Genomic DNA, 114,701 nt, shown 5'->3' on the forward strand with positions numbered 1-114,701 from the left:
ACACACGTGTGGTGGAACGACGCTTGGCTCCAGCCAGGTCTCCCTCATGCATGAGTAACCAGAGAACTTTGGTGCCTTGAGTCTTGTTTTTTGCTGTGTAGCAGATTGTCCTTAACGTTCCAGCGAATAGGTTTATGCTACAAACCTATCAACTGAACTTATGTGTCTTGAGTTTCAGTATGTTTCCATTATTTGCCTGTAAAATGAATGTGTGACAGTCACAGTAATGAGTGCTTCTATTTTTGTAGGACACAGAGACGACCACCTGGTGGAGGCAGGTTAAGGCTTTTGTCGGAGGAGCAAGAGAGGGAACTTGTAAACATGGTAATTGCAAATAATGTAATCCGCCTGCAAGAGATTCAAAGGAGAGTGATTGAGGATGATCATCTTTTTCGAGGCATAAATGCCATCAGCCTCTCCACAATTGACCGCATCCTCCGAAAGAATCAATTCCGGATGAAACAGGCATACCGAGTCCCTTTCGAACGAAACTCTGACAGAGTGAAAAACCAACGTGTGGAATATGTTCAGGTATGAGTTTTGATACTGTATAAAGTATTGTGTACCATCACAGCATGGCAGTTTATGCTGCCATTTCAGCACTCTTGAACTGTGGTTCAGGGTACCGATTGACTCTACTGTGTTATGTGTTTTGCAGAGAATCTTTGAGATTGAAGGACGGCCTGTTCCCCATGAAATAATCTTTGTGGATGAGGCAGGTTTTAACCTGACCAAAAGAAGGAAAAGGGGGAGGAACATAATTGGCCATCGGGCTATTGTAAATGTCCCTGGTCAGCGTGGGGGGAATGTCACTATGTGCGCAGCCATCAGCCAACGAGGGGTACTCCACCGCCATGTCGTACTAGGACCCTATAACACTATGCTTCTCCTTGCTTTTCTTGATGGTTTAAGACAACATATGTTCCAGCTGGACTACAGGGAACCAGCACAGCCAGAGCAGCCTCACTACGTTGTTGTGTGGGATAACGTCAGCTTCCATCGCGCTGCTCTGGTTCGTGACTGGTTTACCAAAAACCCAAGGTTTTCTAATATCTTTCTGCCTGCATACTCTCCCTTTCTAAACCCGATAGAGGAGTTATTTTCGGCATGGCGGTGGAAAGTGTATGACCGAGAACCTTATGTCCGTGTTCACCTCCTTCAGGCCATGGAAGAGGCCTGCCTAGACATATCAGTAGATGCATGCCAGGGGTGGATCAGGCATGCAAGAGGATTTTACCCCCGCTGCCTGGCTGGGGCCAATATAGCCTGTGATGTGGATGAGATTCTCTGGCCTGACCCAGACCACAGACAAGATGCTGAGGTGGGATAATGTTTCTGGTGTGTGTTGTACTGTATAGTACATGAATGACAATGTGCCACTGTACATACATTGGTTGCGTCTTTTGTGTTTATCATGTGACAAGGGTTTTGAAGGGGAGAACCATAAGCAACCTATTTGTTTTGGAACTATTGTTTTGAATTAATTGTACCAGTGTGTAAAACTCTGTTGTAGTGTGTGTGTTTTTGAGGGCTTGTGTTTGATGTCTGAGGGCAAAGTTTGGTTTTTCAGCAGGAGTGAATAGTTTTGGGTGTAGAGCTTCATTTTGACCTGGAAATAGGATGTCTGGGAAATTGAGTGAGATGTTATGAATTTGTGTTTACTGTTGTGAGGATAGGAGGCGTAGTTTCAAGAAATGTGCTTTAGCAATCGAGAAAAACTGTAATATGCCTCTGCATCTCTGCACTAAACTTCCTGTTTCTCAGTCTGGCTGAGCACTTGGTTTGTGGGTCAAAGCTGGCCTTCTTTTATACAGGCCTTTATTATTAAAATACATAAAACAATATAATCAGAAAATAACCACTGAGAACATATATTTATTCTTTAACAGCATTTTTGAAAACACAGCTGTTTCTATGCGTTTGGGCCTTTTGTCCACACGTAAACGGCGTTTCCAATCACCCAAAACTGAGGACGTGTGGACGAGGAATACAGAGTTCGTCAAGCAACATCACAGGTACGTGGCTTTTTTAAAGTTTTTAAGTTTTTACTGTTTGTTATTGTTTACATGAGATGAATTGCAGAATGGCAGATAGAGACAAAATACTGTTACTGTTAATCTTAATATCTTCAGTTTTTACATGCTTACATATAGACTACACATGGAGTTACTGTCCTTCCATTTTGAAAGGCAGAGGCGTCATGGTGTAATTATTTTACTTGCAGTTGTTTTCTCCTGTGTAATAATATTCAACATTGCTATCAATACCTTTTTTTTTCAAATGTGTCTGTGTGCAAAATGGGTTCAAAATCATAATATATAACTGTGGGGTCCTGTTTGTCCATAGTTTGGACCGGGGGAACAAATTGAGGCAGGATCAGCCTGATATTATCTGTATCCCACTATAACTTTACTGTATAAAGAGCTAACATCCCCAAAATATCAGGAGTAGTTAGTCATTACAAGAAGTGTTTGTGCACTAAAAATCTAGAATGTGGGATACTGTTTGTCCGTGATTTGGAGAGCCCATCGCGTGCTCCCAACAGGGAAAACTAATTCTGCAGGGAGACCTACCTTGGATCTTGTGCAGGTGAAGCCAAATGGAAGATATGCTTCACCATATTTTCTAGTCTTTGGCTTGGAAGAAAATTGGTTTGGAAACCAATGCTTCATGTACTGCTTTGCATTTGGGAGCCACGTCAAAAAAACCTGTCTATTATGCTAGCAGTGTCCAAGAGTTGTTTTTTTTACCCCCCCACCCCACACACACACACACAGGCTGACATCTGGGGCCAGAGCTAAGAGTGTTGTGGGCCAGCAGTGGACCACCTCTGGCAAACATAATCTGAGCCACCTGAGGGCCATCATTCTTTGCGGTATGTGGGCCAGATTACGTGTAGATGTGTAAGCACATTGTGTGGGCCAGATCTGGGCCATACCAGTTTTGCTATGTGGGTCAAACAGCTGGCCTTACCTTCCCAAACGGACCAAACTTCATGAGTGAAGGGACAGAGGTCTTACAAGAGTCGAAGATTCCCACTTGATCGTCGTCTGTCAACTTTGGCAAAAAATTAATGGGACTGATGTTGAAATTCGGCTCGAAGGATCAAACTGTTAGAAACATTCTCTTATAAAGTGAAACACACAGAGTAGTGAGCGCCAACACATTTATTTTACTTGCAAGGAAGCAAAAGCACACACTTTGAATGTCTATCCAATTGCTTGCCTGGGAAATCCCATGAATTTCATTTATACAGTTCTTTTAATGTTTCCCTTGGAACAGATATGCGTGTGTGACACTTTTACAGATACATGGTGTACTAGTACATGAATTGAATTGTACTGTGGATAAGAGATAGCAGAGGAGCCACAACAAGGCCTGAAAAGAGGACAGATTGAGAGAGAGATTCAACCTTTCAGCTTATCAAAAAGTGTGTCGTATAGCTTTAATAATTTTCCTATCAATGTGAAAAGGAGAAATCTGACTAAAGGCAGAAAAGTCACAGCTGAGCAGCTCCTGTCACAAAGGTGCTCACCGACCTGAGTCTCACATATGTAAAATGTTTTTTAGTGACTGCTCGGGGCTCTCCCTCCCTCACTGAGCTCCATTCCCTAATTACTATTCCAGGAACTTGCCAGCTCTGTTATATCACAAAAACACATTCACTGCTTGATTGATTGAACCATTAGACTCTGAAATGCTGAGTGTTTTTTTCATACCGTTGTAAGCTTTATTTGTGCTCTATGATTTTAAAAAAATGTATGCTAGAGGCATACATGCTAATTCTGTAAAAACGTTTTTGTGCATTAAATAAAATGGGAAGCGGAGTATCACACATCAATATTCAAGGTGCTCGTCTATCATCAGGTAGTTTTCCGTTGCTCATGCTTTGATCTAAGTACCCCTTGAATGTCGACTGTTGACGCTTTGATAAGATATAGCATGGTTCATGTGCAACTATTGAAAATAGATATGTATAATATCCAGACTATGGATAGTGGGAGAGAACTATAGTTTTCATTAATGATAAGATTCTTTATTTGCAGGCTTTTTATGAATAAGTACAGTGATCAGCTATATAAAATTTTCTACAGTTTTTGTGTGAGCGCACAAAGGTATTGTATTCCTGAGGTGTTCTAAGATGGCTTAGAACAGCGGTCCCCAACCCCCGGGCCTCGGTCCGTGAGTCGTTTGGTACCGGGCCGCGAGTGTTGAGGCTCAGGTGTGAAATGTATGGTTTGCAGGGTTTTTATCGGTTTCCAGCGTTATTTTGTTATCGTTTTTATCGTTAACTCGGTTTTCCTGAGTCTTTTCACGTGTGTTATGAATAAATCTTCTTTTTTCGGTACCGGTACTAGTTTTATTTTGTTGTATTTATCCACGACACCTTAAAGGCCGGTCCGTGAAAATATTGTCAGGCATAAACCGGTCCGTGGCACAAAAAAGGTTGGAGACCGCTGGCTTAGAATACCTCAGGACACTCCAATAAGAAATGGAGGATGTCATAAGGAAGATAGATCTCATAAGAAATGTTTTGTGCAATCACAACCCAGATCCGGAAAATAAATATATGACTATTGTTAGTCATGAGCATTTCTGCTTATCGCACACCTCTTGCCATTATCCAAACAGCTATGAATAAGTACCCAGTATTTATTTCACAATACTGCAAAACAACATCAAACACCTGAGTTTCTCAGTATCAGTTTTCTGAAGACAATTTTAGTCAAAGGCATTATTGACCACAGAAAGCAATACCATTCCTATTCTGGCAAGTAGAACTGATAACCTAAGCAAATTTAAACGTTTGAGGAAGTGAAATCAAGGAGCAACGATCTGAATGGTGTGACTGGTTAGGGCTGATGAGAAGAGAAGAAAAAAGGGGGAAAATAGAGCACAGGGAGACAATTAGTTATTATGTGGAAATTATTACTACAGATTTTTTTCCTAATCTTATATGACGAGGACATAGATTTGTGAGCTGAATGACAAATATTAAATTTAATTTTGCATTTGTGTTAATGTAATCAGCATTAACCCAACACTTCAGAGCAATCAAAGTTTGCCTTTTTATATCAAATATTATGTACTTTGTTTAACAAGTGTGACGCTTGTTGAATGAACTAACTGCATGGTCACAACATCATGGCCCTCCAGGCAGACGTATTTGCTTGCTCTGCTATCAGTTTTGATTGGCAAGCCTCAGTCCACCAGGATCAGCAACAGGACTTCAGGCAGCATTATCACAAACACTGACGTCCCACAGGGTTGTATCCTCAGCCCAATCCTTTACACCCTGTTCACCCACAACTGTGTCACCTCCAACAAAGAGAACACCATACTGAAGTTCACGGATGACACTGCAGTGATTGGTCACATCACTGGAGGGGACAAAGCGGCTTATAGGAGAGATAGCCGGTCTGGTGTCATGGCGTGAGGACAACAACCTCACCCTCAACACTGATAAGGAGATGATAGTGGACATGAGGAAGAAAAAGAGGCCTCACCAGCAGCTGTTTATCCAGGGGCTTGAAGTGGAGAGGGTGAGCAGCTTTAGGTACCTGGGCATCTACATCTCTGAGGACCTCACCTGGACACTGAACACCACACAGCTGGTCAAGAAGGCTCAGCAGCTGCTGTATTTCCTGAGGAGGCTGAGGAAATTTGGTATGTCGGCCAAGATCCTCAGCAGCTTCTACAGCTGCAATGTGGAGAGCACACTGACCAGCTGCATCACTGCATGATACAGCAGCACTACCTCTGTGGACCGCAAACGCCTGCAGAGAGTGATAACACCTGTGGAGAAGATCATCAGGACCCCGCTGCCCTCTCTGCAGAGCAGCTACCATCACAGACTCTGGAGGAGAGCTGCCTCCATCCTCAAAGACCCCACACACCCACAGCATGGACTGTTCACACTTCTGCCCTCGGGATGAAGGTTTAGAAGTGTGAAATCCAGAACATCTCGACTCAACAACTCCTTCTTCCCCACTGCTGTCAGACTCCTAAACAGCTGTCCTATTCTAACAGTGATAATTTTTAACAGTAATAATTTTTGCATATCGCATCATCTTACATATTAAGCTCATAGCTCTTTTGCATACTGTGGAGTATACCAGGCCCAAGCACACACACACGCAGATCCGTATTGCCAAGGACCACATTTATTGATGTTTACACAGCAGACAATATGACGCACAGACTGACAGCTCTCGATCCCAGCTGATGTGTGTCTCTTTTCCCTTAGCGCTCTTCCACTCCTCTCCGCCTCACTATATAAAGGGAAGGAAAACCACCATCAGTCCAAAATCGCCTCCTCCCCTGCAGCCGCGCCCCGGACCACACCTCCGCCACACACCCCCACCGCCCGACTGAGGCCGGGAAGCCCACCGGCCGAACCTACCCCCCCCGCGAGCGAGAGAGGAAATCGGCCACTGCCATCTGCGCCCCCGGCCTATGGACCACCTTGAACTTAAAAGGCTGCAAAGCCGGGCGTTGGCATCCTTCATGCGGTGGAGCCACTGTAGCGGGGCGTGGTCCGAGCAGAGGGTGAATGAGCGCCCCAGGAGGTAATAGCGAAGGGAGTCGACCGCCCACCGGATAGCCAAGCACTCCTTCTCCACGGTGCTGTACCGTCTCTCGCGTTCCGCCAGCTTCCGGCTGATGTGAAGAACGGGACGGTCGGCCCCCCTCACCTGCTGGGACAAAACGGCCCCCAGCCCTCTGTTCGAGGCATCAGTCTGCAGAACAAAAGGGAGGGAAAAGTCAGGAGTGTGAAGCAGCGGCTCCCCACAGAGAGCCTTTTTCACCTGCACAAACGCCGTCTGGCACGGCCCCGTCCACTGGACCAGATCTGGAGCACCCTTCCGGGTAAGATCGGTTAAGGGGCTGGTCAGCTGCGCAAACCCTGGCACGAACCGGCGATAGTAACCCGCCAGCCCCAGAAACCGTCTCACCTCCTTTTTAGTCTTGGGGCGCGGGCAGGATGCGATCGCTGCCGTCTTCTCCACCTGTGGACGCACCTGCCCGCCCCCCAAGTGGTACCCCAGATACTGCACCTCCCTCCGTCCAACCGCACACTTCTTCAGGTTGGCCGTGAGCCCCGCCTGCCTCAGGGACTCCAGGACCGCGGCCACCCGCTGCACGTGCTCCGCCCAGGTGTCGCTGTGGATGATCACGTCATCCAAGTAGGCAGCAGCATACGCAGCGTGCGGGCGCAGCACCCGGTCCATGAGGCGCTGGAAGGTGGCAGGGGCCACGAACAAGCCGAACGGAAGCGTAACGAATTGGTACAAACCGTACGGAGTGGAGAAGGCCGTTTTCTCCTTGGACTCGGCAGACAAGGGAATCTGCCAATAGCCCTTGGTTAAATCCAGGGTTGTGAAAAAACGGGCCTTGCCCAGCCGATCCAGGAGCTCGTCGACCCGGGGCATGGGATAAGCATCAAAACGTGACACTGCATTCACCCTGCGATAGTCGACACAGAACCGTATAGACCCATCCTTCTTCACCACCAGAACGATGGGGCTACACCATGCGCTGTGTGACTCTTCTATCACTCCCATCCTCAGCATATCAGCCAATTCCCTCTGCACGATTTGCTGTTTATGCTCAGGAAGCCTGTAGGGGCGTGAACGCACCGTCACGCCAGGCTGCGTTACAAAATGATGCTCAATGAGAGACGTCCGGCCGGGCAGGGGGGAGAACACGTCAGCAAAACGCTGTTGTAACACGACAACGTCCGCTCTCTGGGCCTGTGTGAGATGGTCATCACAAGGGAGGGAGGCGGGGATGATGGAATTTGGCACCTCCGGCCCCAACTCATCTCCCTCCTTAACCAGGCTTACCAGAGAAGCGGTTTCAACCTCTCTCCACGCTTTAAGGAGATTGAGGTGATAAATCTGCGTGGCCCCTCCCCTGTCCGACCGAGCGACCTCATAGTCAACGTCCCCGACTCGCCGTGTGACCACAAAGGGTCCTTGCCACTTGGCGAGCAATTTCGAGCTGGAAGAAGGGAGTAATACAAGCACTTTGTCTCCCGGTGAAAATTGCCCGAGTCTAGCCCCTCTGTCATACAGGCGTTGCTGACGCTGCTGAGCCTGGAGCAAATTCTCCCGTGACAACCTCCCCAAAGTGTGGAGTTTAGCTCTCGGGTCCAACACGTACTGAATCTCATTCTTTTTTTCTTTTTTTTTTTTTCTTTTTTTTTTTCTTTTTCTAAATGACATCAGAAACAGCAGTATGCGACATTACGTGATGGCAGAGCTTCAGTTCATCCTTTGTCTTTTTTTTTTTTTTTTTTTTTTTTTTAATAAATAGGACAGGGGGAATGAATGAGAGAAAGAGGGGGAGAGAAAGAAAGAAAACCAAAGGGGAGAAGAGACGGTGAGAAGGGGGGGGAGGAGAGAGAAAAAAAAAAAAAAGAACTCCTGGGTCACCTGTATGGAGAAAAAAAACAAAAACAAACAAAAAAAACAAACAGAGGAGACAGCAAACAACAAAGAGCAACATAATAATAGAGAAAACAAAGCACCATCACAATAAACTAGCTAGTCATAGATATCAATATTTACTAAATAATAAACGATATTGTGCAGCACGCAAGATAGACAGCGCACAGTGTGCTTTGAGGCAGCAGCCAAGAAAGCTTTAGTCCGCGTCTGTGAATACCCATGTGTGCATACCTGTGTGGATCAGCATGCTTGCATTCCAAAGGTTTCTCCATGTAATGATCTGCTAGGGAGTGTGGGGGGGCCACAGCCCCGTCCTCCAGGGTGTGAAGCAGGTATGGAGGAGATCAAAACTCCAGACATCCAGAGGCCCCCAGAACACAAGAGACCATGGAAGACCCATGTCTAGTCAACGTCCCCGACTCGCCGTGTGACCACAAAGGGTCCTTGCCACTTGGCGAGCAATTTCGAGCTGGAAGAAGGGAGTAATACAAGCACTTTGTCTCCCGGTGAAAATTGCCCGAGTCTAGCCCCTCTGTCATACAGGCGTTGCTGACGCTGCTGAGCCTGGAGCAAATTCTCCCGTGACAACCTCCCCAAAGTGTGGAGTTTAGCTCTCAGGTCCAACACGTACTGAATCTCATTCTTGGCGGGGCTCGGACCGTCCTCCCAGCTTTCTTTAATCAGGTCGAGCACCCCGCGTGGCCTCCTGCCGAACAGCAGTTCAAAGGGAGAAAATCCCGTGGAGGCCTGGGGCACCTCCCGCACTGCGAATAACAGAGGGTCTAGCCAGTGATCCCAATTGCGTTCATCCTCGTTAATGAACTTACGAATCATGGACTTTAAGGTCTTATTCAGCCGCTCCACCAACCCGTCCGTCTGAGGGTGGTAGACGTTGGTCCGAATAGATTTAATGCCCAGTAATTCATACAGTTCCCGCAGTGTACGAGACATAAACGACGTGCCCTGGTCAGTCAGTATCTCTTTCGGGATTCCGACTCGGGAGATGACCTGAAACAGTGCCTGCGCCACACTCTTTGCAGAGATGGTGCGCAGCGGGACTGCTTCCGGGTACCGCGTTGCATAATCCACCAGGACTAACACAAAGCGGTAGCCGCGTGCACTCCGGTGAAACGGCCCGATGAGGTCCATGCCAATGCGTTCGAACGGGACCTCTATGAGTGGAAGCGGACGCAAAGGCGCTTTTGGTATGGCCGGCAGATTAACAAGTTGGCAGTCCGGGCAGGACGCGCACCAGCGGCGCACATCCGCTCGGATGCCCGGCCAATAAAATCGGGCCGTTATTCGCTCCAGAGTTTTTTCGTATCCCATATGCCCTGCCATAGGGTTATAATGAGCCGCCTGGAAAATTGTTTCCCGGCGGCCCTGCGGCACCAACAGCTGGGTGTGCATCACCTCCGTGCGAGCGTCACGACTCACACGGTATAACCTATCTTTCGACAAAATGAAGCGTGGGTAGGTCCGCACGGCTTCAGGGCGCACCACGTGACCATCAATCTCAATCACTTGGTCAAAGGCTGAGCGTAGGGTATCGTCACGAGACTGCTCCAGTGGGAAATCACCCGTGGGGGGAACTTCTGGAGCCGGCGGGACTACCTGTGAAGGACCCGCCGTCTCCCCCTCCCCAGAGTCAGTGTCGGACGACCCCGCGTCACCACTGAGCGCCGCGCAGACACTACATGCTACTAGCGGTCGTGACCGCACCCCCGCGTACTGTCCCAACAGATGACAAAACCCCGGCCAATTCGTGCCCAGAATTAGGGGATGCGACAGGCGCGGGCTAACCGCAGCCGTTATTCTATGCGTTTTACCCTTATACTTCAATAACAGCGGCACTATGGGATACCTGTGAACATCACCATGCACACACCTCACCTCCACCCATTCTGCCTCCAGCAATGCCCCGGGGCGAACCAAACTTTGGTGCACGAGGGTCTGCATGCAGCCCGTGTCCACCAAAGCATGGCGTATACCCCCTCGAGTCCTTACCGGAATGCTGTATGTCCCTCCCGGACCGGGAGAGGGCGCTGGGGCACTGGCAACGCGGAACACCTGCCCCACCTTCATCAGAGGACAGTCTCTCCTCAGGTGTCCCGGCTGTCCGCACTTCCAGCACTCCTGCCCCGGTGTCTGTGCTGCTCTCCGTGGCTCAGGGGCAGCGCTGCTTAGGTCCGGTCCCTGGGAAGGCACAAACGCAGCAAAAGGATTAGTGGGGCTCAACGCCAGCGTCCGCTCTGCCTGCCCTGGCACAGGCATCCAGCGCCTCGGTGCCGGCACCAGGGCTTGTCTGTTCGGCCTCCGGCCGCTGTCCCCGGGCTCCCCCGCTCTAGCGGCAAGGTGGTCCTCCGCCAACGTCACCGCCACCTCCAGACTCGCGGGACGGTGGCACCTGACCCATCTCGCCGTCTCTGCAGGCAGCCCCTCCACGAACTGCTCCAGCACCACTTTGCCCACCAGCAGCGTCTCGCCTTCTGACGATCCCGGCTGCAGCCAGCGTACGGCCGCGTCATGCAGCTTCCGGGCCCAAGCAAACGGCCGATCCGCCACGGCCAGCCGACAGGCCCGGAATCGCCGGCGATGATCTTCAGCGGTGAGCCCCAACCTGTCCACCACCGCCCGGCTCATGTCCTGGAAGCTGCCCCTCGAAGCCGGCGGCAGACCCAGGGCCGCCGTCCGAGCCTCCCCTGACAACAGAGGAAGCAAACGCGGAGCCCACTCCGCCTGCGGCCACTGGCAGGCCTCCGCCGTGGCACGAAAAGTCTCCAGAAAAACCTGGGGGTCGTCCCCGTCCCCCATCCGGGGCACCGCCACCGACAGTGGTGGGGGCTTCGGCGGGGCAGCGGCGGCAACCAGTCGCTCCAGAACCAGAGTCTGCCGGTCCGTCTGCTCCTGCAGCGCAGCCAGGTGGGCCCGCTGGGCCGCTGCCTGGTCGTGGCTCATCTTTGCCATCTCCGCCAGCATCTGCGCCAAATACTGCAAAGGCTGGGCGGGCGGCGCAGCCTGCGGGTCGGACATCCCCACACCGGCAGGCTCCTGGGTTTCGGCACCACTTGTGGAGTATACCAGGCCCAAGCACACACACACGCAGATCCGTATTGCCAAGGACCACATTTATTGATGTTTACACAGCAGACAATATGACGCACAGACTGACAGCTCTCGATCCCAGCTGATGTGTGTCTCTTTTCCCTTAGCGCTCTTCCACTCCTCTCCGCCTCACTATATAAAAGGAAGGAAAACCACCATCAGTCCAAAATCGCCATCAGCTGTTCTTACCAGCACCGCCCCGTCGAGCTCACTGCACCACTCCTCCCCTGCAGCCACGCCCCGGACCACACCTCCGCCACACATACATACATCTACCTCACTCTGAAATTTTGCCTTCATTTATTTATACTATTTGTATTTTATCTGTTCTATTTGTACATATTAGCCGGGCTCTTGTTGTCTATTTTAGTGTGTGCATGTGTTTTTTTTCTTTTTTTACTTTGTAGTAGAGATGGCACGATACAACTTTTTTATGTCCGATACCGATATCATAAATTTGGATATCGGCCGATACCGATATGAATCCGATATAGTGTGGTTTTTAATCAATAAAACTGTTTTTATAATATCTTGCTACATTTTGTATAAGTTTAAAAAAAAAAACACTAAAGCTATTCTGTTATACCTGTATGCAAAAAATACACTGCACCCAAAATATTTCATAGTTCAGCAAAACTGATCAATCTAATAAATTTAAACCTGCTCCATCCTCCCTATTCTCGTATTTTAAAGAGTACGCGACCTAACTAATAAACTCCCAGCAAAAAAAAAAATAGGGAACCACCCCCCACCTCATGATGCTTAATCTATGTAATCAACTTTAATTTGATACAGTGTGAAAAAAATGCACAGAGATCATTTATTTATTTTTCAAGAATAATTAAATAGATTCAACATCTTTCTTCAACAGAACTGCACAGATGGTACCTTCCCAAAGGAAAAAGTACTATAGCTGGTATATTAGACTTAACAGTTACTATATATAGTAATGGACTTCTATACTTTTTACATCAGATTAAAACTTTGGGTGCAAGATTCAGATAATTATTTAATAACAGCCAGACATTTTAAATGAGAATAAGAAAGAAAAGTATGTCTTTGTGCCCCCTTTTCCCTGTTCCTCCCTTCCCTGCCCTATCGACCCCCCTGGCCAAACTTTGCTAGATCCGCCCCTGCACAGTTACGTCAGCTGCGTAGAAAAAGATCCTGGTGTAGAAAGTAATATTAAATAAATTCAAGCTTAAACGTGCTGATGTTGTTCAGCCGCTGCTTTCTGGCACGAAGTGGGCCAAAAACAAACAGGAGAGACGGACAGAAAAGCCGATCAGCTGATCATTAATCAGTTTCAGGGTTGAAGTAGCAGCAGGAGAGAGAGAGAGAGAGGCAGTCGCTCCATATATCGGTTGTTAAGCTTAACGCTGGAACGCTTCACAAACATTCAGAGATGGACTTACACACTTGCTTTCTTCTCTCTGGGATCACTTCCTCGGAGATGAAATGCTGGGTTGGTAGCGAGGCTACAAATACTCAACCAGACCGCCAACAGGTCTCGCACCCCACAGCCGCTCTATCACGTGACGCATACTGCTCCGACGTGCTATGGTTATGAGCCAAGTTACGCCATGTCGCAAGTTTTGTGAGGTGCTTTTTTGATATTTAATGGATCGGATTACATTTTTTATTTCTCTCCGATTTCCGATCCAGTAATTTAGGTCAGTATCGGACTGATAGCGATAGTAATATCGGATCGGTCCATCTCTAGACACATCTGCTTACCTGTATCTTTTGCTCATTTCTCCTCCTCTTCTTTTCTCTTTTTTCTAAACTGAGCACCTGATGGCTTTGAACTTTTCTTGTCCATCTTCCATTGGTTTGAATTTTGCACTCCAGTATGAACACAAATCCCCCAATCCCCGAGAATCACCACAACATAACCTAACAGACCTACACCTTAGTTCACAGATTCGCTTTGTCTAAGGTTTATTTCTGAGATTTTGCACAACCCAGGATTCAAATCATGAACACATAATGGGCTTGGATTTACATCATTATGAATGAAATGTGCTCTATTTGGCAGCAGCCCCTCCCCCCCTTTCGACGGGTTGTGTGTGACTTTAAATCATCAAACTGTAAATTATAAATTTTAAATTGTTATTGATCCTTTACTCCTGGTCCTAAAGTGTGTATTTATTTTCTTACTCTTCTTATATTTATTGTTTGTTTACTTGCACTGCTGTAACTGGAGCCTCGTCGTCTCGTCTCTATATGCTGGACTGTCTGTAGCGGAGATGACAATAAAGTTTACTTTGACTTCAGCAGCGAGCAGGCGCACCGAGGGCTCTCGCGCTCACTTTTCGTGTAGAATTTCGAAAAAACATCGGTGCAAATTATAAGTCTGTATCATGATGTCTGGTGTTTTCGTGTTTGTTGTTTTGTTTTTATTTTGTTTTATTTTGCGAGTTGGTTATTAGATGCTGCTCCAGCCGGTCAGTGAATCCACTGCCGCCCCGCCCTCTCCTCCCTGTACCCTGTGAGTACGAGCAATTTTTAAAATTTTTTTTATTTTTTTTGCAGATGCCCGTATCGCCTGATCCCTTGGATGACGCTGATTGGCTTTGGGTAACGCTTATTAGTTGTTAAAGTTTTTTCAGAATGAGATATGTACCCCCATGTTACAAGTCCATTTCTTGTCAAAGACCATGTTCATAAATAACTGAGCATGTCTTCAATTGCAGAATGCAAACACAAATTTTAATCAAAATTTACTTATGCTAAATATTGGCTGCGCTATAACCCAAATGTGGCTGAGAATAAATGTGCAAACTGGAGCTACACTACAGGATCAGACTGTGGCTCCACAGACAATGCTTCTTTAATCAGTAAGAGTTTATTTTTTCCCCTTATATTAACAGCATGAAATAAAGAGCATATAGACATGGCTGGAACGGTTGCATAACTGGCACTGAATATCAACATATGACTCTGGGCCAGTGACCTTTATTTGCTTACCCAGTCTACAGTCTCTTCAAGGTAATTTTCAAGGTAACTTTATTTCCAGGGTCCAGGACATTTCACCAAAGTATTGCCCCCCCCCCCCCCCACACACACACACACACACACACACACAGCTGTAGTAGTCACTGCAGCCCCTTAAATATTCTAATATCTCTGCCATTACAATATACAATATAAGAAATCAAACACAAAGCTGTAGTGAACAGTACAGCAGCGAAATGTCAAAGACCCTGGTGAAGACATGAATAAACACAGGAAACTAACAATATCAAAGCTAGCTTGCCAGTTAGTTTCTCTGAAACCCAGACCATCTCCAGTGTCAAAGATCTTGTAATAATACATTTGGTGAGGAAGGGTACACATGTTATCATGTGGTTACTACAGGGAGCAGGGAATTAACCCTTTGAGTTAAAGCTGAAAGTCTGCACTTCAATCACTATTTGATTGTTTCATTTAAAATCCACAGCGGTGCTGTAATTATTAAATTTACTAAAAGAAAAAATGCTAACTTTCACAGTCTTGAGAGTGTGTGAGGGATGTTCCTTGAGAAAATGAGGTCCTCTGCCCTCTTCCTTTGTGTAGGGCTCTGGTCAAAGAATTCAAAAAGAAAACAAAAACACTTTTAAATAGTGTTTATGAAGCAGCTCCAAATTCACAGCTTTTTCCTATATAATTCCATCAATATATGATTATCATTGGAGATAACTGGGCCACTTACACCTGTCTTTCAATGTTTTAATATCTTTTCATTTGAATCTGGCTTATCAGGACATTCAAGTAGAATATGATATCCACCTACCACCAATATACACAGATTCTGTAAAAGTTAACACACTAAATGTCCAGTTGTGAAATATGATGACAGACTTTACTTATCAGCTTTCTTTCAATGAGTTCATCAGTTGAACTGGATAACCTCAAACTTAAACAAAGGAGAACATGTCGCAGTTGAAGACTTACATCATCATCGAAGATTTTATGAGCCTAGTCAGCCCTCCTATGCCACTCTTGAATTTGTACAGCTCCATGAACCTCTCCATATTGGTCAAGCACAGCAAAAAAGGAACCATTTCAGGTCAACAGATGTAACACGGGCAAATTCTGCTTCAACCTGAGCAACAGAAGAAGAGGGGTGGTGAGTATAGGCAAAATTTAAAAAAAAAAATGCTTTCAGACCCAAATTTAAGCAAACCGTCATCTGAGGACCCTTAGAGAAAACACAAACACACAAAAGTAAACAAGCAAAAAGATGCCCTTTACCTGCCGTTCAGCGAACAAGGAAGTTCAGAGAACAATAAGCTCTGTCTTGAAATCTTTTAAAGTAGAATGATTGTGAAAATGACTTATGTGATGTAAAACTTTAGTAAATCTGCGATGTAAAAGAACACTGAGTAAAAGGACAAGTAACAATTTCCTTATTCCTCAGATGTTTACCTTGATGAGCAATATACTGCTTTAGTCCAACTGCCTCATTAAAGTTACAGAACAGGCTTTTTACATTAAAGCCAGCAAGTCCATTACATACTCCTTCTATGACCCCATGATCTCATAAATTAACTTGTAAGGCTTTTTTAGATCTGAAATACTGTGCACATTCTGTGTATATGCAGGGTAGTGGACAGCAATTTACACAAACAAAGTGCAAAGTTTGCAAGTCGACCTAATTTAAATGACAAAGACAGATGTGATCATCTACAGTAGATCTGTGAAAATAAATTAATGGCAAACCTTCATTTATGGATGTTATTACAAACACAACAGCCTAAACAGTCTGCTTTTGTTAATGCTTTTGTTGGTAGCATGTCTGAATATTTAGTTTATGCCACCTGGATGTGATTATCAATAGTGCAATGTTACTTCTTAAAAAGTACCTTGACACTACACAGAAAAAAACCAAGTGTCAATTTTACACTTAGAGTTGATTTTAACTCTTCTTCAGATAACATTTGGTCCCACTCAAAATTAGAGTTAAATGGCCAGTGTTAACTTTTCAGTGTTAATTGTACTCAATTTAGTGTCAAAATTAACAACAAAACATTATTTATTTTTATATTTAACACTGAGGGTTATTCACACTGTTCAGAGTAATTACACTTTATAGAGCGATTTTTCCTCCAAATTTAGTTTAATAATAACACTGATGTGTAATAATATATCATTTTTATTTCTCTGTAGTTTTATTTTTTCATATTCATCTTATGATGCTATATTACTAAACTGTGATCTATGCTATATTATGGAAATAACAACAAACATACAGGTTAAAGTAACAGCATTTATTCTGGGGGTGGCTGTAGCTCAGGTGGCAGAGCAGGTCAGCCACTAATCAGAAGGTCGGTGGTTCGATCCCAGGCTGCCTCCTGGCTGCATGCCAAATATCCTTGGGCAAGATACTAACCCCGTGTTTGCCTACTGGTGGTGGTCAGAGGGCCCGGTGGCGCCAGTGTCCGGCAGCCTCGCCTCTGTCAGTGCGCCCCAGGGTAGCTGTGGCTACAACGTAGCTGCCATCACCAGTGTGTGGATGACTGGATGTGTAAAGCGCTTTGGGGTCCTTAGGGACTGAGAAAAGCGCAAATGCAGGCCATTTACCATTTATTACGTTTCTCATTTCAGTGTTATTTAATTACCTTAACAAACCCTTACAATTCACATTAGCATACAGTTCTATGGTGCTCACTAGAGAAAGCAATATGACGTTTCTCCAATGTCATAGTTGTTTGCAGAAAAGTGAAAAAGTTGGTCAGGGATGAACTGTATGATGTACCACAGACATGGGCCCAACAAGTTCATCAAGGGCTCCTACTGAACCTGGCACTTTACATGGAAGTGCAAGCTTGTCAATCACAAGGTGTGAATGGTGCTTCTTGTGGATCCCTGACCAAGAAGGTAGGGCTGATGATGTTGTCTAGATGCTGCTGTACACTGGTTCCAGCCTACAACAACACATTAAACAACAGTATTAAGTGACTATCCTCTGACAGTAGATTAGCTCACCTCACTGTCCATGAAAATAGAGGTGATGGAACGTATATTTTAAACAACGCACCTTTGGGAATTTGATGAGGTTATCGACAGCTTGAGATGCAGACACCTTTCCTGGTCTCTTTCGCCTTTGTGCAGATGGTGGTAGCAGATGTAGCAGCAGCAAGATAGTAGACATGTCACTGTCCCAGACTACAGACGAATAAACAAAGAATTATTCCAAAAATGCATTCAATTGACAGAATTACCTATATAACCAACAATGGCAAATAAAAACAGTCACAATCATACCATTCTCAACTTCAGTACCTGACTCAGCATTGCACATTAACTCCAAGAGCTCTGAGGTGGGAACAAGTCCATGACTTTTCTTTACAACCTTTGCTTTGAGATTGATGGGCCACCTCTCCAAGAATTTGCTGGCAGTGACCTCACAAAACAGGAGTCAGAAATCTTGTTCTATCTGTATTGCAAAAATACAGAACATAGAGAGGTGCAATGAGTGACACTGCAAGCTTCATGGAATATTTCAGTGATTCAACAAATGAAGATGTCTTACCAGTCCTGGTGTGTCCAGAAACCACATCAGGCCTATGAAGACACCTGCTGGATTCTTTTCATTGCTGACCATTAAATGAAGGTAGCTTTCTTTTCACGGATGTCTTCATCAGCAGAGTGTCTCAAAAGAGCAATAGCTGCTCTTACATCCTCATCTGATAACACTGTCTCAGTGGTGAGTGGTCTGGATCGACCATGGCCTGGCCCACCAACTTAAGAAAAAACAATTTGATTGAATCCTGCCTACAAATTACATCAGTATCATTTAAATCACGTGTCAAAGTCAAGGCCCGCGGGCCGCATCCGGCCCGGTGTACATTTATATCCTGCCTGCGAGATCATTTTATATAGATGTACTATTATTGTTATGCATGGCCCAGCGATATGAGGCGCTAATAATATACAAACTACAGATTCCATAATGCAGCGCTGTAGCCTCCTTGCTGAACGCTAGGCTACCTGGGAACATTCCCGCGTCAATCAAGTCAAACTTCTGTTATAGAGATTGACAGACCACGAGACTTTCACGCATTGCATGCCGGGAACTCGTGCCAAAACAATCCAAGTACCGGATCAAATGCAAGCAATTGCAGCACCACAAAACGTTCATTCTCCGGTTCCAATACCTTCTTGGTTTTTCTTTGCCCCCCAAAAAAGTTATGTACAAAACGAAGGAGAACTGTCACGGCTGGCGGGGTGAGCCGTGTGGTGTGGAGGAAAAGGAGGACCCAAAATGCAGCAGTGACTGATGATACGAGTGATGTTTATTTACAAAGTGGTAGTGGCAGAAACAGGCAACGAAGCATGAGAAATTACTAATGGAAACCTAAACTGGGAAACACTAAAGAGCAAACCTGAAATCATAACGGAGCAGAGAGACGTAGAGACAGGAACGGAACACCATAGAACGCAGAGATACATGGATGAATGCAGACGAGCCGACAACGAACACAGACCGACACCCACTAAATATACACACACAAGGTAATCGGGTAATCACACACAGGAGGGAAGAACAGCTGAACCTAATACACATGATGACCGGAGGAGACAAGCTGAACACCATGACAACAGACACAGACTTTCAGAACAATACAGGAAATCTAGAACCCGAACCGGACACAAGGAGGGAGGACACAGAATAACTAGAACAGAGGGACATAATCCTAAAACGCTGGGCCAACGACCCAGCACCATGACAAGAACAATGCCGGTCCGTACAAAGACAGACTTGATAAAAAGTCAAAGAAAATATACGAGGACAAAATCAAAGGAGTGAAAGGTTTAGACCCTTACGAGCACACAGAGGGACAAAATACGTCAGCGTGCTGCCCAACTTCACCACGATCAGATTTATAATTATACGGTTCTTGGAGTGAGTGCATACACTCATGAAGTTTAGTAACTTCAGGTCACTGCAACAAGCCCAGGTAGAGTTTACCGACGGATGGGTGCAGGACCTTGAAATGCACCGTGTAGAAAGTAAAGACCATCGTACGTATCATAAGTTTACCAGTCTCACAAATCGTCGTCATAAATACACATTCGTTAACCGTTTATTAATAGGACCTTTGAGCTCAACGGTAATTAATTAGTAGTAGAAATAATTTCTGGTAGCATCACAGAAATGTAGCAGTGACAATAATATTGTATGCTGTAATCGCACTGGACAATTAGTGATACAAAACAACTGTTTTATCCTGTGAATAAAAGTATATGTTTTTGTCAATGTACCATAATAACAGAAGCAAAACGCAATATTGTGTCAGGACAATTCACTGTTTATGCACAATAAACAAAGGAGCATAGCGCGACAATTTCTGTTCAGCGCCAGACTTGCACACAACCTATATCACCAATTATGTTATGAAAAATGACGTATTAACTACAACAGCAGACTGACCTTTGTGGAAATGCTTGGAGCAGACTAACCTGTGAGCTGGAGTGTTTTGGGACGTTATATTTGGTCTTTGAATGGCTGCAATCCAGTCGCCTCTTTGTTACTTCCAAAAAATATGATTGTTTGCTTGCAGGACACCAGGAGAGATGAGTCCTCCGTCACAGATGCTGCAGGTTCAAGCTCATTGCATCTCCAACCCACATCCACTGCCACTGTACTTAAGGGAAGTTAAAGACTTTCTTCTGCACTTATTTGGATCACCTCGATCCATGACAGTCATTCAGGCAGTAATGCCTGGACTGGAAACAAGCCATCCTTAAAATATTACAACATTCCAGCTCCTGTGTTGGAATGAAAAACAAATGTGTTGTTTAAATCAGAGACTGCACTTGTGACAGAACAACAAATATTTTATTTTGATTATATAAGTAATGCAAGTACAAAACAAACTTGTGGTAGGCCTAAACTTATTTTCTTAATAATTAAATCTGAGACTTTGTTTCATTGTAAGATTATAACAGTGATGGCAATCTAACTGTTTGTTGTTCAGCAGAACAGTGTCCAGTATGTTGGCTGTTATACTTTGTTGTGTTTGAAAATAAAAGTTGGGCTGATTTTAACATAATTACAAAAAGTGTTGTTAATTATATTTAATCATATTCAGGTTACCACACAGTTTTTTCATTTAGTTGAACTTGAAATGTTTGTCAGTAGGTAAACAATTAAAGTTGTACAGTCAGAAATATCAATTTATTCTTAATACTGCAGACTTGCAATGTGTAAGTTGTCCTAACAGTCATCTTAAGTAAGCTTTACTTAGTTTTTTTGAGGCAACGAGTTTCCTCAATTTTTTTGAGTTCTGGGAACTAACAAGGCTGTACAGTGTACTCAAAATGAGTAAGTTGCCCTAACTTGGTCATCTTACGTAAACTTGATCCAATTTTTTTGAGTTCTGGGAACAAATGAGCTTGTACAGAGTACTCAAAATAAATAAGTTGTCCTAATTTAGTCATTTTGGAGCAGCAGCGCCTCTTCTTTCTCAGGAGACTGAAAAGATTCGGCATGAGCCCCCGCATCCTCAGGACCTTCTATCACTGTGCCATTGAGAGCATCCTCACTGGATGCATCACCACCTGGTATGGCAACAGCACCGCCTACAACTGCAAAGCTCTCCAGCGAGTAGTGCGGTGCTCTGAACGGATAATTGGAGGTGAGCTTCCCTCCCTCCAAGACATCTACAGGAAGCGGTGCCTGAGGAAAGCGGGGAGGATCATCAAGGACTCCAGTCACCCCAGCCATAAACTGTTCAGACTGCTTCCATCAGGAAGGAGGTTCTGCAGCATCCGGTCCCGTACCAGCAGACTGAGAGACAGCTTCTTCCACCAGGCCATCAGACTGCTGAACACGTCATAGACACCTCACCTCCACTACTGGAACTTTAACATTATGCACTCCATACTGTACAGTAATGCCACTGTTTTGCACATGTCTCAACTCTGTATATTTTATTTTATTTATTTTATATATTCTATTTATTGTTTACTCTATTTAATTTGTAAAATATGTGTACACACACACACACACACACACGTAGAAAAATATTTAGTATACACATCCAGAAATGCATATACTATTATATATTGTACATATATTTATTAGTTTCAGATGTAGCCATTCTTGTATTTTGCTTGTTTACATTATTGTATTTGCACAGCTCTGTTGCTTGTGAAGCTCGCACACAAGAATTTCACTCACATGTGCTGTACCAATGTACCTGCACATGTGATGTGACAATAAAAATGATTTGATTTGATTTGATTTGATTTTTAGCTAAGCTTTACTCAATTTTTTTGAGGCAACGAGTTTCCTCAATTTTTTTCAGTTCTGGGAACTAATTAGATTTTACAGTGTAGCAGTATGTCGGTGAGTCTGGTGTAGAAAAACAGTCTTTGGTTCCGCTAACTCTACGGGTGAAACATTCATACTGGCTAACTTAGAGGAAATGCTGCGAGCGTTACAAGAATCTGATTGCTCAGGAACACAAAGATCGCTAGGTAGGACGGTCAGTGAATAACTTGGCACCGAGGTGTCACACGGAATAATGTCTTTAGAGTCCAAACACACAGTGGCGGAGTTATCCAAGTCAGGCAACACAATGGCAGGCAAAACAGAGTTATTCACAGTGATGGAACAGTCATGGGGTCCGGGATCAGAAAACTTGGGCTGGGTGTGTGACTCACAGTCACTCTCTCCCACGGGTGCAGCCAGCTCAGCTGTACTGCAGCGCTGAACTACTACAAGGGGCTTCACTGAAGTCTGCACTGGCACAGGGGGCTGCACTGATGGCTGTAGCAACGGTTGTGGTGAGAGTGGAGTAGGTGACTGCACAGGAGATTGAACTAGAGGTGACTGCACAGGAAACTGAGCTAATGGTTCTGTTGCAAACTTAGTTGCTGCTGATGGAGCAAACAGCTGTGCTACAGGGAGCTGGGACACAGGAAACTGAGCTAGTGGTGGTGAGAGTGGAGTTGGTGGTAGAGGAGGAGACTGTGCTGACCGGACGGGAGGAGACTGGGCTATGGGCGACGGAGTGGCACACTGAACTGAAGGCGACGGAGCTACAGGGGACTGGAGAACAGGAGACTGAATCACAGGGGACTGGAGGACTGGAGACTGGACTGCAAACTGAACAGCAAGCGAGTGAACTGACTGGACTAGAAGCTGAACAGTAGGAGAGTTAACTGACTGGGCTGGCAAAGCTAATGGCTGAGCTGAGGGCAGATTGTAATCCACAGAGGAAAACATGGCTTTACTCTCGATGGGTATGTTATCATGATGTCTAGGATCTGAATGTTCGAGCGGAACGAGAAAAAGACAGTGTTATGATCCAATGTTGTCAGTGTTTGTTTTATGTGTGACTCCTCCCACCAGAGGATGGATGTGGGTTTTTTCCTCTCTCTCTTAGGAGGTGGACAGACCTGGGCGTGCCTGCTGAGTAGTTGGGTGGAGTCTCTTCCTGTCCTTGGATTGGATAATTGGCTAATCACCTCCAGTACTTAACTACCGGATGACAACCACCTGGTCCCCTCTCTACTAGCCTCCACCATCCAACAAAGAGCATGTGTTTTTGAGTCGTTGCTGTGTAGGGTGTCTGTGCCCAGTGATTTGCAAGTATAACCCTGTGTGTGTGTCTGGTGTTAGTATCTTAATTTTGTAAATAGCTGTAAATAGATTTGTAAAGTAGCAATTGTGTATATTGTTCACCTTGTATATATTCTTCACTGCAGCAGCCTAGTAGGCGTGAGAAGCCATTTTTGTTGATTAAGTTTTCTCCTGTTTTTCATTTAGAAAGTTAGGTAAGTGAATTGTCTTTTGTTTGGTTTTCATTTTTGTGTAGGAAAGCGTAGGGACCATTAGGGAGTTTTGTTTGTTATTTTTGGTACTGCTCACTGCTGAAGCAAATAAATGGCTGCTTAGCACTTTAAAAGATACGACTGTTTGTGTTCTTTCCTGGGTGGTGCGCAAGTGGGGCCAGTTTCTTGTTGCGTTCAATACACGCCTAGACAAAGAACGTAACAACAGTCACTCTCACCAACGGGTGCAGTCTGCTCAGCTGTACTGGAGCGACGGCGGCGTGAACGGCGTTTTTGCCGAGAAGGGGGAGGAGATGAACCGGGCCGCGAATCCTCCAGCAGACCGGGCTGAACATCCTCCGACTCTTCATACTGGAGACGCAGCTCCGGGCGAATGCGTACGGTGGAGACGAGGAAGTCCTGGATGTGGGGGTGTAGCGCGCCGAATAGCCATGGGAGTCCGGAAACCATCCTCTGTAACCGGATGGCTACGATCTCCCGATACTCTTCCCCTGGCAGCGCTACCCACTCCTGACAGTGTAGATTAAATCCACCCGGAGCTCAGCAGAGGGACTGTGAACTGCTGGGTCCAGGTCGTGGTCACATTCTTCTGTCATGATTCGGCTGTGTGGCAGGCAGGAAGTGGACCCAAACGCAAGCTCACAGAGGCAGGAATGAACTCAAAACACAGCTTTATTGCTGGAGGGAAACGGCGAAACAAACTGATAAGAAACTACACTGGGAAGCAATACACTAGCACACAGAGGAAAATTCCCTTTTGCACAAGTATGTGGTGGTGAAAAGCATCAGAGTCTTGACAGTGTGAGATCACACTAAACAGAAAAGTGTGCAGCAAGAAAAGACAGAAAGACTTCTGTGTTGTTTGTGTCCAAAACCTTCCAAAGGTTTAACTTCTTTATCATGGCCTAAACTTTGTCTTGAACATTGAATATAGTTGCAGAAATGCCTTGCAATCCGAGATTGAGCTCATTCAGACAAGAAAATATATCACACAGATAAGCCAGGCACTTCATCATGCAAATGTTAAGACAGCTCAAAGGGATGGTCACTGAAGAAAACTTTAAGTTCATCCCTCAGCTCAAATAAACAGGTCAGCACTTTCCCTCTAGATAGCCAGCGAACCTCTGTGTGGAGTAATAATGTCTCATGCTCGCTGCCCATCTCATTGCACAACGCAGCAAATAAGTGGGAGTTCAGCAGCCTGGCTTTCACAAAGTAAACCATTTTTGGAAAGTTGGAAAGTTTACGCGCTGGTAAAACTTCAACAGAACTATCTTCATGTTGGCTTTATTAAAGTCACCAGCCACAATAAAAGCAGCCTCCGGGTGTAACGTTTCCTGCCGGTCGATAATGTCAGACAGTTCGTCCAGTGCCTGTGTGGTTTCAGCGTGGGGGGGAATGTAAACAACGGTACAGAATAGTGCTGTAAACTCCCTGGGCAGATAAAAGGTTCTGCATCTGATCATAAGGTGTCCAAGGTCAGGAGAGCACCCCGACGAAACTATCTGTACATCAGTACACCACCATTTGTTGGTCATTACGCACACACCACCTCCCCTACATTTTCCCGAGTCCCTTGTTCTGTCCGGGCGGTGAGTGGAGAGCTCCTCAAGGACAATGGCCATGTCAGGGACGGAGGGGTCTAGCCATGTTTCTTTGAAAACAAAGACGTTGCAGTTCTTAATGTCCCTTTGGAAAGTTATCCTGGCCCTTAGTTCATCCAGTTTGTTTTCCAAGGACTGGACGTTCGCTAGAAGAATGCTGGGAAGCAGGGTGTATGTTGTCTTTTCCTCAGCCTGACCAGAATCCCGGCTCTTTTTCCCCTTTTTCTCCAGCGTTACTTCTGCCCAGGTAGCCAAGGTGAGTCACCACCATTCACAAAAAAGTTGGTTTGTGAAGGTCCGGATTGTGAGTTTTGTCGAATGTCCAGGAGAGTTTGTCTTCTGTAGGTGATAAAAGCATCACAGGTTGCAAAGAAACTAAGAAATAACATAACTAACATAAGAAAAATGCAAAATGTAGGGTACGCATACGCTAGTTTGGGAACTACTGCTATAGAGATTACATATTGGTTAAACGAAACACCTGGCTGTTTCTTTTGTTGCTTTCTGTTCTGTGATGGGGTGAATTTAAGTGCCAAAAGTTGTGAATCAAAATTAAATGTGTACATTTCACAGTTTGAGCACACGAAAACTGTGGAAAAATGTTGAGTTTGACAAAGTCGAGCCGAAAGCCACCTCAGAAACTACCTTAAACCCTCAAGTCATGCAGGATTTGGCACGACTCAGAGCTGTGCAATCAAAAAGGGAATTTATTTACAACATCGCGTTAGATATACATATAAACAGTGATCAAGCGGAGCGTTGCAGGGCTGGGGGGTTACACGCACACACTCTTTGTACAGTCTGTCACACAAGCACACACAAATGTTCAGAGTTAGGCAATGTAAAGGGTAGCAGAGATGAATTTAAAGTTAAGCTGATGATGCTGAGATTTATTCACTGAAATCCACCAACTGCATGTCTAATATAAAGACAGCATAAACAGGTTACATAAAGTTTAACCTGTTTATCCTGCACTAAACTGCAGAGCTGCACAGTTACTGCCTCAGTTTGGTTTGCAGAATGTTTAACGGTATAAAAAAAACAATGTCACACATACTGAACTTAGAACTTAGTGAACTTTGCTCTCTTTCCTTTCTCTCCATGTAAAATACAGTAGCTGAACCTTTCGCTAGCAGATACACAGTGCGACAAACTCCATAGCAACAGTTTGTGTGTTTGTTGAGCTGGTAGAAATATTGCTCACAAAAAATATTGTTCACTTTATATTCACCCTTCTTCTGTAGGACTAGTGACCTCAACATCAAAAAAACACCATCCCACTGTAACCTGTGACTATGGCAAACAGTCTTGCCTCCTTTATCTCTCTTTATGTGACACCTCTTGGCGATTAATGTTCTTACAGTATTGTCTTTCATGCATTATTGTTTACATTCAAATCAGTTTGATGTTTGAATACCCAGAGTGACAAATAAGTAAGTCTCCTCAAATGCCTTTAAACCAAATGTAATGAGCCTATTTTGAAAATGTACGGAGTAGAAAGTACAGATGTCTGTTTAAAAATGTAGGTACTAAAGTAAAAAGTAAAGTACAGATATCTCAAAATTGTACTTAAGTACAGTAACAAAGTATTTGTTCTTTCTTACTTCCCACCTCTGCTAATAATAAGGAAGCAGGACTGATTTTAAAAGTATTGTCTCAGCACAGAATTACATGTCAAACCTGTATATGTGACTCACAGGTGCTTGCAGGTGGTTAGAGTCTTTCCCAGCTACCACTGGACAAGACAGAAGGTATGCTGTGGACCCCGTCTGCCACAGGACTGGACGCTGGTTTAGCTCACTGTGTTGAGCAAGCATGTGGGCGCAGCACCCCCAGGCTTGAGTTCGACCCACGGCCCTTTGCCATGTCTTCTCTTCTGTCTTCCTCTGCTTTCCTGTCAGTTCTTCACTGTCCCTATCAATAAAGTAAAAAAAAATTTCACAGGGCTGACACAGAGAGACAGAGAACCATTCACACTAACATTCATGCCTACAGGCATTTAGGCTCACCAGTCAACCTAACCCTACTAAGTTCCTGTCTTTGGATTGTGGGAGTAACCTGGAGAAAGTGGTGGGTGGCCAATGGGAGCCTCTTTACTGTGAGGCAAAGTTGTGAGGTTAGGGTTAACCATTATTCCACCGTGCTGGCCTAAACGTCAGTCCATAAATTAGAAAAATGTACTGAGTTAAACAGGCAAGCCATCAGGGCACGTCTCCTCTCCCTTATCGTAGTCCGGGTCTTCTCTCCCAGATCTCTCCATAGTTGCACTGCTTCAATCTTTGGGCTGAAGGTAAATTATGCCAGTAAAAACTGTGATTACCACCTGATCTATTTTCCTCTTTTCTGCTGTGTTATTCTCAATCATATACTCAACTTGATTATTTCCCACCATTGGCCCTTTTTACAGGCACACATCTTGCTATAGTAAATAGAAAGTAATTAGAAAGTATTTTAACTTGTATGTATATAACTTGTATTTATTTACTTGTACTTTTTCACTGATAACAACCACAGTCTAGTCTAGTGAATGTAAAATTGTGATCAACATAAAAAATGTGGAGTACTGTATTTGAGCTGCCTGAGCCAGTGATATCATTAAGTACATTATTGTTCCAATTGTAGAAAATTTGCAATGTGTTCTACAGTAGCAATAGAATAGAATAGTTGGTTATTGTCATTGTACGAAGGAATTTCAGGTGCTCCACACCAGCTGTGTGGCTATAAAATATAAATAGTAAGATAGCAGGAATAATATTAAACAGGATATATACATAAAAAATATAAACATAAGAATAGGAATATATACAAAATAAGAGAAGTATAAACAAAAGAAGACAAAGGCGCACATTAGAAGAGCAGGTTAGAAAGTCCTTGGAATAAGTGCAAAAGGACTTGGTCTGAGTGTAGAGACCGTGTGTGAGTGGCCTCAGTGATGATGGTTATATTTCTTCAGCTTGCTGTAAATTGTTGTATAGCTTTAATTTGGACCGTGATGCATAATTGTATTAATTTTTCTATCATGTCCCGAAGACACAAAGCCACTCCACCAACTGTTCCATATAAGTTTTGAGTGGGTCACTTAGCCTTGAGTGCTCAGTAAATTCATCATCAGCCACCCTTTATCTAATGCCATTCTATTCTGGTAAGTCATCTCAGAAGTTGCATGTAGTTGTTCAGAGAGCCCCTTCACTAGATCCCGAGGGTGATTCAGCAATCTCTATTGATTATAACAAAGAAAATTAATCTAATCTACAATTTTTTTCTTTTAAATTGTCAGCCACCAAAAAATGACTGACTGATGAGAAGTGGGCTACTGGAACAAGAAGGCATCAGTGGGCAAGAGACAAAAATTGGGCGCTGTTGGAGTGCGCTACACAAGTAGTAACCCCAGCAGAAGGGGTTACATGAATATGATGAGTGACCTATGGAATCTTCGATATCCAACATCCACACTGACGGCAAAACAACTAGTAGCAAAGATGAACAGGAACATGACTCAATACATAAGCGGGGCACAGAAAGGCATTGGCAAGATCACCAGAGACACAAAACACCAGCTCCTGGTAGACAAAGCAGTCCCCTGAGACTGCAAGACTAGGGTGACCAACAAGAAGGCCTGTGACTCAATGCCCCACACCGCATAGGCCTGAACCCCCTCAGTGAGATCATTGACAAGACTGGCTACAGATACTGACTACTGAATGGAGCAATTGTCAGCCACCCCCTGTACATGGATGGCATCAAGTTGTATGCCAGAAGTGAATGAGACATCGATTCACTGATCCAAAACACCAGGATATACAGCAATGACATGGAGCTATATCTATGAAGCGCCTTGAGGCGACTTTTGTTGTGATTTGGCGCTATATAAATGAAATTGAATTGAATTGAATTGAATAGAAATGTAGTCGGATAATAACAAACAGAGAGAAGGTAGTCAGAACTGAGGGGATCAAACTACCAGAAGGCAACATTGCATCCTGTGGGACTTCCAGATACAGACGGACAAAATGGTGGTGGCTAACCAACCGGACATAGTGGTGGTAGACAAACAGAAGAAGACGGCCGTAGTGATCGATGTAGCGGTTCCAAATGACAGCAACATCAGGAAGAAGGAACACGAGAAGCTGGAGAAATACCAAGGGCTCAGAGCAAAGCTCAAGAACATGTGGAGGGTGAAGTTAACAGTGGTCCCAGTGGTAATCGGAGCACTTGGTGCAGTGACACCCAAGCTGGGCGAGTGGCTCCAGCAGATCCAACATTGGAGATCTCTGTCCACAAGAGCAATCCTAGGAACAGCTAAGATACTACACAGGACTTAAGCTCCCAGGCCTCTGTTAGAGGACCTGAACTTGGAGGACAGACCGCCTGCAGGGGAGAGCAGGGAATTATATAATATACAAGCAGAGTCATTTGTGCTGGGCCCTTTAATTACTGAATGAATGTTTGATACCTGTGCTTCTATTCATTACACACATTTTAACAATAATAACTTAATCGCCATAATTCCAAGTGTAAAAAATGAATATTGTATATTATTTATGTTTTTATTTAATTATTATATAAACAATGCACAAATATCTTATTTGAATGATTGCTGTCATATAGATGAGAGAAAGTGAGGATAAAACACAGAATGAGCTCCACTGACTCATCTGAGCAGAGAGAGGCAGGCCAATACTGTGCTGTAAACTTATAGTGTAGTTTTCAGCTCTGACGCGGTCTGCTTTCTAGTTTTCTTTCCTCGTGTTCAACAGTTAAAACCGTTACATAATTCACCACCACAAAGAATATAAATTGATTTATTGTGAATAAGATGACCAAAACAGAATTAGAATTTTACACAAAAGCATTGAATGTTTACGTGTTTCACAAAGCCCTGCTTTGCCCATTACTGATAGAATAGAATAGAATAGAATAGAATAAACCTTTATTATCCCACGAATGAGAAATGTGGGTGTTACACAGCTCTTGTAGCAAGTGGAATATAAAATGTAGAAGGAAGAAACAAGGTGGTCCTATTTACATAAGCAACTGAAATTCATATATGCATATAACAATGTACAGAAATATGTATAAAAATAGTACAGAGTTGTGCACATAAGTGTGTGTGGGGGGTGGAGTGAATGATTCTGGTGAAATGTACAGTGAACAAACAAGCTGAGTGAGTGAGTGATGAGTGAGATAACCATGTGTTACAGAGTCTGACAGCTGCTGGTAAGAATGGCCTGCGGTAGCGCTCCTTCCTACACTGCCTACATGCCTAATCAGATATTTACAGAGAAATACTCGGTAATGAATCCTTCAGGACGTTGTGTGGGTCTATATACACTGTTTTTGTTGTCACGTACATTTTGCACATACAACACTTCAGATGGTCATCATCCCTCATGCCCTTTTTCCTTTCTGCGCAGTCCCCTGCCCCGTGTCCACGTCTGCCGCAGTTGTAGCAGCTTCCAGCCCTGTCCTTGGTTTGACCAGGCCTGCCTCTACGCCCGGTAGAAATGAAATAGTTGTCTTGGCAAAGTGGTCTGTATTGCGGGATGTGGGATGGTGGCTATATCGACAGCAGACAACTTACTGCTAGGAGTAGAGATTGTTGTGGAAGAAATAGATGCAATGGGGAAATAGGTGTTGTCACGGTCCTGGGTCATGTGACCCAGTGTTTTGAGTTTCCCTGTATTTAGATATTCATTGTTTATGTTTAAGTTCCTTTAGTCATCTTAAGCTCCGTTGTTCAGTTATAGTTCTTTGTTTATAAGATCCCTTTATTTCATCACCACCGTGGTTAAGTCTCCTCTAACCTGTCACGTGTCATGTCTGCGTGTCCTGTGTTGTCAAGCTCATGTCATGCCTGTATTCCATTGTTCCTATTTTACTTTGAAAGTTATGTTTCTATGTTCATCGTGCTTGGTGTTACTTTTCCCTATGGTGTCATGATGTCATTCCAGTCAGCTGGTCTCAGAGTTCTTACTAATCAGGTTCAGGTTCATGTTCATGTTCCTGTTCAGTTCCATGTCCATGTCTTTTGTTGCAGTTTTCATATTTATTTAGTAGGGGTGCAACAAAACAGATCCACTGAGCACTCAACACAGACAGCATCGTCAGAAGAAAAGTTGATAAAATAAATTTAAAAATTTTGTATTGTTCGATACATATGCGTACCGAACCGAAAGCACTGTATCAAACGGTTCAATACCGATACATGCGCTCGACTACTCCGCCTAGGCTGCACTGTCGAGTGCAGATCCACTGAGCGCAGCACAAGCTAGCAAGACAGAAGCTAAGCTCGTTGCAACATGGCAACTTTCTCAACGCTACCCCAAACTGAACCTCCCCCACCCTCATTCAGATCTGGCGTTTGGAACTATTTTGGTTTTCATGTGACGTATGACCCTGATGGTAAGCGCGTCATGAACAAAAGTAAAACAGTATGTCGGATGTGCCACGCAATGCTCAATTGGTGGGAACTACTGCGTCAGCGCAGTTAGCTTGTTAACGTGTTGACGCCGTCCAGCCTCACGCACTGGGCGATCCGCGGTAGCTCGTTAACGGAGATTTGCCGTGTTATGGCGTTAATGTCATTTTATGAGATTAGTGCTGACAGCACTAGTGGGAACACAATGAATATGACTGCACATTTACTCCGACAGCATCCTAGTGCAAAGACAAGTGGAAGCAGACAAAAACAACAAGCAGGCATGCTACAAACTTTACCCGAGTGATTTAGACAGCCGTTAGCACAGGATTCTCCTTATGGGGACCTGATATGTTTAATATGCTGCTGAGAATATAGCCCAGAAGAAGCGTATAGTAGAGCTTTTATTTTGAAAGAGCCATTTCTCTGTAATAAACTCTCTTTTCCAAAGATGAGGGATTTCTCCATCAGATAGATTTATTTTTTATGACTTTGTTGTTTCAGCAACATTAAATTTAAAAACTGTACTTTTGAGTTAACATATATATTTATAATTTTAATAAATGACAAATTAAAAAGGCATGAACATTTTTTTGTATCGAAAAAATATCAATCCAACCAACCAAAGTATCAAACTGAACCGTGAATTTTGTGTATCGTTGCACCCCTAGTATTTAGTTATCTCCCAGTTTAGGTGTCAAGTTAGGTTTTGCCCAGTTCGCTCTTGGTTTGTTTTTGTGTTCACATTTTGTCAAGCCAAATAAACGGCTCGCCTTTTGTTTAATCTTAGTTCCATCTCCTACCGTGTCTGCATTCGGATCTCAGTATTCACTTAAACGTATGCGCTGTCATGGTCGGCTCCATGACAGGTGTTTGTTCCTCTGTTTTTAAGAGGGTTGCTGATGGCGGTTCTCTGCAACAGTATGGGGCAAGATGTAGACTTAGGCCTGGGGGGGCTTGAGTAATCATCTTGCAGCCTCACATAGATTTTTCTCTCTATTTTAGCTTGCTCATGTTTTTCAGCTTTTTCTAATTACATGTGCTCATCCATATTTATCTAACTTGCTCTCACTTTTGCTGCTTTATCCTTTATTTTCCCCACTGTTTACATTTCCAATCATCTGTCTCCTCAAACCTGAACTGTGTTTGCCTTAAGGGAAGAAGCACAACTTCCCCCCATTTTTTTTGTAATTTTATTTTTGTTTTAGTTTATTTTAGTTTTATTTAATTGTCTACTTTTTGAGTCACCACACTATTTCAGCTTCTGTTTATGTATTTTATTTTATGTATTTATTTAATTTTTATTTGTTTTAGGATAGAGTTAAGAATGTCCTAAAGCCACCAAGAGAAACATGTTTTTAACCTGGTTACATTTCAACTGACTTTTTTTACTGAGTGAATGAACAAAATAATAAAAGAGGAAAAATAGAATAGAATAAAATAGAATGCCTGCTTATTGTGCGTGCTCCACACCAACTGTGCAGCTATAAAATATAAATAGTAAGATAGCAGGAATAAATATCAAACAGGAGATATATATATATAAATATAAACAAAATAGATATATACAGACAGGAGGAATATAAACAAAACAAGACAAGGGCACACATTAGAAGAACAGGTTAGAAAGTCCTTGGAAGCAGTGCAAAAGGACTTGGTCTGAGTCTGTGTGTGAGTGGCCTCAGTGATGATGGTTACTCAGACCATGGGTCAGATAGGTGAGCAAGGTGGGTGAGGGGGGTAGTATTTGTTAACAGTGTGAATGGAGCAGCAGCTGTTAGTGGGTCTGCAAGTGTGGGACCTGATTGACCTGAGGCTGATCATTTATCAGTCATTTGTTCATTATGTGCTCACAATAAAACAATCTATGTAGAGACAGTGGCACTCGAGTATAGACTATATTTGTTCTTTTTCAACTGAGCCACAGTATGTAGACTCATACCACTTCATATTCATTTTTGTGACTTTTGATTGAGAAACATTTTAAAAAACAAGCAAAAAAAAAAAACCAAACAAAAAAACATTGGTGGTAGACATCTTGTAGTTCCCCATATATTGTTCCCATTTCTTACATAAGCTAGAACAACAGAAATATTGGTTGCATAATTCTAGAAGACAAAGAAGATACGTCACGTACAACTGTAAAAGAAAAAAGTCATTAAAGAGCTCAGAAGGGTTAAATATGAAATGTTTTCATATTGTTTGACCTTGGATGAATTTGTGATTGTATGTAGAACAAAAACATTAATCTAGATATCAAAATAACATTTTTTTTAAGTGAATACAATGAAGAATTAAAGATAAATGTAAAAGAAATGTGAGTAAAAAGCCATGACAAGTAAGCCATTCATATGGCTTGCCTGACACACCCACCTGAGCTACCGAACCAAAAAGCTCCGCCTCAGTCTTTATATCTTGAGGCTAACTTCAGGCTATAAAAAGAAGGATCAAACTGTAACAAGCGCACACTCTTTAAGTTTGCTTGGTGATCTCCTTTACAAGTAAAGTTAGCTTAATGCTTTAATTATTGAGAACACAGCATTGTTTCATTCGAAAGCATTGTTGAGCTTTTCTCTAACTTGCGACCTGTAAATCTCGAGCAGAACCATGGCAGGAGACCGGTCAGATCATCGGGTGCTGCAGTATGAACAAAGTCTTGTAAGTTTTCACTTGTCACCATATGAACTTTGTGCACTTTTCCCACAGTGCATCCACTTATGAGTGAAACGTGAGTAAAGTGTGATCAAAGCTGGACTAGAGATGTAATGAGTGAATTGTGATGCGTAACTTGTGAAAAATAAGTATATGCATGTACTTTTTGTCTGTGTGATTCTGACAACTTTTCTGGGTGATTGTATGTTTGAGAAAATATAAGTTTTAAATGATGCCCCACCTCTGGCTTTCGAGTAAAACGTCTGTGGAGCCATTTTGTCCATTTTTTCAGATTAACTGGTCTTTGATTAACTAGTGAGAGTGAAATGGATCAAAGGCATAACATCCAAAATGGCACAGGAGCCAGAAGAAACAAGAGTCCTTCTACATTAGAGAGTATGCATATATCCATACCTTAAAATGGACATTAATATCTTTAGGGCTAGGTTCTATCTTCTGAACCAAAAGCCCAACTTTGTTTAAGCAGCATATATTTTTCTTATGAAATCAGTTTTAGCCCTGCAAATATTCCTTTATTCATTTTTACTTTAATAGATTATCTAAATAATTTGATTGAAATAGGTAATGTTTCTAAAAAGTTGTCTAGAACTGGGTACGCCATGGAAATACAGTACTTGCCATTCTTGCAAAATACACATGAACCTGTTGACATCAACTATGCAGCAATTTCATTTCCAGCAAGTGTCTCACAGCCTACGTTGTTGGTGCGGTGACATTAAAAATGATTTTTAGCAAACCAAAGCAAAAAAGTGGTTCTCAAAAATGTAAAGAGACAAGAGAGCAGGATGAAGATACCACCAGGTGTACGGATCTGAGCAGTGTTGCAAGGCCCAAAGTTACAAAGTTCTGATTGGCAAGCAGTAGCAAACTTTGTGTTTTTGTAAAGGACTAAAACGTTGCACCGTTCATGTTGAAAATATGCACTCGTATTTTATTACATGCATGCGATATGTCGACAAGTTGGTAAATTGGAAATGACTGTTGAATGAGGAATTCTAGAAATCAGTTTGTTAGCAAGACTCAACCTGTTTTAGGCGTGTGGTAGCCTATTTGAAGAAGACTGTGTGAGTTTAAGAGCATAAGAGTAACTAAAGGTGTCCGTTCACGCAACCTCTGACTGAGGTGCTGATAAAAAGCATGAATGATGACAACTGCTATATCTTATTTATGCTCTTACAGTGTGAATGTAAGTGAGACAGAGAATGAGAGAGAGAATGTAAGATGGTGTGATTGCTCCTGTACAATGTGGCAGAGAGGGGCCCCAAAAAATATCTGCTCGGGCCCCAGAGACAGTTATGTCACAGAGTTTTTACTGTGGACTTGCTTTTCAGGAGCTGAAAAACAGAAGAAAAAAACATTGTGAACATATTTTCTTTAAAGAAATTTCAAGTTATATAGCTGAGACTGCAGCTACAGCACCAATGCCCACTCATAATTTCACCAAAGCTAATTAAATCTTTGCAAAATGTTTTTGATGACACTAACACTGTTCACACACACTGTTATGTAATTTGAAGATTGTCATACAATTTATATTATCTGCACTCAAAGGGACTGGATGCTGGTCCATTAGTGCTGCTGTGTACTCACTGGGCACCAGTGTTGGGTAAGTTACTTTAAAGTAGTAACTTAGTTACATTACTAGTTACTTCTATCAAAAGTAACTCAGTTACTTCAAGTTACTCGTTACTTTCAGAGTAACTAGTTACTAGGGAAAGTAACTTTGGTTTTACTCAGAATTCTCTTGTTAATGTGTTGCTTCCGTAACTGGATACTAGAGCAGGGCGATATGACCAAAAATATTTATCACGATATACATTTGAAAATTTGCGATAACGATATAATTGACACTAGACAAAATACTTTACAACTCCACAACTTTATTAGTGAAAAAAACCCATCAATGTATTTTCACTTAAACAAGCAGCTGTTTTTTATGTGCATAAAAGTTATATAAAAATGTAACAGTGCTAATTCCTTGCTGACAGTTTAACCAAAAGGCATTTCAGTGGAAACTGGCCGACATATCCTCAGCATAACCATGTATAATATCCACAGAACTTAAAAAGAGGTTATACACACACAATACGGTAATATTATGTTGAAGCACAGTACGTATCACTCTGCGAGGCTCCGCCTACAATAGCCGTAATGCTCCGACAATCTATCAAGCGGTGCGGCTTCGTAGCTTAGCAAAGTCGTACTGAAACATCTGACAGATTTTCGAGCGCCGTGCACATAAAATCGTTTCGAGGTCAGTAAACACAACCAGAGTTCATACATAAGGCACACGGGATTATAAGGGGCTCTGTCGACTTTCAGAGAAATCAAAGGATTGATTTTAAGTGCCCCGTATTTTCCAAACAACACAGTAATAACGACGGCCCGCTAGCATGCGCTACCAAAAATAGTGCTTTGTTGTGTATCTGACGGACGAAAGCTAAACCAGTTCCACACCAGTGAAGTTGCAGCATTTTTACAAACCAGTTCTGGTTCATCCGTTTCATTCATCGATCCACTTTCGCTCTTCTCATTCTGCGTCGCCGCCATGTGCGTATGTAAACAAAGGCACTGCGCATGCGCATTTTACCCATATTCTATCGCGATATGTCATTTTCCTATTGTTGCCCAAAATTATACCGGTATTACCGTAAACGGTATGATATAGCCCAGCCCTACTGGATACCCAGCCAGACTGCCAGGCTTCTAGCTTGCCTACTTGCCACAAGTGCACTGTGCCACCTACCAATAGAAAGAAAAAAAATAATGTGCACACTTCCACGAGAGAAATCCCACGCCTGGACCGTCGTTGACCGCTGCCATGATTCTATCCTAGCTTTTTACATCCAACACAAAAACTGCAGTCGTGGTGCTTTCGATGGTACTCAGAACTCGGAAATTCTGCCTTCTGAATAGGAAGATGTAGGTAACACCAGACTGCAGATGAGCTGCATACAGGGCTGGACTGGGACAGAAAATCGTCCCAGGCGTTTTGACTAGAGACCGGCCCACCATTATAGGAAAAATCATAAAGCCTGTGACAGTGATGTACACTGTTCTGATGGTATATATGCATCAATCTATCAATTGTTTGTTCTAAGATTCAGATAATTATTTTTTAAAAGTGAGACATTTTAAATGAGAATAAGAAAGAAAAGTATGTCTTTGTGCCCCCCTCTCCCTGTTAATGCCCTACATGGACCCCTGGCAACACTTTGCTAGACCCGCCCCTGCACAGTTACCAGCTGTCAGCTACTTAGAAAAGGATCCTGGTGTTATTTGTCTCTCAGAAACAGTTCATAACTTCCCTTCAACTCATCCATGTCACCTAAAAGGTAAACCTGTTTCTCCATCACCTGCTCAGCTCTGATGGTTCAGTAAGGACATCTCCTGGTTTCATCTTCATGTTTCCCTCTCACCAGATAACCAAACCGACATCATGACCAGCAGCTTTACAGCTGTGGCTCCAGCCAACATCAGCTGATACTAGAAATTAATATTAAATAAATTCTAACAACAGCTGATCAAGCTTAAACGTGCTGCTGTTGTTTAGCGCGACATCCGCTGGTTTCCTCTTTCTGGAGCAAAGTGGGCGATAAACAAACAAGAGAGACGATCAGCTGATCATTGATCAGTTTCATGACTGAAGTAGAAACAGGAGAGGGAGGGAGGGGAGAGAATGAGAGGAGAAGAGGCAGCTTTGTGTCTTTTTCATTGTAGCTGAAGTCCGGGACAAAATGTTCCTTTTCACCTCAATACGAAACCCGTAATATTTTCTCTGAATACCAGACGATTCTGTTTTTTACGGGACGGTTGGCAACTCTAATAATTAACCTACGAACAAAATAAAGTTCAACATCAGTAACATAGCACCACCCAGCTGTATAGAAACTCCGTCATGCTAGCTAGCACACAGTACGAAAAAGTCAGCATAACGAAAATAAACTCGCCCTAAACTTGATTTATATGTGACTCAGATACACTGCAGGTCATAACTTCTTACCTGGAGTTCAGTTCACCTGACACTCTCGGACCAGTGGCTGCTTCGGGTCTCTCCTCTTGCCTCCCTTTTCCTTCATCCACCTGCTGGCCTCCACCACTTGCTAATGTTATTGAATCTGTGGAAGCTCCGCGATAGCCACCACACGAAGTAACGAGTAACGAGCCTATCTAAATCCCAGTAACGAGTAACGCGTTCCTGGTTTTGGCATAATAACTAGTTACCGTGCTTGTTACCACAATAATAACATAGTCACTGTAACGCGTTACTTAATAACGCGTTAGTCCCAACACTGCTGGGCACAAATCTGGACCTGTTTAGCTAATAATATGCGTTTTATGTTCAGTACATCATGTGCTCTGCTGCTCACTTATAAATAAACAAAACAGATACAATGTTAACATGAATTTATTTTCCTAGATTATTTCTTTCTTCAAAAACCACTTAGGAATCAATGTGCTACTGTTGGAGTATTTATTACTGCTGCAGTATGTTTATAGAAAAATTATAGACTTCAAATGAACAATGTAAATATGTAACCACATAATAGTAAAAAAAAGAAAAGAAAAGAAAAGACTCTTAGCTAGAAGCCAAATCCCTTTCAAATTGTGTCAACTCTGTCTTGTCTTTTAAATGTTGGCCTATTCTTCACCTCTCCTGCTCTTTTATCACTCTGTGACACACTGAAGTCCCCAAGTGCAAGTCGATATCTGTTATAAGCTTCTTCTGCAGATGGGTTTCCAATTACGCAATTCCCAGTTAGTAGTTCACCTTTTCTTTGTAATTAAAAGCACCACTTTATAATGCAGAGATCGCACTGCAGAATTAATATCAGCTCAGAACAAAATCTACAGTTCCCATCTTTCTAGCTCAGTGAATGTGACCCACAGCAAAAACTGCATCGAGCCATTGGTCTGATGCCTTACACAGACATTTCCAGGTATAAGATAGGACATTAAGAAATGGTTTATACTCTAAATCGGTCATGTCTACACAATTCCAAATCCATTGAATCAAGTTGCAATTGGCACTCATTTTTCATACATGACTGAGCCTCCTGGAATTTTACTGAACTTAGTGACAAAACCTATGTGGCAATAGCGGCTAACCTTGATATAAACAGGACTTGCACAAGACTTCTCAGCTTGTAGTGAGGAGAAAAAGCAGGAGTCAACTTTTTTCCTGACACGAATGTAACAATAGACACAATGGGACCTGAGTCAACAAACAAATGTGACTCAAAGCTTCTTTGAACTAAATGACCTGAGTGTGTTTGTGGTTAAAACACACTCATGGATGAGTGTGTGTGTGTGTGTGTACCATGTTTTTATTCCTGTGGGGACTATGTGGTTTTAGTGTCAGGGCTACAGTTAGGTTAGGGTTAGGCATTCATTGTTGATGGTTAGGGTTAAGGTAGGTGGGTAAGGAAAGCATTATGTGAATTAGATGTCCCCAACAAGATATGAAAACACAACTTTGTGTGTGTGTTATTTAACGTGCATGCTGTGTCCTGTATGTTATCAAGGGAAACCTCTCTGTGAAGGAGCAGAACCCACTTTCCAAAAATGTGTAACCTGCTTAACAGGTACAGTACTTCGTTTCTGTCCGAAGTATAGATTCTAAGTACTTTAAATCTCTGCATTCAGTTGTTGAAACAAGCCAAACTAACACACAATGCAACCATGACAGCCACAGAGTAAATGGGAAAGTTCTATATATCCTTTTGCCACACCAGCCAATACTTTGTTTCATATTCAATGTTCCCATGCACAACCACTCACAAACAGGGTTGTAGTGAGTTTTACACACTTGTGAAACTTAAATCTATTAATTTTGACTAAATTACCTGAATTGTCATTATAAATTTCAGGCAACCCTGGTTTGAGCATTATAGACAAATTTGAACATAAGTCAGATCTGTATTGTCAGGACAATGAGTGAGCTGCAATATAAAGTACTGTGCAAAGGTCATGATCGATCCTTCATGTTTTTGTTTTTCTGCTTTCTCGGAGCCAGACTGTAACGAGTTCAAGGAAAAACGTGCTCTGTAATTCAACTACCACAAAATATTTCATAGGAAAATATTTATTATGAGCCTGCTGGATGGTTATGAAATTTATGGTTCTTTGGGGTTCTTAGAGGTTGGATTATTTTTAGCAGAGAAAGCATGTGGGGGAATATTACACAAATAATGCCTGGAGCAGGCTCTGACTCAGGCCCCTAGTGAGCCTGCAGCTACTGTACCACTTTCACTATATTACATTTTCAAATAGTTACACAGTTATGGTTCTTGTTATTTAGGCTGGTGAAGTGTTACACCTTAACCACCACAATCAACTATAGCTCCATCCATGCAAGGGAGACCTCCTACCCTACGCAGGCGCGGTCCTAGCCTGTTTGGTGCCCTGGTTGAACACTCCCTCTCAAAGACTCATCTGTTTACCTGCATCTTTTGCCCGTTTCTCCTCTTCTTTTCTCTTTTTTCTAAACTGAGGACCTGATTGCTTTGACCTTTTCTTGTCCATCTTTCATCAGTGATTTTGCACTCCAGTATCAACACCCAACCCCACAACATACACTAATAGACTAATAGGCCTACACCTTGTATAGGGTTTCTTTTTTTCTGGGATTTCACACAACCCAGGAAAAATAATTGATACATAATGGGCTTGCATTTACAGCATTATGAATGAAATGTGGTCTATTTGGAAGCAGCCCGCCCCTCCCCTGTTGACAGGTTGTGTGTGAGACTTCGTGCTCACTTTTCAATTATATGTGTGTGATAGAATTTAGAAAACACATTAATGCAAATTATAAGTCTGTATCATAATGTCTTCAGTGTTTGTGTTTGTTGTAGGGCTGTCAATGTTAACACGTTAATGTGATTACAATTTTTAACGCAATCAACCTATCTGCAGCACAGAAGGGACAAACTTTGGACAAACTGCCTGAAATGCGTTGACAGAGACATTTCAGAGATTTTGAGTCATTCTGCGCTCCAAATGGTTTAATTGTGTTAAAAATTGTAATCGCGTTAATCATTCAAATTCAAATTCAAATTCAAATTTTATTTGTCACGTACACAGTCATACACAGTACGATATGTAGTGAAATGCTTGGACAACTGCTCGTGACCTAAAGAGAACAAAAAAGGAAAAGGCTATGAATAAGATAGGAAATATGAAAAATTAAAAAGGGTGAATTTAACTAGGAAGGAATAAAATATAAATTAAGGTTAAAAATGAAATAACTGTACAACACAAATTAGAATGAAGGGTAAATTTAACTGGGAAGAATAAGATAAAATATATAAATTAAAGTTGAAAATAAAATAACTGTACAACAAAATACACAATACACAATATAGAACTATATAAGAATGTATGAAGAAATCTAAATATAAATAAATATATACACAATAACAGCAGCTGTACAAGTATTAACTGGAAATGAAGAATATAGTGACCAGTGTTGTGCAAAAACAAAGTCCAGAAAGTCCAGTGTGTGTGTAAGAACCATATGTGTGGGTCAGTACTGTGTGGTGGTGTGATTGAGAGACCGTATCGCCTGCGGGAAGAAGCTCCTCCTCAGTCTCTCTGTGTTGGTCTTCAGGGAGCGGAATCGCTTTCCTGACCTCAACAGAGAGAACAGTCTGTTGTTGGGATGGCTGAGGTCCTTCACGATCTTCCTGGCCTTGGTCCAGCACCGCCTGCTGTAGATTGAGTGCAGGTCAGGGAGCTCGGAGCGGATGGTGCGCTCAGCTGACCGCACAACCCTCTGTAGAGCTCGTCTGTCCTGCATGGTGCTGTTCCCGAACCAGGTTAAGATGTTTCCCGCCAGGATGCTCTCTATGGTGCACGAGTAAAAGTTCCTGAGCACCTTGGAGGGCAGTTGGAAGTCTCTCAAGCATCTGAGGTGGTAGAGACGCTGTCGGGCCTTTTTCACCACGGTGTTGATGTGACAGGACCATGACAGGTCCTGCGTGATGTGAACTCCGAGGTATTTGAAGCTGTCCACTCTCTCCACTGGGCACTCGTTGATGACGGGGGTCTGGTAGTTCCTCTCCTGCTTAGTGCTGAAGTCCACTATCAGCTCCTTTGTCTTACTGACGTTTAGAAGGAGGTTGTTCCTTTGGCACCAGTTCTCCAGATTCCTAATCTCCTTCACGTAGGCCGTCTCGTTGTTATCAGAGATCAGGCCCACCACGACGGTGTCGTCAGCAAACTTGATGATGGTGGTGGAGCTGGTAGTGGCCACACAGTCATATGTGTACAAAGAGTACAGCAGGGGGCTCAGAACACACCCCTGGGGGGCTCCAGTGCTGAGAGTGGTGGAGGCTGAGACATGTCCGCCCATCCTTACTGCCTGTGGTCTGCCAGTTAGGAAGTTGGAGATCCACTGACACATAGATGAGCTGAGTCCCAGATGCTCCAGCTTGGTGGTGAGTGTGGAGGGAATTATGGTGTTAAATGCAGAGCTGTAGTCTATGAAGAGCATTTTAACATAATCCCCCCTTCTAGTGTCCAAGTGAGTGAGTGATGTGTGGAGGAGATGAGAGATGGCATCGTCTGTGGAACGATTTGGACGGTAAGCGAACTGTAGTGGGTCCAGTGTGTCTGGTAGTGAAGAAATGATGAAGTCTCTGACCAGGCGTTCAAAGCACTTCATCACTACTGAGGTGAGGGCTACAGGGCGATAGTCATTGAGAGAAGCAGGGTGGGGTTTCTTCGGGACAGGAACAATGATGGACTCTTTGAAGCATGTGGGGATCACCGACTGAGATAAAGAGATGTTGAATATCTCAGTGAACACAGGAGCTAGCTGGTATGCGCAGTCTCTTAGGATACGACCTGGGATGCCGTCTGGTCCTGCTGTTTTCCTGGTGTTCACTCTCTTGAAGGCTCTCCTTACTTCATGCTCGGAGATGACGAGCACGTTTCCGGTGCTGGCAGTATCTTCCTGTCTGCAGCCGTTAGCGCCGCTAACACTAGCATTGTTGGAGACCTTAGCTGCAGCCTCGAAGCGAGCATAGAAAGTGTTCAGCTCGTCTGCCAGAGTCACGGCCGCGTTCGTCATACCGGTTGTTGGTGCTTTATAGTCCGTTATTGTCCTTAGTCCCCGCCACAGGCTCCTAGAGTCACTCTGTTGGAGTTGTGACTCTAGTTTCCTCCCATAGCGCTGCTTCGCCTCTTTCACCGCCCTCCGCACGTTATATGACGCGGCTTTGTACGGGTCCATGTCCCCCGTCATGAGTCCCGTGTTGTAGGCAGCGGTGCGGGATCTCAGAGCGTTGCGGATGGTTTTATCCACCCACGGCTTCTGGTTGGGAAACGTTGTGATAGTCTTTGTCTCCACGGTATCATCCGCTAGTTTCCCGATGAATCCCACAACCGCTTCCGTAAACACGTTGACGTCATCGTCGGAGCTGTTTCTGAACATGCCCCAGTCTGCGTCATCGAGTGCGTCCTGTAACGCGGCCACCGATTGATCCGTCCAGCGCGCGACCTTCCTCTGAACCGGAACTTCCTGTTTCAGCCTTTGTTTGTATTTTGGCATGAGGAAGATGGCGGCGTGATCAGATTTGCCAAACGGGGGGCGGGATTGTGTCTTGTAGCCGTCCTTGACCGTAGTGTAGCAGTGGTCCAGTGTCCTTTCACCCCTGGTGGGGCAGGTGATGTGTTGATAAAAGTTCGGCGCTGCGCGTTTGAGGTTGGCGCTATTAAAGTCCCCCGTCACAATAAGCGCAGCGTCCCGGTGTTGTGTCTGGTGCTGTGTGAGTGCCTCATGCAGCTCGCATAAGGCGGTGACCGTGTCCGCTTGTGGTGGAATATAAACGGCACTTACAATGACCGATGTAAATTCCCGAGGTAGATAAAAAGGACGACACATGATGGACAGTAGTTCCAGATTTGGTGTGCAGGAGCGTGTGAGAGGAACAACGTTCGCACTGTTGCACCAGTTGTTGTTCACCATTAAACACACGCCGCCTCCCCTTGACTTCCCCGAGTCCCGTGTCCTGTCCATGCGGTGAACCGAGAAGAACTCGGCCGGGTGGATGGCGTGGTCCGGCACCGCTGGGTTCAGCCATGTCTCGGTGAAGCAGAGGAGATTGCAGTCCCGAATGTCTCTCTGGAACTTTATCCTGGCCCTGAGGTCGTCAAGCTTGTTCTCCAGTGACTGGACGTTGGCGAGCAGGATGCTAGGCAGAGGTGTGCGGTGTGCACGAGCTCTCAGCCTGTTCCTGACGCCGGCTCGCTTCCCTCTAGGCCGCCGCCGCTTCCCTTTGTTCTCCCTCGAGATCTCACTTTGATGATGACATGATGACAGCATTAACGTTGACAGCCCTAGTTTGTTGGTTTATTTTAGTTTAGTTTTGTGAGCTGGTTATTAGATGCCGCTCCAGCCAGAGAATGCCGCCCCGCTCTCTCCTTCCTGTGTGGCAAGCAGCAGGGGCACCTCGCAAACAGAGGGTGCCTTTACTCTCCGCAAAAGAAAACGGTTCGGTGCCTATGCAGTGCTCAAAATGCTTTGGCATGATGTCAGGGCAACATGGGTGCGAGCAACTTTTTTTTGCCGATGCCCATGATGCCGCCCCACCATGATACCGCCCCGGGCAACGGCTTATGTCGCCCATATCAAAAACCGCCACTGCCCCTATGCACGGGGGCCAAATATGGATTTTTGCAGATGGAAATGAATTCAGACAAGAAGTCAGAAGAAAGGCAAGGCAAAGACATTAGAAACAAGAACAAATAAAAAGCATGATTTAAAATTGATTAAAACAAGCAAATAAACTAACTAACTAATTAACAAACAAACAAACAAACAAACAAACAAACAAACAAAACAGTATATAAAATCAAAACAGATAAAATCAGAACAGTAGATAAAATCAGTAGTTAAATGTAAGTTTTGAAATTTAAGCTTAAAGTGTGGATTTGGTGCTTTATTCAAATGCAGCTGAGAACAGGTGAGTCTTCAACCTGGATTTAAATAAACTGAGTGTTTCAGCTGATCTGAGGCTTTCTGGGAGTTTGTTCCAGATATAAGGAGCATAAAAGCTGAATGCAGCTTCTCCGTGTCTGGTTCTGACTCTGGGAACTGATAAAAGACCGGATCCAGATGACCTGAGGGATCTGGATGGTTCATACTGGGTCAGGAGGTCATTGATGTATTTTGGTCCTAAACCATTCAGAGCTTTATAGGCCAGCATCAGAACTTTAAAGTCTATCCTCTGACAGACAGGCAGCCAGTGTAAGGACCTCAGAGCTGGACTGATGTGGTCCACTTTTTTGGTCTTAGTGAGGACTCGAGCAGCAGAGTTCTGAATGAGCTGTAGTTGTCTGACTGATTTTTTAGGTAGACCTGTAAAGATGCTGTTACAGTAATCAAGCCTACTAAAGATGAATGCATGGACTAGTTTTTCCAGGTCCTGTTGAGACATCAGATCTTTTATCCTTGATATATTCTTGAGGTGATAGTAAGCTGATTTTGTTATTGTCTTAATGTGTTTTTCTAAGTTTAGGTCTGCATCCATCACTACACCCAAATTTCTCGCCTGGTTTGTGGTTTTTAGATGTATAGATTGAAGTTCTCTGGTGACCTGTAATCGTTTTTCTTTGGCGCCAAAGACTATTACCTCAGTTTTGTTTTTGTTTAGCTGGAGAAAATTGTGGCACAACCAGTCATTGATTTCCTCAATGCATTTACCAAGAGCCTGTACAGGGCCTCGGTCTCCTGGTGACATTGTGATATATATTTGTGTGTCATCTGCATAGCTGTGATAGTTTATTTTGTTGTTGTTTATAATCTGTGCCAGTGGGAGCATGTAGATGTTAAACAGAAGGGGTCCCAAGATGGAACCTTGGGGAACTCCACATGTGATACTTGTCTGCTCAGAAAGACACAATTCTGATTTACATCACACCGCCCATTTTTGGGACATGTTTAATGTGTTTGTTTTTTGAAAGCTAAATGGATGCCGGTGTTTTTTCGCAGATGTATGGGCGCTACACCCAGGAGCTCGGGGTGTATGCCAAAGAGGAGGCTACTCGGCTGAAGGAAAGTGGGGAGAAGGTCAGTCAGCGAAGCCGGACACTGGAACACGACAATGGACGCTGTGCCAAGTGTAAGAGTCAAACCACACAGCCAGCATGGAATATGAAGGACAAGCAGCAAGTGTTATTATTCCTGTTTCTGAAATTAGTGCTCGTTTCGTTATTTTATAGAAAACCTTCTTACCATTTCTAACCATGTGATGGACAAATGCCTATTCACACCACAATGAACAAAATTAGTTTAAAGAAAAGAAGTGCCGTGATACAGATTTTCTAAACCCTATTAAAATTGGGACCTTTTCATCTTTCACAAAAGTGTTCACACAGTCTAAATTCCTGTAGCGGTAGAGAGCAGAGTCACCATAGCAATTTGTATATGGTAGAAATCCACACCGTGTATCTTGCCATTTGAATATTGGCATTACCACTGAATGAGGCTCAAGACTTAACTGTTCAGGTTTGCTTTTTGACCATTGAACTAAGCCTCCTGTAGTACTGAAAACATCATTGAACATGGTCATGTTTTACTGTAGTTTGGCCATTTGCACACTGACTGGATGGCGCTCAGACTGAACCAAAACCCCCACTGACAGCTCTAGTATGGAACAATTCCATTGTTATCAAATATGCATTACATGGTCATATGGGATTTTAAGTGGTAGAAAAACATAAAGGATTATTAACCAGTCTTTGGCGATGGCACAGCTCAGGGCAATCATTTCTTTTTGTTGTGAGTCCAGTTCAGAGAAAAAATACAAAGAGTACTCCATGAATTGCTCAGAATCCAAGCCTTGAGAGAAATTGTTTGAACATTAGCTTTCCGTTAAAAATGTAATACTACAATCACTTTGATGTCTCTAAACTAAACCCTGTGCCTTAGGTGTTGCTTGGGAAGCATTGATCCTACTGAACAGTTAGATAAAGAAGCTAAACAATATCTGCAGTGTCAGGCAATCATGGCAAAAGCATTCCTTGCAGCATTTCATACAAATGATCCACTGCCTTTCTTACCGTACTGTTGGTGTTGTCAGGTAGCTACAGTAACGAGATTATGTAGGACTAAATGGGATGCATTGAAGCATAAAACAAACACAAGTTGGAAAGTCTCTGATGTTCAAGTGGAATCTCCAAGGCACACATAGACTGTCAGTTTTAGTCTGAGAGTCGACAGCTGTGACAGTCCTAATCATGGTGAAGCTTTAGTGATACAGATGTTGTCTAAATCCAGTATGCCTGGATTGAGTTGGATTTCACGCCCAATTCATCTGAGTCACCTACAGATGAGTTTGAACTCAGGATAAATTTCTGTCAGTGATCATTTTTCCACTTGTCCATTCATCCATTCTCTTCCACTTATACTTGTGAAGGTCGCAGGGGGGCTGGAGCCTATCCCAGCTGTCATAGGACGAGAGGCAGTGTATACCCTGGACAGGCTGTACCCTGAGTCTGTCGCAGGCCAAACATAGACAGGCAGACTAACCATTCACACCTAGGGGCAATTAGGAATTAGCATTTATTACCAATTACTGTGGGAGGAAGCCGGAGTACTTGAAGGGAACCAACGCAAACACGGGGAGAACATGCAAAATCCATACGAAGAGCCCCTGACTAGGTGGCTCCAACTAAGAACCACGCCACGCCACGCCCCTATTCACACCAACCCTATCCGTGTCCTCCTTCAGAGCATCTATGAACCTCCTCTGTGATCTTGCTCCCGTCCTACTGCATGGCAACTCCATGTTTGTCCAATATTTCCTTTATCCTTCCTGTAAGCATGGCCCGACCATCTCAGCCTAGAGTCTCTAACCTTGTCTCCAAACTGCTCAACCTGAGCAGTCTCTCTGTTGTAGTTAATTCTAATTCTATCCATCCTGCTCACTCCCAAAGAGAATCTAAGCATCTTCAGCTTGGACTCCTGTCTTTTAGTTAGTGCTTCATCTTCACTCTTTCCACTTTTGTTCTCTCACTTATCGCCACCACATTGTTCATTGCTTTGGATGTTTAACCCAGGTATTCAAAGTCATCTACTTTCTCTTTTTCTAATGCTTAAAGCTTCACTATTCACTTGCACCCAACTCTCACTAGATCATAATGTTGTATACAAACATCTTAATCCACCTTCCTCCACTCCTCCACACTTATTGCAAAATTCTCCCTCCTGTATATGGCAGTGGACACCCACCCAGCACCTCCTCATCACTTGTGTTCTCTTCACTTCACTTCCATTGTCTCCATCTTTGTAGCCATGTGTCAGTCTATGAAACCAGTTGGTCTTCAATTCTCCTGTCTCTTTCTCTCACTGCTGATATCACAAACTCCCAACACTCACACAGACATTTATGCAAACTCAGAATATGCAGCTGTGCCCAAAAAGGTGACCAGAGCTACATTTCTCTGCAATTTTGAGAAGCAACATGTAACATAGTGGATAAATAATATAGAATCAGTGTGTGGGGTATGGAGCCTCGCAAGACCTCGCAAAACAAACTCGGGATCTCGCAAAAGTTTTGTGAAAACGTCGTAGCACTTTTGCAAATATATGATGTCTTGTAAACCGAGCAGATATTTGATGTTTACACAGCTACATTCACGCCTCAAAATATCTTGAAAGTTTATTTTGTGACCCAGAAAGAGTAATATTGCAACTAAGTAGCAGCCGCCATTGTGGGAATTCAACTTTTGCGAGATCTCGCAAAAGTTCATCGTAATTCTTTTCTCCCATGTCCCTTGCGGGGCTCCGTAGTGGGGAAAGGTTTCAGAGAGCACGCAGAGGCATAAACACATCAAAGTGATAACAGTGTGTGCAGTGTGGTTCACAATGACCCTTTACCTGAACATATTTAACTGCAGCTTTCCCCTCTAACGTGTCCTGCATCTTTGACATTGTCACAGTGTCCCCGTTTTAGTTATTTTAAAAGTTTCAAATATCATCAAGGCAACGTACCAGAGAGTGGGCAATTGGATTGTGATACAAGATGCCCTTTACTTCGGTGTGGACTACATTTAACAAATAAGTAACTTGTACAGTTAATGGACTGCTCTTCCATTTAAATGCACTAAGCCAGCATACACACACACATACACACATATTATTACCTTCAGTTCTTGATTTGATGAAAGAACAATATGTTTGCAGTGTTGGGAGTAGCTGTGATTCTGATTACCGGCAGCTGATGCAGGGCAGTTTTCGAAAAGCAAATGAAGGACCTAATAAGTTAGGTTTTGAAATAAATGTTTGACAGGGAATTCTTGGATATGCTTAAATGAAAAGGCTGAATGCCATAAAAGTCAGCCACAGCACAATTATTTGGCGTATTAAAACATCGGCATTTGTTCTACAAGCTCAAGTGTAAAAAGGAAGCAGGGAGATGAAAGCAAAGTAAGTGACTGCACACTAGGGATGGGTATCGCTTAGGTTTTATCTGATACCGGTGCCAAATCGGTACTTTTGAAACGGTGCCGGTGCTCAAACGGTGCTCAAACCGGTGCTTAAAGAATGGAGAACACAAACTTTGTCCTAAACCTCTCATGTTTAACTGTTTTCCACTTTTTCTTTGGTCATTTTAGCCTTTTTGGCCAGGGTGAAGGGAGTATCTGCCATCAAACAAGAAGACAGCCGCATGTAGCTATGATGATGTTTGCTAGTTCACCTTACATGCATTAATGTAATAACGTGGTTAGCCTACTCAACGTAAATTACACACGAACAACATTAAGCTACTCGCGCAGAGAAGAACGGCTGCTGCTGCATCATCATCCTCATCATTTCTGCTACACTGGCAGGGCTAGGGGCCAGGACTCTCCTCTTCGGGTTTTTGGGGGATGTTGCTCCGGGTCCGATAACAGGCAACCCACCCGCAGTAGATGTGCTCGGTGTGAGGTCTCGCAGCAAGCTATCAAATACGGTGCATTTCTGGGCTTTTAAAAAAAACGCTATGCGTCGCCAGGTGTTTCATCGGATTCGAGGTGTTACCTCCTTTGACAGTATCACAGTATCAGCTTAAAGCACTTGTTGCTGCTGAGTTTGCATCTTTTGCTGTGAAGTACAGCCAGACTTTTGACGGCTTCGCCTTGGACATTTTTAATCTGTAGCTCTGCTCTAAAAGAACGTACGTACCTAGCCCCGCCTACTATCCTCGGAAACGTAAAATTATTGGCTAGAATCTAAAGTGTATCACAGCTCAGGAAAAAAAAGCACCGAAATAAAGCACCGAAATGTGCGCTGCTTTTCAGTCTGGTTACTACCGTTTGTCAGAACCGGTACCCATCCCTACTGCACACAATCGTCTTTTTCCTGCAAGTACGATAAGGGTGGGAAGAAAGAAATAAAGAGAAATGGTTTTCACCAGGAATATAAACTTCTGAAAATGTCTTCTTTATTTTTTACAAAAAATGCCCCAAAACAAATTCATAATTACTGAATTTCCCAGAGGAACGCACCTGAGAAATTATTAAAGATTTATCTGATCTGCTTCTTTGTTATTGGGCATGGATCTGTTTATATTTGGGCCAAAGATAAGAAATGTGGGATAAATTACAAACTTTTGCATCTCTGGTTTACTAACTTGTAAAATGCTATAGAGTACAGAGCAGTGGTCTTTTGGGCTAACAACATGTTTATTGCTGTTCAATATTTCAAAAGCTATTGTGATGAAACACAGCTGTTATTGGAAAATGTAGAATAAAGTGACCCGTACTAATCTCTGGGTGCTGTAGTCCTAATGTATTATGCTGTGTTCTTGATATCCCATTAGTCGGCCCATTTCGCTGGCTGAGGTTCCTGATCTCATTGATCGGGGAGGACTGGATCTTCTTCTTCCTGTTGGGGATCCTCATGGGCCTAGCCAGCTGGGCAATGGAACTGGGCATCAACATGCTCCTAAAAGGTGACAGAGAGACTGGGTTGGTTTTGTTTGTTTGTTTTTAAAAATGCAGCATCACTACACACTAACATAATAACACATTTTGGGAAGGAAGGAGGTAAGTAATATCCAGAGATGGGCAGTAACGCGTTATTTGTAATGCGTTACTGTAATCCAATTACTTTTTTCAAGTAACGAGTAAAGTAAGGGATTACTATTGCAAAAACGGTAATTAGATTACCGTTACTTTCCCATAGGAACGCTGCGTTACTGCGTTACTGCGTTACTAAAACCGTGATTTTTTGCGAGAATGTCTCACGACAGTGACGTAAGCGAGTGTGACATTAGTGACAACAGCTGTGTGCAGATCAACAATGGATCACATATCGAGTGCAGGAGAGAGTATGAGCGTGCAGCGTTTAAAGCGTGCAAGTACTGACCTTACTTTGAGTTTGATTCCATAAAAAGTGACAAAAAAATTAGTGTCTGTTGTGCGTGGGAAGAAAACTTCTTTTTACAGCGAAAAAACCCTAAACTTCCAACAAGCACCGAGTAGCTACGACGTAATGGGAAACTCACAGAGAAACTCGCGGATTCTTCCACTGACCGCGGCACACCTGCACCAGGGTAAACCTCCGCCTGCCCCACTCCTGCTTTACAGGTGAAAATAGAGCAACAGGACCGCTGAGTCTTTGACTTTATTTATTTTCTGCTGTGTTTTACTTGCATCTATTTGAAAGACTGAGTGTAAACGCAAAATTAAAAAAAATTATGTGCTGGAATGTGCAGAAAATAGGTTTAAATGTTAAACAAATTTCTTCCAGTCAGAGAATGTTGCATATAATTAAATTTTTGCTTGATGCATAAAGTTAAAAGATTAAAACTGATAAAACAAGTTTTAAAAAGAGACTTTTCCATTTGATTACATTTTGTATGATGGATTATGTAGAAAAAGTAGAATTGGGCTGAAAGATCTATCGCTTTATCACCTCTTCAGGTTGTAAATCGTGTTTTTAAAAAGTAACTAAGTAACTAAGTAATGAATTACTTTTAAAAATAATCAGTAAAGTAATGGGATTAGTTTTGGGGGGAAGTAATCAGTAATTAGTTACTGATTACTTTTTTCAAGTAACTTGACCAACACTGGTAATATCTAACAACTACAGGAAACTGATGGTGAGAGGAAAAGATGAGTTGATAGGATGGAGGTAGTGGTGAAGGGTGAGGTCAAAGGATGGAAAAGGGCTGAATTTATTTGAAGTCTTTCACATTCTAGTTCACATCAAATAGACATGTATCACATGTATGCAAATGTATACAAATCTATTCAGAATTTTAAAATCGGACAGTGAAAACACAAAATAAATTAAGAAAAATATACAATGGAATTAGACACTGGAGCAAACCATTAGATGTGGCACATATTGGAAAGGTTTTAGATTTACTTCTTAGTGATGGAGACCAATCTTAAACCAAGTTGACATAAAAAAAAATTTGGAATTTGACAAATGCCTGGCAGGAAACTTTGTGTTCAAGTAGATGCATTGGGAAAAAAGCTCTGTGATAGGGCAAAGCCAGACTGGGTAAGCATTTGAGAGAAACTAGAAACCACAAATAAATGGTAAAAAGCTTTGTTCTTATATAGCTTTAGCACTCATAGCACCTTAAACAACATGTTTCACACACGCTTCTTTTCCTACACGTAAGTTCTTTCTATCTATGTGTAACACTCACACTCAGACAAATGCATCAAAGGAGCAATTTGGGGTTCAGTATCACATTCCTCTAGTATTACAATTCCTTACCATCCAATGCCATGGCAGAGCAGCTTGACTCCACCTCCAGTGTACCTGGCCTGGCCTTCAATCTGGTTTCCTGCACGCATAATGTAATGACCTTCGTTTTCCCCATCACTTCAGCCAAATCTCCTCTCAAGTTTTTTGACATATACACATATGGTAAGACATATGATGGTCTTACCAAAAATAAATTATTTATTCTCAATGATCCCAACTAAACCGCCACAAGATTGGTTCAGATCTCTAGATTCATGTATGTCCAAATTCCTTTGGAAAAATAAACCCCCACGTATAAGCTTAAAAACACTACAAAAGACCAAGGATAAAGGAGGACTAGAACTGCCTAACTTTCAGCACTACTTCTTAGCCAACAGGCTTCAGTTTATCTCAGGATGGCTAAAACACACCCTCTTAGATGAACCTTGGCTAGATGTAGAACAAGCACTCTGCAATAATCTAGAGATCTCAGACCTACCATTTATCAGCTCAAACATCCAACGACATGAATGCTTTAAAAGCATCAACATCAGCTCTTCTCTGACAGCATGGTGGGAGTTTCTAAAATTGACGGCGTCTTCATTAATCCCATGCAAACGTACACCTGTCTGGAACAACCCTGACATATTACAAAACAATAATATGATAAACTTTTCAGATTGGAGTGATAAAGGAATCCAATATTTAGAACATATACTAGAAGGAACAGAATTTATTTCATTTGATGGACTAGTTACACAATATGGGCTCAACAAGAAAAGATTTTTAGAATATCAACAAATTAAATCCATAGTAAAAAAGAAATTTAAACCGGGTCAAGTTGAACTACAAACACCTCCAAGTGTGGTTCAATTTCTTACTCTTAAACCCCCCAAATTACTATCCAAAATATACAGAATGCTTTCTAAAACAGATGAATCAATATCACTTCCTATTGCAAAATGGGAAGCGGATTTATCAGTTAACTTAGACCTAAACTTCTGGTCTCAGATTTGCTTAAAAACCTTTCATCTAATTAGAAATCCCAGTCTTCAATTAATTCAATACAAAATATTACATAGAGTGCACTATACAGGTCATCGGATGTTCAAGATGGGCTTTACGTCTACCAACAACTGCTCACACTGCCAAACCAATTCACCGGACAATTATATCCACGCTCTTTGGTTCTGTCCACCAGTTCAGAAGTTTTGGCGGGAGATATGTGAAGACTTATCGAAGTGTCTGAAATGTAACATTCCAACTTCCCCCTTAGTGTGTTTGTTGGGCAGCTTAGATAATGTCACTTCAGAAAAGAATATCGCCCATATGGTTTTCACTGCCCTATGCATAGCCAAGAAAACAGTCCTCATGAACTGGAAAAATAAAAATAATCTTAATTCTAACCAATATAGAAATTATCTATTAGATTACATTAGTCTTGATACAGCCTCTGCCACCACATCAGCTCAATTGCTCTGGGCTCCTTTGATTAGCTCCATCACCTAGTGGGGGGTCATAGTTTGGTCCCGCCTTCACTGTTGTGATTGTGTGGGGGTAGGGACAGGCTTAGGGCGTCGGGGGGTTCCCCGGAGGCATCTTCCTTGGGGGGCTCAACCCGGGGTAGCGGTCATGTCCGGTTAGGGGCTCTGTTGGTGACTGTTTCCTCGCGGCTGCGTGCAGCGGGGCTAGGGGAGGGTCTGTGCTGATGGACGTGGGTTACTGACCTGGTAGTCTGGCTGCCCCTGGGTGGGTCCGGGATGGGCGTGAGGTTCTGGGGGCGCTCCGTCTCTGGGCTGGGACCCGGACCGGGCCTCGGGGGCTTGGGTCCTGGTTGGTGTGTTGCCGGGGTTGTGGGCGGGTGGGCGCATGGGGGCCCAGCCCTGGAGCAGGGTGCCGCCGGTGCGTCGAGCCACCTGGGGGGCTCTTCAACTGGTGGGGGAGATTGTCACATCTTGCAGGAGCTTTCCTCTCCTCAGGAGCTGCCTCTGCAGGAGGGGGAGATACAGGAGAGGTGGAGGAAGATCTCAGCCTGGGTGTTTATTGTCTTATGTAGTCTGGAAGATGAGTGGATGGTGGGGTGGGTGCAGTTTTCTCTGTGGTGGGGTTGGGTGGACTGTCCCGGGCTCTGTGGGGCCGGGCGGCGATGCTGCACTGGGCCCGGTCTGGATGGGCCTGGGCCCCCTTTCCCTGGCGGGTCGCGGAGTATGGGGGTGCCTACTGGGGTCAGCGGGGGAGCTGGCCCCAGGGAGGGGTCACTTGCCCCTCCCTTCCTTCCCTCCCCATCTCCAGCTGCCTCCCTCTTCCCGCTCCACCACAACCACCCACACATGCAGGGCCTTGGAGTAGGGGTATGTCACCAGGGTGCAGAGGAGGCTACCCCCCCCCCCCCCTCTGTCCCCTTCTGGCTGCCTCTGCCTCAATTTTATCCCACAACTTAGACATTCACATTACTCACACTCTCATTACACATACATATAGGATCTTGGGGGTGGGCACGATACACGGAGTCCAAAGTACCATCAGGGTGTACACCCCACCCCTGGCATCGTTGCCCACCTCTCAATTTTAAATACACGTAGACATTGAGGGCTAGCAGGAGGGACCATGCGCTTACCTGCTGCTCTCTGGCAGGTAGCTCCATGCCCTCCTGGGTTTTAAATGCACCTTAGAACACACATGCATCAACATTACAATGAGCGGGTGGAGGGAGGTTCGGAGTCTTCTCTCACCCCTGTTCTCTGCGACCTGCTGGAGCAGGGGGGCTAGGACTAGGAGGAGGAGTTGGCCGTCCGACTGCGGTCTGGAGTGTGGAGCCTTCCTGCTGCTGCGGAGTCGGGGCGGTCTGCCTCCCCCCACCGCAGGGAAAAGGGAAACACCACCTGGGTCTGGGTGCAGTTCCCCCCTCCAGGGGCGGGGGCACCTAGACCCGGTTTGTAGAGTACGCTTGGGGAGTGTGATCGTGTGTACAACGTCTCTTTATGTCTGTCTCCACGTTGGTTGAGTGTGGAGTAAGTGCATATGAGAGCATGAGGGTGGGAATGGATGTTTGTGTCTGTGTGTGCCTGTATGTCTGTGTCTATATGTCAGGTTGGGTGTCAGGCGCCACCTCTCTGGGGACATCTCAGGCCCTCCAAGGTTTGGAGGCCTATCTCCCCCTACCACCACTTCCCCTGCCAGTGGCGGACCCCCTCAGACATCGGTGCGTTGGTGGTTCTTTGTGTCCGGGGATGGGCGTCCAGCGTCCTGGGGCTCGCTCGGGCCACTTCGGAGGTGGGGTGCCCCCGGCCTCTCGGCCTGGGGCTTGGTCACTCAGGCGCAGCTGGCTGCCGGCGGAGCTCACGGGCGCGTCACTGCAACTCCCCCTGGCTTCTGCTCCGCGGCTGCTGAGTGAGCCCTCATCTGGGACTCTCCTCAGCTCTTTCCGGGACAGTGGCGCAGCTGCCCCTCTGTTGGTCTTCCTTGGTCTCTTGTGTTCTGGGGGCCTCTGGATGTCTGGAGTTTTGATCTCCTCCACACCTGCTTCACGCCCTGGAGGACGGGGCTGTGGCCCCCCCACACCCTCTAGCAGATTATTACATGAAGGAACCTTTTAAAAAAAACAAAAAACAAGCGCGTCCATGCTCACAGGTGTACACACGGGTGATCACACCCACAAACTACACCCTTTTTGGCTCCTACCTCAAAGCACACTGTGTTCTGTTGATCTTATGTGCTGCACAATAATGTTTAACATTTAGTATTTACTGTCATGTTCCCATATATCATTGTGATGTTGTTTATTCTATTACTCTTGTTCTCTTCTGCTTGCTTTCTTTTTTCTTTCTCAGCAGGTGATCCAGGTGATTGATATATGCATTTTTTTTTCTCTGCCCGTTCTGTTGGTTTTTGTCTTTTGCCCTTCTCCCCCGTCCCTCTTCTCAGCTGTTTCTCTTTCCCTCTTTCTTTCTCCCCTTCTTTCCCCCAGTCAAGTCTGTCCCGTATTCAGTAAGTGAAAATAAAATAAACAATAAAAGGTGAATCAAATGGACCATTACGGCAAGGCTGGGATGGTCAGTTTGGTAAAGTAAATCCGTTGGGCATCTTTCTTTGTCTTTAGACAACAATTCTGATGGCAAAAGAGCCAAATGGGACAGGCCAAAAAAAAAAAAAAAAAAAAAAAGACATATACATTTCTGCATTTCCTTTTTTCTCTCTGTACATCAGAGCACACATTGGAGGGGCATAGTCGATCAAAATGCAGAAACTCAGCAGTCCAAAGGGGGGCTTTGTCTGAGCCCCCCAATTTTGTTGGGCAGATGTATGTTATGATACGTGGGGCGATTGTGGCTCAAGAGTTGGGTGTTCGTCTTGTAATCAGAAGGTTGCCGGTTCGGACAGTCTTGGTCGTTGTGTCCTTGGGCAAGACACTTCAGCTACCGCCTACTGGTGTTGGCCAGAGGGGCCGATGGCGCGATATGGCAGCCTCGCCTCTGTCAGTCTGCCCCAGGGCAGCTGTGGCTACAGCTGTGGCTACCAGTGTGTGAATGGGAGAGTGAATGAATAGTGGAATTGTAAAGTGCTTTGAGGTTTCTTGAAAAGTGCTACATAAATGCAATCCATTATTATTATACCTAGACTACCCAACCATACAAAATCTATGTCTGACATACATGTAGATGCAGTTCTACATAAATATGTAAACAAAGGAGGCAAAAGCGAGGCTGCAGGGCAGGCCCACTAGCACAGCTAAAGAAAAAAAACACTGTTTCCTGTCCACATTAGATTCATAGCCAACAAAATTGACTGAAATACAGACTATAGTTCGGCTGTAAAATCTAGTATGGTAATCTATATTAAGTAAACTGAACTCAATTTTTCTCACGGTGTTATTAGAACTCAGTTTAAGAAAGTTACCAGTGTGTTTTATTCAAAAAAGCAAATCAAGCTCAGTAACTCTTTGTTGTGTGTTAAAGGTTCTCCAAGGGATAAAAACTAGAAGGTACAGTAGACAGGAATGAAAGAGGTATTTAACAGTGTAAAAAGGGAAAAAAAAGTTTGGTGTAAAGAAGTAAGTAAGTAATGAGAGCAAAGGGGACCAGGGAGGAGGAAAAATAAGTAAGCAAACTGTGCAAACCAGAAAGTTGAAATTAGACACCTGAACCTTTGAAATTCATCAGAAATGTCAAATCTCACAGGTTGAGAAATTCAAACACATTTCTCCGGCTGCGTGTTTTATACTTTCAGAAAGGGAAACTAACCTCGACCTGCCAGTTCCTGTTTTGTTGTATAGGTCTGTAACTGCACTGTAAATCTGTGAGGATGGTTTTACACATTGGGCCTGGTCTGTGTGGTTTGTGTGTCCACAGGACAGAAGTGGGTATATGGCAGACTGGACAGTAATGGGTTCCTGCAGTACCTGGGCTGGGTCGGCTATTCTGTTGCTCTCATCGTGTTTTCTGCCGGCTTCACCCAGATCGTCTCCCCACAGGCTGCTGGTATGTAAACAGATGTGGCAAAAGTACACACTTTCTTTACTTATGCAGAAGCACAGACACCAAAATGTAAAAAAAAAATACTCAACTACTGAAAAAAGTTCATTTCTCAAGTAAAAGTGAAAGAGTACTTGATCTCAAATGTACTCAAAGGAAAAAAGTAAAAGTATCTCTTTGAAGGATAATTCTACTAACCATTTTTGTACAAGGTAACTGAACCTTGTGCTATATTAATATACTGATGAAACAATACTACTATATAAGAATACAAATACTATTCAAAGCTAAATTCTACTTCCATTGACTGTGGTTAGTTTGATATGTAAGAAATAAAAAAATAATTTTCAGTTGGCCACATGGTGGCGGGTAACTTTGCCTCCACACCTGCACAACAAAATAAGAAAATTCAGTGGTTAAAGTGGGATTCAACAGGTGCAGGCACACTGGGATCTATGTAGTGTCTCGGCATATGAAAAGGAATCACAATTGTCAATAATTTCTAATGTAAGCTTCAGATTGTATTAGTGTACAGCTGAACTGCTGCTTTTTGTGGATGTACACAATTGAATTCAACAGGATCTTGGCTCATGTCCTTCCCCTACACTGACACTGTACTGCTTCCACTATTTTTATACAAGACATATGGTTTGGTATAAAGTTGGATTTCAGTGACTCTAAGCATCATCACCTTAAATTCAAATTCATCTCTGCTATACTTGATGTAACCTAAATCTAGCTAAAAGACTAGCTAGCAACTCATTGTGCGACAAACTGCACACATACATTTTTTATTCAAGTAAAAATCTCATTGAGATTCATTTTCAAGAGACACCTGGCATCATGTGTGATGTCTAGTACTTTTTCCATTAAAATAACATCTATAAATCTTGTCCATTGTTGTTCATTGTAATGTAAACAATGATCTTTTGGGGTCTAACAGAAAGTTTTGACAATCAGCCAGCTGTAAGAGTCCGTTGTTGTCCCCTACAGGTTCAGGGATTTCGGAAATGAAGACCATTCTACGAGGAGTATTACTGAAAGAATATCTCACCTTCAGGACCTTCGTGGCTAAAGTCATCAGTCTCGCTTTTGCCTTGGGTAGTGGTATGCCCCTTGGCAAAGAGGTAAAATAGATGCATACACACAAATCAGCTGCACACTCTTTAAATGTCTTCATGTACTGTTGTATGTTGCTGTGGGTAGGCGTCCATTTTCTGTGTCTGTCTGCAGTCACCATCCAAACCATCAAATTGGGAATAATTACTCAGTAGTTTGAAGGATCTAACATTCTAAGAGCTACATGTCTTTATCAGTGAGTTTTTGAGGGGCAAAATCCCATTTATTTATGATTTTCAACAAAATTGAAGCTGGCCCCAGGGAGGGGTCACTTGCCCCTCCCTTCCTTCCCTCCCCATCTCCAGCTGCCTCCCTCTTCCCGCTCCACGACAATCACCCACACATGCAGGGCCTTGGAGTAAAGGTGTGTCACCACGGTGCAGGGGAGGCATCCCCCCCCCCCCCCCCCCCCCCCGTCCCCTTCTAGCTGCCTCTGCCTCAATTTTATCTCACAACTTAGACATTCACATTACTCACACTCTCATTACACATACATATAGGATCTTGGGGGTGGGCACGATACACGGAGTCCAAATTACCATCAGGGTGTACACCCCACCCCTGGCGTCGTTGCCCACCTCTCAAGGTTAAATACACGTAGACATTGAGGGCTAGCAGGAGGGACCATGCGCTTACCTGCTGCTCTCTGGCAGGTAGCTCCATGCCCTCCTGGGTTTTAAATGCACCTTAGAACACACATGCATCAACACTACAATGAGCGGGTGGAGGGAGGTTTGGAGTCTTCTCTCACCCCCATTCTCTGCGACCTGCTGGAGCGGGGGGGCTAGGAGGAGGAGTTGGCCGTCCGACTGCAGTCTGGAGTGTGGGGCCTCCCTGCTGCTGCGGAGTCAGGGCGGTCTGCCTCCCCCCACCGCAGGGAAAAGGGTAACACCACCTGGGTCTGGGTGCAGTTCCCCCCTCCAGGGGCAAGGGTACCTAGACCCGGTTCGTAGAGTACGCTTGGGGAGTGTGATCGTGTGTACAGCGTCTCTTTATGTCTGTCTCCACGTTGGTTGAGTGTGGAGTAAGTGCATATGAGAGCATGAGGGTGGGAATGGATGTTTCTCTCTGTGTGTGCCTGTATGTCTGTGTCTATATGTCAGGTTGGGTATCATACGTCACCTCTCTGGGGACATCTCAGGCCCTCCAAGGTTTGGAGGCCTATCTCCACCCACCACCACTTCCCCTGCCAGTGGCAGACGCCCTCAGACATCGGTGCGTTGGTGGTTCTTTGTGTCTGGGGGTGGGCGTCCGGGTACACACCGGCTCACTCCTTGGTGGCTGCTTATCGGGGCCTGGAGCCTGGGGCTCGCTCGGGCCACTTCGGAGGTGGGGTGCCCCCGGCCTCTCGGCCTGGGGCTCGGTCACTCAGGCACGGCTGGCTGCCGGCGGAGCTCACGGGCGTGTCACTGCAACTCCCCCTGGCTTCTGCTCCGCGGCTGCTGAGTGAGCCCTCATCTGGGACTCTCCTCAGCTCTTTCTGGGACAGTGGCGCGGCTGCCCCTCTGTTGGTCTTCCTTGGTCTCTTGTGTTCTGGGGGCCTCTGGATGTCTGGAGTTTTGATCTCCTCCATACCTGCTTCATGCCCTGGAGGACGGGGCTGTGGCCCCTCCACACCCTCTAGCAGATCATTACATGAAGGAACCTTTTAAAAACAAGTGCGTCCATGCTCACAGGTGTACACACGGGTGATCACACCCACAAACTACACCCTTTTTGGCTCCTACCTCAAAGCACACTGTGTTCTGTTGATCTTATGTGCTGCACAATAATGTTTAATATTTAGTATTTACTGTCATATTCCCATAGATCATCGTGATGTTGTTCATTGTATTGCTCTCGTTTTCTTCTGCTTGTTTTCTTTTTCTTTCTCAACAGGTGATCCAGGTGATTGATAGATGGATTTTTTTTGTCTGCTTATTTAGTTTTTGTTTTTTGCCCTTTATCCCCGTCCCTCTTCCCCGCTGTTTTTCCCCCTCTTCCTTTCTCCCTTTTCTTTTCCTCATTCAAGTCTGTCCCGTATCTAGCAAGTGAAAAAAAAAATTTATAAAATAAACCATAAAAGGTGAATCAAATGGACCATTACGGCAAGGCTGGGATGGTCAATTTGGTAAAGTAAATCCATTGGGCATCTTTCTTCGCCTTTAGACAATAATTCTGATGCAAAAGAACCAAACGGGACAGGCAAAAAGAAAAAAAAATTGACGTTTTGATCCACATTCTACTGTTGCTGACTTGCACGTTTTCAGTGAGTCACAGCATTAAGACACCACCACGAAGAGACAGCCCTTTTAATATGGAATGACAGCTTTAAGATATCCAAATAAAGAGTAAAGATCCCTCAGAAGACAGGCTTACACTCGGACCACATCTGGTCCTCAGAAACCCACACAGAGTAAATCGAAGCAAAGTGCTGGAACACCATTGTGCTTATATGAAATTTAAATTTAAATTAGATTTTCACCTGAGATCACTTCTCATATTCTGCAACTGGCATAAAAACCGCAACATGTGTATGTGTAACTGTTGACAGACCGTCAAACAGCAGCTAGAGAACCTGTTTTATGCCTTTATTTTTTCCTTCTGTCAGGCTCCCTTTGTACACATCGCCAGCTTGTGTGGCGCTCTCCTCTGCAAGTTGCCTGTGTTTCGAGGAATCTATGAGGTGAGTCTTACATCTTTTTCTTTCTCATGTTTTATTGAATTCATCCACTGTTGATTTTATTTTTTTTTAATGCTTTGCAAATGTCCTACACATATTTTTGCCTATAAAATACCAACAGTCATATTTCTATTCAGGCACTAGTGAACTGTCTCAGAGATGTACAATTATGGTTGGAGAGAAACTTATGGAGAGAAATTATTTTATTTGGGCATCCCAACCCATTTGACGGGTATGACAGTGCTTGGTGTGACTTTTGACTGTGCTTTAAAATTTAATAAACAGATCAGCTCTGTTGTTAAGACAAGTTTCTTTCAACTGAGTCTCCTCAGCAGGGTGAAGGCCTGCCTCCAACCACACGGCTTAGAGACAGTAATTCAGACTTTCATTTGCTCTCATCTCGATGATTGTAATTCTTTACATGCTGGCTCTGCTCAATCTTTACCTCATCACCTCCAAGTCGATCAAAATGCAGAAGCTCGCTTTTTCACGGGAAATAAGCAGTGTGATCATATTGCAGCTATGCTGGCCTCCGTAGACTGGCTTTAGTGACTGTTTCTATTTAAAGAATACTTTGTGTAACCTTTTGTTGTTTAAAAACATGGTATGTAAATATACTTTGACTTGACTTGATTCATCGGTCAGTGTATACAGTGGCTAAATACAAAAGCATTTCATATCTATTTCATACTGTGCGCACAATATCAAAGAATACAAGCAGAAGTGTAGCTTCCAAAGTCGTGATGAATTTCTGATGATGATTGAGGAAACATAGTCTGTGTATAAGCTGAAAACTGATTCAGAAGCAATCTATGGTTTGGTGAAGATTTTAGCTATAATTTGCATGCTCTTTGAAGAATAAATGAATCTACCAGTGTTGATCAGCTCCAATGCCTTCTCTGGAACACCACGAGATTCTGACAAATTTAGTAAAACCACAATGACAAAACTGACTAAACACAGGAGAAAACACAAACACAGACTAGACCTGAGAGAAATAGGAGGACAAGAAAAAGTTGATAACTAACAATATCAAAATGAAAACATAAACTAGGCAAAAGTATATCCAGACTAAAAACAAGAGCAATTTCAAAATAGCTGGGAGAAAAGCCAGGATCATGACAAACAGATGTGCCAAAAAAGCTTCATTGTGTGGGGGTAAGAAAGTATAACATACTATGGCTATAAACTTGTGTGCATCAGTTTCATGTTTTATACTTGGACTATGTTACACTCCATTGTCCCTTTTAAATAAAGAATTATTATTAGTATTATCATATTTTACAATTTTATTTTTCGAACCTTTTTACCTTCAAAGCGAAAGAAGATACAATTTCATACAGCAGAGAATTACCGCTATTCATAGTAAACACTTAAAATGGTCTTCCACCTTCTTACGGTTACATTGTAATTGTAGCTAATTTAATGTAGTCTAATCTATCCAATATTGCCTAAATGGTGAATAGGTTATTTATTTCTGTATTCCACATCTATTTATTCTAAAGCTGAAATGTAATCACTTCCGTGTGATTTCAGAATGAGTCCAGGTACAGAGAGATGCTAGCAGCAGCCTGTGCTGTGGGAGTAGGCTGCGTTCTTGCTGCGCCCGTAGGAGGTGAGGTTCATCAAATGTGACGTGGTAACACTCCGAAGTAAGCTAAATCTGCAAACACTGTTAAGGCTTTAAGTTGAGCAGTGTAATATATAACATGTAATATGATAAGCTTTATGTTGCTGAAATCTGTGGAGCAGTTTCAGTAATGTTTCACAAGCTATCTTGTAATTGAGGGTTTCTTTTTTCACGCCTATGTATCAGTGCCAATTTCTTCAAGTTCAAGATTTTTTTGAGCCTCTCTTGTTAAGTCATGTATATATACAGCTCGCCATGAGCAAATCTATCCAAGATGAGCTGGAAGTAAATGACACTGAGATCTGAGTGAAGATGCTGGCTAGCAAATTCAACAGACAAAAGAAAATATTGTTCTTCAGCACAAGTGCAAGACTGGTTTTTGAAAAGTCAGTGTAAGTTTCAGAATATTTTAAAAGTCAGTTCCAATGCTCATGCCTTGCGTTGTTTGTGTGTTTCAGGTGTGCTCTTCAGTATTGAAGTAACATTCACATTCTTTGCTGTGAGGAGCTATTGGAGAGGGTTTTTTTCCGTCACCATCGCTGCCTTCTTTTTCAGGGTATTGGCTGTGTGGTACAAAGACGAAGGTATGACTGTGTGGCCAGATGTTTTTACCAGGTGTTTTAAGGAATTCACAATGTCACACCTTTTAATACTAAAAACAGCATTGATCATTAAATGAAACCTTACTGCTTTCATAGATACAACAGCGCTAATTTATGTTGAATGAAATTGCAGGCTGTTTGCAGTTATGAATTCAGGAAAATGTGGACTCAAAGCTTGTTGGGACTTATGAATTCCTAATTTGACAGATGTAGTCTCTTTAAAAATGTCAATTTAAAAAGTAAATCACCAGACCCTGAACACAGAACGCATAAACAAATGAAGATGTGTCTCCACGTTACTAATACATGTAGCTGTGATTTGTATATTGATGGTATATTTAAGAGACAAGTCAAAGTAAACGCAGCAAAATGAATCACAGTGGAGCTGCAAGTTTCAGTTTCTAGTGTTCTTCCCCCATTATTTGTGTAGTATGATCAAACATGGCTAGGTTTTGAGGTTTGCTCAGTACTTTCTCAATAAACTTCAGCAGGATCATTTTTTATGCATTCACCTAACAAATGATAGATTACCTAATTTGTTTTTGGGACAAGACATACACCACATGCCTGTTGCATCAGAAAGAGCTGTTCACAATGCTCAGCCTGAAACTAGCTTTACTCTCCATTTTCCATCAGTTATTCAACATCTGTAATACCTAATGTTATTGCTAAAGTTTGGATACTTGCACCTCGAAGTTTTGATGACTATTCAGTGATACACTAGCTTGTCCTCTTGGTTTTGCTTTCTCTTGCACCAGAGACCGTCACAGCCCTTTTTAGAACCCATTTCCAGGTAGACTTTCCCTTTGACCTCAAGGAGATGCCTGCCTTCGCTTTGCTTGGGTAAGTTTCCATCTCTAAACTTGAAATGCAAAAATTTGCTTTAAAAATAGTAAAATTGAAAAATACCCACTAGTTCCAACTCATCAGCTAAGCATCAGGAAAAAGATGTGCATATGAAATACTTTTTGTTGACTGAGGTTTTTAGCAGTCATTTAAAAGCCATTTGTTCTGAAAGATATTCCAACATATTATGATTGCCGCATATATTCTGATATTATTAAGGAGCACTACTTAAGTAGGTTTGATTCAGTTTTATTTATGTATTCACAACAACAGTCACCTCAAAGTGCTTTATATTATGAGGTAGAGACCCTACATTAACAGAGAGAAAACCCCAGCAATCAGATGACCTGCTGCGAGCAAGTGCTTGGCAAGAGTGGGAAGAAAAAACGTCCTTTTAACAGGAAGAAACCTTCTGAAGAACAAGTCTCAGAGAGGGCAGCCATTTCCTGCTGACTCTTTGGGGGTGAGGGGAGAGCGTAAAGTGATGTTGAAGTGACATCTTTTATAAGTAAATTTGGACTGAAGGCTTTGTTTTGTAATGCCAGGCTTTGACCTTTTTTCATGTCTATTATACTTTATGTCACAGTTTGGCATGGCAAACCGTGGGGGGTGTGGGGAAGGAGGACCCAGGCGCGGTGCTCTATGTACAAGCAGTGCGTTTATTTACAGTGATGGAACTGATACACAACAATAACACATCCCCGTGTGCTCCCGACTTCCACTCCGTGTCTTCTCCCAGTGTTTGTGCTCATGTGTCTGCTCCCTCGTGCCAGTGCACTCTGTGACTGCTGCCCTCTCATCCAGCAATCCGTCCTGGGAAAATAGAGGCAGTAGTTAGCACCCTCAGTTCACTTGGCAAGCTCACACTCACAAACAGACCAGCTGAAGAACTGACGGGAAGTCTCACGAAATGATCCCGTGTCGGTGGGAGCTCCAAGACTCTCTTAAATAGCTCCCCCGACGAGGCCTGATCAGCAGCAGGTGTGTGGCTTCGGGTATGGCCAGTCCGCCAGCAGGGCCACACCCACCAGGCCTGAAGGCGCCCGCAGAAACACATACACACACATACAAGCAGGGATAACGAGGGACGGCAATACAAAATATATATTATAATATTAGTCCATAACTGCTCAGGGATCCTGGGTCGCTCAGACCCAGGATCCCTGACACTTTATATTTATACGTTTAGTGTGACATCAGTAAGACCTCAGTATACGGGCTATTTATAGTCCAAATGTGGTTCCTGTGGATCTTTTCAACTCAAAACTAAGACTAATTTTAGACGTTTAATATTCCTGCATGCATAGGCTCTGTAGTCACATGTTTTCAGAGGCATGTTTTCTGTAGGGAAACAGTTATGTGTTGAATGCAGAGTGATCAGCATACAGTGATACAGCATACAGGGAGGGGCTACTTGCCATGTCCAATGTCTCCACCGCAGGGAAAAGGTGTTACGGTCATTGGGGGGACTCAAACGCAGGACTACTTGCTTAAAGGAAGAACAGAGGGTTTTATTCACAAACACCAGGTGAAGTGTGTGACAGTGACTAAGTGCTATATACAAGCGTGCAGGGATTAGGGCTCCAGGGAATCCACAGTGAAAAGCAGGGGATCACTATCACTCCTCTTCAGTCTCTCTTGGCGTCTCACCAGTCATCCATTCTTCTCTCGCACCAGAAACTCTGGACTGTGACAAAAGGGTAACATCTCCTGGGTCTAGGTGTGGATTCCCCTTCTAGGGGCGAGGGTACCTTGTATAGAGGCTGTTTGTGGAGTGTGATTGTGTGACAATGTCCATTTGTCTTTACGTTGGGTGAGTGCTGAGTAATTGTATATGTGTGCATGCAAGTTTGTGTCTGTGTCTATATGTCAGGTCGGGTCTTAGACTCCGCCCCTCTGGCAACACCTCAGACTCTCCAAGGTATGGGGGCACACTCCCGGCCTGGCGCCCGTGGCTCGGTCAGGCTCCAACTGGGGGTGGGGGGCTCAGTCCACTCTGGCACAGCTGGCTGCCGGTGGATCCCGCGGGCAGGCCACTGCAACCCCCTCTGGCCTCTGCTCCGTGGCTGCTGAGTGACCCCTCGTCTGAGGCTCTCCTAAGCTCTTCCCAGGAGGCTGGCACAGATGTCCCTCCTCAGCTCCTCCTTGGGCTCCCACACTCGGGGGCCTCTGGATATCTGGGGCCTGGATCTCCTCCATGCCTGTTTCATGCCCTGGGGGATAGGGCTATGGCTCCCCACTAGCACATCGTTACATGGAGAAACTTTTTGAATACAACCGTGCTGATCCACACAGGTGTTCACAGACACAAACTACATCTTTCTTGGCTGCTACCTCACAGCACACTGTGAGCTGTCCGTCTTGACTGCTGCACAAAAAACTTTGAAAATTCAGTATTTACTGTTATTTACGCTTAGCTAGGTTAAGTGCTAAGTGGGTTGCAGTAGTGTTGTGTTTAATATGTTGCTCTCTTTTTGTTTGTTTCTCTTTTTTCATTTTTTTTCTCTCAACCGGTGATCCGGGTGATTTTTTTAAAGTGTCCTCTCTCACTGTCCCTCTTCCCCTCTGTTTTTTCCTTAGCCTCCCTCTCTTTCTCTCTCCCTGTCCTATTCCCCGGTCATGTCTGTCCCATCTGTAATAACTTAATAAAATACAATAAAATAAAATAATAATAACAAATGTTGAAATGGACCAATACAGCAAGGCTGTGATGATCCACTTGGTAAAGTAAATCCGTTTGGTATCTTTCTTGGCCTTCACACAAATATTCTGACAGCTAAAGAAACAAACAGGGCAGGAAAGAAAAAGGAAGGAAGAAAGTGTGCAGCTGCGTGGTGGATTAGGAGCAGAAACATCCCCAGCTTCTTACAGCCAGTTTACAAATGTGCACATCAACAAAGACCGTCAATCAGATAGTCAAGGTTATATATACACTTGCAAACTTCTTGTACTTTCTGTCACAACTTCTCTCAGTCCTACTTCCATCACAAACATACTCGCTTCCTATTACACAGTTCTTCACAATAAAACACGATAACAACCTTACTAAATTAAAAATGAACCACACATAAAGCAAATGCACTTTTAAATGTATTAAACACATTGTACTCCTTTGGCAATAATTACAGATTCTTTCTAAATACTTTAACCATTACTGTTTTACATTTTAACATGGATTTCAATGTGGTTAATATCTATTTATAACAGTTTTAACCGGTTACAAAAAAATCAGTTGATTCCCAAACCATAAAGTAATGCTTATCTGTGCCCAGGAAGCACTGTTGCTGTCTGAAGCTCAGTAAGGCCAAACACAGTCAAGTCAGGAACTTGTGCATAAAACGCGAAGTGTTATGCACAAAGATAAAACTTTTAGATATTTTGTTTTACATTTCAGTTCATAAGTGCACAGTCTGATTTACAGGTACAAAATATTTATGACCTGAATTTGAACCCATATGAAGAAAAAAAAAATCACACAACGTATTAGTTTTTCCAAAAATATATAAACTGAATTTTAAAAACTTACATTTTCTAATTGTGAATTGTGTATAATACACATGAAAATGAAATACAATTATTAGCAAATCTCAAATCAATATTTTATTCACAATATAACATTGAAAGTTATCAAATGTTATATGTATATATGTTAATATTTCATGAAACATGTTTCTTTTTTGGGTGGTTGGTTTTTGGGTGTCACTGTATGGGTAAACTGTTGTGAGGCATGACTCATGGGTGGGTATTACGCAGTACATGTGGGTGCACTCACCTGTTCACCTCGCCTGGTGTTTGATGAGGAAAAGGATAGGGTGAGCATGGGGTGAAACCTTCTGCTGACTGCAGTTTGATTCAGTGGGTTGATGTCGCAATTTGGTGTGATAATTGGTGCAGCATTCTGTTGGTTTGTAGTTTGGTATGTTTGTGCAGTCTGTGCATTTGTGTGTTTTGTATCCCATGTACTGATTCATGGTTTGGACAGTGTAATGGTTAAATTAATAGAACAAACTCAGAATGGCATTTGATGTGTTTATTGGTGTGTTGTTTAGCCATTGGTTATGGAGTAGCTAAGCAATAGCTTATGTTGAAGTTGATAGCAGCTATAATTCTCAATTCCCGTGGTTGGAAAAACAAGTGATTAGTTTAGATTAAGAATTAAAAGATCTCATCCAGGCAGTTTCTCTGATGTGAAGATGGGCAGAGGTTCTGCAAAACCGCAGAACAAGATTTAGTCCCTCAATATAAAAATCATATTTCTTAATGTCTTCAAGGCATTAACTTCTTTCTCTTTTTCTGCAGTATTATCAGTGGTTTTGGTGGGGCTTTGTTTGTCTACCTAAACCGACGGATTGCCCTGTTCATCAAGAAACAGAAGCTCTTCAACACATTCCTCATGAAAAAGTAAGTTGGGATTTTTTTAATATGAGGCAGTGAATGCAAAGCATTGTTGCAAATTTATGACAAGCATGTTAACTTGTCAGGAAAACTGATGCGGCCCATCTGCTTCAGTCTGCAGTCAACATGTTGTGCATTCAGACATGTTTTTCTGTAGACCTTTCTCTTTTTCATACCATTCTCTTTGAACCCCACAGATGTTTGTGTGGTTTAGTTCTATTACGTCAGCAGTTTCTGAAACACTCAGACTATTCCAGTCAAATTTTTTTAAGGAATTAAAAAATAAATAAATTCAGTATTCATTTACCGTAATTGTCGGGCTATAAGCCGCTACTTTTTGCACAAGCTTTGAACCCTGCGGCTTTTAGTCAGGTGCGGCTTTTCTATGGATTGTCTATGATTTTTGTGATATCGTAAGACGATTTGTTTTGTTTGTTCCGCTGTTGTACGGCACTACATTGCCTGGCGGAAGGATCGCGGTTCAAGAGTGGTATGTTGGTCACATGTCCGTCCGCCAGGCAACGTAGTGCCGTACGAAGTAGCGCGAAAAACAAACTTCAAAGTAGCGCTACGCGTTCAGCGGGAGGCGTGGATACTAATGTGCCACAAACAGGACTTTAATATCACCAACCATTCCCATGTTATTACGGTGTATCCATATAAATGGCCCACCCTGTACTTTTCAACTTCTTCTGTGTAAATGTCAGCTTTCAACAGTTCTGCACTTTTGTTTTCAGGTGAAAAATTCTGTATTTTCCAGCTCATTTAACATTTTTAACTTAACATTCAGCTATCAGCATCCACACTTCCATTTGATAAGAAAATGCATTTTATAGTTTCACTTGTAATTTACTCTTAATTTAACTACGTAACTCTAGAAGCCTGCACAGCACAGTCAGACATAATAAAAGGGACCCAACGTTGAAGCATAGGCTGAGACTTTAGGAAAGCATTTCCTGAAGCCTCCTAATGTTAGCCCACTTTACCCATTCCAAAACTAGTGTTGATGTGTGTTCACCGGGCTATATCCAGGTTTCATCATCATCATCATCATCATCATCGTTTATTTGTATAGCACTTTAAGAACACACCAGGCAGACCAAAGTGCTGAACAACACAGATCAAAACAACAACCAAATTAAAAATACCATAAAATCATTACATACAATAAAATAAATAAGAAGGTGTCAGTTTCCTACAGAGTTAAAAGCCAGGGAATAAAAATAGGTTTTCAATCTGGACTTAAAGACCTGGGCCCTATTTCAGGAAGCCGGTTTAGAGCAAAATCTGAGTAAGTATACCCTGAGTTAACGAAAACTCTGGGTTTTCGGTTTCACAAAGCGAGTTTAGATTAATTCTGAGCGAGTTACTATGACGACACACTCCGTGAAGCTAACCTGCCCCCTAGCAGGTTTACTTCAACTAACCCTGACCTTCTCCGCCTCTTTGTCAGAAACCTGACTGTAGGAAGTGTCAGACATGGCGTGCCCCTTCCTTGAAGAGCCAGTAGATGTTGAAGCCCAAATTCTCCGCAGAGCTCTCCGCCGGGAGAGAGTGATTAGAGCGCGTTTGGACATTTTATCATTTCCTGATGATTTCCTGTGTGAACGTTACCGTTTTTCAGCACAATCTATAATTTATTTGAATAACATCCTCAGGCCTAATATTGCTCATGTGACACATCGCGGACATTCTCTCAGTTCTGTACATATTATTTGTATCGCACTTCGGTTTTTTGCAAACGGGAGCTTTCTGTATAATATTGGTGACGCTGAGCACGTTTCCAAGGCTACCGTCTGTCGGGCAGTCAGGAATGTTACAGTTGCACTGAAACGTCTCCTGTACTCGTTTGTGGTGTTCCCCGGTCATAGACCCACAAGATTTATCAAAGAGGGATGCCACAAAATTGCAGGTAGCAGGATGAACGAAATTTAATTCATGATGTGGTGATATTTGAACTACTACTTAAATTTTACATTTATTCTCACGGTTCCCAGGCGTGATTGGCTGTATAGATGGCACTCACATTCCAATCATTGCTCCTTCAGTAAATGAAGGAGACTATGTGAACAGGAAGTCTTTCCACAGCATTAATGTGCAGGTACATAGTTCCCTGTAGCATTTCAAACTAACAAATTATTTCATTATAGTAATGGATGCTAATTTGTGTTCTCTGCACTGTGAAGATCATATGTGATGCTGCCAACATTATCACAAATGTGGAAGCCAACTGCTCAGCCTCTGTGAGTGGTGGTGGTGGACGACCTCCACCTGTTTTTCAGGCCTCCGCTTTTTTTCTGTTGGCTATAACGGGTCACATTTGAGCATACAGAGTAAGCAAATATGTACTTGTAATGTGCTCAGATAATTTCAATAAGTGCTTACAGAGGGGAAATTAATGTAGCCTCTAACTGCAATTGATTTACATCGGACAAACAGACCAAGCACTATGGCTCATAATACAATTACACCTTACCTGTTTGGACTATATTTTTATATTTCATTTTTACTTGCTGCCAGGAACGTTTGGGGCCTGTTGGGTTGCACCTGCGCTCACATCACATCACAAAATCAAATGTATGAAATAAAAAATAAAATAAAATATAATAAAATAACGTGTTAAATGGGTGGAAATCCCTAGATCAATGTTTAAATTAACACTCATGCATTGACTCTGTCGGCCATGTTTTGCCATGCATGCTCCCTTTCTTTTGCAGCTGAGGCTGTGTTACTTTTTTTCCGCAAAATTTGCATGTTATCGCCCACCCCCGTGACATCACGCTCCAAAGCCCTATACTGCCATCAGAATTTCGGCCTCAAGCGCTGTAAAATACATTGACCGCGCCTTCTTTCCCTCCGTCTCCATGGTGACTCGCTTAATCTGTACTCCACTAATCAGGGCTTTATGTATCCTCGTGCGCGCGCTTAACTTGGGGTTAAAGCAACTCCACGTTGATTGAACTAATTGTTATCAGCCTTTCTGAAACCGAATATTCCGAGTTGGACAGTTCGGGGTTACTCAACCCTGAGTATCGTTTTTCACTCTGAGTTTTCTAAACCGGCTTCCTGAAATAGGGCCCTGCACTGATGACGCTTGTCTAATTTGGAGGGGAAGGTTATTCCAGAGCATCGGAGCCGCAATTGAAAAGGCTCGGTCTCCTCTGCATTTCAGCCGCGACTTAGGGACCGACAGCAGCAGCTGCTCAGCTGAACGGAGCGAGCGGGGAGGAACATGTGGCTTCAGCAAATCAGATAAATAGACAGGAGCCAGACCATTTAAAGATTTAAAAGCCAATAAAAGGACTTTAAAACGAACCCTAAATTCAATAGGAAGCCAATGCAAGGAAGCCAGAACCGGAGTGATGTGATCGAATTTCCTACTACCGGTTAAAAATCGCGCCGCCGCATTTTGAACTAACTGCAGGCGTGACAAGGTGCCCGACCCGACCCCTATTAAAAGGGAATTACAATAGTCCAGACGTGAGGTGATAAAAGCATGAATAAGAGTTTCCAAATTGGGTTTGGAAAGGAAAGGCTTGACCTTCGACAGGCGTCTGAGGTGATAAAAAGCTGATTTCACCACCCCACTTACATGACCTTCAAAAGTAAGCGCAGAATCAAGTTTAACACCAAAATTAGTGATTGAAATTTTCAGATGAGAGGTCAAATCATCAAAATCAACATCTGGAGAATCAGTAGAACGATGCGGGCCATATAAAATTACTTCCGTTTTGCGACCATTAAAATTCAAAAAATTATTTGCCATCCATAATTTAATATCGCTAAGACAGTCAAGCAGTGATTGACATGGGGAGGTATCCAAATGACTAAAAGGTAAGTAAAGCTGACAGTCATCGGCATACAAATGAAATGACACTCCGTGTTTACGAAAAATCGCACCAAGGGGGAGTAAATACAGCGAGAAAAGTAATGGCCCAAGGATAGATCCCTGGGGCACACCCCAAAGCAGAGGGGCCACAGAGGAAGCGGCCAGCCCCAGCTTGACACAAAAACTCCTTTCGGAAAGATATGATTTTATCCATGACAATGCCAGATCACAAATTCCCACACAGTGATGTAAGCGGGAGATCAGCAGGTCGTGGTCCACTGTGTCAAATGCAGCTGTCATATCCAATAACACAAGCACAGCATATTTACCACGATCAGTAGCAACAAGAATGTCATTCATAACTTCATACATCTGGCTATTGATTTCAAGAAGTTCAAGAATATGGAGGTAGTCCTCCTCCTTCATTATTCCACTCACTTTGTATAATGTACCAGTACCACTGGCAGCAAAACTACTGTACAGAGCCCCTCTGATGACATGGTCCAAAAAATAAATATCTTGTGGCCGCAAAATACTACTTCGTGGGCACGAAATGGGTATAACATGCCCACGAAATACTTATTTGTGGCCACGAAACACGTGACTGATAACCGTGATCCTTCCCAGGCCCTTGCAGTTGGTTGACAATAAAATCTATGTAAAGCAACTGGGCCTTCAATATCCTGTTTAAATGTCTCTCCATAATAATGGTTCCTTGCATTGCCAGGCTTTTCAAAATGCATTTGTAGCTCATCCCCAGCCTAAAATAAAACTCAATCATACTGTCTCTGTCCACAGTGCATAGGTTTAGCCTACTCTTATGCTTATGTCTCTACGCAGCTGTCCAGGAATTGTATCAATATGATGTGCGCACGTTATCTATTTCGTTGCCACAAATGCGTAATTCGTTGCCACGTTATACCCAATTCATGCCCACAAATTAGCATTTCGTGCGCACGTTATGCCTATAATACTACTACTAAATACCTATAATACTACTTCGTGCCCTCGAAATAGTATTGCGTGGCCACAAATAAGTATTTCGCAGGCACGTTATACTATTTCGAGGGCATAAAGTAGTATTTTGTGGCCACAATTTATTTACTTTTTGGACCATGTCATCAGAGGGGCTCCGTACAAAACAGACCCAGGGCATGTTTGACAGTTGGTGCAGTTCACATTAACTCCTTCAAACATACCGCTCGTCATTATAGCCAGCCAGTTCGATGTTTGGTCATCAGAAATTAATACTTTTCTCCATAAGGCTTTTGGCTTGTCCATGTGGTCAAGCTATAGATTTCAGTTAAGCTACCAAGAGTCTAGTCAAAGTTCAACTGTTAAAACACATTCGACCAAATATTAATAGGGGCATATGTATATTTGTGTCTCTGCATACTTTCGATCCTATGTGTATTAGAGAAAACCCCAAACACATTCAAACCTGTGCACAAAATTCCAGTTTCTTATATTCATTTAAAAGGAATAAATGACAAATCATAGATTGACAGAATGATATGGTAAAGCTCTAAACTCCACATGCATAAATACATTGAGCTGCTGACATGTGATTGGATAATTTGAGATTTGCCTTAAAAATAATTTTCATAGGTATACCCAGCAAGGTGGCCTGTAAGTGTATTATTTTAAGTTAAACAAACTTGAGTAAATAAAGGAAAAAATGTACCTATAAAAATAAATATAATATAGTGATTGGCTTCACGTTGCTTTTTCACCCATGCGTGAATAACTATGGTTTTCTCAGTAACTGTTAGACATGCATTATTCCCTGTTTATTGTTTTATGTTATTGTTTTAAAGCATTTCATTGTTTTACCCTTGCTTACTTGTTCTTTCTGTTATATATCTATGTTCTTAGATGTCTTGTGTATCCAGTGATGGTCTCTTTCCTCATTTCGTCACTATTGTTTCCTTCTGGTTTTGGACAGTTTATGGCTGGAGAGGTAGGTTCACAAAGCCCATGAACCATATATTATTTTTATTACATATACTCATCACTCTACAGTTATTACAGTAGACATCAAAGAATTCTTTAAAAAAATATGCAGGGCTTTTTCTCTTTATTCTAATTAAGCTAATTTTGAAATGTATCTAAAGATGGTTTACATATCATACATGTTGTATGGTTTGAAAACAGTCTTTATCCATCTTAAATCATTTAATTATTGATATACCAAATTATTGATATATCAATAAGACTTAAAATTCAGCCCGTTCTTGTTAAATTGAAGTCATTCATTATATAATAAAATACATCATCAACTAACTCAAAAAAATGAAAAAATTTTCTGTGGATTACACATCATGGAAATGCTAATGTTAAATAAAAGGATAATATTGAAACCATTAGAAATTATCTTCTAGGGTTTCAAGCCAAACACTGAATTTTGAATGAAATATGTCTGTGAAGGTTCTCAGTCATCCAGGTCATCGTAGTCAAAGGAGCTTGCAAAGAAAAGCGTCTGGACTTCTTTAAGTTGCTTGAAGACGTTTCACCTCTCATCCAAGAAGCTTCTTCAGTTCTAAGGTCAAATGGTGGAGAGTCCCAGATATAAACCTAGTGGGAGTTTCCCCCCACAGAGGGACAAAAGGACCCCCTGATTATCCTCTAATCGCCTGAGCCAAGGTGTGAAACTGGGTGTGGGTCCCAATCAGCCAGAGTTTCGGGTGAGCTCATTGTGAAACCTGGCTCCACCTTATCATGTGATGTCCTGAGGTCAGATGGCCCAGGATGTGAGTGGGCGTTAAGGCGTCTGGGAAGGATCTCAAAACTGGATTATAAATGGCAGAGAGTTGGTGTCGTAAACCCCCCGCCTCTGTTCAAAGATGGTCGCTCACAGTGGACATAGATGGCTTCTTTCACTCCTCTTTCAAACCATCTGTCCTCTCTGTCCAAAATGTGAACGTTGGCATCCTCAAAGAGTGACCTTTATCCTTAAGATGCAGATGGACTGCTGAGTCTTGTCCTGTGGAGGTGGCTCTTCTGTGTTGTGCCATGCGCTTGTGAAGTGGCTGTTTGGTCTCTCCGATGTAGAGGTCTGAGCATTCCTCTACATGGACACCAACTATCTGTCATGTGTTTCTGTTTCTATTATCTGTGAAAGAGCTCCGACTCAGTCACAGTCGTAGTAATTGTATTTTTTTTATTTGTTTAATTTTCCAAATTTTCCAGCTGACACAGAACGAGGCTTTGGTCACATTACTGGACAACCGCACATGGACTAAAGACGGCATCGCTGAAGAGTTTGACTACATTGGAAACGCACGAGTCTGGATGCACCCACAAGTCACCGTCTTCGGCACACTGGCCCTTTTCACCATAATGAGAGTAAGGTGAAAATATGTGTACAAAGCTGTAAGTTTGATTTATGCTAGTAAATGTGTCTGTCTGCAAGTTTTCATAATGTATAAAATGAATTTGTCATTCTATGTAAAGTATGTTAAATTCATGCACAATTCCTGACAGGATTTATTATACATACACGGGGTGCTATCCCCCCTTTTTAATCCAGAGGTCCACATTTACTTACATGTGAATGTGTTATTAATGTCTTTTTAAAAGCTTTCCCATGTTAATTTTATTTGCTGGAAAGAAAATATGTCCCTCTGCTGGTGCTGCAGCTTACTGCGAGTGCAACTAGTGCATGCATGTCCATTTCATGCTTTGGAGAGGCAAAGTGTGAAATGGAAACAGTGGACCACTCTATGTATTACATGCTTTGCTTTGATACTAGGTTGGTCTGAAAGCTGCGTGTGCAGCACACATGCATTTAAAGAACACTGACGGTAGGACATGATTTTCTATCATGGTGTAGGAGTGTCAGGTGCACACTGATATTGGCTCTGTCACACCGATCTTGCTAGTGAGCTGATGTCAATGTTAAACGTATAAGCTGCATTCTTGTCTTTGAATAAGAAACTTTGAATGATTATTTTATGGTTAATGGTTCCAAACATCTTAACATAAGAAGATGATCCAGCTAGGCTATCATTTTGACTCTAAAGGGGTCGGCAACCCTGGGCATGCGTGCCACAGCTGGCACGCAAAGGGTTAAATGATGGCACGGCACACAGTGAATTAATCTGAGAAGGTGCATTAAAAAATAATAATCTATGGACGGGCCACTGGTGCACATCACTAATTAGCTTACATTAGTTGTGCCACTTCCACATTCCAACACTTCAAACGTTCAAGAGCTGTCTGCTCAGCGCAGCATCAGCACCACGAATTCACAATGCAGGTGTTTGGACCAATGCTTTCTTTTCTGATTAAACCAGAAAGCTTTAATGGGCAGCTGGATTTGTCTCGTGCATTTTCACCTGCTGGACATCACTACCTGACAAGTGTAACTGTCTTCAGAGCATTGCACAGGCCTTATTGACAGTGTTTGGCTCCACATATCTGTGTGAGCAGACTTTCTATCACACAAATAATGTTCTCAGCACCTCCCATAGCCGTCTGACTGCCGGACACTTGGAGACCTGTGTCTCTGAGTGGGAGACCATAGACCACAATAACATGTATTAACAAACATGCCTTAGTATTTTTCCTTATCACTTTTGTGAGTAGACCATAAATAGCATTTGTATTTTCTGTCGTACAGTTCCTTTGCTGTTATAGAGTTCTTGTTTTGGATAAAAAGTGTTTTTTTTTTATTTGCTTTTTGTTTAAAACAGCTGATCTGCACTTTGCCAACATCTGCGAACAAATATAGTTCTTTAAAATTATTCTATATAGCGTGGAACTGTTGAGCATGATTGCTAATGCAATGGTTGATATGGCACATTGACTTCTGAGGAAACGTTCTGATAATGAGTAGCATTATCAGAACGGTTGCCGACCCGTGATTTAGACCAAGGGTATTCAACTGAAATTTAAGGATGTCTGGTCAGAGAAAACTTCCTCAGTCAATTTACTATGCAAGCTACAATGCATGTGACCAATTTGTGCATCTCCTGTGTTAGGGCTGGGCGATATATCGAGTTTTTTAAAAATATCGATTTATTTTCATGCGAGATATAAGATGTGACAATATCGTTTATATCGATATAGTCTATGTTACGTTATAATTATACTTGTGGAGCCGCAGGTTTGCCTCTTTCGTCCACTTTTGTCTCTACGCTGCGTTACTCGGCCTCGCCTCTCCTTCACTAAACACAACTCCCCCTCCCCCATAGCTTCACCTGCAGGCAATGACAAGATGAAAGTGGAAAATCTCCGTTAGCGAGTTACCGCGGATCGCCCCGTGCATTGGGCTGGACGGCGTCAACGTGTTAGCGAGCTAACCGCGCTAACGAGCTAACCGCGCTAACGACATGCAGCCCACAGGGGCTGCACGGCCTAAAATCCTTTCATTTTCTCAAAAATCGACAGCGCGCCTTATGTATGAATTCTGGTTGTGCTTACTGACCGCGAACCGATTTTATGTGGAACACAGCGCTCAGCAATCTGTCAAAAAATGTTTTAATATGACTTTGCTAAGCTACGGAGCTGCACCGCTTGATGGATTGTCGGAGGATTACGGCTACCGGGGAGGAGCCTCGCGGAGTGATACGTACTGTGTGTGTATAAGGACCACAAATGGCACCTGTTCAGAGACGTGGTGCAGCTGTGAAATCTGTCTCTTTGTTATTATGCTCAGCGTCTATTAGTTTACATTTTGACTGCATAATTGTGAGCTTTTTGTTATGCACAAAAACAACATTGTTTTCTTTTATTTATGGACCATGATTATTTAATAAATACTGATAATTTATTTTTGAGTAATTTCTTCATGTACATCTACGCTGTATGTAAATAAAAGTGCCCGTGTGACAGCTGGGACACAGTGTGACTAAGAACTCTCTTTTTGTTCTTAACTTATGGCTTTAAAAAAAAATCGAGATATATATCTTATATCGCCATCCAGGTAAATAATATCGAGATATGAATTTTGGGTCATATCGCCCAGCCCTATCCTGTGTGCACACACTGGCTACAATAAGCCTATAGAAAAGAGCTGTGCAAATTAAAATAACCCTACAGTAAATCTAAAAAACTTTGAGCAGAGTAAAACAGAAATGGCGCATTGAAACCAAATAGGTCAAGGTCTGTATAAAGTAGCATCTGGGTTTAGACTGCGGTCTGCCTTGTGGTGAGCTGGAATCTAGAAACACACCAGATAATACCATGCAGCTCCTGGAATGTCACCCTATTCTTTCTGTTGATGTCTTCTTCTTCTTTTAGTTCTGGATGTGTGCCTTGGCCATCACCATGCCAGTGCCCTATGGAGCCTTCATGCCAGTACTTGTCATTGGTAAGATGTGTGTTTTTCTGTGAAGAAGAACAGATGAAACACATTTGAAGGCGTTAACACAAGGCTCAGGGGTGAACAGTCATTTGCCATGACTGTGAGGGGAGAGAAACAGGATAAAGGCACAGTTGAAGACAGCCAGAGATTAATAAATAAAAATTGTAGTTGTATATATACACATAGAATGAAAAGAAATGGGAAAAAGGAAAGACTCCCCCAGCAGGCTAGACCTAAGGCAGCATAACTAAGGAAGGATTCAGGGTCACCAGCCCTAATGATATGCTTTGGCAAAAAGGAAAGTTTGAAGCCTAATCTTGAAAGTAGAGATGACTAACTGAATGCTTATCAGGGAGTTTTTAGGACATCCAGATAATAACGACTGACAGCATTCCAGCCTAGAAGTAACACATCCATGAATTTGTTTTTCAACATCACTCAGACAAAATATTTGTGTAGCATGTTTAAAAAGTGAATAAAGGCAGACCTATATTTTGTTTAACATGTGCATTGAGTCAGATTCCTCACTGTGTTACTGGAAGTTCAAGTAATGTCATGCATGCCTAGCTGTGAGTAATCACCAGTGGACAAAAGAAGTATTCTTGAAGGGTTTAGCTAGTGGTTGTGTGAAGTTGCTTGCTTGCTGTTTTTACGCCAATACTACAGAAAACATTGTGAATGATTTGGTTACTAGCAGATTGCTGGGGTTGACAGTAGTTTGCAGTAATGATAGTCAAGAAGAAATTGACTTTCCTACAAACATTTGCCAACTACCCATCGAGGAGCACTGAAACTGTAGAGTGGTAAGAAACCTCAAAACAGAGACCTTCAATACTCCTTCAACAGGCATCTCCGACAACGTTAGAGCACTTTTGCAAATATGTGATGTCTTGATAAATCGAGCAGATATTTGAAGTTTACACAGCACCATTCTCGCATGAAAATATCTTAAAAGTTTATTTTGTGACCCAGACAGAGTAATCTTTCAAACTCTGCCACTCTGTGTTCCTCCGCCACTGCCTCGTTTGAGTTTTGGGCGAAATGGATTCTGGGATATTGCATTTCGTCATTTCAAGCTGATGGGCAAGCCATAGGCAACCGTGTCTTGGCTGGCCTCACCCTGGGGACCAGCATGGGTACTGGAGCAGACTGAATGGCAATCCCACCCGAGTAGGTGCGGGTGCAGGAGTAGGCTGGCCTCACATTGGAAGACAGGACAAGCACTGGCAACAGCTGGGCGTCAGCTGTCCCCGCCTGAATAACAGAAATGGGTGCAAAAATGTTTTTGAGCTGAGATTATTTCAATGATTTTGGTGTTTGTGAAGCTGACAGCAAAGTAAGTGAAACTAGAAAAATTTGCATTTCCTGCGAAAATGCAGTGTGGATGCTTAAAGCTGAAGCTGTATGCAAAAAGTAGCTGAAAAAGCTGAAAAGTTGCAGAAATTGTAAAAACTTTGCAGAAGCAAAAGAAGTTTGCTAAAATGGAATAACTTAGCAGAACTGCAATATCTTAGAGGAAACATAATACTTGGCAGAAATACAATAGCATAGCAGAATTTAGCAGAAATATTGTAACTTACCAGAAACATGATAACTTCTCAAACATACAAGAATTTAGGAGAAATAGTATAAGATAACAGAAAGAATATATTTAGCCAAAAATACTTAAACATTACAGAAACACTATGATTTAGAAAAATAGTACAACAGAGCAGAAATATTGTGATTTACCAGAGACACTGTGATGAACTATGAATATTGTAATTTTAAATTAAGACTATGTTTTAGCACAAATATTATAATTTGGCAAAAATACTATAATTTAGCAGAAATACTATATTAAGCACAAATCCTATAAAAAGCAGAAATGGTATGATTAAGCATAAATACTACATTTAGTAGAAATACTTTGTTTTAGCACAAATCCCATAAAAAGCAGAAATACTGTACTATGATTTAGTAGAAAGACTATAATTAATCAGAAATACTAAATTTAGCAGAAATACTATATTAAGCACAAATCCTATGAAAAGCAGAAATAGTATGATTAAGCATAAATACTACATTTAGCAGAAATACTATATTAAGCACAAATCTTATAAAAAGCAGAAATACTATATTAAGCACAAATCCTATAAAAGCAGAAATAGTATATTAAGCACAAATCTTATAAAATAGCAGAAATAGTATGATTTAGCACAATAGTAATAAGTTAAACAGAAAAATTGGAAAAGCAAAATGGACAGCTGAAAAAATGCTGAACATGCTGAGGGTCCCTCAAATATACTTGTTAAATGACAAAAATCTGCAAAAAAATTTATGACAGCCACACAATTACAAATATGTACACATGAGGAAACACACATGCAGAGAGAGAGACACACACAAGATCCAATTCAGTCAACCAGTCTAAATATATTGAATTTGAATCTTACAATGAGATCATCCCATTAAAAGGCTTTCTCTCTCTCTCTCTCTCTCTCTCTCTCTCTCTCTCTCCCTCTCTCTCTGTCACACACACACACACACACACACACACACACAAACACACAGAGGGAGAGAGCTGCTGAATTTGAATCCACCAATCAGAGTGGCTGTGTACTTTTTCCCGCCAAAACAGGTGCTTCTGTTTACACACGCAGCACAGAGAGACACAGGATTATTGCAGTCTATTTCTCATAGTGACGACTCCCCTCAAACAAATGACCATATTTCCTAACTGTAGGGGCTAGAAAGGTCATTCTTACACCGTTTTGTTCAGACGTGATTGGGGAATCTTCAAGTGTTGACAATTTATCATTAAAATATGAATTTTTAGAGATATGTGACATGGATGACTTATTGACTTAGAAGCCACACATTCCCCAATATGCAAATTTGAATGGCTGAGGCCACATATATGATTGGCTGGCTGGGAAGCCGTGCAGGCCCTGATTTGTGGATTTGATTTCCTCAGCCCTGATATGATTGGCTGGCTTAGAAGCCATGAAGGCCCCAATATGCAAATTTGAATGCCTCAGGACACATATATGATTGGCTGGGAAGCCGTGCAGGCCCAGATTTGAAAATTTGAATGTCTCAGTCCTCACAGAGGATTGGCTGCCTGGGGACCTGGCAGAAATATATAGAAATACTATGATTAAGCATAAATACTACATTTAGTAGAAATACTATGTTTTAGCACAAATCCTATAAAAAGCAGAAATACTATAATTTAGCAGAAATGCTATATTAAGCACAAATCCTATAAAAAGCAGAAATACTATATTAGGTACAAATCCTATAAAAAGCAGAAATACTATATTAGGCACAAATCTTATGAAAAGCAGAAATAGTATGATTTAGCAGAAATACTGTATTTAGCACAAGTACCGAAAAGTACCAGAAATACTATGATTTAGCAGAATAGTAATAACTTACAAAATTACAAATATGGAGGCATATTGAAACACAAATGCACAGAGGGACACACAAACACAGGCTCTAATCCAATCAACCAGTCTAACTATATTCAATTTAAATCCTACAATGACATTCTGCCAAATAAGGGCAGGGTCCTCTCTCTCCCACTAAACACACACACACACACACACACACACACACACACACACACACACACACACACAGAGGGAGAGAGCTGCCGAATTTAAATCCACCAATCAGAGTGGCTGTTTACGTTTTCCTGCCAAAACAGGTGCATCTTTTTACACACGCAGCACAGAGAGGCACAGGATTATTGCAGTCTATTTCTCATAGTGACGACTCCCCTCAAACAAATGACCATAATTTCCTAACCGTAGGGGCTAGAGCGGTCATTCTTACACCGTTTTGTTCAGAAGTGATTGGGGAATCTTCAAGTGTTGACAATTTATCATTAAAATATGAATTTTTAGAGATATATGACATGGATGACTTATTGACTTAGAAGCCACGAATTCCCCAATATGCAAATTTGAATGGCTGAGGCCACATATATGATTGGCTGGCTGGGAAGCCGTGCAGGCCCTGATTTGTGGATTTGAATTCCTCAGCCCTGATATGATTGGCTGGCTTAGAAGCCATGAAGGCCCCAATATGCAAATTTGAATGCCTCAGGACACATATATGATTGGCTGGGAAGCCGTGCAGGCCCTGATTTGAAAATTTGAATGTCTCAGTCCTCACAGAGGATTGGCTATCTGGGGACCTGGGGCCTGTTCTTCGTACGTCGCTTACTACATCCAAGATCAAATGACACATCCAAGACCAAACTATCGCGCTAACCGTGAGCTCGCTAATCCGGTTCCCCGAACACACCTGCTGTTGACGATTAGTACAGCTGGACGCAGTAATGTGACATCACTGGGTGTCGTAAAAGGGGCTACGCATCGATAGTAGAAACATTGATCGGCAACCCGCTGATTGGTCGGCGAAAATGTCGAAGGGGCGTGCACGGTATTTTCCGGCAGCAGAGCAAGAACTCTTGATTGAGGGATTTCAGGAGTTTCAGAGTTTAATTAAAACGCAAGAGAACACTGCAAAGGCTGCAAAAGCAAGGAGAGAGGGGCTGGCAGAAAGTTGCTGACAAATCAAACTCGTAGGTAATTTAATAATAATAATAATAATGGATTGGGTTTATATAGCGCTTTCCAAGGCACCCAAAGCGCTGTACGATACCACTATTCATTCACTCCCACATTCACACACTGGTGGAGGCAGCTACGGTTTTAGCCAGGCTGCCATATCGCGCCATCGGCCCCTCTGGCCAACACCAGTTGGTAGGGTAGATCTATCATATGACACTATATTGTCCAATATCATATGGCATTATATTATATTATAATATGTTATATTATATCCCCTTTCACATTAGAGCCACAACAGGACCCACAAGAACATGGGAACAAGTAAAAGTGGAATACAGGAGTATTCTACAGAATGGTAATATTTATCTCTTAGATTGCTTTTCGTCTCTTGGCAAGGTAATACTGGCCTGTAATACTCTGTTAGTTTGTTCATAACAGCAACCAAGAAAAGGGCAGAGGAAAAAAAGACAGGTGGTGGTCCTGCACCCCCTCGTCAACAAGTTGGTTAAGTAAATAATACCCTCACGGGAATATCGATATCTCTCAATGAGCACACTGTCGCGCTGAGCTAAAGGATCCTGTCTATCCCGCAATATACGCTGAATTCTGAGGACTCTCCTTATCAATCTTGCACCTTCCGCAATGGGTTGGTCGCGTATACGGACAGGACATGGCTGCGACAGGCTTCCCAAATCCACCTTCGCTTTTATAGCCGTGGTCTCCCATCTTGATTACACGAAGTAATTTACAATTACTACTCTGAAATATGAATTACATCTGTAATAATCACATACATGTAATAGTTAGTTAATAGTACATTTCCCTTTTTTAGGAAATGACCTGTATGTATCTGTGTGACATCAATAAAAGGATCAAGTGCTGCATTATCTTTAGTTACATTGATGTTATTTATTTATGGTGAAACAGTGGTGGAATATCGCTGTTGCTTTCGTATAAATGAAGCGGACATACCTGCGTGGCCGCGATCTAATCCTGTTTACATAAAGTAAACCTGCTCCTGAGCAGGTTTACGCTTACGGCTCTGTTGCTATGACAGCAAGTCCCGGATGAGCTTCGGGGAACCGAACGATCCAGGATCACGCAAAATCGTCAACAATCTAATCCAGCTAACTTACTTAGCGAGGTACGAAGAACAGGCCCCTGGCAGAAATATATAGAAATACTATGATTAAGCATAAATACTACATTTAGTAGAAATACTATGTTTTAGCACAAATCCTATAAAAAGCAGAAATACTATAATTTAGCAGAAATACTATATTAAGCACAAATCCTATAAAAAGCAGAAATACTATATTAGGTACAAATAATATAAAAAGCAGAAATACTAGTGTTAACAGTGTTAACAATTTATCATTAAAATATGAATTATTAAAGATATTTGACTTGTAATGCACCATAACTGAGTAGAGCGAAGCAAAAACTGCCTTGACTTGCCCTCAAACAACGCTTTCTAACTCTAAATCTATTTGGAGTATCGATATCATTCTTTCACCGTAAGAGACAGCAGGCTTTGGTGAACAATCATGGAAATTTTCAGGTCTCTGTGGAAATCCAACAAAAAGTTATGACAAGAGAAAAAAGTGCTTCATTTCCAGAGTTTGAAATCTGAAGAAATCTGAGCGAAGGACGAATTTCCTACCCTCAAACAAGTCCAACTCATTTCAGAACGGTAATAGGTGAGAAAGAAATTCTTGAATTGTGAGCGTCAGGAGTGTCTGAAGATATACCGGGACAAGCCTCATGTCTTAAAGTCGCTTCGTTAAGGAGATATGACGATTCGAATATGCCTCTCATTACAGAAATCCAGCGATGATTTTGAACAAGCTCTCCATTGACTTTATATGGAGAGTTTTGAGACCTTGTGTTGGTCTGAGGAGATTTGCCAAAATTCTATAAATCCCACAACAATGATAGTGACATTTTCTGAAAGCCAGCAAAAATACCTACGTTTTGATGTATAATTTGTGGAAGTTGAGTGAAAATTGAGCAAGTAGCAAGAAGTTGTTCGGACATGAAGTGAAAATTGCAAAACCTTCAGTGGCACACTGGAAGCCAAGATCATAGCAACCATAACAATGCATGTATTAAACGCATGTATTAACGCATGTATTAAATTTGCATTTAATTTGTCCCATTGAAATGAATGGAAAACTTCCAAAATTCTGCTAAATTTTGCTTGTTTTTGAAACCTAACTACTTCCTCATACTTTCACCTAGAACAACCATTCAAACTTTAAAATGTTCACAAATTATTGGGCTATTCAGGTATGATTCAGCTATTTCAAATCTTTTACCGTTTTACTTTTATGCCTCTTAAAGTTTTCAGTTGCAAAATTGTGATTTTTCACAAAATACATGCGTTCACCAAAGCCTGCTGTCTCTTACGGTGAAAGAATGATATCGATACTCCAAATAGATTTAGAGTTAGAAAGCGTTGTTTGAGGGCAAGTCAAGGCAGTTTTTGCTTCGCTCTACTCAGTTATGGTGCATTACAAGTCAAATATCTTTAATAATTCATATTTTAATGATAAATTGTCAACACTTGAAGATTCCCCAATCACGTCTGAACAAAACGGTGTAAGAATGACCGCTCTAGCCCCTATAGTTAGGAAATGATGGTCATTTGTTTGAGGGGAGTCCTCACTATGAGAAATAGACTGCAATAATCCTGTGTCTCTCTGTGCTGCGTGTGTAAACAGAAGCACCTGTTTTGGCGGGAAGACGTAAACAGCCACTCTGATTGGTGGATTTAAATTTGGCAGCTCTCTCCCTCTGTGTGTGTGTGTGTGTGTGTGTGTGTGTGTGTGTGTGTGTGTGTGTGTGTGTGTGTGTGTGTGTGTGTGTGTGTGTGTGTGTTTAGTGGGAGAGAGAGGACCCTGCCCTTATTTGGCAGCATGTCATTGTAGGATTTAAATTGAATATAGTTAGACTGGTTGACTGGATTAGAGCCTGTGTTTGTGTGTCCCTCTGTGCATTTGTGTTTCAATATGCCTCCATATTTGTAATTTTGTAAGTTATTACTATTCTGCTAAATCATACTATTTCTGCTTTTCATAGGATTTGTGCCTAATATAGTATTTCTGCTAAATATAGTATTTTTGCTTTTTATAGGATTTGTGCCTAATATAGTATTTCTGCTTTTTATAGGATTTGTGCCTAATATAGTATTTCTGCTAAATATAGTATTTCTGCTTTTTATACTATTTGTGCCTAATATAGTATTTCTGCTTTTTATAGGATTTGTGCCTAATATAGTATTTCTGCTTTTTATAGGATTTGTGCCTAATATAGTATTTCTGCTTTTTATAGGATTTGTGCCTAATATAGTATTTCTGCTAAATTATAGTATTTCTGCTTTTTATAGGATTTGTGCTAAAACATAGTATTTCTACTAAATGTAGTATTTATGCTTAATCATAGTATTTCTATATATTTCTGCCAGGTCCCCAGGCAGCCAATCCTCTGTGAGGACTGAGACATTCAAATTTTCAAATCAGGGCCTGCACGGTTTCCCAGCCAATCATATATGTGGTCTGAGGAATACAAATTTGCATATTGGGGCCTTCATGGCTTCTAAGCCAGCCAATCATATCTGAGGGCTGAGGAATTCAAATCCACAAATCAGGGCCTGCACAGCTTCCCAGCCAGCCAATCATGTATGTGGGCTCCAGGCATTCAAATTTGCATATTGGGGAATTCATGGCTTCTAAGTCAACAAGTCATCCATGTCATATATCTCTAAAAATTCATATTTTAATGATAAATTGTCAACACTTGAAGATTCCCCCATCTCTTCTGAACAAAACGGTGTAAGAATGACCCTTCTAGCCTCTACGGTTAGGAAATTATGGTCATTTGTTTGAGGGGAGTCGTCACTATGAGAAATAGACTGCAAAAATCCTGTGTGTCTCTGTGCTGCGTGTGTAAACAGAAGCACCTGTTTTGGCGGGAAAAAGTGCACAGGCTCTCTGATTGGTGGATTCAAATTCAGCAGCTCCCAGGCTGACCTAGAAACTTACTTCTCTCTCCCTGTGTGTGTGTGTGTGTGTGTGTGTGTGTTTGTGTGTGTGTGTGTGTGTGTGTGTGTGTGTGTGTGTGTGTGTGTGTGTGTGTGTGTGTGACAGAGAGAGGGAGAGAGAGAAAGCCTTTTAATGGGATGATCTCATTCTAAGCTTCAAATTCAATATATTTAGACTGGTTGACTGAATTGGATCTTGTGTGTGTGTCTCTCTGTGCATGTGTGTTTCCTTATGTGTACATATTTCTGATTGTGTGGCTGTTATATATTTTTTTTGCTGATTTTTTTCATTTAACAAGTATATTTGAGGGACCCTCAGCATGTTCAGCATTTTTTCAGCTGTCCATTTTGCTTTTCCGATTTTTCTGTTTAACTTATTACTATTGTGCTAAATCATACTATTTCTGCTTTTAATAGGATTTGTGCTTAATATACTCATTCTGCTTTTTATAGGATTTGTGCTTACTATAGTATTTCTGCTAAATGTAGTATTTATGCTTAATCATACTATTTCTATATATTTCTGCCAGGCAGCCAATCCTCTGTGAGGACTCAGACACATATCACATATCAGGGCCTGCACGGCCTCCCAGCCAGCCAATCATATCTGAGGTTTTCCGTTTCCTCTCTCGTCATATCTCAGCGACGGATGTACATAGAGCAATGAAAATCGCAGTCAAAGTACACCAAAGTCCGCTGATTCACCCAGTACAAGTATGCTTCTAGTCCACCTAGTTTTTGAGTTACACAACGTTTTGTAACTCCAAAAAACGGCGTTTTTCGCCTCTCACCGCGATCTAATTCTGACTGCTCATCACCCTGTTTTTCAAAGCGGCTGCTCTCTTTCCCAGTGGCGCAGTTGGCAATGACACGGGTCTGCAAGCCAAAGATCGTGGGTTCGATTCCACCTTGGTCAACATGTTTTTTTCCCTACAAATTAATACACTGTCACAGACCAGTAATTCATATTCATCATTTATTACAATTCTGCAAACTTTTATGATTTTACCAGCTTTTCTAATATGGACCTCACATTCTTGTTAACACTCCATGGCACAAATACTCTTCCCTTTAGGCTATTTCTCCCATTTTAAAGTATTACTCCTCCATAATTGTAATTCTGTTAAATCAAAGTACTTTTACTACATCTTAGTACTTCTGCTCAATCATAGTATTTCTGCTAAATCATACTATTTCTACTATATTATATTTTTCTTTCTAAATATAGCATTTCTGCTATATAATTATATTTCTGCTATGTTATAATATTTGTGCTAAACCAGAGTATTTGTGCGGAAACAGTATTTCTGCCAAATGATAGTATTTCTGTCAAATTATAGTATTTGTGCTAAAACATAGTATTAATTTAAAATTACAATATTCATAGTTCATCACAGTGTCTCCTGTAAATCACAGTATTTCTGCTATGTTGTATTATTTTTCTAAATCATAGTGTTTCTGTAATGTTTAAGTATTTTTGGCTAAATATATTCTTTCTGTTATCTTATACTATTTCTCCTAAATTCTTGTATTTTTGAGAAGTTATGTTTCTGGTAAGTTACAATATTTCTGCTAAGTTCTGCTATGCTATTGTATTTCTGCCAAGTATTATGTTTCCTCTAAGATATTGCAGTTCTGCTAAATTATTACATTTTAGCAATGTTCCTTTGCTTCTGCAAAGTTTTTACAATTTCTGCAACTTTTCAGCTTTTTCAGCTACTTTTTGCATACAGCTTCAGCTTTAAGCATCCACACTGCATTTTCGCAGGAAATGCAAATTTTTCTAGACTGAATGGCAATCCCACCCGAGTAGGTGCGGGTGCAGGAGTAGGCTGCCCTCACATTGGAAGACAGGACAAGCACTGGCAACAGCTGGGCGTCAGCTGTCCCCGCCTGAATAACAGAAATGGGTGCAAGAATGTTTTTGAGCTGAGATTATTTCAATGATTTTGGTGTTTGTGAAGCTGACAGCAAAGTAAGTGAAATTATTGTCTCAGAATTGGACAATGTTCAAGGTGACGTTTAGGTCTTTGAGTCAGCAGAATATATCACTGGGTTTTCTGTTCACCAGCCCGGTGACACTTAACGCACTGTTTCCAGTCCTGTAGAGACTGAGTTCTTGGTTCCCCAGTCGGCCTTTTCCAAGACTAAAATCTGTGAACTCCTTCATTTTCCAGAGTTCTCCAGTGGACCACATTGGAGTCTTTGCAAGGTTCATTTTGGCCCCTGAACCAAAGTTTGACAACCCTATTTTAGATTACTGTAGTGACTGATTCAATAATGATTTCAAAACTCAATACTTTTTTTGTTTTAGATAAGTTTTATATTTTGACTTAGCAATTTATTTTTGTCAGGCTGATGGTGCTCAAGCCACAGCGATTTCAGTTTTCTGTGCACATGTTTGAAAATTCTTGCAAGTCTAAGAACTGCTGATTTTGATAAACAGCCACATACTGATTGTGAATCTCTATCTCCTTCCACATTTCAGGGGCCGGCTTGGGGCGTCTGGTTGGAGAATGCATGGCATACTGGTTCCCGGAAGGCATTCATGCAGGTCATGCTATCTATCCCATAGTGCCAGGAGGCTACGCTGTGGTGGGTAAGTTAGCGACTCTCTCCTGACTACATTCTACTTAAAATGACAAATACTTTCTTTGGTACAAAGTAAATAAAATAACATTCTTAACATTTTGGAGACCCTTGTAGCTCACAAAGAACCCTATGCACACACCTCGGGAGTTTCGTGAATGTTTCAGCACTTTTGCTTTCCAGTGCAGACACTGTAGTGGCGCATGATCTGAACAGAGGATAAAAGAGTCGCCCAGGAGGTAGTAATGAAGAAGGTCAACCAACCACTGTATTGCCAGATACTGCTCGTCCACAGAGCTGTATCTACCTTCCCGCTCAGATAGCTTCTGGCTTATATAAATGACCAGACAGTCAAACCCCCTCACCTGCTGGGACAAAGCTGCCCCAACTTGGAAGGCCTTAAACAGGCAGGGGTCTCAAACTCAAATGAGCCGCAGGCCACTTCTGGCACCGTCATCTCATTGGAGGGCCACTTAAGTGTCCAAGTAGTACAAAAAAACAAAAACACCCACTAATATTTCCTAAAATGTAGTGTGTTGTTTGTTTTATTTAATTCCAAATATTGTGTAACAAGACAAAATTGCAAACATGAAAACAATTTTTTTCTCACTCTTAACTATCTGAATCCTTTCAGTTTCATTTGTCATATGCAAGTTAGCACAGGGTCAGCATTGCAATGAAATGTATTTGACGAGTAGAAGACAGTCACCCAGCAGTATAGCACAGTATAGTACAGTAGTTTCAAATAAACAGCTCTTTCTGGCCAGACACGTGGCAGCACTTTTGCTATTTTGTTTGTATTTAACAAAATAAAAATGCAGGCATAAGCATACACATTAGTTTTCGACTACAAGTGAAAATTTTCCTTCCAAATAAATCTCTCACTGAACTAACACAGCCCTCAACATGTTTGCACTCTCTTGTTACCTCGGCCAGGCCAGTAACTAGCTTTACTTTGCTAGCGAGAGAAAGAAGCGTTGAAAGGCTGCTCCAGCAGAACTTTATTGTTTCGGAGGAAAACACGAACACAGTGTACAGTCGAGTCTTAATAGCTTACTGGGCTCGTCAGGCACTCTTTTTGGCTGCAGTGGTTATTTTTATATTTACATGCTTCCATCTCCCAAGCACCACCTCACCTCCTCTCTGGTCGTGCAACATGGGCAAGATACGATGGCTGTCGTTTTCTCTATCTGAAGGTTGCCTGCAGATACCTCTGTCCAACTGTACACTTCTTTGGGTTGGCTAAGAGCCCCACCTGCCTCAGGCACTCCAGGACCATGGACTTCCATTGCATATGCTCCGCCGAAAACTGATCTGGTCTGTAGCTGTCCAAATGGAAATATTGGCTTCAGGCCCACTCCAACGTTCGAGCGGGGAGCTAGGGCTGGGCGATGTGACCCAAAATTCATATCTCGATATTTTTTAGCTGGATGGCGATATAAGATATATATCTCGATTTTTTTTTTTTAAGTTTTAAGTTTTAAGTTAAGAACAAAAAGAGTTCTAGTCACACTGTGTCCCAGCTGTCACACGGGCACTTTTATTTACATACAGCGTAGATGTACATGAAGAAATTACTCAAAAATAAATTATCAGCATTTATTAAATAATCATGGTCCATAAATAAAAGAAAACAATGTTGTTTTTGTGCATAACAAAAAGCTCACAATTGTGCAGTCAAAATGTAAACTGATAGACGCTGAGCATAATAACAAAGAGACAGATTTCACAGCTGCACCACGTCTCTGAACAGGTGCCATTTGTGGTCCTTATACACACACAGTACGTATCACTCCGCGAGGCTCCTCCCCGGTAGCCGTAATCCTCCGACAATCCATCAAGCGGTGCAGCTCCGTAGCTTAGCAAAGTCATATTAAAACATTTTTTGACAGATTGCTGAGCGCTGTGTTCCACATAAAATCGGTTCGTGGTCAGTAAGCACAACCAGAATTCATACATAAGGCGCGCTGATTTTCCGCTTTCATCTTGTCTTTTTTTTTTTTTTTTCTGCCTGTCCCGTTTGGCTCTTTTGCCATCAGAATTGTTGTCTAAAGGCAAAGAAAGATGCCCAACGGATTTACTTTACCAAATTGACCATCCCAGCCTTGCCGTAATGGTCCATTTGATTCACCTTTTATTGTTTATTTTATTTTCACTTGCTGAATACGGGACAGACTTGACTGGGGGAAAGAAGGGGAGAAAGAAAGAGGGAAAGAGAAACAGCTGAGAAGAGGGACGGGGGAGAAGGGCAAAAAAGAAAACCAACAGAATGAGCAGAAAAAAAAAATATATCGATCACCTGGATCACCTGTTGAGAAAGAAAAAAGAAAACAAGCAGAAGAGAACAAGAGTAATAGAATAAACAACATCACAATGATGAAGCAGGTATGGAGGAGATCAAAACTCCAGACATCCAGAGGCCCCCAGAACACAAGAGACCAAGGAAGACCAACAGAGGGGCAGCCGCGCCACTGTCCCAGTAAGAGCTGAGGAGAGTCCCAGATGAGGGCTCACTCAGCAGCCGCGGAGCAGAAGCCAGGGGGAGTTGCAGTGACGCGCCCGTGAGCTCCGCCGGCAGCCAGCTGTGCCTGAGTGACCGAGCCCCAGGCCGAGAGGCCGAGGGCACCCCACCTCCGAAGTGGCCCGAGCGAGCCCCAGGCTCCAGGCCCCGATAAGCGGCCGCCAAGGAGTGAGCCGGTGTGTACCTGGACGCCCATCCCCGGACACAAAGAACCACCAACGCACCGATGTCTGAGGGAGTCCGCCACTGGCAGGGGAAGTGGTGGTGGGTGGAGATAGGCCTCCAAACCTTGGAGGGCCTGAGATGTCCCCAGAGAGGTGGCACCTGACACCCAACCTGACATATAGACACAGACATACAGGCACACACATATACAAACATCCATTCCCACCCTCATGCTCTCATATGCACTTACTCCACACTCAACCAACGTGGAGACAGACATAAAGAGACGCTGTACACACGATCACACTCCCCAAGCGTACTCTAAGCCCCGGGTATAGGTACCCTTGCCCCTGGAGGGGGGAACTGCACCCAGACCCAGGTGGTGTTATCCTTTTCCCTGCGGTGGGGGGAGGCAGACCGCCCCGACTCCGCAGCAGCAGGGAGGCCCCACACTCCAGACCGCAGTCGGACGGCCAACTCCTCCTCCTAGCCCCCCCGCTCCAGCAGGTCGCAGAGAATGGGGGTGAGAGAAGACTCCAAACCTCCCTCCACCCGCTCATTGTAGTGTTGATGCATGTGTGTTCTAAGGTGCATTTAAAACCCAGGAGGGCATGGAGCTACCTGCCAGAGAGCAGCAGGTAAGCGCATAGCCCCTCCTGCTAGCCCTCAATGTCTACGTGTATTTAACCTTGAGAGGTGGGCAACGACGCCAGGTGGTGTACACCCTGATGGTAATTTGGACTCCGTGTATCGTGCCCACCCCCAAGATCCTATATGTATGTGTAATGAGAGTGTGAGTAATGTGAATGTCTAAGTTGTGAGATAAAATTGAGGCAGAGGCAGCCAGAAGGGGACGGGGGATGGGGGCGGGGGGGGGGGGGGGGGGGGGGGGTAGCCTCCTCTGCACCCTGGTGACATACCCCTACTCCAAGGCCCTGCATGTGTGGGTGGTTGTGGTGGAGCGGGAAGAGGGAGGCAGCTGGAGAATCTTGTCATTGCCTGCAGGTGAAGCTATGGGGGAGGGGGAGTTGTGTTCAGTGAAGGAGAGGCGAGGCCGAATAACGTTGCGTAGAGACAAAAGTGGACGAAAGACAGGCAAACCTGCAGCTCCACAAGTATAATTATAACGTAACATAGACTATATCAATATAAACGATATTGTCACATCTTATATCTCGTATGAAAATATATCGATATTTTTAAAAAAACTCGATATTTCGCCCAACCCTACGGGGAGCCCCTCCACAAAGTGTTCGAGTACCCCCGTCTCCACCAGAGCCAGGGCCGGGCCACAACTATAGGGCGGTAGTCACCTGGCAACTGCGCCAAACAAGGCGTCTGGCATAAGAGTACGGCCGGTCCTCATGCCCCGTCAAGTCTCCTGTGAATCGTTGGAGGTGGTCCTTCAGTGTGAGCTCCAGCTGGTCAACATTTTCCCATTGGCCATCTGCAAAACAACCCCTTGCCATCACAGGTGAGCTGAGAGCCGCCAGCTGAGCTTCCTCATCAGCAGAGGCAGCAGCCACAGTGTCCAATCTTCCTTAAGTGCACCCTCTCCCATGTGGTATAGAGTCACCTCCACATTGGGAGTAGTGGTGGTGCCAGCAAGGAGCCAACCCTACAGCTAGGCTCTCCACCACATCCATCTGGCACTTGGACTAGTCCTGCAGAAGGCCACGAAAGTCACGCTGTATGGTCACCATTTGAACTAGTGCCTCAACTGGCTAGGCTAGTTGTTGGTCTGCCATGCTGCAACTGGGTTTTTGGCACAACTGTAGCACACAAACATTTAAGCAGTAATTTCTCTCGCTGTTCCTCTTCCCAACAAAAGGTGCTGCAGCTTTGTCCGGAGCAGTCAGCCACTCATTTTCCACCGTGGTCATGGTGCTTGAGTTGACTGGACAGATCTCCCACCTTCTGCCGGCCCTGATAGCAGTGGTCCTGGCCAACCTTGTGGCCCAGTCCCTGCAGCCCTCCATCTATGACTCCATCATCAAGATAAAGAAGCTTCCCTATCTCCCAGAGCTGGGCTGGGGTCAGCACGAGTATGTATACACTGGAGAAACACAAGCACACAACTGTCATGATAAATAGGTTTTGGCCTTTTGAAAAACTAGAAGTGGGAAACGTCAAACAAGAATAATTTTAACTGTTTAATTATTAAAAGCTAATAATAACTGCCCCCCAAAAAAACAAACAAACAAAAAACTAACGTATTACGTAGGTAATTAAGAACATTTGGAAATGCTTGAAATCAATGTACATAAACAATACTAAGTTAATATCTGATCAGGTATTTGGTGACTGAAATGATACAAACTTCATAAAGTTGTCTTCTTCGATGTTCAAGTCGAAGCTGGTCAGTCACAGCGGTTGGCTGCTCCTCATTGGGCCCGATTCTCCTCCCATTAAAATGGAGCTGCATGGAATTAAACAAGAATCTATAAAAAAAAAATCTTCCTACAGAACTTTGTTGCTGCCATTTATTTCCCTAAAAGCATGCTCATGTTTTTCCTACTCTCGCGAGTCCTTCCTATCTACAGCAGATTAATAATCCTCTCCGTTCTCATTTCAGGGTGTATAACATTCGTGTGGAGGACATTATGGTGCGCGACGTGCAGTACATCACACTCAGCTGCAGCTACAGAGACTTGCTAAACATCCTAATGAAAAGTCGACTAAAGGCTCTACCCCTGCTCACATCAGCTGGTAAGTCACTGCTACACACTGTGATGTTCATATAATAACTCACTACCCCCATGAATAAACACATACATGAACAATAGATACGTCTGTTTTTAACATGACTTTATCTATTAGAATCGACGATGTGTTGCACTGCATGAGGCAAATGGTGGTCACACCAGATACTGACCGGTTCTGGGTCCCCAGACCCCCAATAGCGCAAAAAACTGCACATTCCAGGGTGGCCTTTTGTTGTGGGCAGTCTGAGGTACACCTGTGCACTACTCATGATGTCAGATCAGCATCCTGATGTGGCACACCTGTGAGGTGGGATGGATTATCTCAATATAGCAGATGTCCCCACTACCACACATTTGGACTGATTTGTGACCACTGTTTGGGAGGGATGGTTATATTGTGTATCTGGAATGAATTTTAGGTCTCTACGTCCATCCCATGGGGAATGGGAGCAGTAACAAAGGTGTTGCGTTTATATTTTTGTTGAGTGTAAGAGGCAACTGTACAAGTGGAGGACGAAAGAAAAAGAAGCAGGCCTAAAAAATATATATATGTGACCTTAAGAAAGAGGACATGCCTCAAGGACATGGTTGGGATCGCCACAGTTAGCTCACTCCTTATTTCTAAAACAAGTTTACACACTCTTCCCTTATCTCACATAAAAACCTGCTCCTTCGCCCCTTTTTATCCTCCTCTCCCAGAGTCAATGATCCTGTTGGGTTCCATTGAGCGTACCCAGCTCCAGTCGCTGCTCTCGCAGCAGCTCAGCTGTGCCAGACGTCTGCAGTGCATCAAAGAACGAGGCGCTGAGGCGAAGAAGCTCCTCTCCACTGAGTCGAACCCACCCAGCAATAACAACAGCAGCCTGCAGACAGGCCCGGAGGAAGGCCACATCCAGGTGAGAGGTCACAGGAGGACGCATGCTTTGTGAAAGGAGCTCTAATATGAGTGACAGATTCAACATTTTCTTTCACCTGAAACTTTAGACTTATCTGCATGTTTGTTATGTTCACCCATTCACCTGCTCATGCTTCATTGTTTTTTTCCTCAGTTCTCACTCTTCCTCTCGCTCCACACCCCGTCTGGTCCATTGCTTGCTCATAGCAATTGTTGTGTATCAAAGTGTTGAATTGAATGAATGCACGAGGTCATTTCTGTGTTTGCAGAGGAAATAAACTGAAATTGGCAGACAGGTTGCAGATAGATGTCTATAGATGAAAGATGTTTTGTTGCAGCTGCTGCACTGCATTGCTTAACATGAGTGAGTGGCTAAGCAGAACGTCCTCAGGCATGGATGTGGAAGTCGAGCAGTCTGCTGTGATACTGTCTGCTTTTGATTTGATATTGTCTGATATGTTGATAAGCATATTTTCTTGGCAAAACATGATTTTTTTTTCTGGCCTTTTCAAAAATCCTCAGTATACGTAGAGAAGATGTTGTCAGGGAAAGGAAAGTCAGCAGGGGGACTGACTGAGGTCATACATTTGAGGCCAGACTAATATGAGAATTCTTAGTGTAGCTCTGGTGCTGCAGGTTTGCTCTCTTCATTCGTGTGCTCGTGTTTCTGTTGCATCAGCCCACAGTAGTGCACGTGATTGTGATTTTGTTTAATCAGTCTGTGTGTGTGTGTGTAGGTCACTAATGAGGAGCTGAACCCGCCGCCTGTGGTGGAGCGACCCACTGAGCTTTCCAACAGTAAGAACTACACTTACCTGTGCAAATACATGCACACAGCAGAGTTTCAGAAGACCAGATTGATGTGGCTCGAAACAAAAGGAAATAGAAATTCAATAGAAGTGTGGGTTTTGCTCTCTCTGTTCCTTATGTGACGAGCAGCTCCTGAAACTGTTTGAATTAAATAGGTATAAACACACTGGTTTTTCTAGCTCACACTTTAAATGTTTGCTTTGTGGCCACTGATTAAAAATACAAGACAAACCAGCTAATTTCACTCCCTGAGCTCACTAAGCTGGACCTCCTGACTATGTTGCGGTTTGTGCGTCTGTGTCTCTGTCTCTGATGCAGGCTCACGAGATGAATCAGGAGTCACACTGAGAAGCATTTTCTGTGCTAGTTCAGATGCAGAAGAGGTAAGAGAGTGACATCCCACCCACACACCCACACTTCCACCCTGCAGAAAGGTGTCCTAACATAGCCCGTCTCACTCAGACCTCTGGAGTATTTTGGCAGATTGCTGCAAAGCACAGCGTTGGTAGTTTGACACTGGACGTCATCATCAAACAGCATCAGCTTTAAGTTGCAATGTTGATGTCCTTGTAGTCACTCATTCAGTGACTCATGTCATTTTGTCCATCTTCTGTGCACAGACATAGTGCTAAATGTTTATGGAGGTAACAACCTGCTGAGGGCTGTTGTTTGCCTTTACCTGTGTTTGTGGCATTCACACTGAGTTGTGTTATTGGGTTCAGTGTACACGCTGACTATCGTTGCTTTCTGTTGCTTCTCAGGTACAAGATGATCGAGATGTTCAAGATCCCACTAGTGAGGTAAGATGTTCAGACAATCCACACAGACAGAGCAACCAATGAGCAGATCACAAGCGGTCGCAGTAGAGTGTTCGTTGCTCTGGGACATGAGAAAATGGGGGGACTACAAAGGTTTCCACCCAGCCCCCTGTTCAGATTTAGAAATGAGGAATTCTCTTGGATAAGAGGCGAAACATCTTCAAAAACAAGAGTTTGAAAAGAAGGTGATGGAACTGTTTTCAGATTGTCTTAAATGGTAAATGGCCTGTATTTGTATAGCGCTTTTCTAGTCTCTAAGGACCCCAAAGCGCTTTACACATCCAGTCATCCACACATTCACACACTGGTGATGGCAGCTACATTGTAGCCACAGCCACCCTGGGGCGCACTGACAGAGGCGAGTCTTAGCCAGCAGTGTGACAGCAAATTGCTCTGTTGGTGTTTAAGATAAGATGAGGCCTAATTATTCAAAAAATACACTTTAGGCCAAGAATGACAGGTTGTATTACTGTAAGCGAATCATTTATTACAAACTAAAGTCATCTTAAGGGAAAATAATGTAGATCACTAACTGCTATGAAGTGATCAATCCAACACGGGATGCTGAAAAGGAGTTTCACTCTTGTTGACTTGCAGATTACAGACTGGGAGGCAAGGCAACTTGATGAGAGGGTCAACTTCAACAACTGCAAGATTAACCCTGCCCTGATCCAGCTGCTGGAGTGTACATCACTGCATAAGGTTTGAATTCTGAATACTGCGACAGTCAGTCTGTATGTGTCTGTAAATGGTAAATGGTAAATGGCCTGTATTTATATAGCGCCTTACTAGTCCCTAAGGACCCCAAAGCGCTTTACATATCCAGTCATCCACCCATTCACACACACATTCACACACTGGTGATGGCAGCTACATTGTAGCCACAGCCACCCTGGGGCGCACTGACAGAGGCGAGGCTGCCGGACACTGGCGCCACCGGGCCCTCTGACCACCACCAGTAGGCAACGGGTGAAGTGTCTTGCCCAAGGACACAACGACCGAGACTGTCCAAGCCAGGGCTCGAACCGGCAACCTTCCGATTACAAGACGAACTCCCAACTCTTGAGCCACGAACGCTGTCACAGTGACAGCAGTATTTTCCAGTGTTTTAGGGTTAGGGGACAACGGTTGACTTGTATTTGATCCTTTAAAGAACGTACGTATGATTTAAAATGATAAATTAATGCAAGGTGACCTAAAATGAAAAGATCCACAAACAGTTTGACAGAACAAAATGTATATATTACATCCTATATATAATATTATAATACATATATAATATTACATCATGTCTACATATACACACTGCAATTTCAAACTGCACCATTTCTGTTACTTTCAAAATAAGTGTATTCCATAACAAAGCAATTGTGGCAAATATTTTTTGCCGACTGGGTGATGGCTCAACGTTGTCCTAACAATGATCAATTAGAGAAAAACAAAGATTTGATGTTATAAGAGCAAAGTGAAAAAACAAAGGAAAAACAAATACATCTCAGATACAGATCAACTGCAAAGAAAAGGAAAAAGAATAACTATTGTTTTGCTGAAAAAGGAAGGTCCTTATGAAAACTACTAACTCCAAAACCAGCATGTGTCATTAACCAATATTAGTGCCTTCACAGATGTGTGCTAATGGTCCTCATCGAGCTGCCACTTTAACTGTCTGCTAACAGCCCTCGGTTATAGACAAACGTGACCACGACTGAGAAGTCAACAGATTCTGCCTTTTAAAGTTGAAAGACATCATCCAACTTTCAGCACCACTTATTTAAAGATTTAAGTCGGTGTATACTTTTGAACACGTGTGGAGAAAATCCTAAACAGATCTGAACTTGTGCACCCAGTTCCTGCTTTTTAATTAAAGACGCTGCTCAATCATTCAACAGTTCAAAGAAACCATTAAAAGCCACCATGATATTCATGCTCATGATGAGTGTTGTAAACTACTGACCACAGTTGTATGTATGCTAACCGCAGCCCATATTACTGCCTCACTAAACTTAACAAAATAGTAGCCTATATTACTTCCGTAACACACATAATACACCCAATAAAATCCTGTGTGCAGGTCACATGTGCAGATTAAACAAATGTGTTTTGATTAGCTTCAAACATTTCTTAAAGCCATCAAGTAGAGTTAATAGAGAGTCTTCTGTCCACAGGTGTACACGGCTTTGTTAAGCATGTCGGTTCCCACTCGCAAATTTCCCACAGTGGAAAAAAAAAAATCCCATTTAGCTGAAAATGTGACAGGTTGAATGACTCAAATGTGATTAGATATTGGTGAAGTTTGGATAATTAAGATCAGTGGTGCATTTTCCAAACTGGACTTTAGGTAAGAAGAAAGTTTTTACCTACAGACCTCTGCTGTTTTCCTACAGACCTACACCATCTTCTCTCTGCTGGGCCTCGACCACGCCTACGTCACCAGGATCGGACGCCTCATCGGGGTGGTTTCCATCAAAGAAGTAATAGTCTCTCTTTACAGGACTTTTGGGGTGTATGGGTTTGATCACTTAATCAGCTGCGCTCCACCAGCAGAGCTGGTAAAAGTACAGACATTCTGTACTCAAGCAGAAGTACAAATACTACTATTAAAAAATATTACTGTAAAAGTTGAAGTACAGAATCAACTTCTTTACTCCAGTAAAAGTAAAAACGTACAGGCTCTGAAAAGCTCTTTGGAGGATGTTTCTGTTTCTGTGCAAAGCTAACTGAACCTTGTGCTATATTAGCATAATATTAAAATAATATCAGTAGATTTTAATACAAACTTTATTAAACTCTAAATATTCTCATCTTGAATCAGAAGTAAATAGAAAGCAGCTCTATTTTCTTATGCCTACATTATAGTTGGGGACTGTAAACAGGGAAATGTGCACCGTCAGAGGTTAAAGTGGGGGAAACTAAACTAAACTAAACTGGTTGTAATGGTTCAGTGTGGGGAAAAGAATCAAACTCACATTCATTTCCAGTAGATTTTCTTAGTGTACAGGCTGTGATCAGCGGAGCTGCTGACACACCTGGATTCAACCAGATGTTTCCTGCACTGACTCTACACTGTTTATGCCGCCTTTACGTTAGACTGGATGAAGTTGGTGTGAAGGTGGAATTCAGTGAATGAATCTGTGCTACACTGTGAGCTAACTGTGACCACGAAACACAGCCACTGTGCAGCAGTCACTGTTCTTTACTTTAAACCAATCACAGTGCAGCAAACTAACCTGTTTATCCTGCACTGACCTGTGAGTGACAGCAGTTAGTCTGCCCGTCGTTCTCATCTTTCTCCATCTCTGAGTGAAGCTAGCGCTCTTTCTTTTCTCTCCCTGTGAAATCCAGCAGCTGCACTTTAGCTGAAACACACTGTGAGACAAACGGCACACAGTTTGTGTGTTTGCTGAGTTGAAAAGTCACAATAACTTCACAATTTAAAAAAAAAGCTTATGCTCACTCCTCTTCTGTAGGGCTAGCTAGATGCCAAAGTATCACAACCGCAAATTATGGACCTGCAGTCGTTCCGATGTTGAAAGGAAAAAACAAACCAAAAACTCACCACCGTCCCACTTTTAAGCCCTGACTTCTCTATGACATTTCCTTGTGATTAATAAACAAACAGACATCCTTTCATGTGTTTCTGTTTAGACTCACACCAGTTTGGTGTTTGGAGGCTTGCAGTGATGTGAAATAATAACTCATATCTGTTACAGCAAAAGCAATGAGCCTGTTTTGAAAATGTAAGAAGAACAGATTTGTGTTTAAATATGTAGGGAGTAAAAGTAAAAAGAAGTCAGAAAATTAAGTCCTCTGGTAAAGTACAGATACCTAAAAATTGTACTAAAGTATAGTAACAAAGTATTTGTACTTTGTTCAATTCAATTCAATTCAATTTTATTTATACAGCGCCAAATCACAACAAAAGTCACCTCAATGCGCTTTATATTGTACAGTAGATACAGAGAAAAACAATCATATGACCCCCTATGAGGAAGAACTTTGGCGACAGTGGGAAGGAAAAACGCCCTTTTAACAGGAAGAAACCTCCGGCAGAACAGGCTCAGGGAGGGGCGGGGCCATCTGCTGCGACCGGTTGGGGTGAGAGAATTATGTCCCACCTCTGTCCAACAGCAAGAAAAAACACAAACCCAGTCAGGGCAGATAAACCCATCCTCTCCCAGTCTGCCCGTCTCTCACACAGACACTGTCACATCTCTGATCGACGGACGGCTAAACTCTCAGAGCACATTGACAGGATCTGCAGCACTTTTACTCACAACAGCCAAAACATCCCATATTTAAAAGAAGCCAATTAAAGGAAAAGCTCTGAAAGACCAAAACATTGAGGTACACCCTTTTTAATAAAGAAATTATACAGCTGAAAAAAAAGCATTCTTATTATGTACTGACAGAACAACACATTACATATGTTCCTTTAATGCGGGGATAATAGATTAATATGCACATAAAATGTATACATCATTGCTTTTATTAGATATGAATTTTTATGTGCTGTACATATAAAGTCTTCAGGCATGAGAAACTCTGAGCCTTAAAAAGCAGGTCGTGCAACTGGCACTACTACTACGTTGTTTCTTTCTCTCTACTGTCACCACCTCTTTCTCCCTTTAATGCTATATGACTATGGTGGTGATCTGGCACCATATAAATTAAACTGCAATCCAAAATAATAAGATAAGATAACCTTTATTAGTCCCACACGTGGGAAATTTGTTATGAGCTTAAAGCCTTGAGTTATGTTTGTGTTTGCATGGCTCAAACAACTTTATTGGGATGTTACTCACCTGGAATTGAACAATTCCTGCCTTCTTTCTTCATCTAGCTCCGTAAAGCCATAGATGGCTCAATGACTCTGAAAGGTGTGAAGGTAGCCCCCCCTATGGCCACCTTCAGGAACAGCAGCTTGAGCAGCAGCCAGAATGAGACCACCTATCTCCAAGCTGTGAGGCCACCAGAAGAGCACGTCACCGATGCACCAAAGCACGTCTGCTGACGTGACCAACGGCAAGTCTCGGGAGGAGAAGGAGGAAATGTCAAAGTGCTCAAGTCTTTAATCTCCCAAAGCTACACGTGCAAAAATCAAATACAGACAGTGCAATGTGTATAGGTCTGTACATTAGGGGGGCAGATGCCTCAGCTTTTGTGTTTTCCTGTTTCCACTCTCATTCCTTTCTTCTTCACTGACATACCTAATAGTCAGGTGTTAATTGTCATATATTATTGGTTATGTCTTAATAGTCAGGCTGAGAGCTGAACCTGTGCAAGCAGACGTGCTCCCTGCCAGTGATGGAGGCACCTGTAGCTAATTTCATCCTGTCGCCACAGCTCTCACAGGCATAGAAACACACCTGGATTGTTGTCCAAATGCTCATTTCACAAGTGCCTCCTCTTCGTTATCACCAGGAATAAGCAGAGAGTGTGAGTGTGATAAGTGAGGTTTTCCCAAAGGAGAGCAGGGGCGCGGGGAGTCAGTTTGACCACATTCCACTCGTACTAAAACTTTAACCACATGTGAATTTTCCACGTACTATGTAGTATGTTCAGATTAAGGCTTAACTGTTACAATTTCATTAAAGATGAAGGATTTGAACTAAAAAAAATTTGATGTGATATTTTTCAGTTTCATGACTCAAAATAGTTGCTTCATATTTACTGAGGGTAAAAATTGCTTCTTTTTGTGTGGAGTTTAACCCTCACCCAACCAGACCGAGTCGAACAATATCCTGACCTATCTCACCTTTACACCAAAATCAGACATTGTGTTGTCAATCAACAGTGAATAAATGCATGACATTTTAACAAACCTCTGTTTTGTTTAAGAGTTCTTTCTGTCTCTACATTTTCATCAGGATTTCTGCAGCTGCTCGTCTTTGCCGTCTGCCCTCTTTCTACCCTGTAGTAACAGCTGGAGTGAAATTTGTCTTTCCAGATGGGTTTAAATGTGTTACGTCTAAAACATTTGCTGATACGTGTTTTCAGCAGTCATTCACACTTTTGCAAAATTTTGAAAGAAAAAAATTGTACATTAGTAAATCAAAAGTTGAAAGTAATTCAAAGCAGGACTACTTTGTCAGTAATGTCTTGTTCATTACCTTTTGCAATATTAAAGGATTATGATGGTAATAATTAACAGCTGCCTTGCTGCAGGCGGTGACTACAGAGAGTTCAGCAGGCTTGACTTGGATTTTTAGACACTACATGCTATTTCTGTCACAGTCTGTTTGGCTACACTCAAGCAGCAACCTTTCTAACTTGCTAACTGAATGCCTACACCACAACACTGTGGCGAAAACCACTTTGTATAACACTAAGCAGTCCTTAAATTGTCTCTTATGATCACAGCCATTTTTTATGAGTAAATATCACAGAAAAACCAAAAACTGCATCAGGAACTAGTTCTTACTCTGCAGCATGTGCACATCTGTGGCTGCTCCAGGTTTCCTGCAGCATTCTCTCCTTGTAAAGCAGTATTTCTAGGGGCCACTGGGAGGCAGCCTGTCATTGTCAACATGACAGCAAAAGTACTCCTCAGTTAGTGTAACTTTGACCTGTAACGCACAGGAGTAACACAACACCTGATTATAGTTGTGCCCAGACGTGCACAACTATAATCAGGCTGTCAGCTCACACTTTTTATACACCAAAGATACATCTGCAGACACTGGACTACATTCTTGCTCTTTCTGTTACGACCCGGCACAGGGGTAACAGGGACTGAACATGAAGCTGCAACTTCCCACTCCAACCACTCCTAAGAAATGCCAGCAATAAGGTAATTGAAGGAGCTAGCAGCAAATTATTTACTTCAGACGTGAGCCGTGAAAAAAAAAAAAAAAAACCCACCAACAACACAACAGACAACAAAAAGCTTCCCTATTAAAACAAAAGCAAACAAGACCATTTCTAACCTACTCTCCTATAAAAACATGGGGGAAAGGGTTCAACAAAAAAGGCCTTCTCACTCCTACTGAATCTGCTGCAGTGCTCAGTATATACAATGAAAACTAAATTACAAGCAATGGTTATACAACTATTTTCAGAAGGTGCTCTTCGCACAAGATGTTTCAGTTACTGACAGCTCACACCTTCCAAAAACACTGCAGCTCAGGTTTTCCACACAAAAGCTCAACTACAGAGAACCAACTGGCACTTTGTTGTTGGTAGCTGTCACGGTATGGCATGGCACACCGTGGAAGGAGTGGGGAAGGAAGACCCAGGCGCGGTGCTCTATGTACAAACAGTGTTTATTTACAGAGTGAAAACAACGTAACAATAAATCCCCGTGTTCTCCCAGACTCCCGTGTCGTGTCTCCCGTGAATAGTCCGTGTGCTCTCTGCTCCCGTGTCAGCACCCCCCGGTGCTCGCTGCTCTCTGTGCCTTCCACGCTCTTCCTGCGGGAAACAATAGCGCAGCTGTCAGGACACTCAGAAATGGCAGGCATACACTTTCTGACTAAACTTAGACAGGGTGACTAACATGGAGTCTCAAGCAATGATCCCGCGTCGGTGGGAGCTCCAAGACTCTCTTAAGTAGCTCCCCCGATGAGGCCTGATCAGCAGCAGGTGTGTGGCTTCGGGTGTGGCCAGTCCCCTTGCAGGACCACACCCTCCAGGCCTGACGCCGCCTATAAACAGGTGCTCAGCCACACACACACACACACATATATACACAAGCACAGAGAAGGGAAGCAAAACCAAAATGCATATAATAATACTAATAATATAATTCATAACTGCTCAGGGATCCTGGGTCGCTCAGACCCAGGACCCTGACAGTAGCGGAGTCAAGGAGAGGGGCGAGGTGGCTGTCAGCTGGAGTTTAAGGTCAAAGGTCAAGGTCAAATTTATTTATATAGCACATTTCCACACAGACGATGCTGCACAAAGTGTTTAACAATATAAAAATGCCATTAAAAGGAAAAAGTGTAGAACAATAATAACAATATGAAACAATGATAGGACAATCAAAGAATTAAAACAATAACTAAGACGATCTAATATTTAGGGGGAGACCATTCCAGAGTCTGGGACCTGCCACAGACACGGCTCTATCGCCACGAGATGTGAGACTAGTCCGTGGGATGGACAGCATTAGTTTTGAGCTACACCTCGTAGTTTTTCCTGGAGCATAAACAAAAAGGAGCCCAGACAGGTAAGAAGGGGCTCGGGCATTATGCGACTTAAAAACAGAAAGTAAAACTTTAAATTGGATCCTGTAGGAGACAGGAAGCCAGTGTAGAGAAGCTAAAACTGGGGTTATAAGCTCTCTCCGTTTGGTACCAGTTAGCAGGCGAGCAGCTGCATTTTGGACCATCTGAAGACAATGGATGAAGGCCTGGTCGAGACCAAAATACAATGAATTGCAGTAGTCCAATCTACAAGTAAGGAAAAGGTGAATGACACGTTCAAAGATGTTAGCCAGGAGGTAAGGCTTTACCTTCTTAACTGAAAGAAACAGGACTGGACTACTGCGCTCACCTGCTTATTCAATTAAGAGCCTGCTGTCCAGTAAATCATCCAACCCCAGGAGCACACACACACACACACACACACACACACACACACACACACACACACACACACACACACACACACACTAACTTGTCTTTCAGTTAACTACATCTGTGAACTGGCTAAACTCAAACACCAGCTGTACAGAAAGGTAGTGACTTTGTTGTAGACATGCTCACATTTAATCTAATATGAGGAAAGTGTTGTCAACAATAATGGAAGGCATCAGAGGGAGAGTACATGGATGTGCAAGGAAGAAGATAGGTAACGGTAGAGGGGAAGGATATGTACTAATAGGAAGGGAAATTTGTGCCTTATCAGTCTACCATGTGATAAATCTTTGGACTAACGGCAAGGTTTTCAATGATGTCCAGCAGGCCTGAGTCCTTAGAAATCACCAGCTTCAAATGAAGCCAAGGTACTGTTAGGTCCATATATATTTGGACACTGACACAAGTCGACTTTCAGCTTTTATTTGAGGGTATCCAAATTTAATTGGCTAAAGGGTTTAGGAGTTCCAGCTCCTTAACATGTGCCACTCTTTTTAAATGGACCAAAATAATAATAATAGGACAATTGACTTAAGGCCTATTTTATTAGCAGGTGCGGGCTATTCCTTGGTGGCGCATGCATGAAAAACAGTTAGCCGTGAACAGACAACATGTGGTCAAAGGGGAGAGCTGTCCCTGACAGTACTGTTAAGAATGTCCATGGATATAAAAAACCCTTTCACAACAGCCAAACATCGAGCAACACTCTGCAGGAGGTCGACGTATGAAAGTAAATACAAAGGTTTCACTGCAAGATGCAAGCCACTCATGAACCTCAAGAATGGAAAGGTTAGACTAGACTTGGAAAACATCTAAAAAGGCCAACACAGTTTTGGAAAAAAGTATGGAGAACGTGTGGAACAGCTCATGATCCAAAGCATACAACATCATCTGTAAAACACGGCAGAGGCAGAGAGATGGCTCAGGCATGCATGGCTGCCAGTGGCAATCAAGGTCTCTTTATTGATTTTTATACAATCACAACAACAAATCAAACATACAAGCAAAAGAGCATACTACATATAAACTGAAACCCCACCCTCCCATCTGCCAGATTAAAACTGAAGAAGGGGCGGGGATTTGACCAAGGCAGGTTGACAAAAAAATTGACATTTATAGACATGCACATGCAGCCAATTGTGCAGAGGCAGCTATTGTTCATCTTTCCATTTCTCAATAAATGTCAGAAATGGTGTAGAAGCCGGACGTTGGTCCTTTGAGGGAGCATCTCATCTTTTGCAGTTTAACATGCACAACTTCTGTAATCCATTATGAACATGAAGGGGCCGCCCCTCTAGAGCCTGGTTCTGCTGGAGGTTTCTTCCTGTTAAAAGAGAGTTTTAAACAAAAATGATTGTTGGGTTATTCTCTGTATGTATTACTGAAGAGTCTACCTTACGATATAAAGCAGCTTGGGACGACTATTGTTGCGACTTGTGTTACTTATTATTATGTGTAATCATTTACCATTATTCCTTACTCTGAAGCACTTTGGTGTGCCCCTTTTAAAAGTGCAGAATACCTTTTTCTTTTTTAAAAAACACACCAGAAATGAAAGCCTCCACCTGGCAAGGAGGGAGGGAACATATGGTTTCTAGTAAGTGGTGCAAAAAGAGAAAGACTATGTAGCCTTAAAGTTTTCCTAAACTGTCATTTTTGACCAGGACATGTCCTACAACGCTCATATTAAACAAATATGCTTTCTTCCATTTGTGCAACATCTCTAAAATTAGAAATATCCTGTCTCAGAGTGACGCTGAAAAACTAGTTCATGCATTTATTACTTCCAGGCTGGACGACTGTAATTCATTATTATCAGGATGTCCAAAAAACTCACTGAAAAATCTTCAGTTAATCCAAAATGCTGCAGCAAGAGTCCTGACAGGGACTAGAAAGAGAGAGCAGATTTCTCCTGTTTTGGCTTCCTGTTAAGTCCAGAATTGAATTCAAAATCCTGCTCCTCACATACAAGGTCTTAAATAATCAGGCCCCATCTTATCTTAATGACCTTGTAGTACCATATCACCCTATTAGAGCACTTCGCTCTCGCTCTGCAGGCCTACTTGTTGTTCCTAGAGTATTTAAAAGTAGAATGGGAGGGAGAGCCTTCAGTTTTCAGGCCCCTCTTCTGTGGAACCAGCTTCCAGTTTGGATTCAGGAGACAGACACTATCTCTACTTTCAAGATTAGGCTTCAAACTTTCCTTTTTGCTAAAGCATATAGTTAGGGCTGGACCAGGTGACCCTGAATCCTCCCTTAGTTATGCTGCAATAGACGTAGGCTGCCGGGGGATTCCCATGATGCATTGAGTTTTTCCTTTCCAGTCACCTTTCTCACTCACTATGTGTTAACAGACCTCTCTGCATTGAATCATATCTGTTATTAACCTCTGTCTCTCTTCCACAGCATGTCTTTATCCTGTCTTCCTTCTCTCACCCCAACCAATCACAGCAGATGGCCCCGCCCCTCCCTGAGCCTGGTTCTGCCGGAGGTTTCTTCCTGTTAAAAGGGAGTTTTTCCTTCCCACTGTTGCCAAAGTGCTTGCTCATAGGGGGTCATATGATTGTTGGGTTTTTCTCTGTATCTATGAAGCGCCTTGAGGCAACTTTTGTTGTGATCTGGCGCTATATAAATAAAATTGAATTGAAAAAAAAATGTAGACGGCCTAATGTGAAGAGGAAGATCATTCCAAAGCTTCAGAGCAACAATAAAGAAAGCTCAGTCTCCTCTAAGTTTCAGCCGTGATTTCAGAACAGCTGCTCAGCTGACCAGAGTGAACGGGGGGACATGGGGCTTCGGCAAATCGGACAAATATACAGGTGCCATTGTAAGGATTTTACAATGGATCCTATTGGAATTGGAAGCCAGTGTAGAGAGGCCAGAAATTCAGGCACAAAGCAAGCTGGCACACTTTCATCCATGGATGGCAGGCTTTTGAGTGTCCTTGCAAAGAAAGGCGGCTATATTGGTCGCTGATTTGTTTTTGTTTTGTTTTTGAATGTCAGAAATGTATATTTGTGAATGTGGAGATGTTATATTGGTTTCACTGGTAAAAATAAATAATTGAAATGGGTATATATTTGTTTTTTGTTAAGTTGCCTAATAATTATGCACAGTAATAGTCACCTGCACACACAGATATCCCCCTAAAATAGCTAAAACTAAAAACAAACTAAAAACTACTTCCAAAAACATTCAGCTTTGATATTAATGAGTTTTTTGGGTTCATTGAGAACATGGTTGTTGTTCAATAATAACATTATTCCTCAAAAATACAACTTGCCTAATAATTCTGCACTCCCTGTATGGGGGAGAGCAGAAGTGCATTGAAGTTCCACAAAGTGATGAATTAAGGACATGCATATTGTATTGAAGTGTGGCATGCAGAGGAATCTTTACAAAGAAGCTCACAGAGAGAGACTGAGCTTGTTATTCAACCCCAAGCTGGTAGGGGGAGCTCTTTATTAAAAAACTTGCTGGTGCTACAATGTGCCTCAAGGTTCAACAACAGCACAACAGAAGTCACTCATGGTACAGCACTCTCTCTACAAAACAACAACTGTCAGTGACTCACCACAGCGTAAACACAACATTCAAGATAGAACATTCAAGATAACAGTTAAAAGTAACGTAACCACAAACAATAAAACAAGTAGTAGTAGTAGTATTTATTTATTGTCATTGTCAAGAACAATGAAATTGCGTTTGGGGCTTCCATACAACCCAAAAAAAGAAGAAAATAATAAATACCCCTTAAAACCCAAGTGTACATATTTAACCCAGTGTGACTCCAATGCAATAAGACAATCCTTAGCAATAATGTTCGTAGAAATTCAGACAAAGACCTGAGAAACATGACAAAATACAACAATGCAACCCATTCAATATTATTGTACTGTGAGATATGATATCAGATATGATAGTTATCTATTTAAGAAAGAGGGGGGGGGCAGGAGGGGGAAGAGAACAAAGATATGATGCACCAATGCAGACCAGTTCATTGCTATTAAGAAGTTGGATATGGTTATTGTCCGTGAGAGGGGGGCAGAGAGTTCAGGAGCCTCACAGCCTGTGGATACAGGCTGTTGGCCAGTCTGGATGTTCTGGCCTGTATAGACCTGTACCTTCTCCCTGAGGGCAGCAGATTGAAAAGGTGGCGCGCAGGGTGATGTTGGTCCCGCAGGATACTGTGCACCCTCCTCAGACAGCGAGTGGGGAAGATATTACTGATCTCTGGCAGACTTGTTCCAATAATTCTGCCAGCTTCTTTCACCACACGCTGGAGTGCTTGCTGATCGGCCTTGGTGCAGCTGGGGAACCACACTAGAAATCCATACGTCAGAACGCTGCTGATGGCACAGTTGTAGAAGTTCAACATCAGAGATCTGGGAATGTGTGCGCTCCGCAGTCTCCTCAGGTAGTAGAGGCGCTGTTGGGCCTTCCGTGCAACTGAGGTGATATGGTTGCCCCAGGACAGGTCCTCGGTCACAGTTACCCCCAAGAATTTAAAACTGCTCACCCTCTCCACCGCCTCACTGCCAATGAAGAGAGGCAGATGGTTGTTATGACCCCTCTTCCGGAAATCTACAATGATCTCCTTGGTCTTTTTGGTGTTTAAGACCAAGTTATTGTCATGGCACCATGACTCTAATTGTTGTACCTCTGTCCTATAGTTTGTCTCATCATTGTTGGATATAAGTCCGAGCACTGTAGTGTCATCTGCAAACTTAACAATGAGATTGGACGCGCAGGAAGAACATCTAAACAGCAGCACATGTCCCAAGGCATGATGGGAGACAACTAGCTGTTCCCCCAACACGCCACACAGCCCCCACCTGAGTGGTTAGCTGTCCCCAGCAACTGGCATGTCCATAGCAAAGTCTCTGAGTTGTTGGGGAAGGCGACGGCTTCGTTGAGGGCGTTCTGTGGGTCCCCCAGCTGCCTCTGAGGCCAGGTTGGGGGCCTGCAGTTGAATCTGGGACCCTGACTCCTCCCTGGATGGACTCAAGGGCTGATAGGGTGCCAGGCGATCACGATGGAGTACGATCACCCTGCTCCGTTTGACCAGCCGCACCCTGTAGACCACGTCGGACAGCCTCTCGAGAACAGTGCAGGGTCCAACCCACTGGCTCATCAGTTTGGGAGAAAGCCCTTTCTTCCTCTCCGGGCTGTAGACCCACACATGCTGACCGAGCGAGAGTCCTTCCCCCTTGCAATTCAATTCAATTCAATTTTATTTATATAGCGCCAAATCACAACAAAAGTCGCCTCAAGGCGCTTCATAGATACAGAGAAAAACCCAACAATCATATGACCCCCTATGAGCAAGCACTTTGGCGACAGTGGGAAGGAAAAACTCCCTTTTAACAGGAAGAAACCTCCAGCAGAACCAGGCTCAGGGAGGGGCGGCCATCTGCTGTGATTGGTTGGGGTGAGAGAAGGAAGACAGGATAAAGACATGCTGTGGAAGAGAGACAGAGGTTAATAACAGATATGATTCAATGCAGAGAGGTCTGTTAACACATAGTGAGTGAGAAAGGTGACTGGAAAGGAAAAACTCAATGCATCATGGGAATCCCCCAGCAGCCTACATCTATTGCAGCATAACTAAGGGAGGATTCAGGGTCACCTGGTCCAGCCCTAACTATATGCTTTAGCAAAAAGGAAAGTTTGAAGCCTGATCTTAAAAGTAGAGATAGTGTCTGTCTCCTGAATCCAAACTGGAAGCTGGTTCCACAGAAGAGGGGCCTGAAAACTGAAGGCTCTCCCTCCCATTCTACTTTTAAATACTCTAGGAACAACAAGTAGGCCTGCAGAGCGAGAGCGAAGTGCTCTAATAGGGTGATATGGTACTACAAGGTCATTAAGATAAGATGGGGCCTGATTATTTAAGACCTTGTATGTGAGGAGCAGGATTTTGAATTCAATTCTGGACTTAACAGGAAGCCAATGAAGGGAAGCCAAAACAGGAGAAATATGCTCTCTCTTTCTAGTCCCTGTCAGGACTCTTGCTGCAGCGTTTTGGATTAGCTGAAGGCTTTTCAGCGAGTTTTTTGGACATCCTGATAATACTGAATTACAGTAGTCCAGCCTGGAAGTAATAAATGCATGAACTAGTTTTTCAGCGTCACTCTGAGACAGGATATTTCTAATTTTAGAGATGTTGCGCAAATGGAAGAACGCAGTCTTACATATTTGTTTAATATGAGCGTTGAAGGACATGTCCTGGTCAAAAACGACTCCAAGGTTCCTCACAGTGTTACTGGAGGCCAAGGTAATGCCATCCAGAATAAGAATCTGGTTAGATACCATATTTCTAAGATTTTCAGGGCCGAGTACAATAACCTCAGTTTTATCTGAATTAAGAAGCAGAAAGTTAGCGGCCATCCAGGTCTTTATGTCTTTAAGACATTCCTTGCAGCGGGTATCATAAGCTTGCTTCTGCCGGGAGCCTGCATCTCGGAGAGCCTGCCTGGTCAACTGATGCACCTCTTGGAGCCGGGCAAGGAGGTTGTGGAGGTAGTCCAACCCGGGGTCCCCGCGCACTTCCTGCTCGGGGGGGGGGATCCAAACACCAAGTCCACTGGGGTACGAAGCTCATGACCGAACATCAAGGCCGCTGGAGTGCACTTAGTAGATTCCTGGACTGCAGAACGGTAGGCCATTAGGACCAGGGTAAGGTGTTGATCCCAGTCACGCTGCTGGCGGGAGGTCAGGATAGCAAGGTGGGTGGCCAGGGTATGGTTGAAGCGTTCCACCAACCCATCGCTTTGGGGGTGCAGTGGCGTCGTCCGGGTCTTCGTGATACCCAGCCACTGACAGACCTCCTTGAAAACCGCAGCCTCAAAATTCCGGCCCTGGTCGCTGTGCAGTTCCTCAGGTACCCCGAACCGGCAGAACATCTCGTTGACCAGACGCTCAGCAGTGGTGACAGCTCTCTGCTCAGGGACTGCATAGGCCTCGGGCCACTTAGTGAAGTAGTCCATGGCAACCAGGACGTAGCGGTTCCCCTAGTCAGTGGTTGGGAAGGGTCCCAGGATGTCCACACCAACCCGCTCCATGGGAGCCCCCACCTGATACTGCTGCAAGGGGGCATGAGAGCGTTAGGAAGGCCCTTTCTGAGCCGTGCAGGCATCTCACCGATGGACATGGAGCTCTACGTCCTGGCGACACCCGGGCCAGTAGAACCGAGACCGAAGTCGCCGCAGAGTCTTGGTAACTCCAAAGTGTCCTGCCCCCGCCGCACCATGGACCAGCTAGAGCACCCTGGACTGCAACTGTTGAGGTACCATGAGCTGGAAGACCTCACGGTGACCCCTGGGAGCCTGCCAGCGGCGATAGAGGAGGCCGTTTCGGTTTGTGAGGTTGGCCCATTGGGAGTAGAGAGCCTTGGTCTCGAGGTCCAGTGCAGATA

At 43.0% G+C, this 114,701-nt stretch overlaps 1 protein-coding gene and 1 long non-coding RNA gene across 2 annotated transcripts; both read left to right on the forward strand.

The window, feature by feature from the left end:
* The first annotated feature begins 226 nt into the window (after window positions 1–226).
* LOC143421911 (uncharacterized) lies at window positions 227–1,995 on the forward strand. The gene is made up of 3 exons (XR_013101509.1): window positions 227–531; window positions 659–1,321; window positions 1,890–1,995. It is a non-coding gene; the product is annotated as an uncharacterized LOC143421911 (long non-coding RNA).
* Window positions 1,996–33,828: 31,833 nt separating this feature from the next.
* LOC101483227 (chloride channel protein 2) lies at window positions 33,829–104,523 on the forward strand. Its single transcript, XM_076892065.1, has 23 exons — window positions 33,829–34,028; window positions 46,042–46,171; window positions 50,855–50,986; window positions 58,086–58,214; window positions 59,202–59,335; window positions 61,918–61,992; window positions 63,526–63,604; window positions 64,078–64,203; window positions 64,980–65,064; window positions 69,367–69,468; window positions 75,167–75,251; window positions 76,481–76,636; window positions 79,535–79,604; window positions 90,694–90,804; window positions 95,312–95,525; window positions 96,056–96,189; window positions 96,885–97,081; window positions 97,818–97,878; window positions 98,209–98,273; window positions 98,652–98,690; window positions 99,306–99,410; window positions 101,093–101,179; window positions 103,549–104,523. The coding sequence occupies exons 1-23, from the start codon at window positions 33,978–33,980 to the stop codon at window positions 103,717–103,719; spliced, it is 2,538 nt and encodes an 845-aa protein (XP_076748180.1). The 5' UTR covers window positions 33,829–33,977; the 3' UTR covers window positions 103,720–104,523.
* Window positions 104,524–114,701: the final 10,178 nt, after the last annotated feature.

Source organism: Maylandia zebra, linkage group LG14 (assembly GCF_041146795.1).
Source record: "Maylandia zebra isolate NMK-2024a linkage group LG14, Mzebra_GT3a, whole genome shotgun sequence".
Classification (NCBI taxonomy): Eukaryota; Metazoa; Chordata; class Actinopteri; order Cichliformes; family Cichlidae; genus Maylandia; species Maylandia zebra.

Excerpts from the sequence above, each read along its gene's own strand:
- LOC101483227 (XM_076892065.1), top strand. The coding sequence starts at position 33,978 with ATGGCAGGAGACCGGTCAGATCATCGGGTGCTGCAGTATGAACAAAGT. Across the intron at positions 34,029-46,041 it reads TGCAGTATGAACAAAGTCTT|ATGTATGGGCGCTACACCCA; the intron begins GTAAGTTTTCAC and ends GTTTTTTCGCAG. Across the intron at positions 96,190-96,884 it reads ACCCCTGCTCACATCAGCTG|AGTCAATGATCCTGTTGGGT; the intron begins GTAAGTCACTGC and ends CTCCTCTCCCAG.